Source organism: Lissotriton vulgaris, chromosome 2_1, assembly GCF_964263255.1.
Source record: "Lissotriton vulgaris chromosome 2_1, aLisVul1.2, whole genome shotgun sequence".
In the NCBI taxonomy this organism is placed as follows: Eukaryota; Metazoa; Chordata; class Amphibia; order Caudata; family Salamandridae; genus Lissotriton; species Lissotriton vulgaris.
In genome coordinates, this window is record NC_141687.1 from 953,127,327 (window position 1) to 953,271,505 (window position 144,179).

The 144,179-nt window shown below is 46.1% G+C and overlaps 1 protein-coding gene across 1 annotated transcript; it reads right to left on the minus strand.

The window, feature by feature from the left end:
- Positions 1 to 3,635: 3,635 nt before the first annotated feature.
- Positions 3,636 to 94,904, minus strand: TFAP2E (transcription factor AP-2 epsilon). The gene is made up of 7 exons (XM_086956506.1): positions 94,318 to 94,904; positions 90,177 to 90,620; positions 86,290 to 86,344; positions 27,322 to 27,550; positions 26,601 to 26,719; positions 10,414 to 10,555; positions 3,636 to 6,131 (listed from the first exon to the last, which is right to left on the minus strand). Exons 1-7 carry the CDS (start codon positions 94,342 to 94,344, stop codon positions 5,849 to 5,851), a joined length of 1,299 nt encoding a protein of 432 aa, XP_086812632.1. The 5' UTR covers positions 94,345 to 94,904; the 3' UTR covers positions 3,636 to 5,848.
- Positions 94,905 to 144,179: the final 49,275 nt, after the last annotated feature.

A 144,179-nucleotide genomic window follows, 5' to 3' on the forward strand; every position in this document is an offset into this window, starting at 1 on the left:
AAGCCAGTTTCCTGATCTGTACAGGGTTCTGCTGGCTGCCGGCGCCCTGCTTGGCTGCTGCTCGAAGCCCAGTTGCCAAAAAGCAGGGTGGTCCAGTTGCTGTGGAGTCCAGGGAGATCAGAAGAAGCAGAGCTCGTCAGAGGATTGTATGTCAGAATATTGCATGCCAAAATTTAGTCCGACACAAATATTTTGCCCTAAATAGCGTTTCCAAAATATTGCCCATTGAGTGTAGGTTTTCTATTATTAACTCCATGGGGAAACAATTTTGCAAGCAATATTTAGGACAGGATATATATGTCATATGATATTCTGACCATGATATTCTTACCGTACTCAGACTCCTAAAGCATAGGACCCGACTGCTCTAAGCTCTGGGCATCACTGTGTCCCGATAGGATTAGAGGCACACCATTGACACCCCGAGGCCAGTGACGTGCTAGTTGTGCTCATAAGATAGATCCCGCCTTACTTGCTGAAGCGAAGTAGGACAAGCGCTCTTTGTTGTATTCTTGGGAGTTATACTCAAAGGTCACCGAACATCTACAGTGCGTAATGATGCTCTGCCCTAGAACTTCAAGATACCCATAAGACGGCCAGACAAAGCTCCAGTTCTTGCCTGAGAAAAATGCAACCATCTCAGCCTTCGCAAGCGCTTCAACGCGAATAGAGCCTTTTCATTTTCATAAACTCTGCACTGCAAGCTACTGAATCACTTATCCTACCTAGGGCGCCATGGGTGGAGAGCAAATCACTCCATCAAAGCGGTTTTATCCTTGACGATACTTTGTTCAGTTGGGTAAACTACCAAGTTCTATTCAATCACATGTCACTTCCTTCTGGTCTCCATCCTTCTTAAAAGGTCAGATAATGACAGCTGGACACCTTTATCATTTTGGAGACATTTCACACTTGGGTAATATCTTTTTCCATACACTTCCTTGTTAATTATCATTCCTTGCTACACTTGAAATGGACATATTTTGTTTCCTCCAAGTTTACATCTTTACTTTCTATAGAATTTTTTGGGGTTCTTGATCAATATTTCCCCTTTTTATGAACATAGCTTGGTTCTTATAACATGTATTCATTTCACAATACTGTTTTTTAAACCTGGCTTGACAGTGCAGCTGTATCTTCACCAATTGTCAACAATTACAAAAAAAAATAGACATAGAGTAGGCTTTGGCTCCACCCACCTGAAGTTTTTTTCTCTACCCTTGCTATTGGCTGTTTGGTTTATATTTCAGTGCCCTATGAAGTACTTGCATGGCATTGCATGAAAGACTGTTTTAATCTTAAAATCACACTACCTCATAAGACATTAAATACTGTATCTCATAGACGAATTGCATAAAGAAAGCAATCATGTTTTGTTTTGCTTTTACGCTGTAGCAGGCCTTTTAAATGAAAGCCAGACCTCTTGGGTTTTTCCAATGCTTGTTTGGTTTGTTGAATCCTTGTACAGTAAGCACCTCCCTTTAGTTAAGCCTTGAGCTCACCACACACCACCCAAACTTTGAGATAAAAATATTTTAATGCGTCTATAACTTGCCTTGATGGGGGTTTCTTAGCAAATGTGAAGATGGGAGCTTGCCCATATTATATGTAAATGTACTTGGTCATTCTCACCCCTCAGGCTGCAAAGAGGATATCTGACCATGCATTTTAATAAGAAAAAATTTGAAGAAAACCTGTAAGGTGATGTGCCCTGTCAACATTAAGCTTTTATTTTAACTGGCTAAAAATGCTATCAAGTAGACCGAAGACTTTTGAATATGGGTTGTTGGGAAGTTTTATTTGCAAAGCAAGCTTGCTAAAGGTTATGAAATGCGAATAGAATTTAAAAAAATGCAAGCTGGAGAATTATGTTTAAAAAATGTTTCGGTGGAAAAACCTGTCAGCAAACCTTTTTGCAAGAATTTTCATATGCAGTTGAAGTTTTGCAAAATTTCCAAAACTTCAAAACCTTTGTGAATTGTATTGTTTGCTCAGGCTGCAAAACTTCATGTGTGAAATTTAAATTTCGCCCTTCGCTAACTTGAAATAGCTGTTGTGCACTAATGTTTTATTCATAATTTGGAAAACAAAGCATATGCTGTTGAAAGGTTTGTTGTCACCGAGGCGGTGTTTGAAATAGCTGCACTAATATATAATTACAAATATTTGTCTCTGTTGCAAAGGCTTTTTAATGCCTATTGGAAAATGTTACAGGTTTTCAAAGCTACATGGCCACGGTAAACGCATGAATTTTTTAAAATCCATGTTTCCCTGAGTAGGTGAGAAGTACTATTCTCATAGCAGTACATGCATGTATGAGTCAGGGAGAAAAGCAAAAGATTTGCCAACTTATAGAACATTAAATTACTTGTTCTCACGCCCCCCTGCAGTCTCATCACCCTCTTCTCCTAGTGCCAGTTCTATGTCCCAGCATCTAATCTGTTATTCGGCCTGCCACATGCCCGGGTTGCCCAATACCAACCTCTTTCTTCGCCCTACACTTCCTGCCTCTTTATTTCACTCTTGCAGCTTCTTTTAATACTCGAGTTTTTGCTTTTTCATTGCGTTATTTCTCTTCTCCCTTCGTTTTTCTCTCTCTCTCTCTCCCCCCTCTCTCTCTCTCTCTCTCGCTCTCTCTCACCCTCTCTCTCTCTCTCTCCCCCCCTCTCTCTCTCTCTCGCTCTCTCTCACCCTCTCTCTCTCTCTCTCTCCCTCAATGAAGAATAAGTCAAAATGTAAGGGCTGCAACCACCCGCATGAATTAAGCACAGCTTTCTCCACCTCCTACTTAGCACTGAAGATGTCTGTTTTATCGAGAAGATCCACTGTTATAGAACTGGTAATACACGTGATCTCAGTTATAGCTTGGAACACTTTAGGGCAGATGAATATTTTGTAGTCATGAACTATACTTGCACCCAAGTGGCCAACGTCAATGCTACCGGGTTCACCTCCCATTCTTTCCTCCTCTACATCAGAATGTGCATATATCCCTCCTCCAATGAGAAGATGCACGAAGTTTGCATCAGCAGCTCTCAATGCAGGTACTGAAATGCCAGCTTAGACAGAAGCTGTGAGCTAGCTGCAGAAACAGTGGCCATCTTGGAATGATAATATTTTCCATCATTTTCAATAGTCTTCTTGGAGCGGGATTGGTAAACCAGCTGTGTTTGACCCACAACAACAGCTGTGTATGTTGACTCTTCAGAGCCACCGATGTCAGTGAGGTCCTGAAGAAGAGACAACAAGTCAGTCAAAGTAGGTTACTAGTGGTGGGTAACAGTCCAGATGTGGCCAGGTTAAAGTTGTACCTTTGGGTGATAAGTCCCTGAGTTTCATTCCTTACAATGCTATGCAGCCTCCTCACTCCTGAAAAAGTGCAGTTTTAGGCACGGCCAAACCTGTGGTGCATAACCACATGCACTATGCAATGTGCGTAAATTGTAGGTCTATGGAAACCTAAGCATAAAGAGCACATGCAATGGGGTGGTGTGTTGGTATTTGTACACGTACAAAGGCTAGGTACATACAGTCACAGTAAGCACTTATGTATGTCACAATCCTTGACCCTTTCAGTAGATTTGTAGAAAACAAAGGTGAAACCTTGCTGAAAAGAACATCAAAAAGGTGCATTTGAAATAAAAAGATTTATTAGGACAAGTTTGACACGTGTGGTGTTTGTACAACATTAGTGGGTTTAGCAAAAGGTGGCAGGCACCCAAAGCCTGTTCTTTGTCAATCCCATCCTCTTACACCAGGGCCTTTCGGGGACCGCTCCCTGTCCCTAATGTTGCAGTAGTTCAAAAAACATACATATTTCAAACAAAAAAATAATAATATTAATAAAGCCAACTTAATTCAATATAAATAACGTGCACCGAACATGATAAAACGTTTGCAATTTAATTACACATAAATAAATATATACAAATTTTCAACAGTTTCCATCTGGCCTGGTTCAAGTTCGATGTGCTTTTCGCAGCGCAATCTTTTTTCTCATAGTTTGACAGATCGAGGCGTCCAGGGTGATGTTATGTAAGCAAAGTACCTTCAATGTCTTAAAAAAAATTGATTCCCAAACCACCCTCCTTGTTACGTACTCTGACCTTGAACATGGGGAAGAGAAAATGATGTTAAAAACTGAGTGACATGGCCTTGTCTCATAGGTTATCACCATATTGGAGCTGGGAGGAGAATTTATGGAAAGTCTGCCAAGAAAATAAGACATATTTGTTGAGGTTTTTGGAGATAGAAGGGCGATTGCTTAATGCACCCGTAACATAGAATGTATATTACGCATGGGGTAAAAAAAATAAATCTTAATATCAAGGGCCAATGAGTATAGATATCTCACAAGCATGGGCTTTGAGATCACTTTTTCAATTTCCTTGTACCTGTGTAACGGTGCAGTGTGGGATGCCAGCACCCGGGGCAAGGCAAGTATTCTGCTCCCTAACCTGTGAACATTTACACTTCCTGCCGCAAAACTTTAAAAGAAAAAAATTATTAGTATGAATTTTTGTTTTAAAATTTTTTGTGCTCCCTAAGAATTTTGTACCTGGGGCAATCGCTCCTGTGGTCCCTCGCCTCCCCCACAATTCGCCACTCTACCTATGTACACTGGCCCAAAGCATTTCTGCCCTTCAAAATCTGTATGTAGAAAAACCTCTCTCTCCACCCAGTTATGACTTGTTATAAAGCATTTTTTTTTATACCTGAGCCATTACGGCACAGACCCACACTGCACGGTAAAGCAGGGCATCTTGTAGTTTTTCTGTAATAATTTTACAGTACAGACATATTACATATGCTGACTTTGACTTCTCTGTTTTTACATTTATTGTAAAATCTGAATACTTGTTCTTATTATTTTTTTGAGACTTTTTTTGGGCCCTGTTCAGTAGTCGCAAAAAAACATTTCCCCTTGGGGCTCAGCAAGATGAAATACATCACTATCCACGTTTGGAGACATAAGAAGCAAGAAAGGGCATACCTCGAGGCCATGAAGGGGCTCTATCTAGAGAGTGTGCAGGGAACGACGTTGTCCTTTTTCAGCATTAAATGTTAACCTTTTATACTTCTGTTGGTAGTGATTATCAATGCAGGGTGATCTTAATACAACAGATTTTTGGAGCAAGCAGTGTCTGCTATTTTTCAGTTGCACTTTTGCGAAGGAGCTCTGAAATCTAAACATTTTGAACAATTGAGAAATTTAAGTTTATGATAACAAAAAAAGTACAAAATGGATTCCAATTTTTAAGAAGTTAAATTTGAGACAAAAACTAGCAATGCCTGTTATGGCTAGTATCCGTGGCAAGGCGTATTGATTTCCCAGCTACTGTAACTCCCCTTCCAAATTTGTACATATTGACACAGCAAAAGACATGTCTTTCTGCGAACAAGATGCTTCTCAAAACTGAAAGTAACACCATTTTTAAAGTACATTTTGGGGGGGTGGTGGTTGTTAAATGTCCTGCACTACATGTTTCTCTCCGGTGAGAAGGATACAATGAGGCTTCTGTATTTATGTTTCATGGTTGAACTGATGAAGAGTCCTTGTCCTCCATTTTCTCTTGTTTAGAAGGTTGTATATACCCTAAATCTGTGTCTTTCTTGGTGGAATGAGGTGCTTCAAAATCCTTTTCGTCCACATAGTTTTGGTTTCATCCACATGGTCCATGAAACTTGTACCGCTGCGTTGGGAGCCTTCTGCGGTTAGTTTTAGTAGCGTCATCTTATTTCTGTTCCAGTCCTCGGCAGGCTTCAGGCCTCTCCTGCTAGGACTGGGATGGGGCTGCAGCTCTCCCTTGATCCCTGCAAAAGGGGTGTGTGTCTCTCATGTGCCCCTTTATTTCCGGTGTTTTACGTCTTTCTCTGAGGGTTTTGAGTCCCCGCCTGCATGGCCGTTGCCATTCATGAACATTTTGTCCAGCCCCTTAATCGACTCCATCAAGTAGTTCTGAAAGGCGGTCAGGGCAGCGCACAGGGCTGGCCCGCCAAAGCCGTGTGTGATGAGGCTGAAGTGGGTCAAACAGCTCTGGACGCCGGGCTCCAGGATGAGCGACGGGCGGCTGTTGCCCAACGGAGAGCGATCCTGGGCCAACATGTCAGCAAACTCCTTCAGAATCTGCCTGAAAATGGAAGAAAGGGGAGAAGTGTTAACTTTAAACCTAGGTGTGAACCTGTCACTTTTATACATCTTTACCTATGGTGGTAGTAAAGGAATTGGTACAAGTAGTGAGATAGGAGGTTCCACTGAATGGCAGAGAAACCTTCCTAGATTGCCAAAAATACATCAGTGTTCAAGCTGGATGTTCAGGGAGAAGTCACCTTGCTCTCTGTGCGGCAGAGAGACCCATTGACTAGAAGGAAAGCAGAGGCGATAGGTGACGAGTGCCCGTGTGAAGCGGATGTGAGGGACTAGAATCTAAGACAGGGAAACCAAGTGGTGGAACAAAGATTTGACGATGAGCGAGCACTTCATGCCTCTGTTTTATCCTGGACAGGTCTGTGAGATTGGAATGTTTGCTACTTAGCTCATGTGTCCTATACACATCTACACTCAACACTTCACTTCACACTATAAGTAGGCCTGGGTGAAATGTCAACTATGCCGGAGTAAGAAGAGCAATTTCGGTAATTTAATGTTACTCCTGTGACACAAAATTACAGACATGACTCAATTACACTCGTTTGCGTAATTAAGAGTAATTTGGGGCAAAAATCCTCCCACAGGAGCACAGGAACAACACACTTAGTGAGCGGTTGCTGGCTGCGGATATTAGAGTTCTGTAGGATTTTGTGCCAATTTCTTAGTGCAAAATGCATCCTCTTGTTAATTTATGACGCAAGGGTGCATTTTGCACTGAGAAAACAGCGCTAAATGCCGGATTATGCTCCTCGTGTAATTATGCATAATTTTGCAGTAATTCTACATGGTTATGCTTAAGGGAATTACATGAATTATGCACATTCCTACCCAGAAGTTATTGTCAACTTGGGATCTGAAGTGAGCTGTCTTACATCACATGGTACTGAATATTATTTACTTGAGGGCTTATTTACAAGCCCCTTGTGCCACTTTGCGTCATTTTTAACAAGGGGAAAATGACGCAAAAGTGGAGCAAGGGGCATGTAAATAAGCCCCTTGGTGTACACCATCGAATGACAGTGCTGGTAACGTCTGAAAAGGACTTTCTATTCATAGTAGTATAATAAAGAAGACATTATGAAGTAACAATTATTAAGAAAAAAGCATTTGCCACTGTATGAACTCTTATGGAGAAACCAGCAAGAGGAACACTAGAATGAAAACAATCTCCCCTCAACATCCCTATTGCTAACCCTTACACTTATACAAACCCTAACCCCAAACATTTAGCCTAAACTCAGTCGTAAACCTCACACTGGTTTCAACCCAGTGCCTGACCATAAACACTCCATCAGGATTCAAGCAAGCCGGGCCGAAGACGGCTGAAATGCCAGAAACCGGTCCCCGGTAGCTTGTCTCCTTTCTGGTGAAGAATTGGCTTGGTAGTTTAGTCTGCCCTGTTCCCATGATGCACTGGGCCAGGGACAGACTGATTTGCATATAGCCAGGTTCTGAGCTGGGATGGGGCAGTGAGATAAATAACGGTGATGGATCAAGCCCTGATCTTTGGACTGGGTAAGAGTGGTCTGCTTAATTCAGACACTTTGTTCATCACCACCCCCTTTTCTGAATCGTTTTTGGCCACTATAGGTGTGGCAGGGTATACTCAGACATGAGTCCCTTTCTCACTGCTCCATCAGGATTCAAGCAAGCCGGGCCGAAGACGGCTGAAATGCCAGAAACCGGTCCCCGGTAGCTTGTCTCCTTTCTGGTGAAGAATTGGCTTGGTAGTTTAGTCTGCCCTGTTCCCATGATGCACTGGGCCAGGGACAGACTGATTTGCATATAGCCAGGTTCTGAGCTGGGATGGGGCAGTGAGATAAATAACGGTGATGGATCAAGCCCTGATCTTTGGACTGGGTAAGAGTGGTCTGCTTAATTCAGACACTCTGTTCATCACCACCCCCTTTTCTGAATCGTTTTTGGCCACTATAGGTGTGGCAGGGTATACTCAGACATGAGTCCCTTTCTCACTGCTCCATCAGGATTCAAGCAAGCCGGGCCGAAGACGGCTGAAATGCCAGAAACCGGTCCCCGGTAGCTTGTCTCCTTTCTGGTGAAGAATTGGCTTGGTAGTTTAGTCTACCCTGTTCCCATGATGCACTGGGCCAGGGACAGACTGATTTGCATATAGCCAGGTTCTGAGCTGGGATGGGGCAGTGAGATAAATAACGGTGATGGATCAAGCCCTGATCTTCGGACTGGGTAAGAGTGGTCTGCTTAATTCAGACACTCTGTTCATCACCACCCCCTTTTCTGAATCGTTTTTGGCCACTATAGGTGTGGCAGGGTATACTCAGACATGAGTCCCTTTCTCACTGCTCCATCAGGATTCAAGCAAGCCGGGCCGAAGACGGCTGAAATGCCAGAAACCGGTCCCCGGTAGCCTGTCTCCTTTCTGGTGAAGAATTGGCTTGGTAGTTTAGTCTGCCCTGTTCCCATGATGCACTGGGCCAGGGACAGACTGGTTTGCATATAGCCAGGTTCTGAGCTGGGATGGGGCAGTGAGATAAATAACGGTGATGGATCAAGCCCTGATCTTTGGACTGGGTAAGAGTGGTCTTCTTAATTCAGACACTCTGTTCATCACCACCCCCTTTTCTGAATCGTTTTTGGCCACTATAGGTGTGGCAGGGTATACTCAGACATGAGTCCCTTTCTCACTGCTCCATCAGGATTCAAGCAAGCCGGGCCGAAGACGGCTGAAATGCCAGAAACCGGTCCCCGGTAGCTTGTCTCCTTTCTGGTGAAGAATTGGCTTGGTAGTTTAGTCTGCCCTGTTCCCATGATGCACTGGGCCAGGGACAGACTGATTTGCATATAGCCAGGTTCTGAGCTGGGATGGGGCAGTGAGATAAATAACGGTGATGGATCAAGCCCTGATCTTTGGACTGGGTAAGAGTGGTCTGCTTAATTCAGACACTCTGTTCATCACCACCCCCTTTTCTGACCATAAACACAGCTTTTAGAACACCATGTAATCCTACATACTCTAACCCAATCTCAGGCCCTAATGCTAAAAGCACCCAGAGTCCTAAACCTAACGATAACCTGTAAAACAAACCAAACTCTAAACCTAAATGAATGGAGCCCAAATCAATCCCCATGCCCTACTTTAACCCCAACTGTAACCGCAAACATAGCTCTAACCCAATCCTCAAGCTAAGCATTTCTCAAAGCTTGTAATTGCCATATCTGGTCCTGCACTGCTGAAAAGATTAGCAAGACGAATAATTAACAAGACAAATACCCAATGTTTAATGCTTTTCACTTTGTTCATGAGTACTCAAAATACAAATTCTTAATTTTCCTCCTTATTACTTTCTTCACAAATATTTTTTTCTGCTGCCTTTTTTTTATTTTCACACAGTGCCTTATAGCTTGTGATGCAGAAGTGGGTCTGTTAAAGCATAACGTCTTCCTCTGAGCTGCACACAATGTAAGAGTGAAGCTGTGTTGTCACGTATGTGAGTGAACTATATCATTTCTGCACTACTTGTACAAGTTCATTAAAAGATTTCACAATGTACAAAATATTAACCTCTCTGTTGGTATTTTCGATAAGGAAACCAGCCATGGGTATGGCAAAATGGACTTCTATACTAAACAAGCACTGGCAACAAGCCAATAGTTCTGAGTTTCATATACTAATGCATATTAATCAGGCATTAACTAGTGCGCATTTGTGCATGCCTTTGTATGCTTGCATAAAGAACATGTCAATGAGAAGCCAAAAGAGAGGCAAGGAGATGTAAAAGAGCCCCTCGTGGATTGCAATATAGGCAGTCCATTCTAGACAGAAAGATACAGCCAATAGTATTAGGTGAAAGAGAAGTGTCCTTCTGGGCTGAGCCAACATGTGATTGACATAGTATCAAGCCAATGAGTGAAAGAGGCTGGTCAAAGAAAGCCAATGGTTGAAAACGGACGATCCACAACTCACTAGATGTATATTTGAAACAAAAGGTCTGTTTAGACCACCATGCTCTCAAACCCAGACCTGAAAATAGGGGCACAACAACTTCTTTTACAAAGGGGCTCAGACAGACAGGGTCCTCTAACAACTGGTTGGGTTTGAATATTGGTGTGCTTAAGAGCACTCCAACATCAAGCCAAAGTGTTCACACATTGACTAGATGTCTGAACCAAGGCTTGGGGTTCTAGTAGATGGAGCCGCTTGGATGCTGGGCATCTGTCTGTTCGACATTAGTGAATCTGTTTCTCAGTACCCCATGCATTGTAGTTTCCCCGTTAGCACTCACTTGGTGGCCAGAAGCATGTTTTTCCGACTGTGGAGCTCTGTCGGGTCCGAGTGTTGCCGGCACAGGTATTCTGCTGCAGCCTTTGCAGGAAACTCTGTCTCACACACATAACCAAAATCCCGGGCCAGATGTACAGCTTCCCCTGAAAGAGCAAAGACAACAAGCACTGTGAACACTGCATCACCGCTGCATGAAATCCAGTGGTAGCAATTGCTCTATCCAGAGTTATTCAACAACAGGCACCAAGTAAGAACTCCTAGTGCATCACACTTAGAAAAAATCTATGTAATGTTCACCTCTGATTCCCAAACCTACAGGGAATTGTGTCCTTACCAAAGATGGTCACTCTGCCTCCAGTTCCACATATGGGTCACATTAAGAAAAAAAAGAAACAAAATCTCACGGATTAGAAAGGAGCAGTATGCTTATATTTAAATCCTTGGGCATTTTGGAGGAAAGGATAAATAAATAGAAACATACATGGTTAGTAAAAAGCATTATAATGTTATGTGTGTTTTTATAGTGTGCTAATCACCCATGGGGGTATCCAGATGCTCTATAGCAGGTGTGAGGCCATCCCTTGTGGTTTATTCGAAAACTCAGGTCTTCAGTGTCTTGCAAAAGTCAAGAAGAGAGGAGACCCTGATGTGTTGGTGGAGGCCAATCCAGGATTTAGGGGTCAGGTACAAGAAAGCGCAGCCCCCTGCTCTGCTTTTGTGTATGCTTGTGTGTATGCTAGTGAGAGGCCAGCAGAGTGGAGGTGTCTGGAAGTTTGGTGGAAGTGAATGCAGCTTTTCAGGTAGGAAGGGCCAGTGTTGTGGAGATCTTTGTAAGTATGGATGAGGGACTTAAATTGTGAGTGCTTGTGTATCAGGAGCCATTGGAGTTCCCTAAGGTGTGTTGGGATGTGGGCTTGAATTGGGAGATTGAGGACTAATCTGCTGCGTTGTTTTTGATGGTCTGTAGTCTTCTTGTGAACCGGTTGGTTATCCCTGCAAACAGTCTGTTTCAATAGTCTAGTCTGCTGTTGATAAGGGCTTGGGTGATTGTTTTCCGGTTGTTGTCCTCTAGCCACTTGAAGATTTTTTTCAGTATCCTTAGTGTTTTGAAGCAGGACGAGAGCACTGCATTGTCTTGGGCAGTCATGTCCAGTTCGTTGTCTATGATGATTCTGAGGTTTCTCACGCGCAAGAACAGTGTGGTTGTTGGTCCAAGGTCTGTGAGCCACCGGGTGGAGTCCCATGTCGAGGTATTCTTCCCAAAGACTACTACTTCTGACTTGTACAAGTTCAATTTGAGGCAATTGGATTTCATCCAGAGGACTACTTCTGTAATGCATGTTGTGAACTTGTTCCTGGTGTTGGATGTTTTGACTAAGAGGGACAGTATCACTTGTGTATTGTCAGTGAAAATAAGGATTTTTATGATATGAGCTTGTATGACGTAGGCCAGGGGGGTCATATAAATGTTGAAGAGTATTGGGCTGATGAGTTCTCCTGAGGGACTCCACAAATAAGATATAGTGCTTTCGAGAATTAGGGGAGAATGTTCATGGTTTAGGTTCTTCGAGTAAGGAGGAGCAGATCCTTTTGATTGCGTTTCCCTGAATGTCTGCTTTATGGAGTCGTTGGATTCGGATGGGGTCAGAAACTGTATCGAAAGCTGCTGATAGGTCTACAGGTATGAGGGCTGTGGCTTTCCTCTGTCGAGAATCATTCTGATGTCATCAATTGCTGCTATGAGGGCAGTTTCTGTACTGTGAGTGGGTCTGAATCTTGACTGTATGGTGTTGAGAGGCTGGTGTTTTGCAAATGGTACAAAGAAGTAGCAATATTGGTTGGTAATTGATGAGTTTAGTTGGGTTATCCGAGGATTTTTTTAGGAGAGCGTTGACAGCTGCGTGTTGCCGTGGTTCTGTGAAGGTTGCTGTACTGATGGAGGTGTTGAGGATAAAGGTGAGGGCCTCAATAATAGGGTTTGCTTCTTTATCGAATGCATGGTGGGAGCAGGGGTCCGCCGGGGCCCCGTAGGGGTCTTCATGGTTGTTGTGGTTTCCTCCGTCACTTCGAGACTTCTGGGGAGGGCCAGGGGGGTCTGGTTATGGGGGTGGGGAGGAGTTGTGGTATATTGTTGCAATTTTGTTGCAGAAGAAGTTCTAAGTCGTTGCACAGTCCTTCTGGTGGGTGGATGTTTCCGGTGACAGCTTTGTACCCAGGATTAATTTATCTACAAAACAGCTAGCTTTGTCTAGATTAAATGTGTCCTAAGTACAAAAATGTATTACAGTACAGGTATTTCCGTAGCACTTTTCCACTGTTTGTAAGGTCCCGGAGCCCTTTTGGAATCATTTTGCTTTTTATGGTTATGAGATTCTCTGTCACGGGAGCCAAGGGGGTCTGTGGGCTCTGTGTTTGGCTGTGTGTGTCTGTTTTCCATAATGATTAAAGTTGGATAGAGGCCATCTTTGGTATTATTGACTGATGTTTTGTTCAGTAATGTTTCATGTTGAATAATAGCAGGCTAGGGTGCAACTGTCCCTGGATTCGTGCCCTCTGGGTCCTGCCATATAGTTAATTGTTCTTCCCTGATATAGAGCTCCACCAACAAGACTCATGGAATCCACCCTGTTCCAAAGGTGCCATCTTCTAGGATAAAGTTGATCTAATAGAGCACAGTTTTTTATCGGTTCACTCAGTATCATGGTAGTATATACCTCCATATTTGCGGAGGAAAGAATTAGTTTATTAGTCAATTAAAACCATGAACAAAATCACACAGTTCATGATGTTTAAAAATACATACAAAATGAATGAAAAGGAGATTCATCATACAACTAATACTGCGCCTGGGCATCGTGCCACAAGCCCTTCGCTTGCTTCAACTTTCCTTCCTGGGTATTTTAGTTGAGATGCCAAATACGAAACTACATTGGAAAAAGTGGCTAAACAGGGGTTGATCTTTTCCATGATATCTAAAAATGCACAATTGTCATACAGACGGCTCAGGTTCCCTTAAGTCTATTGATATAAATTATTAAGGTGCATAATAGCAGGACCGAGGTAGGTATGTATACAGTGCCGGCTGGGCTATGAGTCCCACTATAAAAGTGCTGATGTGCAAAACTTTACATCATTAAAAATACCAGAATAGACAAAGTAGTTATCTGCGCAAAGCGGGATAGGGAGCAGCTGATTATTGCAATCCCTAGCAGCCCGTCCTTGCCGATTATCTGTGCATGTTAAATTTGCCTAAAAGGTTTCTGATTTATCGCATTTTAAAAATGGATTTGGGAGCCCTTTCCAGATTACTCATTGCATAACCTGTTCATTGATCATCCTTTCAAAAATATTCAATAACTGAGTCCGTCTAATGTTCGACATTGTGTTGCATGGGTCCATGGACTCCACCAGAGCAGGCCTGCACAACCTAATTCCCTGTTCAAGGAACTCCCGTTTTAATAGAGATCTTCGTTGAACCATCAATACAGGTCCACATTCACCTTTAAGAGAGCCATGTCCCACTGGGCCTAACTTAAAGTGTCCACTCATTTCACATAGGTACTCAAAAGACCACCATGTCTCTTCTCATGGCTACTGACCTGGGGACATTTCACAATGGTTATCTTCCTACAAATCATTCCCATCCCTTTTTCTTACAGTTCATCAGTCTAAAGTGTACCAACAAAATTCAAGGTACTACAAAGTCTTGGGAATAGCATTGTCCTTTTGCTTTCCATTTTGTGACAGGTACTCCCTCCGCCTTACTAACGATGTTGTGCAGAATGCTTATGCACAGTAAGTACTGGTTTAACTCAGTGCTTGAAATGGAAAAATAGAAGTGCATGTACTCTGTAACAGAGTACCTGCTTGTTTCTCAGAAGTGCTGGTACTCTACAATTAAAAGTATTGAATTTCTCTCGAGAAGTGCTGGTACTCTCCCTCTTAAAATAAATAAGTGCCAGTACTCTGCACCGGACAGTACCGGCCCGTTTGAAGCACTGGTTTAATGATAAGTGTTTATAACAACAAAGAGTGTACAGGAGTCGCCGCTCAACGTTTATACTCTAGACCCATCAACCAGTGACTATACGAAGTAGACTGTGTATTCAGGTGTAAGAAACATTAGACTACACATATATACGGCATGCAGCATGGGTAGGAATTTTCCATCAGTTGCCGTTCTGTACCACCATTTTTACATCATGTGGGTTCTCCCGGCCTCCCCAGAACAGCCCAGAGGGACGCTTGGAGACACCGACGGAGAGAGCGGTGCTCCTATTCTACCTGAGCTGCTGCCAGGTGAGGTGAGGCGCCATCCCCACAAGTTTTGGACTGTGGTGGAGATTCTCAGGTGAAATTTTCCCTTTTTAACTTCACTTAATAATTTGTAAGCAGTAGCACCATCTAGGTCCTGACGAATGCATAAGGAAACTCTTCCGATGGTATGCAGAAACATGTTGACCTCCTGCTGGTAGATATTCTGTCAAATCTACCTTTCACTTGTTTTTAATCTTGGGGTCTGAGAGATACTAATAAACCACTTTTCTACTCAGTATCACCCAATTTTACTCACTTATCACTATACACTCACTGCACTGCTTTCCCTCAGGTGTATAACTTTTTACTTAGAAAAACACCATATCTCGAAACCACCACACAAACTCTTTTACATTGGTCTCCCCAACACTCACACCTGTTTAAGTGTGACTGAACTTGTATACTAACTCCTGGGTAAGGAGAACCCACATGATGTAAAAATGGTGGTACAGAACGGCAACTGATGGAAAATTCCTACCCATGCTGCATGCCGTATATATGTGTAGTCTAATGTTTCTTACACCTGAATACACAGTCTACTTCGTATAGTCACTGGTTGATGGGTCTAGAGTATAAACGTTGAGCGGCGACTCCTGTACACTCTTTGTTGTTATAAGTTGTATAAGGGCATGTGTTCAGTCTTGAGTCGTTAAACCTGCCCTCAGACCCTCCATTAGATAGTGTGTTTTGTTAATGATAAGTGTGCCACATGATAGGAGGTAGGGGATGCGGGGATCTAGCCGAGATCAAAGGATGTCCTCTAATAGGAAAGCCAGGATTAGACCTGGAGTATTCGGGGTGCACATGCATAAGTGGAGTGGTGTGGCTCACTGGTTAGTGGAGTGGTGTGGCTCACTGGTTAGAGGCGGCAGACGTCGGCCGGGACCAGGGTTCAATTCCCGACGCGGCAGGGTCGTGGACTTGGGTCAGCGGACTCGATAATTCTCGCTTCGGTGCCTACTCTAATCAGGGGTCCCACTCGGCAACTCTGGGCATTAGCTTGCCTAATCTCCACAACGGCCCCCCCAACGCCGGGGATGCCTGGCTCCACCTTGGAGACTCCCAGCAGGGACCATCCCACAGGGAAAGCCTGGACGGGTTCCCCAGCGTTGCACAGCGCCAGGAAACCTCCGGGTAGCAGCGCGCTTTACAAGTGCAAACATAATAATAATAATAATAACCCCCTCACCTGGGAAGTCGATGGCTTTGTGCCTACGTGTCCTCCTGTCACTGCCAAGGGCGTTACTGTTCACACTGTAGAAACCCTGCCCTGTTCTCAGCTAAGGAAAGGTTCCCTAAAGAATTAATCTTTACTCAGTAACAGCAAGCACGAGGCAGCCTGGCGACCGGTAAACGGCTGGTGTGGCACGTGCACAGACAAGGCAGTATTTACAGTGTACACAACGCAGACACAAAACATGGAGGGCCGCCCTGACACCTCCGCTGACTCAGCCCGCCCAAAAGAAGAGACATATTTACTGGCGGGAAACTTACACATTTATAACTGTGTGTGTTTGCATTGATATGCGGCATTAGCTAGTCTATTTTCACACAAATTGTCCTTCGACGTGGAAACCCCAAAAGGAGTGAGTTCTAGCCCCTGGGTATTTTTAACCTTTTGGCCTTTTCCTAAATATTTCTATCTCTCGGAATAAATCTGAATTCTCACCAGAATTCGTTTTTTTTATTTATTCAGCTGAGAGGCCACAATTCAAACGCCAGTTGTCAATTGCTCACGGGGCAGAATGATAGAAGATAGGCCGAATTTACAAAGATAGAACATCTGTATTATTCAATTCTTATTAAAACCTATGGCGAAATTTAAATAGTCATTGTATAGTCCCCTATGCACACTATTTAAAAAAGTGTTGAGCTGCATCGACTCTGACACCACAGGTTCACAATAATGCTTCCCATTCACACCTTTAAGTTTCTTGCTGGGCCGAGTTCACCTTCATGCAGCTTTTTTATGCAGTAAATAGAAATGTATGTTTTGGCGTGTTCTGTATCTCGGACTCTCTGTATTCCCGTAAAACCCCTCCATAGGCATAGCTTTTGAGTAAGTGCCTTAGTCGAACTGATACCTGTCTTACGGAACAGAACCGTCCTGTGTGTGCTGGAACCCGCAGCCGGAGGCCCGGACTCAGTAAAGCGAACAGGCAGGACCTCTGGCGACGAGGCGAGATGGCCGGCCCGAGGAACCGCTGCCGGCCCTGGACAGGTGCTCCTTCTCTCTCGTTCGAGGAGCAGGGAGTCGACAGTACAAGTCCCCGATGCTGTTCTGTGGCAGTATCTTGCATGTTGGCATTTGCTCGCGATCTGCGTTGCTATGTAATTATCCCTATTCCTCTTATTACGTGGAGTAACCGGGAGTTTCCCGGTAATTGCAGGTAACTCGCAGATAAGTAATTGCAGAAGCAAGATTGGGGACGAGTTAGTGACGGAGATTAGTACAAAATAGGGAGGGCCATGTAGGCTGGAATGTGTGCCCTGCCTGCTTCGAGGCGCCTGGAGATAGATCTCGAACACAAGAGGCTCCCGTCTCACCTGCATCCCTTGAAGGCAGTACCATGGGCCTCTCGGCGCTCGGTGGGGGTATTTTCCAATTTAGGCTTTAATGACGGGCGTGTCTGGCTCCACGGAGAATTAGGGACAGTCATCTTACATCAACCCCTCAACGTTATATTGATGAGCCAATCAGATTCGGCCATCTATCCTTATCGACAGCAGCCGGAGTGACGTTTATGAACTGGACCAGGAGCTGCGCCTAAATGTTTGGAAGAGTCTGTAAGAACATGCAAAGAGGAGATACCGTGGTTTGCTAATGGCTTTAGAGAACACGTACCGAGTTTCATAGTGCTTGAAGAGATCAAAGGCAACGCGGACACTCCACGCCGCACCCCCCAGACAGCTCCGTGAATAAGCAGCTGGTGCCCGCTTTCTTCAGTGCCTGCCGTTGATTGGTACTGCTGCAGAGGAGTATCGCTCTTTCACCTCAGGTTATTGGCTGTTGGGTGTATCTTCCATTGCAAAGCACACTCGGCTATTTTACACCAATATTGAATCTTCACAAATTACATCCTTTATCTCATAGATGCAATTTATACAGCGAGGAAGCACGTTTTTCACTTTAGTTTTTTTCACTGCAGACGCCTTTTAAACTATATTTTAGTCTTGACTGAAAATGCAAGTCAGACCTGTTGGCTTTGCCAGTGTTTGGTGATGAACTCACCCTATTTTACCAACCGCATACCAATGACCACTGCCTGCACCCATAACAAAACAGATACAGGATGCTGTACTTTGGTATCTTTCTTTGGTGGAGGTTTGGGGTTTGCCATGTTATGGTGGGCGGGACACGAGGCGTAGCTGAGGGTAGTGGGGCAGTAGCCGGGCGGCCTGGGGCCGAGTCAGTGGAATGTCAGGCTTGGGTGGAGGCGGGTGTTGGGACATGTTATCCTTTCCTTTATAGGCCTGTCAGCCTCCACCCTGAAGACGCATTGTTGGGCGGCCTGAGCTCTCACTGGTGGTCCATCCATCAAGCAGGGGTCTCAGACAGCGCCGGGGTGCCCCCTCCCCAGAGCACGGGCTGTCCTCTATGGCGCCCGCTTTTCATGGACTGCGGACAAAGGCGGTGGGTTCATATTGAGACGGCAGCAGCTGCCGGGGCCGCCTCAGTCACGAGCACAATGAGCCCGGCGAGGCAGGGGGGCTGAGGGGTCACCGCACCCCGAGGGAGGACCCTTCCCTGCAGGAGGGGGGCCACTGAAACACTGCATTGTGAGGACGACACTCTGGGGGCCAGGGGTGCAGCCCAACATCCACAGGCACGCTGTAAACATAAGAGGCGACGTGACGTCATGACGTATCCCGCGATACCCCCTTCCGGGGAAGATATACACTGCACCCCAGTATCCAAGTAACGACGTCACAGTATGCAGACAGTGCCCAATAGTATTGGTGGTATCTCCATAGAACCGCCCAGCAGCTGCATAAATATACTGCACGATAGTATCACTATAGAACTGTACTGTAACTGTATATACGTGCACTGCATCAAAAGGGTAGTGTTACTTCATAAATATGCCGTAAACGCCTGTCACAGAAACATCATCATCAGATGCACAAACTGCACTATGCTATGAAATAGAAATCATCACCTATAAATATTACCCACCAGCATTAAATAATAACGGGGTCTCTTGGCGCTGAATAACAGATGTTTATTGTTACCCAACTCAATGGTACTCATTTTATCGACCTTGGATGAAAGGCTGAGTGGACCCTCCGGGATTTGAACCTGTAACCACACAGTGGAAGCATTAGTCCACTGAACCACCAGACCCGGCATAAATCAACAACAAAACTGTATAAATGCACATAGTGTTACCTTATAAATACTGTACACGCATATCAAAGCAACAGCCTCAGCATATAAATAGAGTGCACCATAATATCAAATCAACAGCATTAATATATAAATATACCTTAACAATGCATTCAATCAACAATCAACCTGTATAAACATACTGCAGCATAGTTTCCAATTAACAGCATCACTGCATAAGCATACTGTGCACGACTGTCAAATGGACAGCTTCAGCTATAAATATTCTGCACCCTGGGGTCAAATCAACAGCACCACCAGATAAATATACTGCACTATACTATCATATCCACAGCATCACATATGAGTGTACAGCTCCATAATGTTGAATAAATGGAATCATCATGGTAATGTACCACAATATAGTGTCAACCCCACATCACCATCCAAGGAATATACTGCACTATAATGTGAACAATTCACGGCTGCATCACTGTGTGAAAATACTGCACTGCAGCGTGCGAGATCAACAGCACCAGTGTAGCACTATGTAAACACACTGCATTGTAGAGTGACAAATGAACAGCGACTACCTAACGCCATGTGAATACACTGCACTGTAGCTTGCCAAATCACAACATCGTGTAAATACACTGCACTGTATCAGTGCAAATCACAACATCGTGTAAATACACTGCACTCTATCACTGCAAATCACAGCATCGTGTAAATATACTGCACTGTATCACAGCAAATCGACAGCAAGACCACAACTCGTGCGAATACACTGCACAGTAGCATGCCAAATCACAACGTCGTGTAAATATACTGCACTATTTCACTGCAAACCGACAGCAAGACTACAACACGCGTAAACACACTGTACTGTAACATGCCAAATCACAACATCGTGTTAATATACTGCACTGTAGCATTGCAAATCGACAGCAAGACCACAACACATGTAAATACACTGGACTGTATGTAGCATTGCAAATCAACAGAAAGACCACAACACATGTAAATACACTGCACCGTAGCATGCCAAATTGACAAGACCACAACACGTGTAAATACACTGCACTGTAGCATGCCAAACCGACAAGACCACAACACGTGTAACTACACTGCACTTTAGCATGCCAAACTGACAAAACCACAACACGTATAAATACACTGCACTGTAGCATGCCAAACTGACAAGACCACAACACGTGTAAATACACTGCACTGTAGCATGGTAAATCGACAGTAAGACCACAACACGTGTAAATACACTGCATTGTAGCATTGCAAATCGACACCAAGACCACAACACATGTAAATACGCTGCATTGTAGCATGGTAAATCGACAAGACCACAATACCGTAAATACACTGCATTGTAGCATTGCAAATCGACAGCAAGACCACAACACATGTAAATACGCTGCATTGTAGCATGGTAAATCGACAAGACCACAATACCGTAAATACACTGCATTGTAGCATTGCAAATCGACAGCAAGACCACAACACATGTACATACACTGCACTGGAGAATGCCAAATCGCCAAGACCACAATACTGTAAATACACTGCACTCTACCATACCGTGCACACAAAGTGTGAATAGTACCATGCACCGCGAGCATGCCAAATCGACAACAATGCAACACCACGTAAATATACAGTACTGCAGCAACATTTACAGCCACTCAACAACATCATGCACATTATTTCAACTGTTGTGTGCCAAGTTGACAGCAACACTGCAACACCTCGTAGATGGTCATGCTACAGTGTAGCATGACAAATCAACAGCAACATCATGTGAATGTTCTGCACGATCGCGAGGCAAATCTGGAGCATCGCCATGTGAATATACTGCACAACACCATCTCAAATTAAGAGCAGCACCAGAACACCATGTACTAGACTATAATAAGAAAAATTCACTGCAGCATTCCCAGGTACATATACTGCACGATCATGTGTCTAATACACAGCATTGTCACGTATGTATAATGATGTATTATGTGTCATAAACCCAACTTTACAGTGTAAGAATTATGCACTAAAGTTTGAACCCATAGTAATACCACAGGGTTGCTGTACTGTACCAAGTCCACCAGGTTATAAGATGAAAATGTGCTGTACTCTAATTTATAGGCAATGTGGCTTGTTTTATATGCCATATTCCCAGTAATTGTACACAAATAAAGTGTGTCAAAGTCGCAGCATCTCTCCCCTGCCCTGTGTGATAGTGTGCCCATTATAGGTACATGAATTCATAGACTGGCATCAGGGGGCAGTGCTTGATGTGTGTAACTTGCATAGCTGTGTTAATATAATGCACTGTAGTGTGCCAAAAACCACAGCACTGGGGCAGGGATCCCATACCAGGCTGTGTCACTGTCACAGTGCTAATATAAGAATGAGGAATGAGATTGGGCCAACCCCATAGTGCTCTTTAAGCAGTGGTATTCAAATGTGCTCTGGAAGAGTGGGCCAAGCTTTTGGTCCCCCTGTATAACAACGTGTTCACGACCCATCGGCTACCAGACTCATGGCTGGGCTCGATCCTATGCCCAATTTTTAAGAAAGGAGATCCCTTGGTACCAGCCAATTACCGACTCATTGCCCTATTAGATCTTGAGGCCAAGGTATACGCCCGGTGTCTTCTTAGGTCACTAGAAAAATGGGTATCAGAAAACAACATTCTACCATACTTCCAAACAGGGTTCCGATCCTCGGCCTCCACAATAGATAACATCATGACTCTAGCTATTCTGAGCCAACATGCAGCACAAAAAAACATCTTCCTCTCTATTGCTGCTTTATAGACTACAGCGCCGCCTTTGATAAAGTGTCTCGCCACACCTTATGGAGGAAACTAGATAATTGGGGGATTCCTCAGAGCCTGCTAGGAGCCCTTATCTCTTTGCACAAGAACACATGGGTGCGAATTAAAACTGGCCCAAAGACAGTTTCTGCAAAAATTGTTACCGGAGACGGACTAAAGCAAGGTTACGTTCTTGCTCCCCTCTTGTTCAATCTCTATACTGCTGACCTGGGAACATTTTTGGAGAAAAGTAATCTCCTCCCGCCAAAATTGGGCTCTGCAAAAAGGAACTTGCACATTTTACAATATGCCGACGATATTGTAATAATGGACCAGGCAAATTCGGGTCTCCAAAGAGTGTTAAGCAGGCTCCATAAATATAATATTGCCAATACCTTAATAATCAATCAGGAAAAGACTAAGGTTTTGATATTCAGCGGTTGTAAGAACAAGAAGAGTTTAAGGTGGTACATTGGGCCTGCAAAGATCAAGACAACGACAAAATAAATTTACCTGGGTGTCTGGTTCAGCGAGTCCTCTAGACCAGCAGCCCACCTAGCCGCCTTGAAAAAGAAAGCAGGAGCTATAACATACTCCTTGATCCGACTCAATCAGTCCCTGAGTAGTCCTTCTGCAGAACCCATCCTGAAGGTGATTAAAGCAACTCTTCTCCCCGCCTTAAACTATGGACATCAGGCCTTCCCTGGCGCATGCTCTGCTAGTCTCGACCTCGCCCAAGTTTCCATTTATAAAAAAATCTTCCATCTTCCAAATTTTATTCATAGGGCAAGACTACGACTGGAGCTGGGCCGTCAAAGACAATCTGTTTGTTGTGAGGCTGATACCCTGAAATACTTTATAAGGACATTAAAAGCCGCAGATAACACTTTAAAAGCCCGGCTAAAAGAACTTTTGCTAGTCCTGGAAATCCATGGAATCATCAAGTAAAAAAGGCTATAAAATCGCTAGAGATTGATAACCTTTTTCCAGACTGTGTTAGTAATGATTTATCAATAAGCAGGTCAAACAAATCTCCTATCGGATTGACTTCCAGGCTTTAAAAACATCAACAATCTTGCTCCCCCTGAACAATTCTTACCTCCTTGGAGCACCTCAATTATATCTCCTAGATAACTTAAATGCAGTGGCTTGGAAGAATATAATGTTTATGCGTCTTCTAGGTCTGCGTTCAACTGCCTTTAACCGATGGGCTCCAACAAGTGAGGAGGGGGCATGCAGACTGTGCAACTACCAGTCCGAATCATGGCTGCATCTTCTGTGCTGCTGTCCTGCCCTGGACGCCCCCTGAAGACTACTTTTAAAACCCTTATATCTAAAATGGGGCATTAGATCATGTTGGGAAGTATCAGCCCTGTGCTTTACTTCCTCAGACACTCAAGTACTTATAAGGATTGGTAAATTCGTGAGACTTTTGGACAACCTTTTTTTACCCCCTCCGGCCCCCGTGCTTCCAGTCCTTCCCCCCCAAAAACTCATTACAGACTTTTTCCGTCCCCTTATTTAGTATTCCCGCACTAATTTATTTTACTTCAGACCCTGCACCGCATTGAGATTATAATGGCACCGATAAGATTGTTTTTTTATATATGTACAGGATTTCAAATCTTGATTGTTTTTTCCAGTTTTTGCTTTTTAATATGATAATTGCGCTAATGTTGATATTTTATAGCTATGGTTTTAATTAACTGCGCTAATTCAATAAAAAAACCTTCAAACATAATTATGGATTTACCACCCTTGCCTCATAATCACAATTATTACAGTGCACACTGCGGGTCTAGTGTGACAATTCTGCAAGGTTCATATGTGCACGGTTTACTGCAATGAGCCACATTCACAGATTTGTGCACAAAATGTTGCATTGCGTTTGCAAACGCTATAGGATCATCGATTTAATAGTGCACCATGATCTGGCAAGCTCAGAAAAGATGTAAACGAATACTGCACAGTAGTGTGCTAGATATATAGCAAAGAAATGTAGCAATGATGTGCCAAAGTGTCAGCATCAGGACAGAGATAAAGGACATACAGTTTACTCATTCCACAGCGCTCTTGAAGGGATGCTCGAATATACTGCTGGCAAAGTCTCAAAATCTGCATCCAAGTATTGTACTTTACTATGTCAGGCACAGAAAAGTGACAAAAGAACTGAACAATAGTCTCAGAAATTCACACCAGCAGATGGAAAATACTGGAGTGCAGGGTATCAATTCCGCAGCATAAATAAAGAAATATGGCATCTTAGTGTGACAAAAGAATAGCACTAGTGCCAGAGAAATGTACGCTCGCTCATGGTGCAACGCAGCGCAAAGCTCACCGTTGTTTACTTACCAATGTAAAAGCCCGCAAGTGCAGAGAAAACTAACTCATGCCCACATAACCGAAGCCTACAGCAACATCATGGCATTCAGCCCAATGTACAGAATCGGCAAGTCAATAGTGAACTATTATGTGGCAATTGTATAGCTTTAAGAAAGGAATATTAGGTTAGATTGTAACATTGCCAGAGAATTCCCATAGAATCCTGTAGTAACGTGTACATCTGCGGTGCCAAGTCTGCGTCGTTGTCAAAGCAACACTGCACTAAGGTGTGCCAGGATCTAAACTGTACTCATGGCCACTGGAAAAGTACGACTTTGCAACAACAGAGTTTGCCGCTAAAATATTGACCCATGGCACACACCACACCACCCTCTTGTAGAGTTTAATGGAAAAAAATGTATCACATTTGTTTGGGTTTAAAAGTTACTAAGAAAAATGCACCACACATGTGCAGCACTGCGGCACAGGCCGCACATGTTAACTGATCGCCTTCTGGTTCTGATTTCTGTACTCGGGTAGTATAGTGGTACTTGTGAGAAGAAAGCTTTCCCTTGGCTCCATTGATGCCTCCACGTGAATGAGAGGGGAGGGCTTCTGCACTAAAAGTAATGCTGAAGTATCAATCAATCAATTGGGATTCATAAAGCGCGGCTTATCACCCAATAGGGTATCCAGCGTATTAATGTAATTCAACCAGGGTGGAGAGAATGATTCCTTCTTTGTCTTGAAAATAATATAAGAGGGCATTTCGGGTCAGAAAAATGTCAGCATTTCTCTTTTTTTCAGGTTCGATATCTTGAATCTTACAGTGCCTTCTATCGAGACACTTGCTTTAAGCAGATTTAATGTGAAATATTGGTGTGCAAGAGTGTTTCCTGAAGAAGATAGGTGCCTCTAGAAGTACATAATGTGGGCACATATTAAAACCAAATCGAAACACCTCTTCTGAAATATAACTGGGATAGGCAGCTTAAAAGAGTCACCTTTTAGGTTATGAAGAGTGCCCACGTAGGCTGTTTTCCGTCTGATTGCAAGCAACACTGCATGTTATGTCACAAACTTATTCAGGGAGTAAGAAGGGGCAGATTTAATAAGTGGTGTTCTTGTGCTTTCACACAAGACAAAATCCCCAATGTTAGTGAATATCATTTTAGTGGGATCTGTGAGGGTTTAGACTTTTCTTCCATAAGAAATCTCAGAATGTTGCTACGCGTGAGGATCCCTCTTGCATCTGGGGGTGTTAAAATGATAAATAGGGGGGAAATATTTCCACAGTGATGCATATTATAGCATTTCCTGCCACTTAATTGAGTCAAAGCTGCTGCATAATTTGGGTCCCCACTTGTGTCATTCCAGGGCCTGGTCTGCAGTGAGGCAAACTTACAAAGTCATTTTCAATGTAGTACACTGCGGTCGAGTATTCCTGTGCAGCGAGAACATCTATCACACTCTAGTACGGTTCCTCTTGGCAGCTTCTTTAAGCTAATACTCCCAGTAGTGTGATAAATGCACGTTATAATCAAAGAATGCAGCAATATAGAAAAGTCAAAGAAGTAGTAAAACCAGAGTCCCTTGTGAGCAGTGTTTAAATAGTCTAAGATTTTCAGTAATGCTGATGGCCGAGTGTGCATAAAATACCCCAACTACGGCTAATTTCCTGATAAATTCCCTGGAGGAGAGTCCATATATACCCTTCAAAAAAGACACTCAGACCCTATAAGGTTTTGACATATGTTACCGCCCTATTGTGCCTATATTAACGGCAGCACTTTCCACTATAATTCTTGAAGACAAGCCACAAACGCCACTGAATGTTTTGGTGGCACAGTATACAATAATAATGGGTCCCTATTTCTTGGCACTGAAGGGTTGCAATTTCGAAGCCCTGTAAATATTTGAAATGATCAATTGATTCACTGGTGACCACTGCAGGGTGCCAACATGTGTTGGCTTGTTGTTTCTAATTTGACTTTCTACCTGCTCGACGCTGTGAACAATTGCTTTAGGATTTCCTTCCTTTCGGAAACGACTGTAGTGACATCCATATAAAATGAATGTGAAGATTTGGATTATACTCCACGGGCCTGATCATGGATTAAAGTGGACTACTAACTACACACCATTGTATAAATGATTATTGGAGTGCTCGTATTTGTAATTTGACTTATTTTTGCTTTTCTCTGGGAGGGCAGTGTTGGATTGTGGATGGTAACCAATCCTTTCCTAGGAGCACCACATATAATTTGCAAACACTATATATTCCCCCTTAAATATTAGTGTAGTGCACAATTTTGCTTGCTTTATACCTGGTTAGCATATCTTTTTTTATTGAGCTTTTGGGATTATGTTCGAGACTGACACACGGGAAGAGCCTTACCTTCAACCAGTGAGGTCAGTAGCGTCACATTGGCGGCTTTGCGTCGTCCTGCCGGTAGATTTAGCCCTATTTTTTCTAACCGCTCTCTTAAACACCTGCCACCATTTTTCGATTTTGCCCTGAAAAAGAAAAAGAAAGGAAGAGTGTAAAAAACACATTGAAGGTCAACATAGCATTACTTTAAGCTATGGATAGATGCCAACATTCCCTGCTGGATTATGACTTATGATCCCTTGTATCACTACGGTGAGACCTCTCCCACACACAACTGTGCTAAAGTTCCACCAAGTAACTACCTCTGCTTTTCTACTGGAACCTTCCTTCAAGTCCACCAAGGTACTCCCAGCCTGTAATATTCCCTGATATTCAAACATTACACTCCAGCATAACTCTGTCCATGTATCGCCTAGTCCTGACCTGCTCACCCAAAAATGGTAGCTCATTACTTCCCCCGACCCATAACGCCCTCTGGTCTTCTATTACCAGAACACCCACCGACCTCTCACACATTTGTCTTAACAGCACTGGGCGCAGAATATATTTGTATGTAGCTAATTATTTTGATATTACATATCGCTTTGAATGTTAACAGCCCTTAGTGTCAGGAAACTGTACATCTTGCCCTGCCTTCTAGCAGGGAAGAGGCAAGGGTTTGATGCACATCACCAAGCTCTACCTTTCCTCACCGATTTTCAGGTATATTTATCAGAAGGTCCCTCACCGTCGAAGCACTCCTCCGAGCAGGGATGCGTTGAGGCACTCGGGCGGGGACAGGCGCCTCTGCACCTCCCCTACGGTCACCTTGTACTTGGAGGTGGAGCTGAGCAGTGAAAGGCGTCCGGGCACAGAGCAGAAGACCTCGTTGGGGTTGGTCACTCCTCCGATCAGGCTGTCCTTGCTCAGGTGCATGGTTGAGATGGAGCTGCCGTTGTGCTTTGATGGGATGGGCACTAGTTGAGAGAGAAAGGGGGATAGTTGAGAGGTGCAATGATCACTGTCAACAATCGCTAGGTCCTAGGCAGAGCCTTAGTACACAGTGGACTCTTCTTGTCATCAAACATGAACCAACCATGGACTTTCTACCTGATTCCTACCATGCACCGCCATGCTTTAGTAACCTCAATTAAGAAGGCCTCAACGTACTCGCATACAACAAGTAGAAAATCTTAGTAGGAGCCAGGTATCACGAGGTCCATATGATCACACCTGGCTTCAGGAGAGGCATGTAGGTAATCGGCTACGCTCTTTTCTGGCAAACTAATATGTCCCTACCAGAGGCCAACTCCCCCTCCACCCCGTGAAGCCCTGAGACCTTAATTCAGGAGTCTCTTTCATTTTGTCTCTCTCGCCCATCTGGGTTTGAGTGACTTTTCTACTCCAGATTTTTGTCAGTAGTTTTTTAAGGAATCTAGGCCTGGCAGAGCGGTAGTGTGTTCTGACCACCCATTTCCCGTTGGTCCTGAAGAAAACCCGGCAATTTCCACCAGCGGGTTGAAACATGTAGACCTCCAACACATTGATACACATGGTCATAACAAACTGTAATTGTATCCTTCACACATTTTAATATTGTCCAGTAGTCTAGAAATAAACTTTATTAACAATAGTCATACCAGTACAATTTTTAACACTTTTTTTGCACCATTCACAAAAAAACTCGCTCCACTGTATTTCAGGTGTCGAAGCACACCCTAATGGCATTCGGCTATCAGGGTGGACCCCGATGATGAAGCATGTCACCAACCAGGTTGGTGAGTGAGGGGTTTATTATAATCCAAGAAGGACTCTCTTCTTATCTAATCTTCCCACTCAGATCGCTCCTCGAGCTTTTCTAGGTGGTACTCCTCTTATGTTTATTGATAGTTAGTCCAGGGGACTAGGAGTACTCCCCGTTCACAGTTTTCTGTGAACAAATTCCCTTACTCTCTCTTGTGTTTATATATAGAACAACAAACACCAGAAACAGCAATGAACTAGCCTTCTCCATGACACGATAGCCGTGTGATAACCAGATCTCAAGTGCACACACCTCGACAGGGGTCTATTGTATTAGGACTCTCTGCCACCATGGACTCACTAGATGACCACAACCGAGGTTTTTATGTTATAATAACCACACAACATGTGTCTTTATCGTGGTACAATGGAGATCCAATCACCATACCGTAACAGTACTTCAGGTCGGGAGCGGAGGCCCAAACACTCAGGGACCAATCCCATGATCACAACAGGGTCACCATGTGCCAATTTAAAAAAAATAACACTCTTTTAATCCCTGGATTTTTTAATGACATCTCAGATGTACTCAACAGGCACCTGTTACGGGGAGGAGCCCGACAGCACATAGACTGGTCTAATCATAACAGGAGAGCTACCATGTCAAACTACCTCAGTGATTCAAGTTCTTCATGGCACACTGGAGTTGCGGTAACCAGATTTCAACCATGCACGCAAACCACATCCTACAAGGCCTAAAAGGGTCATCCATGGTATGCCAGGATGTTGTATCCAGACCTCAACTTTTACTCAACATCAGTGAATTGTGGGTGAAGCCTCAGCCCAGGAACTTTTCACATGATCACAAACTAGAACTACACAGGCCAGTGCCGCAAAACACACCAGCGTTCTTCAAGACAAGAGGCAGATTTGATAACCTGACATCAAAAATACTCTTCGATAATAAGCTGTTGATCATAGGCGGAACATCAAACCATTAACACCCGTCACATGATCACAACCACAAGTCACCATGCTTAACCATGCCTTTGAACACACAACTTGGCATTTATATTAACTAACACAATACCATTCCAATCATGCTCCATTCCCACAACTACCCTTGAGAAGAGTCTTAGACCTCAGGATTCCCCCCCAACTGGATGCCTATAATGCAGTAATCTAAATGAGCAGGTGCTCGTCCTGGAAAGACAGGTGAAGAAACCAGATCTCAAGCACACTCAACCTCACCAAGCTGCATTTCCTACAACAGGAGTATCCATCCTTGGTTTATGATAACTGGATCCGTGTCAGCTTTTCAGAATGCCACAGACTATGCAAATGATTCTCATTTGGATTATATTTTTGCAAATGTATCCTTTGCAAATTTTCTGAATATCTGGCATGGATCTGTCTTCATAGACTAAAATTAGGCAGCTCTTTCCTAGAAGAAACCTTGGTGCTCATAGATTCGTGCAACGATCAAATGATCAGAAATGGTACCCTTCAGTCTCCCATTAATGAACGAAGCAGAGTGAATTATGGTCAGGCTTGTCTGAAATCAATCAGTCATAAAGGTGAATATGTCACAATGAGAATTGACATAGCCAAAGTTTCTGCTTATGTTTTTATTCTTGGACAAAGCACTTCAACGTATGCAGGGTAGTGTACAGTGGTGTGCAATTACTTTTACTATGATTTTCATTAGATATGTCCCCTTCCGTTTTAGGTATGGCTTTACAGCGCATCTGTCTGCAAGACACATTGTTACTAATGTTTCCTCTGGGTGGGCCTTTGGCTCCACCCAGAGGAATATAACTCTCTCACCTCATGCAGTTGGCTGTTTGGTCCGGGAAATGGCAAATAAAGCGACCGCTAAAAACGTGTTCCCTTGCAACGCGGGAGGAATAACAAATGTGTGTGAACCACGCATTACATTTACAACGCAAGTCGTTACAACAACATGCGTTAGGTCAAGGGCGCTGGACTTTAAAGTCGAATGCTTTCCCTACTGCTACGGTGACTGGAGCTGGAATAGTAATATATACTATTCCAAAGTCCAGCACCCACACTGAGGCAAGTCGTTGTAACGACTTGCATTGTAAATGGAATGCGTGGTTCAGACGCATTAGTTGTTCCGCCCGCGTTGTTAAGGAACACATGGAAAAAGAATGCATGGTTGTGTCATACAACCCTTTGGTCCATCATTCCGCCTTCCCGTAAGGGCTTCCATTGGAATTGATGAGGGACTATTTTATACCTGAAAGCTACTCAATCATCACACTATCTTCTATATCCATTCTCTACAGAAAGCAAATCTTTTTCCAAATGTTATTCTCCAACACTGAAAAGGAAACACGTCAGGCTTTAATGTTATAAAGAGCATTTGTGCATGAAGCACACATAAGCTGCATTTTGAATGCCTTTTTTTTCATGTGGTGGTGCAATAAAGCCAGGCTTGGTAACAGTATTCAGTGCTGTCTTAACGCATGGGCATGTGGGCAGTGGCCCGGGGGCCCCATGAGCATAGGGGCCCCATGCTGACCAGAATGTAACACTATTTTTCCGTTAAACATTTTTATTCCTGCGAGTGGTTGTATAAGTAGGGACCAGTGCACCGCTTTGCCCAGGGGCCTATAATGCTGTTAAGACGGCCCTGCCAGTATACAGGGAAAGGTTGGGTGTCCCCGTACCAGGACAGCGTGTGCTTTTTTTTAAACTAGGCCTATTTTAGAAACTCTTTTGCATTCAGAGTCTCTCCTCTCTGGCTTTTTTTTTTTTTTTTTTTATCCCGCGCGAGCTGGAGTGCGGCTGCGCACATATTCTTCCTGTTGAGTCACAGACCGAAGAGCGATGACACGCCCCAAGGGAAAGCGCCAACTAAAAACGCTACACCTGCCCCCGGCCAAGACTGAATGACAAACAGCCTTTGTGAATTAATACCATTTCAAGCAAAAGCCAAACAAAACGGTGGAGTCCTGCCAAGAATTTCTTTTAGAGGTTAGATAACCCGCCTCCCCCTTCCTTCTTCACTGTCTTCTACTCACCTTTAAAGGGCAAACCTGCAATTTGCAAATTAATTATGCAACTTAGAGGAATCTCATTTTGCTGCAGGTAACAGCCTTCTTCCCACTGCAGCAAAACAAGTTCTCTTTCAGGAAAAGGCTGGTGGTGAAGCTCACGGGCCCTGGAGGGGGTGTGTGGCCTGAGCTGATGCTTTCTGCCTTTCTAGAAGTGCCCGGATCCCGTGTTTTAAATATTGTTTACAAGTCAGTGTGATCGCTCAGAGGACAGAGCTGTGGGAATCTGTCTGTAACCTACAGGTACAAGCCTTTTGTCATCCATATGAGAGAAAAGGAGTACCGCTGAATTGGAGAATCGTAATACTGATTATTCAAGCGCCACATGAATATTTCCTTTATTGTGTGCGCTATATACATTAACATATTTATTGTTGGGAATTTCATGGAAGTATTTATAACCGGCCACACTTCGCTAACATGTGATCTAGTGCACGAAGCCTGGGGATGGGGCAGTCTCTAACATTCAAGTATTGCAGCTTTTCGGAATTTAAAAGGTGTGATAATTATCGCTTATTACAAGTTGTGCCCTTTGAATTGAGGAATAACATGTGGATTTTGGTGCTGCGCCACCATAATTCACATGCACGGGTATTTGCCGAGCATTTTCCCCCAGTAAAATTTGGCAGGTGAAATCTGCGGAACTTCACCTGTGTAAAATTGCGAGGCATGTGGTAACTACCACAAAACTTGTAATTCTGATTTCTGTGCAAACAGCAGTTTCAGGGATCGGAAGGAACAGGTCTCTCGTAATGGATACTTGCCAAACTTTTGGGTATGTGCTTGCGAGGCACAAATAGTCTATCCGTGTATTAACGAAGCAGTGATTTAAAAAAATATATATAGTAGGCAAAAACGAACTGAACACAGTCGAATCAAGTGAATTTTGGGTTGATTCAAGGTTTTTCAACTTCAAACGTTATGGTGCAACCAGTTCATGGCTGTGGGATCCCTTACACCCTCCCTTACCAAGTTTACATCTAATGCAATAGCTTTTCTTTTTATATTACACACTCTGTCTGTGGATCATCTATGTCGAATTTAACTGGCTCTGGAGTGGTTCAACAACTCAGGCACTTGGTTCTCAGGTCCCTCTGAACCTCCTGAATCTCTCCTAGAGATTCCAAAAATACACAACTAACATAAGAAATACATGTCATGTACATTGCAATGCTTTCATCATGCAACCATCGCAAATGACAGAACATGGGTTTGCTCTGTTTTTTGCACCAGTTTAGAGTTAATATAATATGAAGCCCAGCTCAGGCCTGAGAAAAGAGACCTCATTCTCCTCCACACTTTAGCTCTAGAGGGGTGTGCATAGGGCTGGTGCTACGTTAAATCCACTGCAGACAGCTGCCTAACAACAACACCACTTATAGCAATAAGAGGGAGCCGGATTGCAACAAATGGCATGAAAAAGTCCTTGATGGTAAGGAAAAGTGAGTGCCCAAATAGACAAAATATCTTTTTGCTTCAAAAATCTATGCATCAGATCTAGTTGAGTAAGAAAGGTTCGAATTGGATTGAATATGGACACAATCTGATGTTTGAGGATGTGCCCCATCAGGAAGCATAGTATAATCTGGGCCACTTGAATTATGCAATTCTGCAGCTGCGGTGCTTTCTGCATAGCTATGGATTTTCCGTATTTGCCTCATGATCCATCATCTGCTGCATAATCTGCATATTTTAATGGAAAAACATTTGTTTCTAGCTCAAACGGATCAAAGGTTATACAAAATCGCAGCAGCCTATGTTGTCATGCAGTGGAAGGCCCTATACAAAGGCTGTCTGGTCATCTTTCAGTTGCTTATTACTGTATTTGAAAGTCAAACTGGTATTAATGAGCTGAAACTCTTGCCCAGACAGTGTTAATATGTAAAAAAAAATACAAAATTATGAAGCAATACTATCACAAAATGTGCTGCATAGGGTCTCATAATTTACCTTTTTTGCCATATGATTTAGTAAACTGATGCATAATTTGGTCCTCTCCTGCCGCATAATTCCATTGGCCCTGGGCATAATGTGTGACTGGAATGTATTGTAAGTGCTGTCGCAGCATCGGCAAACCAGGCTCTGGAAAAAGCTGGACTTTTTTTCCATTCATCTAGTGCATCAGTAAAGCCGGTAGGCCTGGGTTAGAGTTAGTCTCACGTCAGGACAGAAGAAATAAAATAAAGGGTTGTAGAACTCAGAAGATACTTAACTGTACCTTTCCCTTGTCTCTCGCTTCCTCTCACTAACACATGCACTACAAGGGATCCATTCTCACTCAGAGAGAGCCATGACAAAAAGAAAGCGAGAAGGAGGGCGGTGAAAGGAGGAGAGTAAGAAGGGAGGGAAGGCTGACTGTGGAGTAGAGAGAGAAGGAGGTAAGTAGAACGGGAAGACGGAAGGAAAGGAAGATATTAGTGAGGATAAAAGGGGAAAAGAAGAACGTGAGGAATGAAAAAGTTAAAAGTGGAAATATGAAGAAGGTAGGAAGGAGGAAAGGGAGCAGATAAAGGGATGGCAAAGTAGAAGGAAGGAGAGAAAGAAAGGAAGGAAGAAAGTGATCATAGGGAAGCTCGAAGGAGAGAATGGAGGAAGGATGAGCGGAAAGAAGGAAAACAAACTCGAGAGACAAAGGGTATGAGCACAGGAAGGGAAAAGCAGAATAAAGAGCAGACGGGAGGAAATACCATCAGTAGGCGGTGGGAAGGGAGGGAAGGATGGGATAGCCAAGAAGGAAAACATTCTTGAAAAAAGTATATTGAGAAAGGTGGCTAATCCGTTCCCGCTCTCCCTTCCCCGATTCCGGCATTCTGATAAAAATCTCCTCTCGCTGTAATTAGGGCTCCGAGCCGCCAGTACACGTTCCGCGCTTTCATTTTCAAGAACAAACATTTACCCAGGTCTGGGGCTGGCCTGCACTTTGCTGCCTGTCCAGGTCCGTGGTCCGTCCTGGATAGGGTTACCCCGGCCCGCAGCGGAGCTCACACTGCCCCGACTGTTCCAAGCGGGGCCGTCCGGGCTCTGGGCCGCGAACACTCACGGACAAGTTTCCAAACAGATGGAGGGAGCCGATAGCGCCAGCTGAACACAGGCACTTCGAAAAACACGCTTCGAAGGAAGGACTGGGGACGCCTTCTTTAAAACGTTTGAGAAAGTTAGGAAAGAGTTTTGCAATAGTCTGGAAAACATTCTCCATAACGATTCTTGGGATCTACTGAATGAAAATCAACAAAGAATCAGAAATAGAAAGTAAAAGCAGGCGACACTCCTGCCTTCAGCCTCAAAGCCCGAACGTCAGGAACGTATGGATCTTTGCGCTTCGACTCACAAGTTTCTGATCCTACCCCGCCCCTACAGACCTGCAGGCTCTGGCACATATGTGAATTCTGCAGATCTGCTCAGAGGTTAGCCTGCCGCAGATATATGTGGGCGCCCATATTATTTTGCTTGTGTGACTGTGTCTATATGTTAACATCAACTTGGGCTACGCATAAAACAATGGGCAAGAAGGCAGAGACCAACAGATGTAGCTAGTAAGCCCGCCTGAGCAAGTAGCTTTTGAGCTGATTTCTGAACTCCTGAAAACAACAATAAAAACATAAGGAGCTTGGTGGAAATAATTTGGGAGGCTGACTCCCGTGAGCCCTTTCCAATTCAATTAAAATCCTAGTGCCACCACGGCAAAGAGATTGCCATCAATGTTAGCGACATTGAAAAGCTAGCTGGGCCGAGAATACAGATTTGTGGTCTTGTACGTACTACTATGCCAATAAAAATAGCCAGAAGCTAGGGAAATGATTCACCTATTACCACCATCTCTTCTCCACACCTCTTCCACCCTTTATCTTTCACCTTCTCTGCTTCCTCTCCCCAGCTTTTCCGGCTGCCATTTGACCCCATAATTACCTATGATTTCTCTAATCTCTTTCCTGCTGTCCAAAGCTCACCTCATCCTCTTACAGCAGTCACCACCTCAGAGAAGACTAGAGCTATCAGCTACATTTATATTAACACTGCAGCATGCAATTACCGCACCCTACTGAGCCCTGAAGGAAGCCACCGGCATATTGTGAACCTTGCCTTGCCAATCTACAGAAAAGTTATTTTCACACACCATGCCCCACCTCTCCTCTCGTGAAAAATAGTGATTACCTGCTGGGGCTTTAAGTGTGCTTTAAACCCCTCTGATTCTATTCTTTCAGAAGTAGCTCATTGGGGGACTCTTAGGTTGTACATAGTAAAGGATTAAAGGTTGAGAATGGGGTGAATTTAGGGAAAACAAGCAGTGAACTGTAATTCAATGTAGTGATGGGCGCTCACACCTTCCTTGTTTCAACGCAGAATCCTCTACAATCTGACTTCAAAACTAGGGCTCTGTGGAGTTTTTATTATGTGAAACAATTCTTGCATAGATTACTATCATAAAGCTACCTGTATACTGCGTTGAGCTTCCTGCTTTTGCAGTATGTAGCCCCTGATGTAGTTTTTTACCCACAAACTTCCAATATTTCTTCACAACTGCTCGTAGGTGCAGAAAATGGTTGTGCTGTTCTCACACAAGTTCACTTTAACACAATTTTCAGCGTGATTTTAACTATTGAGTGGATGTTTGCAAAGTTTTTTTCAAGCAACTTCGAAGGGGCTTGAAAGTCACAATGTTCATGTAAAAATCCACATAATGAAGAACTTTGCGAGTTACATTTAATAATTGTAGTATTTGTGAGACTTACACAGAAAAGGAAAAGCTTTGCACACCTCTAGTAAAAACATAATGATACATACGTAGTAATGACACATGATTCTTGTCTATTTAGGGTTTAGTTTTTAAAGGAAATTGTAAATCTAAGTGAGTTAAAATTCGTATACTCCTGCTAGAAATGTAAAATATCCTTGAACTTCCTGAACAAATTCCCCAAGGCATAAACTTCTCAAAATGTATGTAAGGCCTAGATTTCAAGGAGTACTCTTGGAAACTCTGATCTTAATCTTAAGCAATGTGCATTGTTAACCATATAAAATCTGTTGAACAATAGGCAGTTCAGAGTATCTGAACTGTATGTTTTGTGTTTTTTTCTACAGGGAAAATCGTGTTCTCTGCAAAGCAACCATATAATGTGAAACAGATTTCTTCCGTTTTCCCACCCTTAACACACCAACATTTAGTGGCTGTACATGTGCTAGTGTTTATACAGTGGGAGACTTAGAGAGTACCTGCACCATATTTTGTAAATCCCACAGAGTTCTGAATTTGTGGGAGATTCCAAGACGTTTGCATGCCTCCTGGTCCCCATACCACGCACCCATCTCCTAACCCACCTACATTTTTCTAACCCCTTCCCTAAAAGTTCTGAAGTGCTAAAGTTCTAGAGGCATGCCTACTTTTCCACTAAAAGAAATTGATCGCTGCAAAATCATGATCCTTTAAATTAGGATTTCCTATTTCGCGGTGGGAATTGGTCTACTCTACAGGTATAAAGTATGTTATGTTATGTTAATTTCGATTTTATATAGCGCCAAATCACCAACAGGTCTCTTAGCGCTTGCTTTGGGAACCCGTCCTGGCTTTCCCTGCGAGATAACCCCTACTGGGCATCCCCAAGGGGAAGACCAGGCATCCCGTCGCAGTAGGGCCGTAGTGGAGATTAAGCAAGCTATTGCCCAGAGTTGCAGAGTGTGAACCCATGATTCGAGTAGGCACCGAGGCGAGAATTATCGAGTCCATGGACATTTTGAGCTCAAGACCCTGCCGCGTCAGGAATTGAACCCTGGTCCCGGGACTGACCTCTGCATCAGAGTCTGCCTCCTCTAACCAGTGAGCCACACTTCTCCACTATGCCATTTGGACCACTCTTTTCCAAGTCTAACTTTGAGGGAAGTTTGTTTGTAATGATTTTGCTCTCGCTGCTCCTGCTGAACCATCATTCAATGTATTAAAGTACTATACCCTCCGGGGAAGAAGACCTGGTGCGTCTAGAGACCCTGATCCCAATGAGTCTTATCTCATAATCCTTTATACTAGGCCTCAATTTGTTCACCTCCTCTAGTTATGCACCTATATTTATATTGCGTTTGTCATATTGCTTCTCTGCTCCAGTAACCCCAACTAAAGATAGCTTCCGGACAGCCTACAGTCTACCTTTATTCCCCTGTACAATTTAAATGAATGTTATGCTTCAATTTGCTCTTAAAACATCAACCTGTGTTTAAAATAACCTCGGAAATTCGCAGAAAAAACAAAGCTAAAGTGATGTTATGGTTACGATACAAAACCTAAAAACACTGAAATTAGCCAATTATGGCTAGCTAAGCAAAAAAGATCTCACTCAATCCACTGCTCATGATCTCACATGAGAGGGCGCAGATAAAATTGCATACAATAACACTGATGACATCACCAGTTACCTGTTAAATGATTGATGACATCACTATGAGCATCATGCTGTTGGACTACAGGGCGAAGAGTCCATTTTGGACAGTGGGGATGCTATTTTATGTTGGCTATCAAAAAGGTGAGGAAGCCATGAACAAATACAAAATTTCGATCAGGACTTGCTAATGAGGCGGGGGAAACGGGCTACCAGGCTGTATTCGCGAGATGGCCGGGAGGCCGTTGAGTGCTGGAAAGTGAAATGGGGAAGTAACAAATGATCCCCGTACCTATGGTACAGAATGAAGGTAAAACAGTAGAGGGTACGGCGAAAAAGCGAAGGTAAAGCTAGAACTCGTCTCTGCTTTCTGAATAAGGAGCGGGTAGGGGTTTGGCTGGAGTGTTTTCTGCTGTTGGTTTATGTTTCTAGGCCATGCCAAAAAGACTGGTTCAGCCACTCCCTCAAGAGCCTAGCTTGTAAACCTGGGGGCAAAGATGAGAGGGGCGGTGAAGATGACGGTAGTAGGGGCGTATCACATAAAATCCTAGGCATCACAATACAGCTTCCTAAACACAAGCTGCTGTCTCCATCAGAGAGGCGGTCTCTGCTTTATTTCAGCCCCTGTAATTAATTATGCAGCACAAAAAAACATTTGCGTTCCCCATAAAACGAGGCCCCCAGGGAAGAGGAGGAGGAAAAGCAAACCAGGTTTTCTTCCCTCACCCTAAGAACAGATGTTACATTAACAAAAAAATAACATTTCCTTTTATTTGATGATTTTTTAGTCCATTTCCTGGCAACAGGGTGAAAAAAAAGAATTCCTCCTAGAGTAGTGTCCGTAGGCATGAAAATTAAATATGGAAACCATCAATTGACTGATTCTGCCCCAGCTCAGCTGGCGTGTCAGAGCACAGCCTGACAGAATATCTGAAAAATATACATGATTTGCTTAATTTGGTGTGAATTGATCAAAGGGGCCAACGTCTGAGATATCCCAAATAAATCTTAGAGTTAGACCCTCCCATATTACTGTAGCTGGGGAATGTTATGTTGGAGCTCCCTAACACATACACAGTAATTTATTTATTTAGAAGGCACTAACAAACTCTCTAAAATACAGCGCTCTCACGGACGAGTGTACCACCCGTCCGCTTGCATCGCCAAAGGTATGAAGCACTACATAAATGCATCTAAAATACAGATAAAAAACATCACAGGGCAGATTTACAAGCACCTTGCGCCACTTTTGCGTCACTTTTCCCATGTTAAAAGTGACGCAAAAGTGGCGCAAGGGGCTCGTAATAAGACCCAACGTTTGTTGACCATTCAGTGTAACCTAAAATGTATGTAGCCCCCTGTGATTTGTGTTACCAGTTTTCATAATGGTCATACAGCCGCGGAAAAATTGTATCAAGTCCCAAAACATTGTTTTCCATTAAACACTTAAGATTGTGAGGCAGTACTTCAAAAGGGTTGTGTTGAATTTTTGGGTATTTTTAAAGTTTTCTCTAGGTAGACAGTTGATGATGCCATTCTTTCATACTACCAGGAACTTGCCAGCAAGACGCCAAAATATGCAAAACAGTGTTTAATAATGAAAACCTGAACCAGAAGACACACCTAGCTCTAAGAATGGGACATCGTTTTTTAAGTCAACGTGCCCAGTCTGTTGCCTTCACTTTTAAGAAAGGATCTTTTCAGGTTTGGCCTAAAAAACGCTTTAGCTCTTTTCCTAGCATCGACTGTTTCCAAACTGTCCTATTAAAAATACATAGATACATAAAGGGACTGTGGTCAGTCCTCTTTACCCACTAGTCAGTTCAAGTGGCATTCACATTTTACGTCCGCCCACTACAGCTTACAACAAGGGGCAATAGTTCAGCCCACTTCAGCGATTGGCTCTCTTTAATGTGACTGCTTTTGCTTCCGCGCATGTGCACATCCATCTAAAAAGTAGCCCAATTCATTGCCACAGCTGGTAGACCCTGCTTTCATTTCGTTATTAAACTTATTTTTGTGATGGATTTTTTTTAAACATATGCATACCACCTTTAGACAGCTGCATTTTTACTTTTTTTGTTACCTTAAAAATTTGAATGCCTATTGCACATCTTTTCGAGAAAAAAACCCACATAATAAAACATTACAAGCTTGCAAGGCCAGGTGTTAGGACTTTGGACTTCGGGGGAGGTTTCCCAGTTTCATATGAAAACGGATTGCAATAATACCTTTTGCAAAAACCAAGACTTCAAACTATAGGCTGCCAAAACCTAACTAACATTTCCCTGCAGAAATGAACACCTGTAATTAATTCCTAAAACCACCTGAACATACTTCCAATATATTGTACGACTGGGATAATTTACTAATTCATTTAATTTAGTATTCCAATTCCAGCCCACGCATGCTAGTCATAGTTACGTGCAAGGCGAAACTTCTGTATGGAGGTGCTTAGGTACTGTCGAGACTTTTGCAAAAAGAGAATATTGCACTTTATGCTTTAACATGATCTCTTTCTTCCTTTATTTATCTGGGTGAAATTCGCCACGTTACATGAATGACAGAAGATGGTTTTTCTGCACAGTTCCTAATGCTGCGGTTAGGAAATAAACCCTTTGACAAAAGATGTTGCTTCAGCTGGATTCGAAGTTGGAAGGCCCTGTGTTTATACATGTCAGAGTTATAATAACACAGCGATTAGGGAGGCTGAGTTTGAGGCCTTATCTGCATCTGAGGCTTTCATATCTGATACATCAAATGTGAGACTTGACACTGCAAAATGCATCAGACCACGTGCAGTTCTTCAAACTCTTGCATTAGGATACCGGTGCGCATTGCGGTCCCTAGAGCTGCACAACTAATAAGGCCTTCCACCCAGAAAACATTTTCCCATATCTGACTGGGATGAAGAACTTTCTCATTGAGACTGAAGCTCTTTTCCAACACAGCTTCAAGAGGTCTAAATCAGCGCTAAAATGTTCAAGGTGTTCACTGAAAATTACAAATTAGGTCATTCAGATCTCACTATACTTTTTTTTGGATGGCCTTTTTTTGGATGGCCTTTTTTGTGGATGGCCTGAAAACCTGGAATGGATCTAGCCCTTCTGGAAATACCTCGGGCAGCCCTGTTCTAAACTTCCACATCTTCAATGGTAGTCCAGCTTTTTGAGATCTTGAAGCAGCGACTTGTTACTTAGCAGTCCAACGTTACTTTCCATCAAGTCTAATTAAATCTACCAATTTTCCAGCAGCAACTTTACAATTCACACACAATAAGGCACCAGCACCTACCCTCTCAGATCAGAACCTTGAACAAAATCTCAAAAGAGTCTGGAGCAGCATGGCCTAAATCCACCCCAAGGGTGAATTTTAGGATCTATTCATGCAGGAGTTTTTTTTGTAGGATCCCACTTTCTGCTCAACACCCCAGGAAATGATGGTGATAAATTCAGCATTGGTTAATTTTATTTTATTTCATCAGGAAATATGGGTCTGTGTATTGTCATATTTCTATTTGGGGTAAGTGTATGTTTCTAGTTATTCATACCGAAATTCGTGTTGAGAATACTGCGAGGCCGAGTCTGATAAAGTGATTTGAGCAGGATTCCCTAATTTGAAGTGATTTTAAAAATCTGTTTCCCTGGTCCCACAATCAAGAACTTAAATACTATGTAGCATCACCTCTCTGGAGTCATTCATAATTTCACTTCACTTACATTTCACGTTCTATTTGCAGATGCTTTTTGCTCTAGTTCAGAAGGTCAGAATATAAGAACAAGCATCGGCAAAACCAATTGTCCTTTAGGACCCACTGACTTAGCCAATGCTCTGGCAGCCATGTCATTTCGTAGGTGCAAGCATGTGTCAGCATGAACCTACGAAATTATGCAGGTGCTATTTTTTTATTTACAGATCCAAGACTGATCAGTTCAAAAATAATAATAATAATTTGACTAGTGCAAAAACACCTTTTGTTAGGCTGAGGGACCTGGCAGCAGTTGTCTGACAGACACTCCAAAAAAAAAAGATTGCAGGTGGAGGGGTAATGCAGGGAGGGAGCAGGTGGGAAGGAAGCAAGGGGAGTAGGCTGGGCAAGTGTGCAATGGAGTCACATAGCGAATCCTTAAAATCTGCTATTTGGTAATCGCAAACCTTGATGCATGAGCCCCTTAGTTTTGTCAGCTTCTTGAATTCGGGGCGGCAAAGTTTGTTTATTTTTAGCCATCTCGAAATAGCGCGTTTTTCATTTCAGAAATCATATATTTCTGAGTTTACCAGGTGACACTGATTTTTATAAAGTATTTTCAATGATTTGGTTTGTAATCATCATGTTAATGTAAAGTCTGAGTCCCTGAGAGAGAACATTTTGTGCACCTCCTCCTTCCACCCGGAAAATATTTTTGCAGACTTATGGCCTTATTTAGATTGTGGTGAACAGGGAACACTGCCACAAACATGGAGGAGCACACCGCCTTCTGCGCAGTCAGTGAACATGCTCTATTTAGAGTTGGGTGAACCATCATGTTGCTGCAGCGGGTCCTTTGCTGCCTCTGACGACCGCAAAGGACATGCAAGGGTGGTAAGAGGATTATGTTTTTCGATTTTCAAAAATAAACTCCTGAATTGGGTTTGCCGAACAGAGGCATGAAAGATGATAGATGCTTAGTAAAGCTATAGTCAGGTCCAATTATGTATTGTTTTGTGATAGTATTACTTCAGTATGTAGTCATTTTTACACTTGTTAACACTGTCAGGACATTGGTTGCACCTTGTTAGTACTCATTAGTAACAGTTTAACACTCAAATGCAGTAATAAGCAACAGAAAGGTGACAAGTACAGTTTTGCAAAGGGCCTTACAGGGTGCTGTGACACTTGTGACTGCATTTTTAGTAACTTTTGAAATGTTTGAGCTAGAAATATTTTTTATTGTTAAAATCTGCACATTATGCAGCCGATGATAGATTATGTGCCAAATCTAATTATGTGGAAATCGCTGCCGCCGCACAATCGTATAATTTCAATGGCCCTGTCTACAGTGCTTCAGATAAGACATTGTGGCCATGGGTCCTCTGATGGTGTCGCCAGGCAGTCAGAGATCTGTAAATATGGCAGGTGTTCATCTGCCAGGGTAGCGGAGGACATCCTCTCCACCCCACTGGTGGGTGGTAGGGCCCCACCAAACCCTAAATAACGCCCTTTGTCATCTATGATTCTGTTACCTAGGGGTCACAGTCTTAATATTGTAGATTATGACACTTCAATTCATTCCCCGACAAACAGAATTGTCAATTGTCTCTGGTTGCTGCTGTGAAAAATATTAATATATTACTCATCAGCATTGATTTTATCAATTTCAGAAGGACAAAAGTTTGAGATGGCCCTGATGGATTAAAACCTGCAACCTGCAGGTTATGGAATAGTTTCAGCTGTGCTTGCTCAACCCACCGAGCTACATGATATGCATGCACCCATAGCTTTTAATCCTCCCATGCAGGAACAATACAGCCATGTATTTTTTGAAATGCTTGCCTTAAAAATTGTAAATATTTTTGTAAAGCAGAGTTCTGCAGAGTAATCCACAATTTAGCAATTTTTTTGTGGGAGTACCAGATTCTACTTTTGCGTCAGCATTAGCGTGGCGGCTATTACAGGATGGTTTTAATTGCACATTTGTTTCTGTTAGAATACTATCACATGATCTTGTACTTTCAGGCGATTTGCCTTAATATCTATCAACGCTGAGGGCTGGAGGCGTAACTCCTCCACGGCAGTGGGACCACATTAAATGTCTGACACGGTTTCTTCACGTGTCCCAGCTACTCTCACTCTGTACATGTGTTTCAGCTAATCAAACACTCCGTCCCTGTACCCCAAGATCGCACTCTGTCTATCCATGTTGGTCTGTCCATGCACTTCATCCTCTTCGCATTCGATTTCATTGGCCCAAACTCCTCAAAGCAACTATGCAGGTGCCCCAATCTACTCAAATATTGAGCTGTTAAACCTTACCACTGGCGGTCTGTGCGCTTTAAGCCCCTCACATTGTCTATACTTGTGCTCTTTGCCCATATAACCCTTGTTCCTCACAAAGTCTTCACCAGGGGCGTAGCTTGGTCAATAAGTCTGGGGTTGGGGGTGAGATTTCCCAACAATCATAATGTTAAAACACATTAGATGACAAGCAGGGTGCACAAGAGAGGCTTAAGCAGCAGCAGAAAAGGAAAGGAATGGGGATTGGTAGGGGCAGTAAGTGAGAGAAAGCACATTATTTTGTGAAATAACCAAGATTTTTTTTAAGTCTTTCCAAACAGATAGTGTGTGTGTGTGCGTTTTTTACTGTGTGTCTAACAATTCCTTGTGAAGCATACACAACTGAGAGCACCTGTACTCAACTATTTATCCCAAAACACATTTATTGGGGGGGGGAGGTGTAACACCCTACACACACCCCTGAAGCTATGCCCCTGGTCCGCTCCTTAAACTCTTCACACTGTCCATGACCATGAGCGTATCCATTCTCTGTTTGCCCCAAGGTCCTCACTAGGTATACTCATGTATCCTAAGCTCCAAGAACTGTCCGACTGAGTTCCCAAGCTGTTTGCAGCGCCAGTTTAGCCCCGAGTTATCCACACGTTGACAATGTGGCCAAGATCCTGGCAGTATGTGTGCCACGAGCTCCTCACGGTGTCTGTGTGTGCTCCAAACTTATCACAAGAACCTCACTCTGAGTAGTCCAAGCTCATCACAGTGTATATCTGTCCTCGAACATCCTTGCGCTGTATATATCCCACACTCCTCAAACTGTGCCCTTAGCTCATCACATTCACGATGTGCCCCAAGCTTTTCACAATGTCTGCCCATACGCCCAGTGATCCATTGTACTGTCTTTATGCATTAAGTTCCTCACACTTTGTGGTTACATAGCGCCACATGCAGCGTTACTCTGTGTCACATAGCTGATTACTCATTAGGAGTTGACAGGGTCACTCCTTGTGGCAAATTAGCATTTTAGCGAGCTCTCACGGGTACTCAGCCAAATAAGTTATCCTAGTTACGGTTATCATTTCAAACAAGGAGATTTATCTTGGTGGTGAGGAAACTGGTTTTCGTCTCGTGCGTCCTTACGTGCTCTGCAGGCAGCCATGTTGACGTCGCTGCACGCACGGCGGTAAAAGACTGATGCAAGGACGAGCACGAGATGAACAGGACGCGGGTTAATTATCCCTGGCCCAGTGCGCCAATTAGGGTCCCTTCGGGGCCGTTATTGACTCACATCTTCTGGCTGTTGGCAGAGCTGCGACAACAATCTGCAAAACAAGGCCGTGTCGGCACTTGTTGCGAATGAAAGGTCGATTTGTTATTTAATTCACAAAGCGCTGTCAAAGATCTATTGGTCGACTGGGAGACCTAGAACTTTACGTCACGGCGTTGGCAGCGCATGCGCAGGGTGTGATCTGTGCCACTGTCCCTGCGCAACTGAAAGTCAGTGAGGGCTTAAACAGAAGTGGATGTAGCGGTGCAGACACCTAGCAAGGTTATATCACCTGCAATTTCCCGAGTAACAGATTAGGAGTACGATGCTCAACGTGTTCATACGTACTGCTGATATGTACACTGGCATGAAAATCAGAAATTCAAATCTCGGCAAGATATACTCCACATTTAATAATCCATAATTGCATAAACGCCCGACGCTGGTGCTGGAAACCAGGGATCGAGCCTCAAGGTCGTGTCCACATCCTGTGATACTGGGCAAATCACTTAATCTCCCCATGCCTGAATGTGTAATGTAAATACGGTGCTCATGTAAAGCGCTCCAATACCTTCGGGTCGAGTTTGCGCTATATAAAATATGCACAAAAAAAACTAGGTGCAATTAAACAGAGGGGCAGAAACATCTCTTATTTACAGTGCTCAGCACTGGGCGGGATGCAGGATGCACACAATTACAAGTTAAAGTATAATCAATATTGAAAACGCATTTTTTTGTTTGTTTTTTTGTTAAACCTTTTTATTGGATTTCCTCATTATACATGTCATACAGTAATCACACTACATACTTGACTGCTGTAATATCATAATCAACATTAACATTGTCTTGACTATGAGCAGCGGGACAATTGAGGGAGTAATTATCAGTCAAACTATGGAGGGAGACCTCCCGAACCCCGCCGCCGGAGCTGCTGGGAGGGACCGCGTTTCTCCGACCCGTATGACAGTCTCTAGTTATTGAAAATGCACCCTTAAGGACATTTTCAACTTGTCGGCCAAAATTAAGGCACATGGCATCAGATGAATACTGTTTTTTTATAGGCAACAGAAGATGCAAATTCAGAGGTGTTCATCAAATGTTACTCCAGGATTCCTATAAACCTAGGCCAGAAATTTGGGAAGTCAGGCAGCACCACAGGTCAGAAACCAACCTTCACTGAAATGGGCATTTTCTGGAGTGATTTGTGAATGTGGCTAATCTGGACGCTGTGCTCAAAATTCTAAAAAAATGATCTTCTATGTGAGGCCCAGGATATAAATCACAATTTAGGGGACTGTGCTCTGAATGTTATTCTTAAAAAATATGCCAATGGAAATGTTTAAAATTCTTCATGAGTTCTCTAAGCCATCCAGCTCTCACAACAAGAACTTGCCAACATCTGAACTTTGTGAGTCACTGGCCAAGTATTTCATAAAAAATTCTAGGGTATTTACGAATTTTCTCCTTCCTTTTTGGACACACCCCTCACTTTAATGTTGAAGAAACAATCACTTGATGCAAATCTTTTGGAGTTCTCATGTATGAATCCTGATTCCGTTTCGAAATCGGTAAATTCAGTTAAGTCCAGCTCCCCAGGCAGTCTGTGCCCAGCACTCTTATATCAGCTGGTGATGTCTCTGATTAGTTCAATGGTATGTCCACTCTGGGCTTCTCTCGGCCTTTAAAAGCCCGGAGCACTCCATTGTTTTCAATTGAGCGCTCAACATTCCAATGTACTAATATATCTTCTAATTCTCATTCAGAACCGACACAGGCTGGTTTCAACTCTGAACAAGGCACAGATGTATCACTAATCGCAGTCCAGAATGAACTGCAAATGATATTAGATCAAGGTGGGACTGCAGTTCTAATTTTATTGAACCGATCTATGGCTTTAGACTTAGCATTTCATTGCATTGAATTAACTAGGTTTGCTGAGGTTGGAGTAAAGAACCAAGTACTGATCTGGTTTCTATAATTCGTAACTGGGCATAGTCAATCAGCTTTACGTCTGCTGATCCCTTTTCATCTCACTTACTTCAATGTGGAGTTCCACAGGGATCATCCTGCAGCCTCACTTTATTCAGTCTATATGCTGCACCTTTATAAACATTAAGTGTCCTGTATGTGTTGTGCAGACACACAGGACATCCTTAGATTGGATCAGGCTGCTTCTGCCGCTGATGTCTAATAACTGTTTGAGGATGAATTCAGATAAGACTAAGGTTTTGTTTCTGGGCGGTTCTACCTCCTCTTGGCTCTCTGACTGAGGGCCATATTCCCTTGGTCAATCCCCAGAACGCCCTGATATTGACACATCTTGTGGTGTTTGACTTCACCCTCTCTTGTCAAACTCAAACCGACGCACTTATATCTCCTTGTTATTTTCAACTGAAGGAAAATTCTTCCTTACCAACCAAACTCATCCCACTTTGCGATTATTCAAGCCATAGTAGTAGCTTGTCTGAACTACTTTGATGCCCTTTATCAGGGCCATCAGGCCTACTGTGTCCAATGTCTTTAGATCCAGCAGCGACAGGCACAAGTAAGAGCAGGGGGGGGCGGGGCAGGGTGGGACCCGCCTCACCACGTGTACGTGTCTTGGCCGCTGCTGTTTAGATCACCAAAAGCAGTGCAGCTTGGCTAGTTGCTAGTGAAAAACGATTTGAAGCTGTTTAAGAGCGATGTATTTCTTTCAAGGCTTTCAACAATCTAATCCCTTTGTTCATCCATCAGCTCTTTCATCAACACTGTCCATCTAGTTTGCTACGCTCTGGATCAGCATTTTACTTTCCAGTTCCTAGAGTATCCAAGATATGGCAGGCAGTCGCTCCTGTGCATACCTGTCGTTCATATGCATACCTGACTAGATGGAATGAGCTTTTGCTTTTGCTTCAATCTAAGACCAATCTGTTTGGATTAGGGAACAGATAAAAAACACACTCTTTTTACATTAACAGTTATTTGTCTTGGCAAGAGCTGCTTGATGATTTACTGTTCTATTCAGCATCATGGCACCTGGGGGTAATTGCGCACTCTATAAAATACATATATAAATTGCAATCAGGTCAATGCTTGAAGACATCTTGGCATTTTACACGTTTCATTTTGAAATTACCAAAGACTCAAACACTGGAACACACATTTAAGAATTTTAAAATATTTTTAGATAGTGTGTTTTAGTCATATGTGTGTATGTATATATGTGTGTGTATATATATATATATATTTACATATATATATATATATCATACACATTAATTTACTGATAAAACATCTGTTGACAGACCTCATAGTTAGATTTAAAATCTTCTGAGAAAAGTCCAGTTATGGTCACCACCTCTTCTCATGACAACTTCTAAATGCAAGCTTACTTGCCTCAGATTTTGACTAGGAGATTATTGTGCTGACGTGGTGATCATAAAAGTCCCTTGGCCTAGGTTTTGTCAATGGATTGGGGGGATTTGGAGTTTTACACTCATACAGGCCCAAAGCAGTGCTGTAAGTGACAGATTGGCCCTCTGTATTATGATGACCCAGGAAATCCATGAGCTCTGATTTCAAGGAACAAACTTCTTATGACCTTGGACTTTGTTTTGCAGTCCATTGACCTTGGACCCTGAAGGAACCACATTTTCTGGCAAATATGGCATTTCTGTGTTTTTCCCAACCACCTCTGATGAGCCCTGATGCACTCAGTGGTGGCAATCAGGCTGGGACTATTGAAGACAGAATATTGACAGGTCGCAATATAGTGACCAGAATATTGAGGGACAAAACATTGAAAGGTAAGTTTGTATGGATTTTCCATACCTACCTCCAAACATACATACTTTGGTGATTTATATCTTCAAGGTATGTAAATGTGAAGTTAAGAATAGTAAATTCATACCTCCTCTATGCACTTACCTCTTTGATATTTTGTTCCTTGATATTCTGGTCATGATAATGTGACCTGTTGGTATTTTGGGTTCCATAGATATTCCCTACCACAATCTATTAGGCATAAGATCACAGAGGTCAGTTTTTGTTTTATGCAGCATGAAATTCTAGCATGTTAGCAAAAGTCATCAAACTTTATACATAGCGCACTAAGAAAGACCAGTTTCTGTTTCAGAATTACATACTGATTGTGAACCTTTATCCAGGGGAACACCCAAAACCTCCTAGATGCGAGAGAGAGATACTGATTTAACATTTTATTTACCCAAAACCTATTCAAAGGACAACCAACTCTAACCATGAGGTACTAGGTGCCTCTATTACCCCATCAGACTAAATTTTACACGGTTTAATTAAAAAAAAACACTATGATTTACTTCACAAGGAACTTCTAAAGGTAGCACAAAGACAGCAGGACGGACCTTCTCCACCGCCTTGAACCTTGCGACCTCTGAGATTATAAACCCACTCCGCACCCAGTATGCTCTGTAGCTTGCCTTGGTGCACCCTCTGATGGGATATCAGGGGCCCATTTTAGTCTGGAAGAACCATTTAAACAAATTGTACTGTGGTCCACGTCGCAAATAGATGCCTACCCTTAAAGATATTTCTAGGACACTCTCTAGATCAGTGAGGCCTAGAGGCCTCCATCTGCCATTACACTTCATCACTCTTACTGCACTTATATTCTAGAATTAGGCCTGTTAAAAATAATAACCCTTTTTGGTCCCTGAAATTGATTTTATGTGTGATAATGAATTGGTTATACTATCTCTTGCTCAACTTAGACACCATAGGGTTGGTACATGTTATGTTATTACTATACTTGTAAAGCGCAACTGTTACCAAAAAGGTGTCCTGGCGCTGGGAGAAGGCCTATAGAAGAATCAAGCCAGACAGAGAGAGTTGCACATCAATTTGGATCAATTTGTGAAAAGCCAAGTTTTTAGTGTCTTCCTAAATGCAAGGAGGTTGGTCATGCTTCTTAAAGAAAGAGGAAGCGCATTCCAGGCCCTTGCTGCGTTAACTGTGAAACTTCTGCCCCCCCCCCCAGTTGGCCTTCTTCACCCTAGGTACTGTAACCAATTTAGCGTCAGAAGATCGTAATGTTCTAGTCGGGATGTACCAATGGGTGAGTCGCTTAAGGAATTCAGGCCCTGTTCCATGAAGGGCTTTGAAAACCAAGCACAAGGCCTTGAATTGGGTGCGTTTCCTCACTGGCAGCCAGTGCAAGGCTTGGATTTGGGCAGAGATGGATTCGTACCTAGGTGTGCGAGTAAGTAATCTAGCAGCTGCGTTGTGTAAAACATGAAGAAAAGCGGAGTGAACAACAGTGTGGATCTGATTTGCCATGCAAAAGATTTTGTTTTTTACCAAGTTAACAAGTGCTGTGATGAAGCAGCATTGAATCGCATAATACAAAATCTACCATAATCTATGCAAAGTGGGCGGAACTGAGCGGAAACCGCAAAAAAACTCAGATAGCTTGCTAAGCCAGATCACACTAAATAACGTGAGCTGGCTTTGCATGCAATCCTAGCATCAAATAAAACTAGGCGCAAACAACGGGAAAGCTGGATATTGAGTAATATTTCCATGCGTAATTTCTAACTTTAGCAAAAATGCACATTTTACTCGCTTTCCCTTAAAAGGCTTGTTTGCATGTAGAAATTTGTACTGGAGAGTGTACCTGAAAAAGAAATCTCATTCAAGCTATATATATATATATATATATATATATATATATATATATATATATATATATATATATATATATATATATATATATATATATATATATATATATATATATATATATATATATATATATATATATATATATATGCAGTTGCTCTATACCACGGCGCAACTGTTTAGCAGAGCTTTTTTGGCACGAGTCCGGCCAATGACATCAAAGACACTGAGTTTCCATAAATGCAGTGCTGCACAGCTTCCTGCCTTTAGCACAACGCAGCTCAGTGTGTTTTCACACAGTGCTGCTCAGCACAGGATTTAGTGAATCTGGACCCCACTTTCCTTAAGCCAAGCTCAAGTGCCCCAACAAGCTCTCCTGGAGAGTCAAGAGCTGTGTCCTCAGACCCAGCATCCTGGTCATGAGGAAACCGCTCTCGTACAGCTTGTGGACCACCTACAACTTCAGCATCTGGGAAAAGGCCTGAGGATTCAACCGATAATTCACAGGAATGACGCTGTTCCTAATGTACCTCATGCATGTGTCCTCTAGGTACAATTTATTATAATGAATTGGTAAACAAACACCAGCAGGACTCCAATTTGCATGTCAGGACGCCAAAGAGTGTTTTCCATTAGAGGAGTATTTTTTCTTGCACAGGGAACATTAATGGGAACAGAGGGTGTCAGACAGAGAGACAACTCCTCGGCCTTGGCTCCTCAGAAAGCAATACATTTTGCTAAAACCATGTTACATTCACATAATGGTCGAAGCACTCTAATGTGGCGGTAACACCAAAAGAATGTGACAAAGCGCAATGGCTGCATTCGTAGCGTTAAAAAAAGGCTTAATTTCTAAAAAAATAATGAAATGCAGGTGCCCAATTTTTTTGTAGGAACCCCACCGAAGCTGCTGCTAAATGCGGAGGTGGACACATAACAAATGCTGCCTGGGTTCGCCTCCAAATATCGAAATCCTGAATATCCACAGGACATAATATTGTTACAATAATATAGATCAAAACATCAAAAAGTAAGTTTTGATATATTTTCCATAATTAACTACAAAAATACACCCCTTGGTGTGTATATATATAGAGAGAGAGAAAGAGAGAGGGATATTTTGATTGATTCAAGGTACAGAGATGTGGAGTTAAGAATAATATTGTTATCTTGGATTTGATATTCCCAGGCATGATCAAAATTCGATTGGGGAAAAAATTGGCCAGGGCACCGCTAAAAAGGTCCCATACTCACAGATTGTGCCTTTTTTTGCAAAATGCTGCTTTAATGTTTTAAGTGGTATGAAAAGATGGAGTTGAGGGGGTGGGGATTGTCTTACAAAAGTGGCATGGCCAAAAAAAGTGTTAACAGAATCATTTTCAAGAAGCATTGTCTATGTCATTGAGGATGTGGCTTAAAGCACATGAACTCAATTCCTCTGCCTGACCAGTATTTGGATAGTTTGCTGTGAGTCTTTCATTACTGCAGCCAGTGCTTCCAAATTCACCGTTAGAAGATGAGCAGAAAAACATGAAAAATATTTCAATTAGGGGAGCCATAATCAGGGAGGGAGAAGTAATAGACGCTCCTTTTAACCCTTCTGATACAGTATCAAAGTCCCAGCAGAAATGTTTTTTTCCCAAAAAGCCTGAGAATTGCCATCGTCTGCACGTAGGACTTGATACGTGTGGATGGAGTTAACATTAGTATAACCATGGCAGTATGGGGTACTGAACTGAACTTGTGACCTTTTATCATACTAGTTGTAAAGATCTTCCAAGGACATATTGATGCGTAACTTTTGTTTTTCTTAACTTCCCTGAGATAAAAAAAAAAAACGCAAACGTTGCCAACACTCACCCTTTTACATTGGTTAGTTCACACTGGTGAACCACACATAACTATTATCCAGACCCCTCTCTCTCTCCTCCTTCTTTTCCTGTTCTTCCTTCTTTCTTTCTTTCTTCTTTTTCTTCCCCTTCTGATATCTTTTGGATTATGTGCAATACAGCTAATTTCTTGTTATTAATTTAATATGAACTATTTTTTAAATTGTATACTTTGATTTATTTTTTAAAAACATTTTATTAAATAAAAAAAACAACACGTTCAACATACAGTGTAGCAAGCATGTCATTTAGGGCACAATAGTGGTCTGGCCAATCCGGTACCGCGTATTGCATGCAATGGAGCCGAAGTTCAAGTAGTACCTAATTTAGCTGAAAACATACAGTTTAGCAATCATGACAATCAGAGTATAGCACTGGCTTAGTCAGACAGGTTTCGCATAACATAGTTAGTCGAGTAGAAATCTAACTTTCTCTAGTTTTAGTTCAGAACTCTAAACATACCTACCCCATCCCACCCGGCCTCACTCCTCGTCATCTCACTCCTATGAGTCTGACAGTTCGTCTTCTTGCAGTGGTTCACATATCTTCCCCTAAACACATTCCATATGGTCCAGATATTGTTCCACCTGCGTGGGCTCGCCCTCGCTGCATAAACCGCCCTTTCTGTAATCATCACCCCATCCATATTCTTGCATCACTGTGCTAACGTGGGAGGTTCTGCCGCACCCCATTTCTGAGCTATGTCTCCCTTCGCTATCAGTATGCCTACTGTAGCCCAGATCTGACCGTGTCTAGTAAGGTCGTTCGGTTCCCATATGTTCAGTAGGCATTTGCGGGGCTCAGGTACAAGGGACACCTCCAACGCCTGGGAGATGGTATGCATTACTTGTCTCCAGTATTCGGTTATAAGGGGGCAGTCCCACATAGTATGTAGAAATGTTCCCTTCTCCCTACACCGGGAAGACAGTAGGGGTGTTGGGCCCGTTGTATTTTGTGTAGAGTGGTTCTCGTGTAATACACCCGGTGCAAGATTTTGAGCTGCACTAGACGGAACTTAGCCGAGATGACCACCTCTTTTGGAGATGCCAGCACCTCGTTCCATTCCGAATCATCCATCTCTCCTATCTCAGCTCCCCATTTCTCTCTCAATTTCAATGTAGGGTCCGGTAGGTTGTTAATCAATTTTCAGTATGTAAGGGATGTGTCGCGCTGTTGCATGTAATCCGTGAGAAGGCAGTCCTCAAGAGGGGATGCCTCCGGAACATCTGTGTCTGCTGGTATTGCTGTCAGCAGGGAATGCCTAATCTGTACGTATCTATAAGATTCAGTCGCCCCTAATTCATATTGTTGTTGCAGCTAGGTAAAGGGAACGACCGTTCCTTTGTCCCATAGGTCTCCTACCGATAATATGCCGATGTTGTCCCATTGTGTGAAGCCCTTACTTTGTCTCAGTCGACCTAAGGCTTTGGTATCCCATAGTGGGGTGAGTTTGTTGATTCTACACATTCACCCTAGTTTAGCCTGCGCTGTATGCCATAGCGTGGTCGAGTGTTTTGTGGGTACCACCATCTTCATTGCCAGTCTTTTTTCATATAGGGCTGCGAGCATACTGTTAGTGCCTAGTTGTGCCCTATCAGCCCTATACGCAGGGTCATCCTGGGGTGCTGGTATCCATTGATTAATTGTCTTTATCTGTGCCGCCCAGTAGTACAATTGTAGGTTCGGCAGTGCAATCCCCCCTTCATACCCACTCCTATTCATTTTAGCGTGTGCAATACGTGCAGGGCGATTGCTCCATAGTAGGTTGGACACCAAAGCTGACACCTGCCTGAAATATCTTGGTGGTACCGGATACGGTGCATTATCAAGCGCGTATAGGAATCTTGGCAGCGCCATCATTTTGTATAGGTCCGCTCTGCCCAGCAGCGTCAAGGGCAATGTCGCCCAATGTTGTACGTCATGTTTTAAACGTTCTAGAGGTGGTTTCAAATTCTTCTCATAGAAGACCGTCGGGTCCCCGGTGACGGGTAGTGTTCCTGTGGGGCATAAAGCCTGACTGGTCTGGATGGATTAGTTGCAGGAGGTGGGAAATCATCCTATTGGCTAAGAGTTTTGCCAAAATATTTGCTTCCGCATTAAGAAGAGAGATTGGGCGATAAGATCCACAGTCCGCCGGTGGTTTCCCGGGTTTGGGGATCGCCACAATTGTCGCGGTCCGTTGGTCTAGTGGGAGTTCGGCCTTCGATAGGCTTTCGGTGTACATTGCCAATAGGGGCCCACTAAGCGTTTCAGACATAATTTTATACCATTCTAATTTTATAACATTCTATTGGGATGCCGTTGGGTCTCAGTGCCTTCCCTGACTGCACCGCATGCATAGCTAGTTGGACCTCCTCTGCCGTGATATCTACTTCTAGCTTCCTGGCCGCCTCCAGTGTCAGCGTTCGTGTCACTAAGTGGCTACGTGAAGCTGGTGCTGCTTCCGCCGTCACTTCCCTATCTGGGGTGTGGACTGCCTCAAAATGTTCTGCAAAGGCTTGCACTATTTCCTCCGGGCGTGTTTAAGTATCCCTTCCTCATTGTACAACTGCTGTATTCCCTTGGTGCTACCCCCTCTCTTGTCCAACCAAGCCAACATTTTCCCCGCCTTATCCCCTATATCGTATACCCTATGTGTGGTCGCTGCAATGTTGTCAACTGTCTGTTGTTTCAGATGCTAGCTGTGCTGCTGTTGATGTGTGGTTAGGGTGTGGGATGTGTCTGGTGCAGGGTCCGCCATATGGGCCGTGTTTGCTGCGTGTAATGCTAGCTCTAAATCATGCAACTCCCGTTGTCGCTCGCGTTTGTATACCGTAATGGACGTTACGGCCTGTCCCCTTAGTACCATCTTGTACGCCTCCCAGAGAATAGTGGGAGAGGTTACCGATGTCGCGTTTTCGTCGAAGTAGTGTTTAGTCACTGCTTTGAGTTCTTTTTTAATTTTAGGGACCCTGAGGTACGTTGCATAGACGGGATATATCCTTCTACGTGATTTCTCCTGGGTGGAGAGAGTAAAGAGTAATGGGGAGTGGTCAGATTTCTATATTATCGACTTGCTGTAGGCCGTTCCCCAACGCCAGGAAATAGTCTATACGCGATAAACTGTTGTGTACTGTTGAATGGTAAGTGTACTGCTTTGCGGTGGGGTGTGTGTGCCTCCATATATCTGTTAGCCCCAGAGCCTCCACGAATCTCCGGAAGCAGGAGGGTCCGGGCGCTTCGGCCGGAAACCTGTCTGCTAAAGCGTCTACTGTTGCGTTGAAGTCACCCCCAATAATTACATCTCCCGCCGGCAGAGTCAGAAGAAAGTCACCCAATGCTGGCAACGTAACCGAGTGGAGTGCCGGCGGAATGTAGACAGACACCACGTTCAGGAGCCTCCCCTCCCATTGTCCCTGAATCGCTGCGAAACAACCCTGCTCATCGACTTTAGTATGCAGGACAATTGTACTTGTAATTGTAATTGTAGGCACACTTATAGAGCGCATCTGTCACCCAGAGGGTATCCTGGCGCTTTGACCATAAACATTACCTACAAGATGTTGACACTACGCTGCTCTCGGAAAGAGATGACTTTTGAGATCCTTTTTAAAAGACAAAAGGTCCTGTTTGCACCTTAGGGACATCGGTAAGGAATTCCATAGTTTGGCGGCCGCAAAGCTGAAAGAGCGGCCGCCCATCCTCACCTTTTTTATCCTGGGGACTATAACCAGGAATGCCGAAGAAGATCTCAAAGGTCGTGCGGTAGAGTACCAGGAGAATAGGTCTTGCAACATCACTGGACCCAACCTGTGCAGAGCTCTGAAAACCAGACAAGAAGATTTAAAGCAGATCCGTTTTTGGACGGGGAGCCAGTGAAGATCCGAGAGCGCAAGAGAGGAAGAGGCAGACCGCGGACGTGAAAGGGCCAGTTTAGCTGCCATATTCTGCACCTGTTGCAGCTTCGCGACCAGGGTGTTGGGAGACCCCAGAAGCAGTGCGTTGCAGTAGTCTAATCTACTGAAGATGATACTACGCACTGCTTCCGTCCTTGCCGCGGGGGGGAGTAACGGAAGAATTTTCCGTAACATGCGGAGTAGTATCATGCAGGTCGCCGTGGTTTTATTGACGAAGGCATCCAGCTGGAGGCTAGGCCCGAACAGGACGCCTAGGTTGCGGGCGGATTCTGCCGCCACTACGGTGCCTAGAGTAGAAAAAGGCCAGAACCCCTCGGGTAAAGGACGGGGCATTCGGTCCAGTGAGCAATGGAGAACTTCGGTCTTTGCTCCGTTGAACTGGAGCGAATTCTGACGCAACCAGTCCGCCGTTACAGTCATGCAACGGTGAAAGGATTCCATGGAAACCGCTTCTCTGCCCTCAATAAAAAAATACGTTGAGTGTCATCAGCATAATTGATGACAGAGATGCCAAATGACTTAATCAAACTTATTAGAGGGCGAAGATATAAATTAAAAAGAATCGGGCTGATTGCGGAGCCCTGCGGTACACCCTGATTTACATCTTTTACAGCTGATCGAGAAGGCGGCAGGGCCACAGATTGCTGCCTGTTACAGAGGTATGAGGCCAGCCAGTCCAGGGCCAAGCCGGTCACCCCGGACTCCCGGAGCCTGCCCAGTAACACCGCATGGTCAACCGTATCGAACGCAGCCGACATGTCGAGCAGCACCAGAAATGCTGCTCCTCCCATGTCGACACGCGAGCGCAGGTCGTCCAGAACGGCCACCAAAGCAGACTCCATTCCATGGGCCGGCCTGAATCCAAACTGGGCCACGTCCAAAAGATCGTTGGTTTCAAGGAAGCTGGACAGGACCCTAGTGACCAATTTCTCTAAGATTTTTATTGAGAAAGGCAAAAGCGAAATGGGCCTATAATTGGCCGGGCACAACGGGTCCAAGGTGGCCTTCTTTAGCAGAGGAGTAACCACTGCCAGTTTCCAGCTATCAGGGACCGTGGCCGTGGCAAGGGACTGGCAGCAGATGGAATGGAGCTGTGGAAAGAGCTCCCCCTGAAACAGCTTCCAGAACTTATGTGGCAGTGGGTCTAAAGGGGAGCCAGATGAAACGCTGTTAGCCAGTAGGCAGAAATCCTCCAGAGAAGAAGTGGGAAAGCAGGTCAGCCGAGGCTGTACTGCTTCCTTCTCAAGAGCCTCCCGAGATGCTATACTGACTGGTTCCACAGAACAGGGGGCGAGGAGGTTGGTCAGATTGGAGGCCGAGAGTCCGTTCAGGATAATTTTTATTTTATCCTCAAACGCCAAGGCTAGAGAGTCACATAGCTCCTGAGAAGCCGGGATGGTAGATGAAGCGCAGGCAGGATTGGAGAGGTTCTTGACTAATTTGAATAGGGTTTGGGACTCATTACCTGCTTTAGCCAAGGTGTCCTCTAGGAACTTGGCTTTAGCCGCCCTAATCTGTACCTTGTAGTCCTGGAGGGATTTTTTATAAAGCAGTTTATCTGCTTCCAGATAGTGCCTTTTCCAGACCCGTTCCGCCTGTTTACAGCAAAGTCTTTGCTGGAGCAGATCACTAGAAAACCAGGGAGTGGCTTTTAACGGCTTGTCTTTCACCCTGCGCAGTGGGATCACCTTGTCAAGCGACTCAAGGATATGCTGGCAGAGAGTGGAGTAGCTTTCCTCCACATTCTAACCCAAGGAGAAGACCCCAGGCAGTAACGTGGGTAAGTTAGAGCCCTTCAATAGCCGAGACCATTGACTGCTAAGTTTAGGCCTGCCCGGAACGCTATTACTCAGCGAACCTGCTGGTAGAAAGATGGAAAAATGGATCAATGCATGATCTGTCCAGCATTGAGCCGCTACCTCCTGAATCGAGACTAGCGATTCAACCGCAAAAATCATATCCAGAGTGTGACCTTTTGCATGAGTAGAGGCGGACACAAGCTGCAGGAAATGAAGATTATTGCATGCTTGACAGAGTTCCCGATATGCAAGATCATAAGGACCACCGGGCCACAAGTTAAAGTCGCCCAAGATTAAAAACCTGGCATGAGAGTTAGATAGGTCATAGACCAGATCTATCAGATCTTGAAGAGATGATGTCTCACTGGCAGGAGGACGATAACAAAATAACCCCGCAGCCAATGTTCCACTCTGATCTTTCAGAGAAAAGCCCATGAGCTCAAAGCCCATGACCGGTTTAACTTCAAGATATGAGAGTGTTAGTGAGTCATTAAAAATAAATCCCACTCCACCGCCTCTCCCAGTGGCTCGCGGGATGTGCCTGATAGAATAACCCGACGGACAAGCCCAGCCGAGCTCCACACTACTCTCCGCTCTAGTCCAAGGAACGGGGAAGACTTTTTAACCAGGATACCCGTCCCCCGTGAGCCCGATGTGAATTCAGAGTGCACTACCATTTTATAACCCCTCCTGTCTAATGCCTGGCACGCCCCTCCCGTGAAGTGTGCTTCCTGCAAGAGAACCAATGCAGGTCCCTGTCTTTTCACAGCCTGTAGTACCCAATCCCTTCTTGATTTTGTCCCCTAGCCCTCTCACATTCCAGGTCATCAGTCGGAGGGGTGTCACTGGCGCCTTCTGCGCCTCACCCTCAGGTGCAGTAGATTGGGAGTCGTACATCCCTATAGTTGTGACCACGCCTGCGCCAGAATTCTCCCCCCACCAGTGTATTCTGTTCGCCCCAAAAATCTGGGTAGTGTGTGTGCTCAGTGTCACGTCTTGCTACTATGTGTGTAACCTGAAAAACAAGAACTATTCCCCCGTGCCCCCCCCTCCCTGCCTCCCTGCTGAACGGACATTGAACCCCCCCCCCCCGCCCCCTAACTTAGCAGAGTGCTTTACCCGTCCCAAAACGAGAGTACTTGCTTGCTGGGGTGAAAGGCCCCCCGGAGTAGGCGGCCCCTCTAGCACTCTTCGGAGTCCCTCAGTCCAGTGTCCAGTGGCAATCCGACCCTCAGTGTCCGCAGTAATCAACCCTCTTACGGGCACCGGATGTTCATGATCCCGCTCCGCGATCAGCATCAAACTCCTCCTGCGCTGGTGACCGGTCTGCATCATTATCTCGTCCTGATGCCTGTGATCCCGCGTGGTCGTCATCTCGCTGGCCCTGGTTAATCCTGTTCGTGCGACGAGGCAGACTGACCTGTCTCCATCCCTCCAGCCAGTCTTGGGCTGCATCCGTCGTATCAAAGAACCATGTTTTATTGTCCGCAACTACCCGCAGCCTGGCCGGAAACAACATTGAATAAGATAATTCCTTCGCCCTTAACGCCTTTTTAACATCCAGGAAAGTTCTTCGTCGGCGGGAGACTTCGGCTGTGTAATCCGGAAAGAAGGCGACCGTGGAGTTCTGAATCTGGATTGGTGGCGACACCCTCGCCGCCTGTAGGATGGCGTCCCGGAAGTTGAAGAGCCTTGCCAGTATTGGTCTCGGAACTGCACCTGGCTTTGGCCTCCCACCAGGGACTCTGTGCGCCCTTTCCACCGAGAAGAAGTTTAAAAGGCCCTTGGGTTGGAGCCTCTTCTTAATCAACTCTTCCACATAGAGGTCCGTCGCTCGGGTGCCTTCAGATCCCGGAACCCCAAGAATTCTGACGTTGTTCCTCCTCGAGCGTCCCTCCTGATCGTCCAGCTTCTCCTTAAGTGATTTGTTTTCGGCCTCCACACGTTCCACCACTATTTGCAGCTCCGAGACGTCCTCCACCAAGGATTTTGTGACCACCTCAACCACCTTCACACGTTCGGTCATTTTGTGGAAGTCTGCGCGCAAGAGGGTGACATCTGTGGAGATCGATCCCACTGTAGCTTTTACCTGCGTTAATGCCTTCATGACATCTTCTAGCGTTACTTTTTTGGATCCTTCCCCTTCCGGTGTTTTCCCAGTAGACGTTTGTGGCTCTGCGTGGGGAGGATTATGCTTGTCGTACGCGGACTTGTCCAGTCTTGCCTGTGTCGAGTTGCTCTGACCGCCTTGGCCCGCCATTTTCCCACCGTCAAGGCCCTGCTGCAGCCGGACCACCACACAGACTCCTACTGCTGAGTAATATGGGGGAAGTTAATGATCCCCCCGGAATCTGCAGTGCGCTGCCAGTTAGTGTCCTCTCGGCCAGCACGTCCGCAGCGCCCACAGCCTCAGGCAGCCGCAAGTTGAGCGTTCCAAAGCTCGGATAACCTCCTCTCCTTGTCTTGGCAGACCCCGGCTGTAGAGCGTGCGAGTGCAAGACTATGGGTAACCGCCCCAGTTGCTCCCCTTGGGCAAGGTGCAAGCCTCACTATCGCCGCCTTTGCTCCTTCGTGAGTTCCCAAGCCACCTCACTTGCGGATCATGTCCCCAGTTCAGACGACGCGCAGGAGTCTCCCGCCACTTTCTCGCTCCGGCTGCGGCGAATGGTGTCTGCCGATATTTCACTACTGCCGAACCGCAACCCCTACTCACATTCCACAGGCCGCTGCTGTGCACTTATCTTTCCCCCAACGGGCGCCGTTATGTCCCCCCTCTGGAACGGACGATTTTCCCCGTGGGCGGGTGATACGGTTGTTCAAATGTGCCGCTTAGCGTGATACACCGCCCCGCAGTCCAGTAGTGGCACTTGGATCGTGCACTCCCTCTGCTCCGACGTTTGCCCCTGCGATGCTAGAGGCCTCGACTAGGCCATCCAATTGTAAGGTGTCCAACTGCTTCACTATAACTGCTGCCGTAGGACTCCCGGTGTCTCCCTCCCGGGCCGCTACCACTTCCGCCCGGCCCACAGGAACCACCACAGCTCGGTGCTTCCAGTCGTCTCTGAGGCCGCAGCCGGATGCAACTCGGCTTGAATGTTACCCGGTCCCGATCGTGTACCGGAGTACTTTCCGTCGGCTCCACCCGGTCCCGGGCCTCGGGACCTTCCCTCCGAGGTTGCTGTGTGCCGGATAATAATGCGGATTTATGGAGGAGGCCGCCTCACTCACGGAGCTCCCCTTCTATGCTGCAGCCATGATCGGCTGCTAGCCACGCCCCCCGTATAGTTTGATTTTGTATTATTTGTGATCTCGTTATTCTTCTGACATGGATGCTATATTGATGTATATATTCTCCTAAATTTGTTCTTTTAATTATTTAATAATCACTTTACCCTGATGTATTGCATTTTATTATAAAGATATTGAACACAAAAAAAGACCACAGGTCCTTACACTTAATTTGTTTTTAAATTACTATTATCCAGGAGTTACTGCAGCACCATACGCTTCTATTAGTCTACTCTAGACCAAGGTAGAGAGCATCCTACTTCTGCGTGGCACTTCCCGTCTAGTTTTCCTGGCCAGTGCGTGAATAGCTCATCCAGTTTTGGTTTATTCTTTTCATTCTGGGAATTCCAGTCCTGATTGTAAATTGGATCCGCAGAGCCGCAAATCCAAATCTGACATGAATGTACCCTAAGCCAACCCAAGTCCGCTTCTTATACCTATGGGCCGGGTCGGCACAGCACTAGAAATGACACCGCTGGACCCCGTGAGGGAAATGGTTCTAACAAAGGCCAATCTACCCCAGCAACAGGCCTCCAGAAAAGCATCTCAGGCCCCCATGGGCTGCTGGCGGCTGCAGAACCAAACAGATAGATCACAAATTAGCCAACACACCGCCCAAAAACAGTCCACAGCTGCAACTCAGGAACTACCCATTGCCTGACTGCCCACCTTACCAATCCGAACATGGGCACAATCGGGTTGCCTAGTCTTGATTCCTCCTCTTGCCTCTTTCTTCCGCCACCTACACCTCCTGTGTCACTCTAGCGGGTTCTTTTTCATCACTTCTTACTCCCTTTGGAAACTGTTTCCCTGTATTTCTACTCCTCCTTTCTCATTTTTCTATTATTTCTGTCTATTGCTGTGGGTCTGTTAAGGAAAAATATGTCTCGAAAAGTAAGTGCCGGTGCACAAATAAAGTAAAGGCACTAGCCTGTTGTCCCTGACTCTATTTTGAGTTCTTTGCCTCGTCCTGCATAGTGTTAAAAAAAGAAGCAAATAAAAGGTGCGCACCTTTAATTCTGGGCCCTAGCACCGTGTTTGTAGATTCCAAAGAAAGATGTATGGGAGCATTTTACACTTTATAATGGTTTTGCAGACAAGTCTGACGGTAAGTATGCTTCTTTTCCAGTGCTATAAATTTAGGCCAGCTGTAAGCTGGATCTATATTTTCCACAAAACTATAACTTTGGAGAAAAAAATTACATCTCCGCCATGAGTGGACCCCGTGCTTCACAGCTTCCCCCCACTTTGAAAAGAGCATGTGCGCAGGGGAGCGGCTGCAGTTACCCTCATAAATAGTTGCCCCATTTACTTCCAAAATGACTTAAAATCACAAAAAATAGCAAATTTACCGTGTAATGGGACGACAGACGGGCTTTTACAGGCATGTCCAACTCTGCGGCCTTTCAGAAATGCCTGCTGTCTGCTAATTAAAGCAGCAAAAATAATTGTGGCCAGGCCTGGTTCTGTGATTCATTTTAATACTAAAAAAAACATTTTTTCCACAGAGACAGTGTGGCATGCTCCATTCTTTTTCGTGAAATGACTACTGTTGTGTATGGGGAGAAAAGTGTCTGAGAGCTTCATTATGACCCCCAAAAAAATCCCTCCCACTTTACCCACTCCTCGCCACCGACAATAAATATTTTATGAGGCACATGAACATTGCTGTGCCTTGATCAAAAGGAAACACTCCACATTCCCTTGGTACTCTGGAGAAGGCCTCAGACTTGTGTTGCGAAAACCTGTGGATATGTTAATGCTCTGCTGCCTTTTGGCTGTGTTTTGAGCTGTAGAAATACCATGCACATACTTACACACATTACTAAATTTAGGATTCAAAACAAGCATTTGGATGTGGCCAGTGTTGTCTTTAGGCCTTTTAGGGCCCCTGCAACAACTTTAAATGTATTTTACCCATTTCCCGCTCATTGAAGAACCTTGATACCATACAGTCAGGGCCCCTGGAATAATGCGGCAGGGGAGGGCCAAATTATGCGGCGGGGTTTAGTAAACTATGTGGAAAGAATAGGTAGTTCATGAGGCACATTTTGTGATAGTATTTTTTTCATTTTTTGTCATATTTTAACTTGTAAATGCTGCCTGGGCATTAGTTGCACTTCATTAGTACCAATCTAACACCTACATATAGCAATAAGCTACAGAAAGGTGGCCAGTCAACCTTTGCAACGGGCGTTCACCTGCTCGTCAACATGTATCACTACATTTTTTGTTTTAACCATTTGAGCTAGAATTTTGTTGTTGTTGTTATAGTTGCAGATTATGCAGCAGACGATGCATTATTTGGCAAATCTACTATTATGTGAAGATCGTCACTGGCTGCACAATTGCATAAATCCAGCTTCCCTGCATACAATATTGAATTATATGTTAAAAGGTTGAGCTATAGAAATAGATAGAAAAGAGAAAAAAGCTCACTTTCCCTGGGGCTTTTAGAAGTTGGGGGACCTGCACAATTGCTCATTTCGTCCATGCCTTAGAACGTCATTTGCTCAGCGCCAGATCTTGTCTGATGACGTCACAGGTAAGCAAGTATTAGCTCAGTGGAAGCCCACCAAAGATTTCTTACTTTATGAGTTAATTATTAAATAATTCTAATGCTATCTTTGTGAGTGCAACTTGACACAACCTGGAACCAAGTTCTGTTGCGTGTGAAACGTCTAGAACACGGAACATAGTCATTGTACTGCTAGGCTTGGTTCTGTTTTTTTGGCGTTAATTCAATAATAACATAACTATATTGAAATGGAATAATAGGTCATCTTTACGAATGTTATTGAATATTTTTTCAAGATAGATTGCTATACGCCACCTCAGTGATACAAATTGCTGTCGTCAAACACATAATGCCTGATGCAGCAGTGAGTGCTCGGGTGAATCTGGACAACTTTCTCCTGGTCCCTCGCAAGAGCATCCCAGTTGACCCATGTAGAGTGCTTCCAAACTTTCTTTTTCAGTTTGATACATTTTTTAACGTTTACAGAAACCGATCACGTCAGGAATCAAATAAATACATGTACGACGCCATAAAAAAATGATAAAGGACTTCATATGGTAAAGCAGGAATGGATTTCCAGATCAATCTGGAGTGTAAGTGTAGGTCCAGGAGTAGGAATCCATGCTGCATTTTTAGGACACCAGTGCCCATGCAAATGAGTTCCTTTGAGCTTTATTCAATGTAAATGTATCTTATATGACTATCATTTAATCTGGCATGGCTCTGACCCACCGTACCTGAAGTATGTTGGATGCTCTTGATTTGGAGTTATCCTTTAGGTTAGATTAAGGGCCATTAACCAGGATCTACGCGGTGCCATTGACACATTTTCTACATTGCCCCAGTATGGAAAACACTCTTGCTCTACAACAAACCGCCTTGTCATGCCAACTGCCAATTTGCCATTGTATGTGCACCACCATTAATATGCAAGAAGTTGCACTGCCCAAATGTTTACAGGTCAGGGTGATGCCAGTAAAACATTGCCCGTGGGTTTGAAGCATCATTGCAAAGCAAGTATCCACAATGCCATGGGTTGTACATCATCAGTGGCAAACATTCCCAACCCGTTTTCTTGCTCCTGCTGCACTCTATTTCTTAACCCGGTCATGTCTCAATGTTTGTTTCTCAGCATAAGCGTTATAATGGTCTGTTCATTCAAGCACTTTCTGTTAGATTGGTTTCTATCACAAGGGCGGCTCCTTTGAGCAGCGGAGCGTTGCTCCACTGGTTAAAATGTCTCTCCATGCTCCAGAATTCAAAAATAAAATGGTAATAAAGTTGGTTTATCACCATTTTATTTTTCACTATAACCCCGTCCTGCGTGTCGCTGCTGGATGACAGCAGCTGGGATGAGGGTGGGCTGCTTCAACACATTTCAAAGTGCACATGTCTTTTTGGCCAAACATCATGCGACGGCCAGCCACACATGTGCATTGAAACCTCTAACCCAGCTGTCTTAAAACAAGTGCAGGGCTCCAGTGTCCTTTGGGAGCAGCGAGTGAGGCCACTCCCCCGAATAAGGGTGCTGCTCTCACAGAATGAAAGCAGCACCATGATTGGTTAAGCAACTTCTCAAGGGCTCGCACTGCAAGAGGAAGACGTGCAGTGACGAAGGGATCGGAGTCGGACGGGTCGCAGTTAAGTGTTTTTTATTTTTTACCCACCACACTTTTGCCCACTCCCCATAGATGCCAGCTGCCACTGTTCTAACAAGACCTAGGCCTCCAGCCACTAAGTCATACATCACAACTTCCGTGTTTCATGTACGCCCCAGCAAGAATGCTGCCTCGCGACCTGGGTGGGTACAGCCTTCAGGCTCACTCACATCCTCTCTCCTTTCTTTCATGTTTGATTATTGATTCACTGCTGCCTATCTTCTCCTCCCCCCTCTCCAAAAGCAGGGCACAGCAGTCCAGATGTGCTCCAAGTCTGGACAAATCATTCCAGTGGAGTCCTCCAGATCTGGTGGCCGCTCAGGGCCATGAGATGGGGACCAGTGAACCCTGGTCCCCTTACCCAGCAGCAGGGCGGGATCCTCGCTAGAGGTCCACTCAGCCTTTCACGGACATGAAATGAGCACTAGTTTCATGGTGTAATACTGACTGTGCCTATCTAAAGTGCCTGAACCCAACGCCAGTCTAAGAGGCACTATACAAAATAATAGCAAAACAAAAACACAATGACACTGAACTTGGCAAAACATCTACAGGCGTGTTTCTGACAACAGAATACAATACTTCATGTATAGTAGTAGACGTGGAGTTAATTGTGTGATACAATATTTACCATTTACAGTAAATAGATGCTGAGCTCTTAACTACAATATAAACGTCACCATCAGCAGTACTCAACATGTATCTCAGAGAAGAGGCCACACATTTTCATCTGCCCCCTCACAGTAGTGGCACCCCCCGCGGATGTCCACATGAGCAGCACTGTGCCAAAGTGCACTGTTTGTACACAACAAGTGTAAAAGAGAGATAGAGAGTGTGAGAGGGGGAGAATGTGTGTGTGTGTGTGTGTGAGAGAGAGAGAATGTGTGTGTGTGTGTGTGTGGGAGAGAGAATGTGTGTGTGTGTGTGTGTGAGCGAGAAAGTGTGTGTGAGAGAGCGAGAGACTGTGTGTGTGTGTGTGTGTGTGAGAGTGTGTGTGAGAGAGAGCCTGTGTGTGCAAGCATGTGTGAGAGTGAGTGAACGTGTGCAATCTGTGTTAATAGCTTCACAGCACAACAATCTCTTCCTCGAGTAATCCCTCGATTTAAGGCATATGCCTATAACATTCCTGTAGTAAACGTGTCTTTTTGATTCTCACATTAGAGTGTTTTAAACTAGCTCTATGTGACAGTCTTTCCTTGTACTAAGCATGACAATGTCATATCCTTCCATGTAGTAAGCATTGCAATATTACATTCATTCCATGTAGTATACATGGTTACTTTATGTAAATTACTTAAGGTACGCATACAAATGTTATTTTCATTTTTCACTCCCAGGAGTAAACATACCAATCTAACATTCATTCCATATGTAAGCTTTCCCATGTTGTACTCACTCCCTGTAGTAAACATATCCATTTTATATCGACTTCCCTGAGTAACCATAAGAACGCAATATTCACTCCCTGACTCAACTGCACCATTGCTATATTCGCTACTTGAAGTAAATACTACATTGTATTGTATTGCAGAGCACGTTGTCTCCCTGCCTATGCACTGAAGCTCATTTGCATACAAGTAGTACGTCACTCCATGGGAGGGCAATGGAAGGAAGACTATGGGTCTGTCTTCTGTGCCCAGTGTGCTGTGTATAACATTGTTTGTGAGGAGCAGAGTTCTGCTCTTTTTGTGTGTTATCCTGCGTCTATCGGTGGCTCTGTATGAAAAGGAGTGAGGGCCAGGATGCTTCATAATGACTCCATGCAATAAGCATCCCTGCGATATGTACTATTATAACAAACAGAAGGTACACATGCCAATATCAAATCCCAGCGCTTGCAGTAAATATCAAAGCGTTATTGACTCCCTGTAGTAAAGGGAAGCCGATAATAGCACAAAACGCACAGTGGGCGTGGAAAAAGTGATTTAGCAGCCAACATAAGTATAGGTTTCTAGACAACCAAGTAAAATCTATGGGTTTTAACCTTAGATGATTCTGTTCTAATTCACTATGAAAGCTCAGTGAGTTAATGTACATGCTGCAGACAAAATTTCCCATGCTGCAGATTACTGGTTCGAAACCATATGGAACAGAGTCACATTTCATTCAACAAAGGTCAATGAAAACAATACCACAATACCAGTATTTGTCGTTCTTCGGCGCAGCGATTGATTCCTATGAAAGTGACGCACCGACTGCCAAAGTCAGAAGATGGAATGGGCGAGTAACCAAACTATAGCCAGCATAAAATGATCACTAATCTCTGCTTTGATTATCCCATATGCACCTGACCCACTACGAATCACCAGTGCCATAACTAAGTAAGATTGAATTAGGCATGGAAGAAGGGTCTGCCACCCAGTGACAAACCTTCTCACAGGCTGCTGAATGTTGTACCATATTTTGAATAGTAGCATCTGCCCCTGACTATTCTGCACAGGAAGTACGGAGGGCGGTCCTGTAAGACCCGGCCCCGGAAATGGCCCACCAAAGTCAACGAAAGCAGGGTGAAACATGGTCACATGCCACATCATTGGCCCCAGGCAGGCTGAGGACATTACATTCATCATACTGACACTCTACCCCACCCTAGGCAGACCGTCTATGTTACATTATGTTATGTCATGTTATAATGTTTTCATATAACATATTTCCAATGGCTCTTTGGTGGCCTGGTGATGGGTTGAGCCAAAATGAAGGCTTCTCCTCTGGGGATTAGGTCTCATGACCCTCAATGTCACCCTCTCTGTGTGCTTGTACCCCTAGTTTAACTATACTGCCTAATCCGGAGTCTTTTAGTTTAGTGGACACTTCTTGCTGTTATTATATGAGGCTTTCATGGTTGTGTTTTATAGTTCCTTCATCCTGACTGCTGACTTATAGCTGTGGTTTACCATCATGGAAGCCTCCATGGAGGAATGATCTTGTAACTTACCTCCACGCATGAGTAAGCGGAGATGCATGTTGTGCTGCTGTTTTTGTCATTGGGGTGTGGTATGCTGGTCAGTGTCTCTTCACGTTCGATGGGGTCTGACTAACTTTACGTGATGTTGAGGTTCTTGTGGCACAGTTTGCTCTCACGATCTGGTGCTTTAAGGTCTCAGCCTTCACTCTTATAGCCTTAGAGCTCTCCGTAGCGGGCTCTACCGGCCAGTAAAGGCCTGTTCCAGCATTTAATAAGAGAGCAGGCCTTTAATGGCCATTAGAACCCGCTACGGAGGGTTCTAAGGCTATTAGAACATTCTGCCCGTCTAGAGCAGAATGTTCTATTTTGCAAAACTAACGCTTCACGGAGCCTGAGGGAATTGAAATCCCCTCGAGCTCATGAAGCCTTTGTTTGCAGCTTTGTTTTTTGGAATGTTGGAGCTCCGGGCTTCTACCAGACATTAGAAGCCCAGAGAACTCTATTGGTTTCAATGGAGCTCCCAACATTCCAATGTCCTAATAAACATTACCCATGTGAATTTCTTCTCCATAAGCCAAGCTGTGGGCATCAAGAGTGCAGATACGCCATGTATGATTCTACCTCGGTGCTCCTCCCCGTTGCCAGGCAGCCAGCCAGTCTGACACAGTAGCACACATTGGCACCAAGGCAGTACCACACATACGGATATATATGCTATGCGATATAGTATTTTTGGATAGCACAGGGTACCCTGTAGCCACATCTTCTTGCTGGATCTTCTGATGCTCCATTTGTGCTCTCACTGACACTGCAAATACGTAATGTGTGACTGACCCTCTGTACCTGTGTCCTGCTGTCAGTCTTTCCCCTGCCCCAGCATTATGTGTTCACAGTAATATGGACAGGCAGACTACAAGGTCAGCTCGACCTTCCCTGCTCTGTCACTAATCGATACACTTATCTGCAAAGCCAGGAGCTGGGGGGATAACCACAAGGAGGTGAAGTTAGGGGACACTCGGAAGCAAGGGAGAATAGAGGCGTTGAGGCTTGCGGAGCGCCCCCTTACAAGGGTATAAGTGAATAGCTCAAATCCCAGGAGGCCACTGTCTAGCCTATTAGTGCCCCACATGTAACCCTAGGCTGCCACGGCTCTAGGTTGCCAGGGCTCTACACCTGGTCCTAGGCTGCCAGGGCTCTACATCTGTTCCTAGGCTGCCAGGGCTCTACACCGGTCCTAGGCTGCCAGGGCCCTACACCTGGTCCTAGGCTGCCAGGGCTCTGCACCTGGTCCTAGGCTGCCAGGGCCCTACACCTGGTCCTAGGCTGCCAGGGCTCTGCACCTGGTCCTAGCCTGCCAGGGATCTATACCTGGTCTTAGACTGTCAGGGCTCTGCACCTGGTCCTAGGCTGCCTGGGCTCTAGGCCTGGTCCTATGCTGCCATGGCTCTAGGCCTGGTCCTAGGCTGGCAGGGCTCTAGGCCTGGTCCTAGGCTGGCAGGGCTCTAGACCTGGTTCTAGGCTGCCTGGGCTCTACACCTGGTCCTAGGCTGCCAGGGCTCTACACCTGGTCCTAGGCTGCCAGGGCTCTACACCTGGTCCTAGCCTGCCAGGGATCTATACCTGGTCTTAGACTGTCAGGGCTCTGCACCTGGTCCTAGGCTGCCAGGGCTCTAGGCCTGGTCCTATGCTGCCAGGGCTCTAGGCCTGGCCCTAGGCTGGCAGGGCTCTAGACCTGGTTCTAGGCTGCCTGGGCTCTACACCTGGTCATAGGCTGCCAGGGCTCTACGCCTGGTCCTAGGCTGCCAGGGCTCTACACCTGGTCCTAGGCTGCCAGGGCTCTGCACCTGGTCCTAGCCTGCCAGGGATCTATACCTGGTCTTAGACTGTTAGGGCTCTACACCTGGTCCTAGGCTGCCAGGGCTCTAGGCCTGGTCCTATGCTGCCAGGGCTCTAGGCCTGGTCCTATCCTGGCAGGGCTCTAGGCCTGGTTCTAGGCTGCCTGGGCTCTACACCTGGTCCTAGGCTGCCAGTGCTCTACACCTGGTCCTAGGCTGCCAGGGCTCTACACCGGGCCCTAGGCTGCAAGGGCTCTTCACCTGGTCCCAGGATGCCAGGGCTCTGCACCAGATCTAGGCTGCCAGGGCTCTAGACCTGGTCCTAGGCTGCCACGGCTCTTTGTTTGCCAGGGCTCTACACCTGGTCCTAGGCTGCCCGGACTCTACACCTGGTCATAGGCTGCCAGGACTCTACACCTGGTCCTAGGCTGCCAGAGGTCTAGACCTGGTCCTAGGCTGCCAGAGCTCTAAACCTTGTCCTAAGATACACCATGTCCTAGGCTGCCAGGGCTCTAGAACTGGTCCTAGGCTGCCAGGGCTCTAGAGCTGGTCCTAGGCTAGCGGTGCTCTACACCAGGTCCTAAGCTACACTTGGTCCTATGTTGCCATGTCTCTACACCTGGTCTTAGGCTGCCAGGGATCTATACCTGGTCCTCGGCTGTCAGGGCTATGCACCTGGTCCTAGGCTGGCAGGGCTCTATATCTGGTCCTAAGCTACACTTGGTCCTAAGTTGCCAGCGCTCTACTCCTGGTCCTAGGCTGCCAGGTCTCTATACCTGGTCCTAGGCTGCCAGGGCTCTAGAGCTGGTCCCAAGCTACACCTGGTCCTAGGTTGCCAAGCTCTACACCTGGTCTTCGACTGCCAGGGCTCTGCACCGTGTCCTAGGCTGCCAGTCATCTAGAGCCAATGCTAGGGTGCCAGTGTGACGTCTTCAGTCAGGCCCTTGCTGTCTCCGCCCTACGAGGCCTGGGGACAGACTGGAAGCATGCCAGGGGCATGTCAGAAGACGACGGACAGAGCTCTGCCCGGTCTCTCTGGGATGTCTGAGGGAGGAGCCGCAGGATGACAGTTTCGGGGGCTGGGGCTGGCCCCGTTGTCCCGGGCTTCCCATAAGGGAGGGATGTCCACCAGATGTCAGTCAACAATGCGCCGGGAACACCATGTCCACCGCAGGCCCATTACTTGTACTCAGTTGTTCCCTAAATGTGCCCTGTTTATCTGGGTCTCCGTGCACCTACCGCGGTGAAAGCTCTGCCGAAAGCTACAAACAGGCCGTTGTCAACAACATATAGCGCCCGACCCCCGCCACCGCACTGGGAACTAACAGAACAGAAACCCGTGAGCGGACACTTGCAAAGGACGGGAGTGTTCACGGACAGGGCCCCCCAGAGTCCGTTCTCTCGCCGGCCCCCTGCGATCGGAGCCTCATTATAGCCAACAATGCTCTACTGCGTACCAGAAAACCCAACGACGAGCAGAAGATGCCACCAGAGGTGCCGGAATAACTAGGCATGTTTCTTCAGTCATGCACACAAGATACACTAAATACAAAGTGAATAATACCTCGTAACAGCAATTCCCACTCTACACAGTAGAATCACCGCTAAAATTAAAAAAAAAACATCTAATTTCGGTATTCAGTAAAATAGCTCAGTGAGGTGTGTGCTCCCTGGAGCGATCTGAGCGTTACCCAAGGGGCAGAGGGTCACATCCTGGCATGCCCAGCCCAGCCCATTCTTCCAAGGTGTATCAAACGAGTACCACTGATGTAGGTCCATTGTGACCTCGCGGGCACTCAAGTGTGCCAAGAGGCATGCAAGTGGGCATCAGGCGAGTGTATCAATGACTCCATCAGAGGGAGACAGATATGTCCTTGCCTGAGACAAGGCAATTTTACTTATCTGCTTTTGAAAATAGGACTGGTTACATACATGTGTGATGCACACACATGCATGGGTCTGGGTGGCTTGCCACATAATCTCATACAAATATATTCAGAAATATGTGCCGCCTCCTTTGTAGTAAACACCGAAGAGCTGAGGGCGAAGTTTAAATATTCATGGAAGTTCTCCTGCAGCCGAATAAATCTGCCTAGTTACAAATGATCTAATAATGTCGCTCTGAACGGTTTATTGGGAAAATATTTTACATCCTTGAGCTGTGCGAAGGATCGGGGCTTGCCTTCCAGGGCAGACGTTTGTTACAGGCATAGAAAACAGGAGAACATTTTGGGATGCCTCCAGATAAATTGTTTCCACTATTTATGGGTCAAGCGCCTTTGAGTGTCTCTCTAAAAGATGAGCAATAGAGTTTCACAGCTATAAAAAGAGATTATAGGCCGGAAAATGAGATGCATATTCAAGGGTATGAAGCAGCTTACAGAGAGGAGAGTTGTCTTTGCCTGCTTGCTGCTGGGCGCCCTCCGCTTGTGTCTGACCACTTCTTACTTTTGATGCTGCTGCTCTCAGCCAGGACCAAAGAAAAGAAAGAAAGGGTGAAGGAAATGCAGAGGGACGTTATGTTAATTATATGTGTTATGTTGTATGTTATATGTCATGTTACCTTACATAATTTGTACATCACACTATCACATGGGGAGGGTATCTTGGCACTGAGTAGGTGTGTGTGCCTAGCCTTGCCCAGGGCAGGCTGGTTGGTTGAATAGTCAGGCCTTCAGCTTCTTGCAGAATTCAAGAAGAGAGGAGGGGACTGCTGTGTGAAGTAGGTGGTCCTCCCCGCCTTAGAAGCGATGTAGGAGAAAGCCCGCCCTACTGATCTAGTTCTGGTTGATATAAGAGAGTGAGGGATAGAAAAAGGGGGAGAAACAGATATGGGCGAGATTAATGGAAATAGACACAGAAAGGAAGCCAGGTAACATAGAGGTAGACTGGCAAACAGAGACACAGAGAAAGAATGAGCGAGGTAGAAACAGAGTGGGAGAAAGTAAAGAGGCGGAGTGATAGAGACAGAGTGTGAAAGGTAGCAAGAGACTGAGAGAAATATAGAGATAGGAAACTGATCAGGAGCGTGCACACCCACTGGGTGAGAGAATTAGAACAACTGAGATGCTCTTCTTTCCTCCTAGCACCCCTAGCTTGCTCTACTAGTCAAATGATAATTAAACACTGTCACCCGCAATTCTGACAGTAACCAACTCATTATGTGTCCAACCCGAAGGGCCATGGCCCATATTGGTATGGGGGCAGATAACAGCCATTACTGACCTGCAATAAAGCGCTCAAAGGTTATTAGTACCCCAACTTTTACCATGCACTCTAACCCAAAGATTGCACGCCACACCACTCAAAAAAGCAAATCTCACACTGAAAACATGTTCTCTAGCCTTGCAGCCTCAATGCACCAGACCTGCTCCTCAAGCAGCATCAGAGTGGAATGAAGCTAGCAGAATAGAAGCTTTAAGAAAAGAAAATGAGAAGGTGCAATACAAAGGGCCACTCACCAGTATAGGGTAAGCAAGAAAGCCCTCATGAAGCTGCCACTTGGAAAGGGAACTAGCATCCAGAGAGTCACCACTGACCAGGATATAACCAAGTTGATAACACAGACTGGCCTCTTTTCGTCAGGCCCCTTTTAAAAAAACAGGGGCTTTGCAAATAATCATAGCGTTTACGGTATTGCGGCCCCACGTCTAGTACGCATACGCTAGTGAACAGCGGTTACCGCTGAGCGCATGCGCAGTTACACACGTCAGGACCCACATCGGTCTCTTGACTCAGCGCAGTGGCGTTTTCTCAAATACTCTCCTCAGGACACAAATTCTGGAGAGGTACAGCTTGCCATTTTGAAGGTTTAGCGCGAAATCAGTCCCCATGTGACCAATTAACCAATCACTGTCCTTCTACAAAGAGAAGGCGGGCGGAATGAGAAACACCTCCACTTCCGCTCAGTTAATACAAGGGGTACCGACGGACAGGTAAGAAGCAGGATGCTTTTGCTGCGTTAACTGTGTCCACACTTGGCAGTTACTATAATTGTTACCAGCTTAGACTGCCCTCACACTCCAATGTGGGGTACCTGACATGTACTCTAAATGATGGGCTAATCCAGACCAGTAGGGCTCTGTATCAATATTGTCTATAATATGTCTAAAGACTGTGGGTCTTAAACTAAGATCACATCTACATCTAAAACCTGGTGTCATTCATTGAATGCCTCCACTGTGTTTGATAGGTGACAATCTAGTGGTATTTAGTAGTGCCTATATGGCGTTTTTGAAACATCTCTAAACCTTTTGGTATTTGGAGCCTCCAATTGTCTCAGTGCTAACCTCTGTGTAGATAACTTTGTGGTCTGATACTTGGGTTTCCATCACACGTTTGTTGGGTTTTTGTGTAGAGCAATTTGGCTGGGCATGGAAGATGACGATCAATCACTATGTCCTTTGTCTACACTATAGAGCGGGGCCTCATTCTCCCGAGCGGTTGCCGGGTGAGGTGAGGTCGTCACCCACACAAAGCTGGGTGAGTATCACTATGAGGAAATGCCTCTGTGTGATGAAGCTATTATGCTTCTTGTTTCAGTAATGCGGAATATAAACTGTTCACGCATGTGTGTTGATCTGAGCGGTGTATGTGTATTCATGCGGATATATGTAGGTGACTTTGTCCTGTTTTATTGTATTATCTTTTGTCTCTCGATAGGAAGAAGTCTTGTCTCCCTTCCTCCAGCGAACATTGGAGTGCAAAGTTCCTGGTAGATATGTGACTTCTCATAAGCACAATTTTTTTACTGTTCCTCATATCACAGATCACTGTCAGTTGCAGTAGCAATTTTATATGAAAGGTCCTGAAGAAAGCCGGGGTAGTTCCCCTACAGGCTGAAACATGTCGACCATCTTGCTTAGCGCCACAGAGTAGTATCCATTTTCAACTACTCGGCGTGTTTTTAAACCTTTGACACCTAGACCTCTATTTGTAAATTTCTTAAGTCTTAGTAGTCAATTTTATTCACCATGATTATTTGAGCACTGCACTTTATTAACACTATTATCCTGGCACTAAATGGTCGGGAGAGGGTTTGAATACTTATCAATTCCCATATGATGAATTTCCACCAACTGGGTGGGCTGATGGGATTTATTCAAACCTCTGTGACCGAACAGCCTCTGGTTTCATCTACATTTATATCCAATTGCTTCATAGTCGCTTGTTCAGACACACACCACCTCCAGACTTGGTCTACTCTTCTGTGTGTTATGTATCCCTGACTGACACTGCCTTCCTTCCACTGAGTGTCGCTGGCTTGCCCTGCTTCGAGTTCGATCACTCAATGCTAGGGGGCTTCATGATGGTGGGTGGTAGAAGTTCTTCCCACAGGTCCGTGCCCGCTCTTTCTGCCTTACTACATCTGAACTTCGTTGTGCGGGCACTGCCATACTGCCTAGATTTTACCTGATGCTGGCCGAGCCATCTTGATTCCGGTGACATAAGTTTGCAATGTAGGCTCCCTCTGCAGAGTAGGGTGGTTGAAGTCATGGAGGGTTGGGGAGGTTTTCAGATGCGCCTTTACTGCGCAACGAATGATGCACTATCCACAACATTCCATTGGTCCTGTTAGTTTACGTAACACTGAGTGAAATGGCCACTGTTTATCCTGTTTGTTAGTTAATCTGAAGCTCAGTTAAATGGCAGCAAAAAAAGTAAAAAAAATCAATTGACCATGAGGAGTCATGTCCCTTTCAAGCAAGGCATTACATATTTCCCTGTATAGTGCACTAAAGTAAGGATTGTAGCCTAAAGAGGGTGGGCCTGATTTCTGAAGGATTGTTCCTGGCTTATGAAATGTTAAGCTTGTCTTGAGCCACGAAAGGTGGGTTTGATTTACAATGGGATCCCGTGTCCCAAGACAGTTTAAAAGAATATTTTATGCCTGGGTCAACGGTTCCTCACATCGCACAGAGTGTCTGCAACCAAAGATTGACTTTCAAACCCTAAAAGTCTTGAAAAGGCATGCTTTTATCAAATTCCATTCATTATGAAGGGGGGTAGAACCTATGCAATCGCGGGGACCTGGGCGTTAAGTAGTAAGTGTATAGAGGGGTCCCCGTGAGAAGGAATTATTTATACACAACCAATAAAAATTTCAAGGAGACTAAGATAGTATTCAAAAGGAAAAAGATGTTGTCATTTATTCAACAACACAAGATAACAATTTTAAGGCAATGTTTGCAATCATTTAGAAGTGAAACGAGAAATCGAAAAAATGAAAAGGCCCCGAGAAGGGGAAGAGGGAAGGGAGTGTGCTCAAAGGCTGTGTGAAAGATTATAAAGATAGTACACAGACTTAAACATAATGTACATATATCCCAAAATCAACAAGGAAATAAAAATTATTCCAAAAAACCAAAACGGCCTACATCAATTAAGGCAAGCATTGGGCAAATATTTCAAAAGAGGGGGGGCATTCCACGGTCACATGTATAAATCAATCAAATACAGGGAATGTGCCGGATGTCCCAAAGTGAAGAGGTGTCGACGTTTCGACCCCTGTTTGTAGGATAAATTCAGTCCTTTGCCGGGGTCTTCATCAGGACCGTTGTAGTGGGGGAAGGGACGAAGAGGGGCCGTCCTATCTATATTGGCTCCGTTCAATACTTTACGAACTGGAGGGCTGAGTGCAGAAGGACCGATCGACTTTGTGTCGTCACAATCAGGTCTCAGAAATCAGGGCGCGAGGCAGCAGAGCGTCTTGCTGCAGTCGTGACTCCAACCTCTGTTAACCGCTACGCGAAGCAGCAGGGCTTCTCGCTGTGGGTTGATGATTTACCCACAGCGAGAAGCCCTGCTGCTTCGCGTAGCGGTTAACAGAGGTTGGAGTCACGACTGCAGCAAGACGCTCTGCTGCCTCGCGCCCTGATTTCTGAGACCTGATTGTGACGACACGAAGTCGATCGGTCCTTCTGCACTCAGCCCTCCAGTTCGTAAAGTATTGAACGGACCCAATATAGATAGGACGGCCCCTCTTCGTCCCTTCCCCCACTACAACGGTCCTGATGAAGACCCCGGCAAAGGACTGAATTTATCCTACAAACAGGGGTCGAAACGTCGACACCTCTTCACTTTGGGACATCCGGCACATTCCCTGTATTTGATTGATTTATACATGTGACCGTGGAATGCCCCCCCTCTTTTGAAATATTTGCCCAATGCTTGCCTTAATTGATGTAGGCCGTTTTGGTTTTTTGGAATAATTTTTATTTCCTTGTTGATTTTGGGATATATGTACATTATGTTTAAGTCTGTGTACTATCTTTATAATCTTTCACACAGCCTTTGAGCACACTCCCTTCCCTCTTCCCCTTCTCGGGGCCTTTTCATTTTTTCGATTTCTCGTTTCACTTCTAAATGATTGCAAACATTGCCTTAAAATTGTTATCTTGTGTTGTTGAATAAATGACAACATCTTTTTCCTTTTGAATACTATCTTAGTCTCCTTGAAATTTTTATTGGTTGTGTATAAATAATTCCTTCTCACGGGGACCCCTCTATACACTTACTATTTATCAAATTCCAGGCTGGCCACTTATTAAATACTTGCAGACATAGGGAGGTTTAACTGTGTTAATAGGTTTTACAACAAACTTATTATTTTGTAAGCGGGGTAAATATATGATTTATCTATTATGTTAAAGTGGTCTTACATGGTGTATTTGTTTATATATTTAGGCCTCTTCAGGACAGTACAAAATAACATATTTTTATGCCTTCTTTACAATCATCGAAGAGAAGATATAAGTGACTTAAAATAAAGTATACTGAAGAAAAACAACTCGTGTCACAGATTTAATCTACTTTCTTACAAGTGACTAAAAGCATTTTCTAGAGATTTTGTTTGAGCATTTACACTTGAAGTTGACGCTGTATAAAGAGCTTTCAAGAGAGATTTGAATTTCTATTTATAAACATAAACCAGTCTTACAAAGCTGAGTTTACTGAAATATGTCTCACTGGATGTGCAAGTCTCTAGGGGAAAGATTTCTCCTAGGACACAGGTGATTTAACTATATATATTTTCATTTTAACTGGTAATCTGTAATAAAGCAAATGTCATGAATTCATATTTTAAAAATGCAGGAGCCTGCCATCCTTATTACAGCCCAAATGGGCCAGCAAGAGTTCTCCGGTTGGCAGATTCACAACTAAAAATAACACGTTTAGTTCCCTTGTACAGGTAACTTTAAGATTCCTGTGAGCTGTCTTGCTTAAGACTCTCAATGCCCCAAATATTCCTAACAATTATAGTAAATTGTTACACTTTCACGATACAAAGATGCAATTTTTTTCACAATTTCTCTGTCCGTCTTGGTGAAACATTACGATGTTGTTATTAAAAACCCTTTTAACCTCCACAAATCACTGCAAACCCATTTTCTGTTCAATCTTCAACACTGCACTTTTTTATGATGTGTTACATATATGTGGGCATTGTCAGTGCCAGAGGGCTTTTTACAGTGATAGATAACACTTTACAAGAAGCACATATAACATAAGAAATTCTTTAACCCTTTCAAGATGGCAGAGTGAGTTAAGTGTTCACCACTAGCACCTAATATGATTTTTAGGTAACAAATGAAATACCTCAGCAAAGTGAACTCCTTTAATCCTTTCAAGGTCGATATGTTGAATACAGCAATTAGTAGGAACTCCACCTATTTATAGTGTTTACAAATGTAAAAAATAAATGGTCCTACAAGCTCTATAACAAAGTATTTCTTATTTTTTTCATACTTTGTTCTAACACTTCTTTTGTCAACTACACTTTAAATACATAACACAGGCTCTGCCTATCACCAAAATATTCATCTTGGGTTTATTTTAACATGGAAAATGACATCAGACTTCTTTTCTTTCTTCTAGCATGGAAAGCATTATCATTTTATATTCACTATAAGAGGTTTTAATTTGCATGTTTTCCATCTGCACAGAACAAAGTATGTGTGCTGCCCCTGATAAGTAACTGCTTTGCCTAGATGTTACCCTGAATTCTAAGCTTTAAAAAAACGAACATTTTGTCATTACCTACTAGGCATACATGGGTGATATGAGAGATATGCCTGCTGACTATTGTTTAATCTTTTGTATTTTTGTTATTTCAAACATTAAAAAAATGTTTTAAAAAAAAAAACAAAGTAACATTTTGGAGTACATAGAAATTATACCTGTCCATCATTTAATGCCCTTCCTCGCTTCCTGAAGCATTGCCACTTTAAAGCACAGGAGGCTTTAAATGAATGTTCATCCTTAGGTAGCACTTCTTAAGGGCCCAACCACTTTTAGGCACTACCATCACACTAAATGTATATCTAAACTATGAGGTTAAGAGCTAATTTTGAGACCTCCGGGCTGACAAAGGGTTTGACTCAAATCAAATATGTCAGTAGTTTTTTGAGAATTTTGTTTTGGGGTGGGATAGCTTTAGCGTGTCAAACAAGAGTATTGCTCAAGTTTGCAATGCGCTTTAGTAACATGCAAGTAAACATTTGTAACAAAGTGAACTTGTAAAACGAGAAGTTATGATAGTGATAAACTGATGTTTGTTGCTACACAACATTTGACGTGAAAAGATGAGTGGATCTACATTTTTTCTGCATATTACTTACGTCTGTTTATAACAGAAAAAAAATGTTTTTAAGAGAAGGTATGGGCCTTATGCCTGCTGAATGTAAAAGCTTTTATTCTCCCAGCTGCGGTTTTGATGCCTGAGAAAGCCATGACTTGAATGTAAAAGAAAAAAAAATGAAGAAAGGATATTGCTGTTCAGTTGCTACTCCGGCAGATACAGCCAGAGATGTATTTGCATAAATACATCATGTGTTTTAAAGCTGTCCATAAATCAATACAATTGCCCCCTCGGGCTTCTCAACAGGGCCTGGTGAACAAATGCATGGATCCTATTAGGCGTTAGGTCAACAGTGAAGAAGAAAAGCAACAGCTGAAGTATGGCAGCCATTGTTTACAATGCATCATGCATAACTTAAATGGCAAAACGTCAGCTCCCTCCTGAAATATTTAGTGCCCAGGACTCCCTAAAATATGATTCCCACATGCAGGATGTCCCCGGGCCTGAGGCAGGCACGTCATTGGAGCAAGATGATTGGGAGGAGGGGGTCCTTTCAAAGGCTCAGGGGGCAAAGGGGTCTCCAGTGAGCTCAGGAAACCAATGTTTGAGAAATATGTACAATGTACTGTTGTGGAAAGTTGTATCCGTGCATGGATGAATTTATAGCCTGCTGGTGGTTAGCCCATGGGCTGCATACGGTGTAAAGCAAAGCGGGATGCGCAAAACACAATAAAATATATTTGGATGTTTGAAATGAAGTTGTGTTGTCATAAAATACACAGGAAAGCTTAAAAACTTGGGGGAAACTGTTGAAGAGCACACTGAGGGTGCTAAAATGTAAGCGACAGAAAAAACGCCCATTATTTCTGTAATTATTTTTTAATGAAACAGAGCAGTGGTTTTGAAGAAAAAAAAAACGTTATGTAATTTCACTGTCAAAGAGGAATCTTTTGGAAAAAATCTCCAAAAAAGCACCTGCTTTTTAAAAATGAAATGTAAAAATAAATCTGTATAAACTCGGAGCTAAAGTGACAAAAATAGTTAAACTATTTAAATAAATAAATAACTGGAATGTTTATGTAATGAGTTTAGTTTTCTGACCTGACTAAGAGCACTGTTATTTTATTTAGCTTAAGATATGATAATTACAATAATAATAACAATAATCATAGTATTAACAGGGATCAAGTAACATGAACTGATCTGTTTGTACTCTAAATAGCATCACCCAACTAAGACCTCCACCAGATGAGAGGGAGAGTTCGGCTTTTAAAATATGTTTTGAATTTTTTAACACAATCATGTGTTGCTCGGTTGTTAATAATCACATACATAGGTCTGTTTTCCTAGGTACATCTTAGATTCATTTTTGAGGTCCAATATAAAAAAATCCCAACAGTCCTCTATTCTAGCTCATTAGAAGGTGGCATGAATTTTCCTGAAAGTTCTTTTAAATAAAGAAAAATCACCTCTTTTTCCCAAGGAGAACAGTGTAAATTTGGAGAACAACAAGACGCACCCACATTTTGACTTTGTTTCAGAACTGACTACTTTTTCAAAGAAATACATTTTAGTGAAATATGTTTGCGTAAGCTGAAAGTAAAAAAAAATAAGTGTAATTTGGGGTCGCTGTCCCATGTGACAAAGAGCAAATATAGAGAAAGCTAAAGAACAAGTTGGTAGAAGAAAGTCTTGAGTAGGAAGAAAACAAAATCGAAGAAGCAAGAGATGAAGATAAATATGTTACACAAAAACTACAGCTAATAATATGTAACTGATATTATTATCCTTTCCAGAATAATAAGAAAGGCTATTGCATTTACAATTTACAACCCTATTGACAATACCATAAGTGCTATTAATATTTTGTCTGCTGATAAAGTCTTGATTATCAGTATTTTTCTTAATAAATATGCCATTGACAACAAATCAATTCATCTACATTAAACTTTCCAGGATCAAACGTTGTGCGGGGATGGTGCCTCAAATGTCCTTTTCAATTATTTAAATGAAATCACATATAAGACTTGATTGCTCAATCATGACTCCGAAACGACTCAACTGAATTTAGCCGGATTCTGAAAACAGAAATAGGCTCTTATTTATGACCATTAAGTGATAAAATTGAATCCTGCTCTTCAGTTTTCAACTTGTCCACATCAAATAACACCTGTATCAGATGGTGGGTAGTGATAGGAACTAAAAACAAAAGTAGGCACCAGTTCTCTATAAAACAAAATGAGGGTATAGCAGGTTAAAGTGCTTCAAATGTACTCATATAAAGTGACATCAAGGGTGCAAACTTTCAAAAGTCTTGAAAATTCACCTGTTAAATTAATGAAGTAACTTTAACTTCCCAGCACTTCATCACAATTTTCCACCCCAACCAGCCACCACGTATGCAATTGGGTATAGGGATATGGGTGACAAAATTAATGTTGCCTAGTTGTCTTATATGGTTAATTGAATTACTTTTAAGGTGTTAGAATCTTAATGATTCTCGAGGTATGATTTTCAGTGTAAATGTATACGTTTGTGTGCATATATAGTTTCACCTCTACCCAGGCAGGAATAACAGCCACAAACCTCTGCCCACTGCCTGATCTGACCACCATGCCCTTGCATTGAAACATTCGTAAAGATGTACACTTAAAAACAACTTATCATTCTGTCCACAAATGCATGCCACCCAAAAAGTCCACACTACACACTGCAGTACTCACCATTGAACATAGTGAGGGCTTTCATATGAAGGTGAGAGAACCTTGACCAATGGTAGGGATGCCATAGATGAATGTTGTCTTATATCAGTCACACTAGCAGGGGTCCCCCTTAAATTGATTTAGAGTCTAAATATAGGCCTCCTCCAGGATGCACACATTACTACGCCAAAGTAAAGTATATCAGTAATGGGTACAAGAAGAACATATTTCCACCTTCAAATATACAACCTAGTGATTTACATGGAGAAACAATGTGTTGTAGAAGATTCTGTGGCTCTGATTACGAGCTTAGGTTCCATTTATCGTACGTGATACATAATGATACCATGGAGCACATTGTTTATTGGGTGTGATAAATAACACCTATTACGAGTTGATGGGGAATAACATGCAAATGTTGTCATGTTTAACACACCAAAATCTGCATAATTCAGTAAATACTGTATGCTTATCTCCCATTACATTTCGTCACGTTTGACCTACCAAATCTTAACGGATTGAGGTATTTAACGCATCTGGTAATTATCGGATGCATTGAATACCTACCAATTTGTAATTCTGACCTGTGCATAAACAGAGGTTTATGCACAGGTCAGAATATACCGACCAACTCGTTATCAGAGCCTGTGTGTTTGTATGTCTCTACACAGCAAACACTCCAAAGCTGTAGTTCTGTCCTTGGAATGCAGTTGTCTGTCCATGAGGCATCATTCTTTTTTCTCCATCTACACTCTCATTCATACAGGCCGGGAACTGCACTGAGAGCTGATGTTACGCTGTTTCTATGTCTCAATCACTTATTACACATTGTTGTTTTCTTCTTCCTTCACCCACTGTTTCTGCCACAATGGTTATACAGTAGTCAATGTGATGCAACTCTCAGGACACTTACTTCTGCAAAAGCCCTTTTTTATGTCTCTGTATCCAACATGCACTGTGGTTTCCTCTCTCTGGTGTCTGCGGCTGAAATCGGTGTGCATCATCCCTACCAGGGGCCTTCAAATTTGGGAAGTTGTTGTCTCAAAAACGTAATGAACACTATAATTACACTTAAGGTAAAACAGCCTGCAATATGTGCAAAGGGATTTCCTGCTTAAGATAAAGCAAGTCCTTTTAAAATATAGAATTTTAGTAATACATAACTAGAATGCATCTAGTGCAAGCGTTTTTTATACGTTTTTATTGGAAAGACACACTCCAGGACTCGGCTGGTAACACCCATGCATTACCTCTCAAAAAGAAGAAATCTTGGTCACCGTGAAGCCTCAAAAGACTCCATTAAAGCTATATACTGGATTTAATTGAAGCAATGTTTAGATTTGTTGATTAACCAATTGCACACATTTACACTTCTGTCAGGTAACAGGCACCCTGGTCACTTCTTTCTCTGTCTGCCTCTCCCTTGTCTTCCCAACACAGGAAAGCCACTGAATTCCCTTTCAATCAGAAGTACCTCATTTCGGCATTAATCGTTCAGGAACCGGTTTTTGTTTTAACAAAAAGTATGGCTAATGTTTTTGTAAAATCAAAAATGAATAGGAAGATTGTTCCCAACTCGTCCTCCCCCGCACTTCAAACCCAGCCCATAGTTCAGCAAAACTTTCTGCTTGTGGCTTTTCACATTAAAAGCAGAGCCCATGCCCCATTTTACATTAGAGAGAAAAAATGCCCACGAACATTCAACCAGTTTTAAAGTCACAAACAAAACTGATTTAAAGTAAACAGACGAGAAAAAAATCAAAACCGTTTTCAGGATAAATTCACTCTCAGGAGGAAATATTGGCATGTGCATAGACATAGAGGCACTCGCACAGAAATATTGGCACATGTAATGACTATGTTGGATTTCTCGCGGAAATGTCATTTGCGAGAAACTGTTGGCATGAGAGTCACTCACAGCGCATAAGTTTCGGGTTAATTGTAGAAGGAAATATTGGCATTCCCAAAGCATTACTTCCACTTGCGATGAAATATTAGCACTCACGAGGAAATCTGCGAATTTGAGAGAGTAATTATACTTGTGCATAGATTTAGGAAAATTGGGACCTCCTCCCATTAGCAGAGTGCCAAAGATCGGGGCCAAGACGAGACTTTGTTCGAGTTACAAAAACGTCCAGACCTGTACATGTTCTTGAGGAGGCTCCCAGCCAAAGAATGCTTTGTTTTTTCCCCACCTAGGTTTGTGCTATAGAAGTCCCTCACACAGACAGACAGACATTTTCTATCCACCTCTGCACTCTTGTATTTCTGTAGATAAATCACACGTGCGTGTATGTACGTATGCGTGTTCTTCTACGCAGATACAGAGATATACGCGACGTTCAGAGAAGCCACTTAGGCCCTGGCATCACATATCGCAGGATTGCGCCTCGCAGGAAGTTAAGATGCGCGCGCTTAGAGGCCACAATGGCCGCTCCACAGGGGCACGCGGGCTCCTAGGTGTCGGTAAGTGGCTCTGTGCCGTAGAGGTGGTGGCCTCCTCACACAGCCGGTCCCCAGCTCCGGGTCGGAGTCTCTATCGGGAACCCTCGGCTCCTGTCTCTGACACAAGCTTGAGTTGAAAGACTGCAGGTTTGGCTGTGAGTGACGGGCTAACGGCCCGTGGAGTCAGTCAGGCCTGTGGAGTAGGCAGTGGGAGATTTCTAACAAGGCCTAGCTCGCTGAGGGGCAGTCAGGCAGCGTCAGGCACTACACCGAGCTGTTCTGAAAATGATCGCTAATAATCCGGACAGACCGGTCCTCCAGGGCTCTGGAACAACCACAGATACACCGGTGATCACTCCAAGTGTAAACACGCACCCATCTTTACTGACTGAACTGAGGAGATAATGAAGGCAGGACGGGACTAGCAGGGCAGGCCTGTGCGTGATAGCGCCAGTGGAGAGGTGATCTATGCTAATAGAGGGGCGGGGTCCTGTACGAGTCTGACACCGCACTGGTGAGTTCAAGTACAGCACAACACTGCTCACACGAGGTCACTGTCTGTAGCACAACACTAGTGTGGTCACATTTAGCAAATAACACAGTCTTGGAGATGTTCATACACAGCACGTGCAGGTGTGGGTCACGACTAGGACCGCACTGGAGGCCCCATTTACGAAGTGACATAGACTCGGTGTGGCCATACAGCTCGTAAATGTTTTGGGGTCACATACAGCGCAGCAGATGCTGCGGACACACAGCACTTGACAAGTCACATGCACCACGGCACTAAGCAGTTCGCATACAGCGCAGCACTGGCACAACTACACATAGCACAACACTGAAGGGTCACGTACAACACAGCGCCCGCGGGGTCACGCACGCCCCAACAAACGCTTGCGAAGTTATGCACAGCGCCTGCGGGGTCACGCACAGCGCCCGCGGGGTCACGCACACCCCAACAAACGCTTGCGAAGTTACGCACAGCGCCTGCGGGGTCACGCACAGCGCCTGCGGGGTCACGCACGGCACGGCGCTGACGGGGAGGGAGACAAGTAGCACAGCACTGTGGGGGTGGGGTGCACACAACAACACAGACCAGAGAAGAACACCAGATTCTTACCTTTCTTGATGACAGACTGGTCCAGAAGGCTCATCCCCGAGCTGTCCTCCACCACCTGCAGGGGCACCAGGAACAAACAAGGGCGCTTTAGAACAAGCGCTGGGAACACGCGGGGGGGGGGCTGCAGCCGCTAATGCACGCGCACACAACCAGGAACACACACGCTGGCCTGTACGAGAGCACAACGTATCAAAACACACGATTTCAATACAAGACATAAATCAGGCAAGTTCATACACACACTTCCATATAAAAGAAACGTTTACAGATGCAACCAGCGCAAAACACAAATGCAAAAAAAGGTACCACGCACACAGAAAACATGGCACGCACAAAAAGTTCGGCTTCTAGGTCCCGAGACTGCTCTGGAGGTCTGGCGTCTCTTGTTCTAGGTGTTGTCCGAGGAGCTATGCCTCTAAATGCCCTGCTTCTTGGCTCTACGTCCTTAATTCAGAATGCTCCGCTCTCGCGCCCTGATCTTTTGATATGTTATTGGCTCTAGGCGCCATGTGTGCTCTGCGTCTAAGCGCTTCGATCTTAAGCTATGTGTGCTTCTAGGTTTCTTGTGTGTTGTGATTCCCTGATCTTGCGCTATTATTGGCTCTAATGTTCCTATATGTTATGGTGCCAGGTGCCATGATCCGTTCCAGTGGATACTCTGCAAGCCGTGTTTCTGGGTACTCTGAGTCTTGAGTCAGTGCTGGCTCTGCTGTTCTGATCTTACCATCCAGGTGGCTTTCGTGTGTTCTTTTTTTTAAGTGCTGTGCTCTCGGGTCTAGATACTCTGCTCCTAGGTACCGTGTTACAGTTCTAAACGTCTTGTTGTTAAGCTTTTTGATTTGTGTGCTCTGCTATTCGGGTGCTGTATGCGTGTGCTCTGCTGTCTGGCACAAATGCTCAGTCCTGGCCTTGTTTCGCCTCAAGGTGCTCTTAATCAAGGCGCTATGTTCTGGATTCACCGGCTGCAACTTCCCTCCCACTCCAGATTCTCTGTTTACGCATGCGCAGTTGGGTGCCTCAGATGCTCTGCCCTGGTTCTAGCTTCTCCACGTGAGGACTCCGGGTGCAGGGTGATGGGTGCTCTGCTCGGGTTCCAAGTGACCTGTTGTCGCTGGGAATTGTGTGATGCGGTAATACGTGGTTTGTCTGTAAAGCGGTAATTGTACGCCATGTTTGTGTGGTAACATGGGTGTTGCTAGTGACAGTATGTGGAATGCTTGTCTGTTCACTATTTGTATACGGCAGCGGGTTAACAATAGCTTGGAGCGCGCTGTGAGGCTAAACAGGGGCTTGCGTAACAGATGTGCGGGGGAGGGGGGGGGGATGTTTAGGGAAACAGGCCCACTGCTCCCAAAGCCATGCAAAAGACAGACAAACCACCCTAGGGCGGTGGCATGGCTCCAAACACACCTTAGACGACAATAGCAAACGTATGCGCACACACAAATCAAGCAGACAAACGCACATAAATAGAAGTTCACGTCTAGAAATGCGCAGAACACACCCATTCGACTCACACTTGTGCGAAAACGCACACACCATCAGTACCGCGCAAACATACGCTAAACACACACGTATGCAAATTATACAAGCACACAGCTCCCCATAAAACATATATACAGCACGCACACACTAAAGCTATAGAAGTGTTTACTGCATACATATATACTAACTCTTACGTGCAAGCACGAGTACACACGTGCTACCATTTAAGGAACGCGCACAAACACGCCAAGAACATATATTCTGAAAATATCCTTTGTATAACTGTTGCTACGTTTTAAGTTTTTACACAGAAACGAACAAGAAATAGTAAATGAAAAGGTACAGTAAGAAATGTTCACAAATTCTACTTGGAACCCACGGTGTGGATTACAGGCCGACATCTTGAAAAGGAACGCGCCAACATCTCAACAGCGGAGAATAAAATGGAAAATCATATTTTCAGATACGAAAGGGGCGGGGTGGGTGTGGAGGGGGGAGTGGAGGGGGGGGGGGGGGGGGGTTATGGTATTGGTACAGTGTACGTCCACGACAAAATTGGTTCAAATATATTTACAATAAAAAATTGCATTTCCTAAGAACTGGAGGCGTGTTCCCTGTCGCCGGTTCGGTAAAATAAGGAATTTACTATCGGGCGCGCCTGTCTGGTCTGGATAGGACGAGGCATAACATCGGGTTTATTGGGAATGCTCCTTGTTGGGACCTGCCCAGTCCTGCGTGAATCCTAATTTAAAAACAATTGTTTTAATTATAATTCGTTGTGCATGGATTGTGAAATAATTGCTATAAGAAAATATAAATAATGAACTGGTATTTAAGCGAAAACGACACCAACTCCCAACATAAATATCAGAGTCATAAATATATATATAGCTATATCTATCTCTCTCTCTATATATATATATACATATATATACACAATGTGTGCGCGTGTGTAAAAATTGTCTTCATTTCGCAAATTGTAATTGTAGGTAATGATGACGCGTTTCATGTAATTTAATTAGCAAAGAACACGCAAATGTTTTTGAACAGCGGGTAGTAGAATTGGTCCTTCAGATTATTTTAAAACTCTTTCCCGTGTCCATTTCTTGGACGTGCAAAATAATGTAACACGCGTCTACTAAAAAGGAAGGGATAGGACGCACGAGCTCAAAGCTATGGCTCAAGGGGGAGAGTTTTTATCTTTTAGTTTATAAAGCCTTTAAAAAGCAATTCAATGTGAACATTAAGGAGACGAAAATAAGAATATGTATTTAACAAAGCGCGCCACCCGCCTTGCAGATCTAAACACAAAAAGTGACAAATATTTTAGAAACAATTAGCAGTTAAATTTGCCGTTGGATTTTTCGTCCGTGGACAAACATGAAACCACAAACAAGGGCAGATTTTAGCATTTGAATTCTTTTATTTTAAAGCGCTCAGTTGTCGCGGGTAAAGGTTAAGAGCACAACGAGGTGTAGTGTTGCCTTTTTGGTTTCTGATCGAAACAGATCTCAAGATTACCTGTAATTACGGTCGCGATAAATGCGACTGCCGTGGGCCGGCGGTGTCCTGCCAGCTGTGGCGATGCGTCAGGAAAGGCGAGCAGAATCAAACGCCAGCGGCGGCCGTGCTGGGATTGCTGTTACTTATTGATATCACTTTGGCTGCAAGTTATGACTTGTTGCTATTTATTAGGGCGGATGGCCATTGTTGTCGCTTTAAAGGGTTACTATTATGTCGGAGCATTTTAAAGTGCATTGTCCCACATTACAATACGCTATGTTGCCTTACATTCATTTATTTTCGTTTCTGCGGGGCACGTCCTATGCTGTCATTATGATCTACTTGTTCAAGTAGGGAGGACCTGAGCAGTGTTTGCTTCTAAGTGCCGCGTGCTTCTACCGGGCTTGGGCCCTGTCCGATCAAGCTGAAAACATAGGGCCTATGTACCACAAATGGGGTGGAAGAAAGGGTAGGTTAATTACCTCCACTTCTGGAATAAGAGGGCTGTACGGGTACGAGCTTGACGGTTACTGGAGATTTAGCTTAAATGCAAGTGACAGTGACGCATAGTGTGATCCGAAGACAGAGGGGACTACTTCAAGCACTTTTAGCGCGCAGAAGCGGCCGGTAGCGCTATGCACATGCAGCACGCAGAAGCGGCCGGTAGCGTTATGCACATGCAGCGCGCAGAAGCGGCCGGTAGCGCTATGCACATGCTGCGCGCAGAAGGGCCGGTAGCGCTATGCACATGCAGCGCGCAGAAGAGGCCGGTAGCGCTATGCACATGCAGGCTCTGTGAGCATGGGTTTGGAGACACAAAAGACCATTGCCCCTCGGCGGGGTGAGCGCGTTCTGAACAGCTGTAGCGCCGAGAGAAGGCTCGCAGCGCTGAGACCCACCTGGATGTCCTCGATGCTGTGGTGGCCCAGGCCATGCAGGCTCAGGTGCCCCTCCGTCAGCCCGTGGCCCCCGTCCCCCAGGCCGTGCAGCAGGCGGGGCACCGCGCCGTAGTCCCGGCGGGGGTCCAGTCCCAGGGCGCGGTGCGTCTGGGACAGCAGCACCCCCTCTTCCTGGCGGGCGCGCTGGGAGTGCCAGGCCTGCTGCTGCTGGTGCAGGGGCCCCAGGCCCGAGTAGGGGTCGGTCAGGTGGGGGTAGCCGGACTCCTGGCTCTGGGAGTAGGACAAGGAGGGCTGCGGGTAGGGGGGCGGGAAGTACGGCGGCTGGAAGTCCGAGGCCGGGGTGTGGCAGAGCGGCGGCGCAGACGAGTAGCCGGCCTGGTTCAGGGAGGAGAGCTGGGAGAGCCGGCTCCCGGAGGAAGAGCTGTTCAGTCCATCAGGGCGGTCCTGGAGGGGAGAGAGCACAGTCAGAGGCAGGTAACAACACTCTGGAGCAGCAAGAAACACAGACAGGTGGAGACCCAGGCAGGTGTAGGTCATCAGGAAGGTACACGTCATCAATAACCACTGCTATGGGGCCTATCGATACACTAAGGTAGGTACTCGTCATCAATAACCAATAGAATGGGGCCTATTGATAAACAAAAGTAGCTACACTCATCGATAACTACTAGTATGGGGCCTGTTGATAATCACGCCATCAATAACCACTAGTTTGGGGTCCTAGAGACAAACCAACGCATGTGTGGATCATCAATAATCACTAGTGTGGAGAGGGTGCTATTGATAAACTATGGTAGGTACACGTCATCAATAACCTATAGTATGAGGGGCCAATTGATAAACTAAGGTGGGTACACATCATCAATACCCAATAGTAAGGCGCCTATTAATAAGCAAAAGTAGCTACACTCATCAATAACCAATAGTATGGGGCCTATTGATAAACAAAAGTAGCAACACTCACCAATAACCAGTATATTTGTATTGTAATTGCATATATATTTAGCGCGTACAACCCTTGACGAGGCGTTGAAGCGCTTTTTATGGGCCTATCGATAAACAAAAACAGCTACACTCGTCAATAACCAATAGAATGGGGCCTATTGATAAACAAAAGTAGCTACTCTCATCAATAACTACTAGTATTTTGGGCCTGTTGATAACCCAAGGTAGGTATACTTCATCAATAACCACCACTAGTATTGGGGGGCTATCGATAATCTTAGGTACACGTCATCAATGACCACTAGTATGGGGGGGGGCTATCGATGCACTAACGCAGGTGTAGATGATCAATAGCCACTCGTACCAGTGGTTTAGCCCTGAACTAACTCAGGCCCGGGTCACCAACAATGAACTCGTTTAAGGGGCTTATCGATAAACAACCATAGGTATAGGTCGCCAATAATCATCTTATATACACGGCATCTAGATGATCAATACCCATTCAGACAGGTACAGACCATCAATAACCACTCGTATTAGGTGCTTATCGATAAACTTGGTACAAAAGGGGGTATTAAACTTGCGCAGGTGTATATCATACATAATCTCTGCTATCGGGGGTTATCGATAAACTAGGGCAAGTGCATATCACTATTAATCTCTGGTATCAGGGCCTATCGAAATACTACTTATAGAATCGCTTATCAATACTTTCTCAAACAGGTACAGGGCATCAGTAGCCAATCATACTGTCACATATCATCAATAATCCCACAGACTCGGTGCAGGGGTTATCAATAAACGAAGATCGCCAATAATATCTCAGGAAGACGTGGAGAATCAATATTTCCCTTTCCCCTCTATTAACAGGTTCGTAGCAATACATTCAGACACGTTGGGTCATCCACACGCACTCAGGCAGGCGTCGATAATCAATACTCGCACACAAGTGATCGATCGAAGTGGTCCCACAAACTGTTGGCTCTCAACGTGAGCTGCTACATGGGTGTGATTCGGACGGCTGCCTTTCAAGTCAGTGTGTAATTAATGCCACCCTGTGTTTTCCAAAACATGTAATGTCTCCATTGGTTATGTGGAAGGGAGTCACTCCCAAGCGCCTCGAAGGCCTAAATCCAATCAAATCAAAGCGGTATCCGCGCGTATAGATGACTAATATTCAAAACACCCTCCATGAACGCCGTGTGTCGCGTGGATGTGTTGTGCATGTTTGTGATTTGTATGTTTTATGTGAGCTTTGTGTGGTATGTGTGACGTTTACTCATACGATGTGTGGGTTTTGCGTCATGTGTATTCGTGCGTGTGTGTTTGGTGCGTGTGTTTTTTGTGAAACCTTGTATTCTCTGCGCACCCCCTCTGGGTCGTCAAAAGTTCTCACGCCATCCATATAGGCACGTATGTATGGGTCATGGCATATCGTTACAGGGTCAATAGATCTACTAGTATCCATCCACACACAGCTGCTGATTATCTATTCACAATTACGGGTCAGCCCTACAGATTCATACTGTCTATACTCGAACATGGCACCAGGGTGCTTTTCATGGCCCGCAAACACCCTTAATCCGTTTCCATACCCACGGGCCACAATTAAACGGTCATAGCGCCTGTAAACACGGGTAAGGCGCTGCACTGTAATTCAATTGTAAACACACCGCCTGGAGGTTGTGTGTCACCGGCCAGCGATAATCACTTCTACTTTCAAAATCACGTGTGTCCTCTGCACACCGCACACATCCTACAAACACCCACCCCGATCATCAATAAACAGCGTTCTCGTCGGTAAACACACACCTGGGGGCAAGCGCCTGCAATCGCCTCATTCACAAGGCGTCTGCCATTTAACATAACATAAGGTAACGTGAATGTGAGCACTTTCACCCATAGGTATCTTGTCCTGGCGCTGAATAACAGATGCTTATTGTTACCCAACTCAATGGTACTCATTTTATCGACCCCAGATAGATGAAAGGCTGAGTGGACCAGCCGGAATTTGAACCTGTGACCATGGGAACACAGGCCCCTGCTGTGGACGCATTAGACCACTGACTAAACACGGATTTAAGCGCCTTGAAGTGGGCGTGGACGCTCAGACGCTATAGAAATAACCCGCCCAAGAGATGTCTGTCAGCGTATACGTGGATAGCTGATACAGAACACACGTCACATAAAGCCCCCTATGGGGAGGGAGTAAAGTGGCAGATACGCGCCTCGTGTAAAACACATCTCTCTTGCAAGCACATACGTAATTTGAAGACGTAAAGGTGGAGGGCTGCTCCCAGCGCCTAAATGACCCGCGCTTGTAAATAGCTGAGCTCACGACCCCCTACATGTGTGTAAGAAGTGTTGAGCAGACATCTGCTTGCCACGGTGACCCCCTCCCCCCCCTCCGCGCCCCAGTCACCAACATTCACCTGCAATTCGTAGTGAAAAGTCACCCGTTGTCTGTGCCACTTAGAACCCCGCCAGTCGTGCCTGCAGCCTCAGGTAATCACCGTGTGGGAGCCCGTGCACCAGGGCACAGTGGCAGAGATGGCACGGGCGCCGAGCAGACAACATGCAGGGCATGTAGCAGTGCACATAGCGGCTTGAGGCGGGCTGTTACCCGAAGAGGCAGTTATAGGAAGAGAGGGAAGACGGACAAAGCAAGCTGGAGGTAAAAGATCGCTGCCTGGAGCTCGGGAGACTGGCAGGCAGGCACCCTCACCCGGGAGACGTGCTATTTTTGTCTGTGTGTGTGTGTGGGTGGGTGGGGGGGGGGGGGGTTGCAGTGACCTCCACCCCCTGTCTCGCTGCAGGCAGTGCCCGGAGGTTCTGGAGTTCGGGTATCAAATTGTGACTTCAGGACTCTCTGCACCCCTCCCCCGGCTATAGCGACGAGAAACATCAGTCGACACCCCCAAATCAGGGAAGCGACCCCCGAACACCCCCACACCTCTGCAGCCCTCACCTCCCCCACACACACAGACATCCATCTGCAGAATGGGACTGTCAGTCCCCAAAAGTACGTGCAAACATTATAAACCAGCGAAGCCCCCCCACCACAGGCACACGCACCGCCGTGCCCCCACCACAGGCACACGCACCGCCGTGCCCTCACCACAGACACACGCACCGCGCCGTGCCCTCACCACAGAACCGCCGTGCCCTCACGGCATCCCAACCCGCTCTCACTCACCATGGCCGAGTACGTGTGCACCAGCATCTGTGCGGAGGACGAGGAGCCGTGCAAAAAAACAAGAATACACCAAAGCGGCGAGCGAAAAATCTCAGTTCTGCCCCCAGAAGCCCCGGTCCATGCAGTGCCAAGACGCAGATCCGTGGGTGCCCAGTGCCGGGGGGAGGAGGGGGTGTTCCGGGGCAGAGGGTCAGTGCGAGCCCAGGGTCAGTGCCGGGGCTGAAAGTGCAGGAGGGGGGCAGTGCTAGGGTATTTAGTGCAGAGACAAGAGTACCGGGGAAGTGAGTCAGTGCCCCGAGGTTACTCTGCGCCTGGGGGCAGGGGGCTATGCCAGGGCTCCAGTGCCCCGGGGAGGAGGTGTGCCAGGGAGTCAAGGGGGTCTTTTCTACAGGGGTGTGCCAGGGGAGGTGAATGTAAACCCCAGGTGATTCTGCCACCGTTGTTTGCTGTGCCACGGGCCAGTGCCGGGGGGTGCCAGGGGTCTCAGTGCCAGGGAGTAGTGCCCGGGGGTCGTCGCTCCAGGGCTCTCGGTGCCAGCCTCTCAGACCCTGCCTGTGCTTCGAGGGCTGCAGACGGTGCCTGTGCCACAGCCGTCTGCCTCTGAGGACACTCCGCCTCCATGCGCTCCACTTATAGCGCCGGGGACGCGCAGGAGGCGCGGGAGCGCGCCTTAAAGAGACAGCGCACGCCTGGCTGCCTTCCAGCCCTTTGTGAACCATATAGTTGGAGGGGTAATTGGGGGTGGGTAGGGTGGCGGGCGGGGGCAGTAGTGTAGGAGGGGGGAGGCACAAGGAAAGATTTTATTTACTGGCACCAGGCACCCCTTTAAGCACACAATAAAGAGAAAGAATGCCCTTTGAATATTTACACATATGCAAAACCATGCATATATATAAACACGCGAATATATTCACTTATGGTATGTATGTTTACATGTATGATTGCATGTTGGTTTTCATACATACCCACATTCAAATATGCAAATAACTGGATAGACACATGCGCGTTTATACACAGTAGATTTATTTATACGCCTGTGTGAGTATATATAGATACCCACATCTACATACAGAATACATACGGCCATAAACATATATTCAGGCTCACATACTTACATATACCGGTACCGATACACATATATTAATTTTATTATGTAGCAGTACGTAGCGCTTTTCGGTTACTCCAAAGCGCTTTACAAATCGAAAAAAATACTGCTAGATAAAATGAAGGGATGGGTGAGTCCGACGGGACGGGGTGAGTGACCTGTGAGTCACTCTTTCTTCGAATGCGACACCTTTCTTGCTTGAGATGAGTGGTATGCTAATCACAAACATGCACGCGTTTAAACACACACACACGTTTAGATATATGTGTGTAAATACACATCATTGCACATACACACTACGTGTGCATATAGGCACATACTTACCTCTATGTATACATGCACACACATTTTACATATGATGTATCTACTAAAGACACACTTTTGGTCATATATGTGCGTAAACGCCCATAAACTAAGCATTTTCGACTGTCTATCTCTATAACTGAAGAAAACACTTTTATTTTATAAAAGCACGCTGTTGTCACACGGCGCGTTTCCCTTCATTTTTGGAGCCAGGTAATTGTATCGGTAAGAAATATACTTTATTGTGTGTCTTTGCGGCAGCCTGAACAAGCAAGTGCCGGCTGCACCTGAAACCGACTGTTGCGGAATCGCGGAGAACCGCGAACCTCGGAGCAGCCCGTCTGCTGAAGGGTGACAAAAAACCCAAGGCAAAGCCTGTCTTGGGATTTCCTTTCTGGAGATGTTGAGAATTTCCCAGCCCCCAATTGTTCCACTCCTCCACAAAAAAAGTTAAAAAAAAAAAATCAGGTCGGTGAAGAGAGGACACGCTCCCCCCGGGGCGCACTTCGTCACACCCCACCCATGCGATACAGAGGTGTCCACGCGGCGCGGACATGTTAGCGAGGCTTCCGCCTCAACCTTCCTCAACCAGCTCTTTTCATTTCACACTTACAACCCTTTTCCATTCCCAGCCTCCCTTGCACCAAATTTTTCAAACAATTCTTATTTTAAAATGTTTGTCGAGGCACACTTTTGAAAACGCGACTTTGAAACAATGGAGTAATTGCATTCAGACAAAGTTTACGTGTCTCCTGGATACGGGAAAAAATGGAATTTCGCCTCCAGCTCCCTGGATCGTAAATTTACTTAGAAGCTCTCTGTGAAGCCGCGGGGAAAACACTTAAAATAAGAAAGCCAATGTTTATAAAAATAACAGAAGAGAGGAAACGGCACAATAAAAAAGACACGTGCTCGTGCACTGCATAGTGAGGGACACTTCGAGGCGCACCCCCGAGCATGGCGAGTAATTACTGTGCTGGGACACCGGACGGAAACGGCTTTTGAAAAGCCCCCCCCCCCCCCCCCCCCCAAGAAAAAACCACAATAACAGTATAACTGGTATAACACCGAAACAAACTCTAAACTCAAAAAGTTAAATTCCTAATTGTAATGTTAAAACAGATCAGGGACTACCCTCTAAATAAAAAAAAATAAACATTTTGATTCAAAATATAAAGCTTCCAATGCGTATTTGTAAATTAAAAAATGTGCTTCTTTGAAGGGAAAATGCGCATTTTCAAAGCCGAGAATTGTATATTTTTGAAACAATGCGTGTGCATTCCCCAATGGAAAAGGCGCATTTTCAAGAGAAACTGGCATTTTTACAGTAGAAAGATGTGTTTTTGTGCAATGCTTGCAGTGCAAGTCTGAAAGGTGTGTTTTGGGACGCTGTTGCAGTGCACGGATAAAAGGTGTTTTTTGGTGCGATGCTTGCAGTGCAAGGATGAAAGGTGTGTTTTGGGGCGATGTTGCAGTGCAAAGATGAAAGGTGTGTTTTGTGCAATACTTGCAGTGCAAGGATGAAAGGTGTGTTTTTGTGCAATACTTGCAGTGCAAGGAGGAAAGGTGGGGTTTGGGGCGATGTTGTGTGCAAGGATGAAAGGTGTGTTTAGGGACGCTGTTACAGTGTACGGATAAAAGGTGTTTTTGGTGCGATGTTGCAGGGCAAGAATGAAAGTGCGTTTTAGGGTGATGTTGCAGTGCAAGGGTGAAAGGTGTGTTTTGGGGCGATGTTGTGTGCAAGGATGAAAGGTGTGTTTTCGGGCGATGTTGCAGTGCAAGGATAAAAGGTGTGTTTCTGTGCGATGCTTGCAGTCCAAGGATGAAAGGTGTATGTGTTCAAAGTTGGAACTTACTTGTCATTTCAAGGCAGAAGTGCCTTCTTTGTAAGGAGAAGTGCGCGTCTTTTCTGCGCAATAAACATCAATACATAGTTAAAATGCGGATTTAATGTCCACTTCCCGGGTTTGTTTTCCTACGCAGCGTCCGCCTTTAGAGACACAGGGTGCTCCGTGCATCTGGGCGCTTTGGAGTCCACACTGCCCGCTTCCCCCAGAAGAGGGCAGCTTACGGGTAAAGTTGTGGGGACACACTCTACCCCACCTCATAAGATTCCCACGGAGATCCCCAATGGCCAGGCACTCAGACAGACAGACAGGCATACGACAGACGGACAGACAGGCAAACGACAGACATACAGATAGACATAAGACAGACAGATAGATAGACACAGTCGGGAACGAATTTACCAGAATTAGACCCGAATTATTGCATTATCAGCAGCCTGATCTAAGATATGCAAAGATATGTTAACACTGAATATATAAAAACACACATTAAGAAAATAACAACCTTCTATTTCTACTCACTCAATGTGGTGTTTGAACCCGGTCGTCCTGGAAAGTGTCGCTGAAACGCTGACGGTAAATCACAGCCTCGTGTCCCGGGGAGGGAGGGAGGCAACCACCGAGGGGGTGGGGGTGCAGAGCCCCGCGGTGAGTAACTGGAGGGCGCCTTGAGCGCTGCGTCCAGCTCGGCAGTGCCAATCCCGCCCTGCCAGGGGCTCCCCGCACTTTATCCGGGGTTAATCACAGCATTTCCATAAGGCACCCCGTGTGCCGCAGGGCAGGTCCGGGGGCACCCTGACAGCCCCCCTCCCCCACACACATACACACAACCCTGCCCACTGTCTCGCCACTTTGTGCCCTCACTCCAGCAATCTCATGGACAGAGCACACAATAATATTATTCACAAAAATGCACCCACCCGGGGCTCTCTGCCGCGGGTGGACAGTAGCAGCCAGGGATGCCTCTCCCTGGAATGTGTGTGTGTGTGTGGGAGGGGGCAGCCCCCTCCCACCAGGGCTGGTGCCTCAGACTCTCAGTACAGTAAGACCAGGGGAAGAGCTCAATATCAATACCTGTGTGCACACCCGGGGCTCTCTGTCTGCCTGGGGTGAAAGGTCGCGGCAGTGTAGTAAATCTTCTCTGAAAGAGAAAGTCTTGCAGACACCCCCCAACCCTCCCCCTCACACACACAGCCGGGCACCTCAGCACTCTGTGCCCTGCAGTCTCCAGAACTCTGCGTACGGTAACGCCAGTGACAGGACAAACACAGTTAATGCACGTGCACACATCCGGGCCTTTATCCTGCCCCGGGTGCACTGCCCCAGCCAGGGCCGACTCTCTCTGAAAGGGAGGGGCGGCTTGAGAGGCACAGCGCCCCCGCTCGACCCGCTCCCGCAAACTCTGCGAACTGGGAGGGCAAAGTGCAGCTTTCACCTGCAGGCCTGGCACGTGGGAACAGGAAAACCAAATGCTGAAAAATGTAACCCCACCACCTTACTTCGTTTTTTATAGACTAAGTGACGAAAGAGGCTTATCAAGATGGCGTTTTCTGCGCAAAGGCCCCTTGCGCTTCTTTTGGCGCTTTGAACGCAAACACTGACTAGAAACATCTCCGAGTTAATGCATGTTTTGCAGACAGGAAGCTCCCAACACCAGACAGTTACGGCCTCTTTGTGTTTCCGAGCTCTGCTGTTACTGGAACATGTCTGTTCTGGGTCATAACAAGGAAAACCTGCGGGGCTTATTTACAAGCCACTTTTGCGTCACTTTTCACATGTTAAAAGTGACGCAGAAGTGGCACAAGCGGCTTGTAAATCTGCCCCTACATTTTTTTTAATTGAGCTCTACTGTCAGTTTAAAAACATGCATTAACACAGAGATATGTCGAGTTAGTGCACGCTAGTTTCTATCCATATTTTACGTTGTGCTGCTCTGTCCCCTTTGAGTCGGTGCATTTCTTGGCCTGGCAGAGCGCATCCCCCGGACGCAGCCGGCCATAATAAAACGTCCTCCATCACGCAATGTGTTCCTGGGCTTGGCGGTAGAAGAGGCTGTGTATTACTCTTTGTATTGGTGCTCTGTGCACGTCATGCTAGTTCACAAACATTTGCATAGCGCTGCGCAGGAAGCCCTCGCGGCGCTGTTGGGTTCGGTGCCTGGCGCCATGATCTTGAGGATTCCGACACAGGCTGGAGACCGATCTCTCTTCCCGTTGGCTCGTCCTTCATTCGATGCCTGGACGGGTCGTGATAAAACACAGTGAAGCACAATAAACCTGGAATAAGTCACCAGCAGCCATGTGCTGGTGACCAGGGCTAATCCCCGGGCTGAAACCTCTGTCCCTGAAAGCGTGCGCAGTCCGACCGTCCGGCCAGCCGCTCTGTGGCCGCCGCTCCCTGCCTTAAACCCCTTTTAATGGCAAATACCTGAGTGAATTCCTCACGAGTAGCGCCGCGAGCGGGGAAGAGGAGCTGTGTGTCTCGTCCCCTCGCCGCACCAGACCGCCCCCTTTCTCTAATCCTGCGGGGCGTTTGAAACAGAAACTGACGAAAGTGAAATGTAAACAAAAAAAGTGAAATGTCATGTCGCCTGGCGTGCGTGTGCATCTGTACTTACCGTGAACCGACGTGTACAATGGTGTAAAAACGCGCTGTCTTTCAAAAATATAGTAAAACGTTTTAAAACTATTTCCCTATAAACAGACAAAAATGTGAAAGGGAAGTTTAAAATGCAGACATGACGACCGAGAGACAACACCAGGCATCCGAGCGTCTGTATAAAATAAATCCCAGTGATAGAATTACTTGGAACCACGCGCTCCATCAACTCCCATCCCGGGAGACGAAGGTGGTCTGTGGTGGGATGATACACCTTTGAGAGTTTGTGCCTCTATGGTTTTTTGCATCATTTAGGGTCTGTGCTTCTATCTTCGCCTGAGGCGGGGTTTTACCCTGAGGGTCTGCCCCTTAAAGGAGCCGCACCCTAGGAGTCTGTAAATCTGAGGGCCTGTGTACCTCCGATGGTCTAAATCTTCCAGTGTCATACATTTAGGGGTTTGCACCTTCGAAACTGCACATGTTGAGCTTTGGATCTCGAGGTTCTGCACTTTTGTGAGTTAGTACGTGTGCATTTCTGAAGCTCTGGTCTGCACCCCTCGAGGGAATATGTACATTTGAGGGTCCTTGCATTCTGAGGCTGTGATGCATGTGGTTCTCTGAGGGCAGGCACTCTTTAGAGGTTGTATCTCTGACCCCAGTGTACTTTTCAGAATCTTCCCATTTGTACCTCTGAGGGTCGCCGCCTTTGAGGGAGTGTACCCCCCTGGAATATATGCATCTGTAGGCATATATGTACCTTTGGAGGTCTATTTACTGCAGAGGCTACGACCCATGTGTACCTCTGAAGGTCTGCACCCTTTACGGCGAGGGCACCTCTCAGGCCCCGCCCAACGTGCACCCCTGAAGGTATCTCTGAGTGGGTTTGTACCTTTGGGGGCCTACACATCAGGGGGCCTGCTCACCTTTTATAACCCCATAAGGATCTCTCAAAGTCTGCGACTTTGAGGATAACGATTTCATTGAGGATGGTCTCTTTACTTCCGGGGTACTGCCCCATGTATACATCCGACGGTCGGTGTACTTCCGGTGCTCTCTGAGGGTCTGCAGGCTTTGAAGCCACGTGCATCACGCTACGCCACGCGCACCGTGGTGGTCTTCACGACACGTATGTAACTTCCGGTGTAGTGCACCGTGTGTATATCTGATGGTCGCTGAACTTCCGGTGCTCCACCTCATGTGCGAGGATCCGCGAGTTTGAGGACCTGAGGCCCGCACGGCAGGCTGCCTGACCCGGGCCGCGTGCTCAGCCCCTTGCTTCACACTGCACGGGGATATTCAGAATAAATAGCTGGGCAGACAGGTGGAAGCACAATATTAAAGGGGGGAGGACTGGAAGTGCATTTAATGAGCGGTGCTAATTAAATCTGGATATCAAAGAGCTCGGAGCTGGGGGAATTGGTAGAATATGAAAAGGAGCCGGCAGTAGCTGCAGGCGGACCTGAAATTAAACGGGAAGTGGGCCCTGTGTGCTGATATCTGCAGCCCGCAGTAGGCCGCGTTACAACAGGGGGCAGGATAAACACATGTATTACTATATCAGATGCAGTACATGTCCGGCCGTTCTAATTGCGAGGTGGCCGCAAAACCTACATATCATGATTGCAGTGTCATAGAAGGAGTTCTGTTTAGGGGTGGGCAGAATATTCAGTTCCGCCCGTGGAATTTGGTGGAATTTTGGCGATTCCCGAGTTCTAGCTAAATTCCACCAATTACTGGGTGGTGACATTTTCTCTTGTGCATGGCTCTAGAATGGTAAGTTGGCGAGCGTGATCGAGATTTGGCATTCCTTTGGCAGGGCTTTAAGTGGGATGAAAAACTGGGGGGTCTCTCAAAGGGGCGTGGGCAATACAATGAAGAGCATGGCTTAAAAACACACAAGCTCAAAATCTGTGCTTAGCATAGCCTGCCACCCAACTTGTATTTAGCTGTTTCTGTCATTGCATCCGGATATATGATACAACAAGTAACATTATACCAACACAAGTCAGGATAGGGTGACCAACTGGCACTGGTGCAAATTCAGGACGGTGAGTGTATAAATTCAGGACATAGGGTCAAAATTCAGGACACAAATTCAGGACAGGAGGTCAAAATTTAGGACAAAACTTCGGGACAATTGGATCAGTTTTACAGACACATCAGAGGTCGCGCAATAGTATAGAAGTAAGCCCAGCCATATCCAAACATATTCAACCATTTGCAAACCTATCCATCATGTATCCTTCCATCTATCATTTCACTCATCCATCCCTTCATCCATCCTTTCACTCATCAATCGAATATCCATCCATCCACCCTTTCACCCTATCCATCTGTACACTCATCCATCCACTCTTCTACCCATCCATCCATTCACTCACCCATCCAGCCATTTACCCTTTCACCCATCCAGCCATCCTTTCACTTACTCATCCATCCACCCAGTCACTCATCCTTCCACCCATCCACTCTTTCAGTCATCCATCCATCCTCCCTTTCTCTCTCCATCGACCCTTTCACTTAGCAATCCTTCCTTCCGTCCTTCCTTCCATCCATCCACCCACCCACCCATCCATCTACTCATCCACTCATGAATCCATCCATTGACCCTATCACTCATCCATCCTTTCTCTCATCCATTTATCCTTTCACTCCTTCACTCATCTATTCATCCTTTTGTCCATCTACCCTCCATTTCACTCACGCATCCATCCTTACATCCACCCTTTCACTCATCCGTCCATCCATTCACCCTTGCACTTATCAATTCATCAATCCATCCATCATTTCACTTATCCGTCCACCTACTCACTCACTCATCATCCACCTTTTCACTCATCCATCCTTTCACTCATCGAGCCACCCTTTTACCCATCCAGCTACCCTTCCACCCATACATCCAGCTATTTACCTTTTCTCTCTTCCATCCTTCCACTCACTCATCAATTCATCCATCCTCTCATTATCCATATATTTAGTCTTTCATTCATCCATTCACCCTTTCACTAAATCATCCAGCCATCCGCCATCCCTTCACTGACTCACTCGCCCGCCAGTTCATATTCATTTTTGAGCTGAGCCTTTTTGAGATGAGGCCCATCAAGAACTTCACCCTCGCTGCAGGAGCCATTCCAGGACTGGGACAGAGCCACCCAGGGCAGAGACAGGATTCACCACACGAGGGGGACAGGAGCCATCACAGGCGGGGTGGGGGGGTTAGGAGCCACCACATGGGGGGACATGAGCCACCACGGGGGGCAGGAGCCATCACAGGAGGGAGAACAGGATCCACCAGGGTGGGCACAGGGGTGGGCATGCAGTATTCTAGTATCATCTTGGTCTCTTCCAGCGTGGGGTAGGACTCCTCACCCCCTCCTGGACAAGACAAGGAGAAGACAGACTCTCTTTCCAAAATGTTAGTTTTGCCATCCCCCACTGTGATGTACAGTGCTTAAAGGAGATACTCCAAGAGAACTGATTTAACTGATTGTCCTCCATACTTTGTTAATCAGTGTGGGTGCGATTGTGCCATTTCTTTCTTTCATTACATTATAGACTGCATGTTTGAAAAACCGAGGTTTGGTTACAATTTAGTGACAGTAATTACACTCTGCGAAAAGAACTACCTGCTGCCTCGGTGTAATCAGGGCCGGTTCTAGGATCTGTGGGGCCCTGGGCAGAAAGGGAATGTGTGAGGCCCCTCTAAATTGCAGAGACATGGCGCATTCAGGACTGTTTGCATCTGAGTAGATGCCTCTGCTCATGAAGCTGCAGCCCCTCCCTCTCAGTCACCTTCAAGCACCTCTTAACAGCTCATCGAGGGCTGAAGGTGTGAGGGTTGCCATCCCGCTGTTCCTCTCCAATGCTGCTAGGTATCTGAGCTTTGGTACTGCCTCGGAGTCTGTTACACCGACCTCAACAGCATTGGAGTCACGAAGGGAGGTGGGTGGAAGCTGTGCCGGCTTCAGGGGGGTGCGACCGGGTGCCCGGTTAAAATTACGGACAAATGGCGTCCGTTAAAGAATCCTTGACAGACAGACGGCAGAAATTACGGACTGTCCGTGAAATTTACGGACGGTTGGTCACCCTAAGTCAGGACTATTGGCTTTGCCAATGGTTGTTAGTTGCATAAGATAAATAAACAGCAACTATGGCTTGTATATAATATCGAAAAAGGCTTCCACTTCAGGCCCCGAAGACACCAAAACAACGTTGCTGCTCCTGAGTTTCAAAAAGAGGAGGGAAATCCCAAGAGAAAATGACTCTCTTTAAAAGATTCCCTTCCCCTACACGGCTCACCTGGCATGACATCATGCCGTAACTTCTCCACTAGTGAGAAGTGAGCAATATGAGCATGCGCACATCGATGTGCCTGCTGTCGCAGTCAGAAAAAAACGGAACGCCGATGCCTGGTCAAAAAACAGAGCCCGATAGAGACAGTTTCGAGGCCCCCTTTAAAAAACTGCTCATGCTCAGCACTGGGGAGACCCGGCCCACTTAACCCCTTCGCCGCGGTGCGAATTTCGCCGCAGCATGGGGGGGCTACGGGGTGAGCGCGGCGCTGCGGTGCTCATGATGGAACCCCGCCGTCATGAGTCACGGGCAGCGTGTGCTCATGACGGGGTGGTTCCGTCACTCATGACGGGGTGGTTCCGTCACGGCCCCGCTCGCTCATTAATTCGCCCGCACGGGCGAGGAATTAATGCTGCGTGGGCGGAGCGGCAGCTGCATGACGGAACCACGCCATCATGAGCACACACCGCCTGTGACTCATGACGGCGTGGTTCCGTCATAAGCATGCAACGGGTTAAAGCGCTGCCTTATCGCGACTTTCCGTAGCTTTGAGGACATCCAGTGAGATTATTCTAACACTGGCGGTCGCAACCGTTTATGGGCAGAAGGTTGCCACGCAAGTAGAAAACCTACACAAGCTGCAGCAAAAGCAACTGAGTAGCTGCGCCCTCTGGCGCACTGCAAAACACACTATTGAAGCTAAATCACCGCGAGAAGTGCAAAGTGCCTATTCCCGCCAATTGGCAGAACTTTGCGGACTCTCACAGAGTTTTTATGTAACTCAGCGAAATTAGGCAGAGTCAAATTCTGAGTTTTGCCCACCCCTAGTCATTTTTTGTAATTTGCTGGAATAATATAATCTAAGTGAATTATATGGACTTCAACCCATGGGATGAATAATCATTAGTACAGTTACTGAGTTACAGTATATTACACTGTTCGTGGGACTGCGCTCAATGCACATGTAAATAATACTCTCTCGGGGTTTTGAAGTTATATGCAATATATTCGGTTTCGCCTGGAATTATTATTATGCCATAAAAACAGTTCTTGAGTTGATGTGCTTTTTGGCTGAAGAGACCGGATGCTTTCAGCAATACATGCTTATTTTCTGAACTCTTTCTCCCCGCCCCTTCCCCCCTCCTCCATCGTAGCTCTGTCTGCTCCCCCCAACCCAACCCCACCCCTTCCAGCAGAAGCTTGTTGTTTACATCCACTTCCTGGTGTTTTCTACACAAGGTGATTTGTGGAATTGACTCGACATTGATCTCGACACACACACACCAGCCGTCCCAGATTGGCGGCACGCTTGCTTTCCTTGCAATAACTGCTTACGTGACAACGCGCCCGCATCAATGTCAGATTATCCCAACTACTTCGGTTAATTACAGCCTCACACCCATTCACTCTGACACAACCGCACTGAGCAACATCGCTTTTTTGTTGGCAAAACTGACTTCGAAAAGTTGGAAGAAAAGAAGGGTCTTTAAATCTTTGATCAGCCTAAGGGCGACACCTGGTGGTTTGATGTGCCAATTGCACTGTCTTACATATTTTCCGTATATTGTAACGCCACAAATAAAAAGTGTTCAAATTGTATTCTGTTTATAAACATTTGAAAATCATAGTTGTCATATAGACTAAACGTGCTAAAAGCAAAACAAACTAAATTAAATACACAAAATATGAATATAATATAGCATAACGTAACTGCAGGCACCCTGGGCTTTGACAACTCATCCTCACACCGCTCTGATTTCCCATTTGCTCTCTTTGGAGACTGTACCCTCTCCTACCTCCACTGCCACAGCGCCTAGAAGTATAGACTTCGCCCAAGCAGTATCTGAATACCTTTGTATTGCATTATGCCAATACGCATTTCAACCTATGGTGCTTGTGCCTAAAGTCTTTGGGTACATATTTATTTACATAGTTTCTTGCGAAGCATGGACCAGGCCTCTTGGGTGGTGTGCCAATATATATATATATATATATATATATATATATATATATATATATATATATATATATATATATATATATATATATATATATATATATATATATATATATATATATATATATATATATATATATATATATATATATATATATATATATATATATATATATATATATCACATACACAAAGTTGCCTGCGAAGGATAGAGCCTACGAACAGGTAAGTATTTGCTATCAAGATCTTTAATGAAGGTACCGCATGAAATGACAACTGGCAGCCACACAGAAATTTCCAAAGAGTCCTGCCCGAGTCCTGCCCGACGCGTTTCGTGCTGGTGGAGCACTTCCTCATGGGCTGTGGCTTCAATGCAGCGGGGAGGCAGATAGCAGCATTTCACGCACTGTCTTTTGAATCATTGTCCCCCGCCCATGTGGGCGTGGCCACTCCTTGGCCTTCTGGAACTCGTAGTGCCGTGGTGTTCCCTCAGTGGGTTGCTGTGCCTCTTCGCCAACTCAATATGCAGATGAATACCAAGTGGGTTGCGGCGCATCAGTGGAACATTGCACCGGCATCTTAATCCTTCATTAAGCCGGTTTCCTTCACTCAAAAATCAAAGCGGTGGCATTTTGCAGCCTTTTCCATGCCTCTACCCACTTGGTGAACATTAACTTTATTTTCAAGAAAACGTACAGGCTACCCACTCGGGATTTATGGTCGGAACTACTGTAACCAGAAGGCCTCAGTGAAGGCCACGCCTATGGGGCGGGTTCGTGAAGTTTAATAGATGCCGCCTAAACTTGCCTGACGTCTTCTTTCAGTCCAACTCCCCTGAGGAAGTCAATGATGAAACGCGTTGGGAAGGACTTTGTCAATTCAGCGGATGGAGAGGCTGTGTTGCTGCTTCTCATGTGAATAAACGATGTTTGGCTAATATCTACCTGTGGTGTCGTCCTCTTCCACCAGCAGGCAAACTTGTGTGTTAGTTTGTAGCGGCCAGCCTGAGCCGCGGAAGAGGACCCGATGCTGTTCCAGCATTCCAGTGAAAGCGCTGACGGCGGATTCACCTTTGGCACGGGTGCCGGTTTCCTTCACTCAAAAAGCAAAGCGGTGGCATTTTGCAGCCTTTTCCATGCCTCTACCCACTTGGTGAACATTAACTTTATTTTCAAGAAAACGTACAGGCTACCCACTCGGGATTTATGGTCGGAACTACTGTAACCAGAAGGCCTCAGTGAAGGCCACGCCTATGGGGCGGGTTCGTGAAGTTTAATAGATGCCGCCTAAACTTGCCTGACGTCTTCTTTCAGTCCAACTCCCCTGAGGAAGTCAATGATGAAACGCGTTGGGAAGGACTTTGTCAATTCAGCGGATGGAGAGGCTGTGTTGCTGCTTCTCATGTGAATAAACGATGTTTGGCTAATACCTACCTGTGGTGTCGTCCTCTTCCACCAGCAGGCAAACTTGTGTGTTAGTTTGTAGCGGCCAGCCTGAGCCGCGGAAGAGGACCCAATGCTGTTCCAGCATTCCAGTGAAAGCGCTGACGGCGGATTCACCTTTAGCACGGGTGCCGGTTTCCTTCACTCAAAAAGCAAAGCGGGGGCATTTTGCAGCCTTTTCCATGCCTCTACCCACTTGGTGACCATTAACTTTATTTTCAAGAAAACGTACAGGCTACCCACTCGGGATTTATGGTCGGAACTACTGTAACCAGAAGGCCTCAGTGAAGGCCACGCCTATGGGGCGGGTTCGTGAAGTTTAATAGATGCCGCCTAAACTTGCCTGACGTCTTCTTTCAGTCCAACTCCCCTGAGGAAGTCAATGATGAAACGCGTTGGGAAGGACTTTGTCAATTCAGCGGATGGAGAGGCTGTGTTGCTGCTTCTCATGTGAATAAACGATGTTTGGCTAATACCTACCTGTGGTGTCGTCCTCTTCCACCAGCAGGCAAACTTGTGTGTTAATATATATATATATATACATATATATATTACCTACTGGCGGTCAGTAGGTAGTTATGGTTAGGACCGTGTTTCTATTCAAAAAGCGTTTATTCTTTTCCCAATAACTTTGGCGCCGGTTGACGAATCTTAGCAAAATTTTAAAAACTAGTGGGGCGCTTCGGTCAGCTCCTATCTTGAAAGTTTCAGGGTGATTTGGCAAGCGAGGTCGAGAAAAAAGAGGGGTCTCAAAACGTGTTTCTCCATGTTAATTCCCATAGGAAACTTTAGACATGGCTACAGCCCGAACTGCTGCACGGAATTACACCAAATTTTGCAAAAAGGTTGCCCTTGGTTCAGAAAGAGACCTTATTTTTTTTAAATGGAGTAAATCCGTTCTGTAGTTGCTGAGAAAAGCAAGAAATAAAAGTTTCGATATATAGAGGCACAGAGGATCCGCACACTCTGCCGATCATGAGCTGCATTCTAATTGGCTGTCAACACTTCAAACCAGGAAGTGTTGGCAGCCATCTTGTGCCTCGGTAGAACCGAGGCACAAGAAAGCAGTAAAAGAAGCTCGCAAAACAAGAAAAGGGGGCAGGGTAGAAACACCCTGACCCCCTAGGCCTGCTCAGGGGGTCCCACAAGGACCCCCAGGGCCCAAAAAGGCATTTTTTAAAAAAAGCAACGAAATACGAGCCAGATCCGCGGACCCTGCCGTGAAGAAAAAAAAATGAAGCATGGACTCCCGCGCTTCATTATTATTTAGCACCCATATGGGCCAAGTCCCGAGGGCAAAGTTTATATTGTAATGGGGGGCCCAAAGGGGCCTCCCAGTCCCAGGGGCCGCCACCCCTCGGCTTTTCATAAATGTTTGCGGGGGGCTCACAGCCCCCCCGCAGCCTCGGGGACCGCCACACCCCGGGGCTTGTCTTTTAAATGGGTGGGGGGGGCTCCAAGCCTCCCCCAAGCCCCGAAGACCGCCACCCCCGGAGCTTTTCTAAAATATTTGTCGGAGGCACATGGACCCCCGCAGCCCCGGGCTTGTTTTAAAAAAAATAAACTACCTGTGTGGGGGGGACCACCACCTCCCTGGGGCACCAACTATGCAAATTTGAGGGTCCGTTACAGACTCCCGAGCCCTGGGGACCACCACCTCCCTGGGGCTTTGCCAATATTGGGAGGGGGGCCACACGGCTCCCCTCCTGGAGCCTGTGATGGCCCTGTGGACCGCCAACCCCCAGGGCCAGCTCCTGCAGTGTCCCGAGGTGCCCACCCCCCTCGCGGCTGCCGCCCTGCCATAGCAAACGGTGGTTTGGATTTTGGAAGAGAGAGCAGGAAACCTGCTCTCTCTTCCAAAATCCAAACAACATTGCTTTTCCACACGGGGAGTTGCATGTCAGCAGCTCCCCATGTAGAAAAGCAATGCCGGCTCCCGCAGTAGGCGGAGAGCCGACAGGGACCGTGGGGGCATGCGGTCCCCGGGGCTAGAAGTGGCCCGGGAGGGGGGCCAAGCAGCCTCCCTCCCCTGTATATTAAAAAAAAAAAAGGAGAGGCGAGGGCCCGGGGGATGGTGTCCCTGGGGCCATATTTGGCCTGTGGAGGGGGGCCACTCGGCCCCCTAACAAAAAATAAATAAAAAAGATGGCCAGGCCCTAGGGGATGGGGTTCCCGGGGCCAGAAGTGGCCCAGGAGGTGAGGCCACGTGGCCCCCCTCCAAACCAAATAATTAATTAAATAAAGAGGCAGGCACCGGGGGATGGGGTCCCTGGGGCCAATGGAGGCCTTAGGAGATGGGGGGGGGGGGGGGGGGCATGCAGCCCCCCTTCCTATAAAAACACAATATGTGTGGCCATGCCTCAGGGGATGGGGTCCCCAGGCCGGGATTGGCCACGGGAGGGGGGCCCACGCGGCCCCCTCCCATTTACATTTTTTTTTTTAAAAAGGGGGCCAGGCCCTTGGATATGGGGTCCCCAGGGCACAAAAAAAGCAAGAGAAGGGGGGCCACACAGCCCCCCTTCTTAAAAACAAAAAAAAGAAGTCGGTATCGCGGCTAGGCCCCACCCTCTCCCTGCAACACTCAGCAAACGCGCCCCCTGGCTCATTTAAAGTTGGGGAATTAATTCCCCTTGAATACTGAGGGTCCCTGGGGGCCAACTAGCCCACCAGGTACCTCCAGTATGCGCCAGGTAGCTGCGTTGCAGAGAGGTGTTCAGAGGCCACGCCCCCTTTGACACCTCTCTACAACGCAGCTCTGTGGCGCCTACTGGAGGAACCTGGTGGGCTAGTTGGAGCCCAGAGACCCTTAGGATTCAAGGGGACTTAATCCCCCAACTTAAAACGCGCCAGGGGGATCATTTGCACAGTGGTGAAGGGAGGGGGCAGGGCCTGAGGTGGCATGTGTGCAAACACACCCTGTAGCGTGTTTTAAGTTGGGGGATTAATTCCGCTTCAATCCTGAGGGTCCCTTGGGTCTAACTAGTCCACCAGGTCCCTCCAGTAAGCGCCACAGAGCTGCGTTGCAGAGAGGTGTAAAAAGGGGCGTGGCCTCTAAACGAATCACTGCAACACAGCTCCCTGGCGCATACTGGAGGTACCTCGTGGGCTAGCTGGCCCCCAGGGATGCTCAGGATTGAAGAGGAATTCATTTTCCAACTTAAAATGCGCCACAAGCTCGTTTGCTGAGTGTTGCAGGGAGGGGGCAGGCCTGAGGTGACATGTGCAAACACGCCCTAAGGCACGTTTTAAGTTGGGGAATTAATTCCTCTTCAATCCTGAGTATCCCTGGGGGCCAACTAGCCCACCACTTACCTCCAGTAAGCTTCACTGCGCTGTGTTGCAGAGAGGTGGCACAGGCCATGCCCCTTTTTACACCACTCTGCAACGCAGCCCAGTGGCGCTTACTGGAGGTAAGTGGTGGGCTTGTTGGCCCCCAGAGACCCTCAGGACTGAAGGGGACTTAATCCCCCAATTTTCAACACACCAGGGGGTGCATTTGCACGGTGGTGGGCATGGCCTACTAACCCACCAGGTACGTTCAATAAGTGCCACAGAGTTGCATTGCAAAGAGATGTAAAATGGGGTATAGATATTGACCACCTCTCTGCAACGCAGCTCTGTAGTGCTTACTGGAGGTACATGGTGGGCTGTTGGACCCCAGGAACTCCCAGGATTCAAGGGGACTTAATCCTCCAACTTAAAATGTGCCACAGGGCGCTTTTGCACAGTGGTAAAGGGTGGGGCGGGGCCTGAGGTGATGTGTGCAAACACGTCTTGTGGCGCGTTTCTAAGTTGAGGAATTAAGTCCCCTTCAATCCTGATAGTCCCTGGGGGCCAACTAGGCCACCAGGTACCTCCAGTAAGCGCCACAGGCCTGCGTTGCAGAGAGGTGGTCCAGGCCATGCCCCTTTCTACACCTCTCTGCAACACAGCTCTGTGGCGCTTACTGGAGGTACCTAGTGGACTCGTTGGACCCCAGGGACCCTCAGGATTCAAGAAGACTTAATCTCCCAGCTTAAAACAGCCACAGGGCGTGTTTGCACACAAGTTACCTCAAGCCCCCCTCCCTTCACCACTGTTCAAACGCGCCCGTGGCGCGTTTTAAGAGGAAGTTTTAAATAATTCCCCTGCCCTATTATGTACTAGGGCCTTACAGAGGAGGTCATGCTAATCCCAGGGGTACCCCAACGCAAGTGTTCCCTAGTGTTTGTAGGTGTTTTCACTGTATTCTAAGTGTCTTTTAGCATAGCACTGGCTCCAGGCCTGGTTAGTCAGAGTCAGTTAACACCAGTACCCGTCTGAAAAACTTGTAGGTACAGGACGATTTTTGCTCCTTTGTTGGTTCTTTCTACACATGTCTTGCTTCTTCCTGCACTTGTCTTCGTCTTTGTGGACTTCTGTTGCTTCTTTCTGCATTTCTTTTGCTTCTTTCTGTGCATTGTTCTTCTTTCTTCATATGTCCTACCTCTGTAGGTATAGTTAGAAGCTAGCATTTGAAAAACCTTTGAAATTCACTGAAAAAAAAACAAAGGTTTCAGGCACATTATAGTTAGAAATTAGCATTTAAAAAACCTTTGAATTTCACTGAAAAAACATAGGTTTCAAGCACGTTATAGTTAGAAATTAGCATTTAAAAAACCTTAGAAATTCACTGAAAAAAACATAGGTTTCAGGGGTGTTATAGTTAGCTGGACATTTCACTCTTACAAAACCATAGAAATTCCTCCGTTATAGTTAGTTCTGCAAACAATAACTCGCGCCCCCGCAATGCACTGCTGATGACATATTACATCACTCATGACATGGTCAGTGACATCACTGATGACATCTCAAATGACATCACTGATGACATCACGTTCTGTGACAATAATGTCATAGAACGTCATGAGTGTTTGACATATGTGTTGTAATATGTGAGCCCATAAGTAGTGCTTGACGAGGGCATGATTTATAGTTGCTTGAAATAATTATACCCATTGAATTAAATAGTTGTAAGTTTACAATGTTACATTTAAACTGACATTTTCACCTAACTATAACATCACTTTGTTTTTCCCTCTGAATTTCAAGGGGTTTTTGAAATATTTTATTATCTTACATATGGCCGACTAGGTCCTCTCTCTAACCCCAGCAGCCAGCCAACCCATTGTTGTACACAGCCTTAGGCCGTGTACAGTGTGGGATTGGTAGCAGGGCTATCAGGACCGTTGGTTTCCAAATATGCTGTGACTGGTCAATTTAAAAGGGATTGGTCAACCCTGATTGGCCGGCCACAACATACACATCATGTTCTGGCAGCCATTACAGGACTCAGGGACATAAGCCCCACTGAAATGCATTATAGTGAAAACTGAATTTGAGGTTCACAAAAAGAGCAATTGATGGGCAGAATGCAGAGATCTGGGCCTAAATCCATCGTTTTTTTGTTCACCATGCCATTCCAATTTGGACCCAGCCATATGCAAATCAGTCTTGACCCTGTGCCCAATGGGAACAGCCCAGCCCAAACTGCTTAGCCAGGTCCTCCCTGGACTGGAAACAAGCATCCTAGGACCGGTTGCGGATTTTCAGCCCTCATCAGCCAGGATAGCTTGACTCAAGTGGCATGGACAGCACGGGATCCACATCTGGGCATACCCGTCCCACTCAGGGTGACAAATGCTAAAGGCCATGTCTGGTACTGCTTTCTGTTATTACTCCCTGACTGCCTCTGTACCTTTGTTTTGCTCTGCTCCCCCTGCACACTTTTCCCGCCATTTTCCACTGCTATCCTCTGACCCCTCCCGCCTCCCAGCTGCTCGTCCCTCCCCTCCCCTTCTAATATCGACTGCTGTGGCGGAGCACGCGTGAGTCCTCAGACCTTGGTCCAAGGATCTCACTCTCCCTCAGCTCCCCAGCAGCTCAGCGGTGCCCTCCTGTGCAGGGTTCGAGCCTGCCCTGGTCTTCTCTCCCTGAGCGCCGATCACCGCGCTGATCACTGTTTTTTTCTGGTGCTGCCCTGGTTACTTGCTGGGTTATTGTCTGGTACTGCCTTCTGTTACTACTCCCTGACTGCCTCTGTACCATTGTTTCGCTCTGTTCTCCCTGCACTCTTTCCCGCCGTTTTCCGCCGCTATCCTGCCTGCCCTGCTCCCGCCTCCCAGCTGCTCGTACGGTTGCGCCGCCGGCGCGCCGCTGGTACGCCAGAAGCACGCCAAGGGCAAGCCCGTCTACAGCTGTCCGTACCTGGACCGCGGCCAGCGCCAGATCCCCTGGCCCCCGTGACCTCCACAGGACCCGACGCCGCTATGACCCCAACACCCTCTACACACTCAACGCTGGACGACCTCCACCTGCTTCCAGGCCACCCCGAAGCTCACCCACGGATCCTTCACCTGCCGAAACTGCAGCTACACCAGCCAGCCCACACCAGCTTTTCATGCCCACCCCAGCACCGCAAGCCACACCGTCTCAGCTGCATGCTGCTCAACACCCGCTCAGTACACAAGCACGCCGTTAAACTCTGGGACCTGCTAGACTCCTACACCCCGGACGTAGCCTTTCTGACGGAGACCTGGATGAACACCTCTTCGGCACCGGACATAGCTATAGCCATCCCGGATGGCTACAAGATCACACGCAGAGACCGGAACAACAACAAACCTGGAGGAGGAATCGGCACCATTCACAGGAACACCATCAGTATCTCAACAAGCAACGGAGATGCCTCAGCATGGTCGAACACCTACACTTCCAGATCCACGTCAATAACGACACCACCCTCAGAGGAACCCTCATCTACAGAACCCTGGGACCTCGACCACAGTTCAGCAAATCCATCGCCGACCTCATCAGCACGCACGCCATCGCCTCCACAGACTACATCCTCCTCAGAGACTTGAACTTCCACATCAAGAATGAGAACGACAAGAACTCCACAACACTGATTGACAACCTCGGACTCAAACAACTCGTCATGACACCCACCCACTCGGCTGGACACACTCTAGATCCCATCTTCTCTGCCAGCCACCACGTCACCTTCAGCCACCACACCGAACTCCACTGAACAGACCACCACTGCATCCACTTCACCTTCGAAAAACCCACTGCACACAACCAACCACAACACAACCCACACCCCAACTGGAAGAAAGTCACAGAAGCCCAGCTCATCACCCCTGTCGCCCGAGCCCCTCCGCCCGAACCCGCCGAGACCGACGCAGAAGCCCACAACTTCAGACAATGGATCAACGACTGCGCCTACACCCTTGCCCCAATCAAGAAACCCTCTAACAGGCGCACCGACTCAAGAGCCACCTGGTTCAACGCCAACCTCGAAAATTCCAAGCACACCTGCAGAACACTCGAGAAGCAATGGCACAAGGACAGGACAACCACGCAGCCCTCACAAAAGCAAGACGCAAACACCACCAACTCATTCGATCTGCCAAAAGAAACTCCTTCAAAGAACGCATCGACAACAACGCACACAACAGCAAAGAGCTCTTCAACATCGTGAAAGAACTCGCCACCCCCAGCTCCAGCGACGACCCATCGTCACAAGAACTCTGCGACTCTCTGGCTACCTTCTTCCACCGCGAGATTCCAGACATCCACAACAGCTTCAACACTCAGGAGCCGATGACAGACAACGACAACACCCCAGACTCTACTACCTCGAAACTCTCCAACCTTTTGCTCTCCTGGAACAACGACGAAGACACCGTCAAAATCATGAACACCATCCACTCCGGCTTACCTTCCGACCCCTGTCCCCACCAGATCTTCAACAAGGCAAGCTCCATCATCGCACCCCAACTCCTAAAGATAATCAACAGTTCCTTGGAGACCGCCACCTTCCCAGAGGGCTGGAAACACGCTGAGATCAACGCCCTCCTCAAGAAATCCAAGGCGGACCCAAAGCACCTCAAGAACTTCCTATGCATCTCCCTGCTCCAGTTCCTGGCCAAAGTCACAGAGAAGACCACCAACAGACAACAGACCCTCTTCCTGGTGGAGAACATCACACTGGGCTCCTCCCAATCCGGCTTCCGCAGCAACCACAGCACCGAGACCACCCTAATACCCGCCATTGACGACATCAGTACCATACTGGACAAGGGCGAAACCGCAGCACTCATCCACCTGGACCTCTCGGCCGCCTTCGATACTGTCTGACACCACACCCTACGCACACGTCTCCACAACCCAGGGATCCATGGAAAAACCCTGGGCTGGATTACCTCCTTCCTCACGGCAGAACCCAGACAGTTCACCTCCCCCATTCCGATCCGAAGCCACCACGATCACCTGCGGCGTACCCCAAGGTTCATCCCTCAGCCCGACCCTTTTCAACATCTACATGGCACCACTCACAAACATCATCAGAGCGCACCACCTAAACATCGTCTCATAAGCCAACGACACGCAGCTGATGCTCTCCCTCACCAAAGACCCGGCCATCGCCAAATCCAACCTCCACGAGGGAATGAAGGCCGTCGCAGATTGGATGACGTCCAGCCGAGTAAAACTGAACTCAGACAAGACGGAGGTCCTCATCCTCGGATCCACCACCTCCGCATGGGACTACTCCTGATGGCCTACCTCTCTGGGAGTTGCCCGACACCCACTAACCACGCACGCAATCTGGGGTTCATTCTAGACTCAACGCGCTCTATGACCCAGCAAGTCAACGCGTCTCCTTCTCCTGCTTCAACACCCTCTGAATGCTCTGCAAAGTCTACATATGGATAAAACCAGGAGAATGGTCACCCAAGCACTCATCAGCAGCAGGCTGGACTACGGCAACGCCCTCTACGCAGGAACCACGACCACACTCCAGAAATGTCTGCAACGCATACAGCACGCCTCCGCACGCCTCACCCTTGGACTCCCCCACTACAGCCACATCACCAACCACCTAAGAGATCTGCATTGGCTCTCGATCAACAGGAGGATCACCTTCAAACTCCTCACCCACGCTCACAAAGCACTCCACAACGCCGGACCAGCATACCTCAACGAACGACTATCCTTCTACACCCAGAACCGCCAGCTCCGCTCTGCCGACCTCGCCCTCGCCACTGTCCCACGCATTCACCGAACGACCACCGGTGGCAGATCCTTCTCCTACCTCGCCACAAAGGGGAAACATCGTTAACAACGCGGGGATTACATCACGATGCTATTACATCACAGTTTTCACAACGCAAGTCGTTACAAAGACTTGCGCTGGATGGGACAAGGAATAGTATAATTTACTATCCAACACCTTCCCTACTGTATGTAAACTGGAGTTGAAATAGTCAATTATACTACTCCTAAGTCCAGCGCCTCCAACGCAAAAACCGTGATGTAATGTACCACGATGTAAAGGGGTGCCTTATTCAGGAAATCACCTTCTGCCACGAGGATAGATCCAGACTTCTGCCTGCACTTTGAGGCTGCCAGCTCTTCCGCCACCTTTCGCGACACCCGCTTCGCGGGTGCCGCTCATCTGCTCCCTGAGGCTGTTTTCACCTGGTGTGAGCGGCTCCGCAGTCGGCGGAGAGCACACTCGCTCCCAGTAGAGAACGGCCCAGGTCGAGCCCTTGGTTGAGAACTCAGTGCGTGGAGCCTACCGGGGGACTGCGAGGACCAGCATCCTCTATTCCACACAGCTGGTGCCTCTTCCCCCGGCGGCCACGCCCCCAGCCTCCAGCAATAACTGCCTTTGGGAACACCGGCTGCTCGGGTGCCTTATTCAGGAAATCACCTTCTGCCACGAGGATAGATCCAGACTTCTGCCTGCACTTTGAGGCTGCCAGCTCTTCCGCCACCTTTCGCGACACCCGCTTCGCGGGTGCCGCTCATCTGCTCCCTGAGGCCGTTTTCACCTGGTGTGAGCGACTCCGCAGTCGGCGGAGAGCACACTCGCTCCCAGTAGAGAACGGCCCAGGTCGAGCCCTTGGTTGAGAACTCAGTGCGTGGAGCCTACCGGGGGACTGCGAGGACCAGCATCCTCTATTCCACACAGCTGGTGCCTCTTCCCCCGGCGGCCACGCCCCCAGCCTCCAGCAATAACTGCCTTTGGGAACACCGGCTGCTCGGGTGCCTTATTCAGGAAATCACCTTCTGCCACGAGGATAGATCCAGACTTCTGCCTGCACTTTGAGGCTGCCAGCTCTTCCGCCACCTTTCGCGACACCCGCTTCGCGGGTGCCGCTCATCTACTCCCTGAGGCTGTTTTCACCTGGTGTGAGCGGCTCCGCAGTCGGCGGAGAGCACACTCGCTCCCAGTAGAGAACGGCCCAGGTCGAGCCCTTGGTTGAGAACTCAGTGCGTGGAGCCTACCGGGGGACTGCGAGGACCAGCATCCTCTATTCCACACAGCTGGTGCCTCTTCCCCCGGCGGCCACGCCCCCAGCCTCCTCGTACTTTACAGGCGCAATCGCCACCGCGACGCGGGACGAAGCTCGGGGCGAAGACCGGGCAAAGAGCGGGCCGTTTGAGGCCGTTCGAGTACGGGAGAGTCCGGTCCGGCCCCCCCCTTTTTATTGCTACATCTGGTTTCCCAATTCACGGAGCAATGAGCACTAGAGAAACCAGAAGCAAATCGACACTAGCTGCGGCCGCAGCCGCAAAGGGCCCCATTGACAATTACTTCGTCAAAGCCGGATCTCTTCTGATTGTGGAAATTGAGGTTATGGAAAGAAGAATTTCCCAGGAAATTGACTGGGTTAGAAGATCTTCAATGGGGCCAATGGCTCAAGCCAGAACTCCGGAGGGGAGGCCTGAACTCATAATCAACGAATTGACCGACCAGGTAATACAACAATCACCTAACGCAACTACTAATAATCCCGATTTTACAATCGAGGCTCCCAGTGAAATTGAGGACATGAGTCTAATGGCTCTCCCAAACACCCAATTGCCCCATACCTCACCAGGAATTTTTCTCCCAACTCTCGAGCCGAAAACAGTGGTAGTTAATGACAAAGAGTCTAGCCCCGATAGAGATAGGGGGGGTCAGGGAAGGTGCCATACAAAAAAAGAGGGGGTGTCAAAATAAAGAAACTAAAGAAGCTAACAGGCTAAAGTCCCCAAAATCTAAACCACCAAGGGGAAAAGGGGCGAAGGGAGGCACTACAGTCATCAATTTAGAGAAGCAGGGTACAACAACTACCCCCATAATCCATAGTACAACGGTACCACCACCGGCCACAAACATGACTCTAGTGGATAACTCCAGCGATGACATCACACTGGAGGATATTGGTACACTTCTCAGGTCGCTACTGAGCCCCCTTGAAGCCCGATTAATCAAGATCGAAGCAAGGCTAGTTAATATCGAAAAATCCACTGTGCAACTAGCCAATTCGAAGAAACTTGATCTTAATGGAGCTAAAGTAGTGAAAGGGGGCCCCGATCCAAAGGCTAAAAAGGGTAACGAATCCATAACAGTTGTAAAGAATAAGTTAACCTCCACTGACTCCCACAACCCAATAGCCATCCCTAATAAGACACTCCAACCCCCGCCTAACCTCAATACCAACAACGCTCCTCCATTAACTCCACAAACACTAACTGTCACTCCCATTACCATCCCCCCGCCTAAAGATACTGCTCCTACCCAGACTAACACCAAGGGAGATTCAACACTTATGGGAGAGAAATCCAACAATACCCGCAAACCAAAACCTGTCAATCTTCCCCCAGAGGCTGCCCCTTATACCTTAGTCTTGGCAGGGGTTCCGGAACTAAAACCCCTGACATCTGAATCAACATCCTCACTCAGGAATAAGGTTATCAGCTGGTTATCCACATACAGACCGCTTCCGAGAGGAATAACCAGTGACATTTCTATGGTCAGGCAGGCCACGTGGGTGGGATATTCTAGAAAATCATTAAGGGGAGACTGTGTTTTGGTCACCTTCAGAGAGCCAGGCACCGCTGCTTACATCTGTGCCTGGGCCCCTGATGACCTGGGCAGCAACATCCAACCCCTCCCCCTCTCATTCTTCTACCCATCAAGCCTATACAACTTGGAGGATCAGAGATGGGGGCACCACCAAGAGTTGTTGGATGGCTGGGAAAATTGCCGCAGGGAGAGAAGTGCTCCACTCAATTACAGGGGAAGACCCACAGACCACTTTCTACCATATGGGGAGGAGGGAGGTTGGGAAACAATCTCAAGGAGGAGGGGCGGCGGGGGAGGATTTGCGAAAGGAATTCCAGGGCCCCATAGAATGCATTATCCAGCCCATTTCCCCACTTACAATAGATATAGCAGCTTAGAAATGGTGGATTGACACTTGGATAATGAGGGTGGTGATTTGCCCGCATCAGAACAGATGGGGAATAGTTCGCTCCCGGTACCCACATCACACACAAGGGTGCAAAATGCATTGGAACCAAATCTAGCTCCAGAGCCTATCTTAGAGGACCCAATTGTGATCCATACTAATCAAAGATTGGCTCTGGCCCATTCACCCCCAATTCAGATAGACACCTAGGAGATTAGTGTTGTTAATACCACCAACATAGGCCCATCTACTACCAAACCATTCCCACTAACTATGATTTCATGGAATGTCGCAGGATTAGCCAGTAAAATTGACTCCACAGACTGGGTGTCTTTTATTGGATCAAAAAATATTTTACTTTTTCAGGAGACCTGGGCGCGTGAGGAACTCTTATTCCAGGGATATGCAGCCTTTTCTAAACCCGCTAAGTGGGGGGGGGGGCAGGCCATCGGGAGGACTCGCGACATGGGTAGCAAAGGATCTAGGCTGCCAGGCTACCTGTTTGGAAACTGATTCCGACGATATTCTGGCAATCCTACTAGAGTGGCCAAATTCCTCGAAACTGGTAGTCGTAAATATATACTCAAGGCCGGTACCCACGTCAAAAGAATCTAGCACCATAGAGCAACTCTCCGTGTTCCTTGATGGTATTCCCTGGGAACTTCCATGCCTGGTGGGAGGTGATTTAAACTCACAGTATGAACCACTATCAGGCCTACGTGATGGCCCCTCCTTCGAGGAAGACTCACGTTGGCTGGTTCCTGTGACGGTGGCGCCTCCCCCCAGAGCCTGGACCCCCCTGGCCTTGCAGATAGCTGCCCTCACTCTAAACTAAGGTTTAAGGGCCTGCAATGGTCGTTGTAAATCGGACACACCAAGTATCTGTACCTACAACAAAACCACTAGAGAATCGAGACTAGATTATATCCTTGTCAAATTAGCAATGTGGTCACAAGTAGTTGACTTTAAAGTCATTGAGAAAAGGGACAGTGACCACAATGCCCTGGAACTTTCTTATATCTCACCAGGGAATGAGGATATCTCGCCTGGCATGGATAAAGTCAAGTCAGGACTCCTATTAGAAAACAACAGGAGAAAAGTCAGGTGGGAGAAATTGGCCACTAGCGAAGACAGAATACCAAAACTATACGCAAGGATCATCCCGTTCTTGGAGAAGGCGTTTCAGATAGGGAAGGAGGTGGAAGGTGTAGCCAATAGAGAAAAGCTTGCTCAGACACATGCAGATCTAATCAGTACCCTGGAGCTAGATCTGTTTTCAAAGCCTGGGAAAAGAATAGGACCCCCAGCCAAGAAGACCTGGTATAATGCTACCTGTAGGGAATCTAAGGCCAAACTGCTACTTGCTATTAAGGGAGGTAAAAGCAGGGAGGAAATTCAAGACAGGAGAAGATCCTATAGAAAGCTCTTGGTGGATGCGAGGGCCGAATGGGATCAAGAATACTGGGAAAACCTCTCAAAATCCCTAACCATCAATTTTTGCGCAAATTCTGGCGTTTAGTCTCCAACGGCACAGAAGACTTATCCCTAGCAATTGAGCCTAATATAGCTCCTAGCTTATGGCAGAGTCATTTTGAGTCACTGTACTCAACAGAAGAAGGGTCTCCCAACACTCCAAACAGTATGACAGTTCGAGGTCCAATTGGTGACCGTTTCACAGAAAAGGAGGTGAGGGTGGCTATAGCTGGGCTGTCCGCAGGGAAAGCACCTGGTCTGGATGGGGTACCTGGGGACCTATTTAGGCAGGAACCAGGGATATGGGCCCCATGCCTCACATTGATATTTAATGCTATTCTGGAGGGTATGGAGGTCCCGCATACTTGGCTGGGTGCAGAGGTGGTTCCAATTTATAAAAAGGGGTCCCCTCTGCTCCCAGCCAACTATCGTCCAATCAGTCTTATTGACATATCCCAAAAGCTCTTTGGGAGACTGATTTTGGACCGGTTACAGGATTGGGTAGAGGAGGCGGGTGTCCTGACCCCCTATCAGGCGGGACTCAGACAGGGGGTGTCCACAATAGATCAAATTTTTAGGCTGAACCTCCTATATTGGAGAACAGCTGTAATCGAGGGCGGTACCTTGTATACAGTCTTTGTAGACTTGCGTGCCGCCTTTGATTTGGTACCGAGAGCAAAACTATGGAAAGTCATGGAGGAGTTGAATGTCCCTGGAGATATTTTGGCTATCCTGATGAGATTGCATCATAACAACTATGCCTGTGTTAGGTGTGGCAGAGGTGGCAAGTTAACCGAAAGGTTCCCCGTTCGCAGAGGGGTAAGACAGGGTTGCGTGCTCACACCGACCCTGTTCTGCCTCTTTGTGAACGGGGTAGTTGCCCACCTGACCAGGATCCCCAATACTGATGCCCCAAAACTGACTGGCAGCAGGGTGCCTGCAATAATATTTGCAGATGACACTCTGCTGCTGTCCAAATCTCCTATGGGCATTCAACGTGTTTTGGAGGGGTTCTTACAGTTCTGTCTAGACCAGGGACTTGAAATCAACCCACAAAAGACTAAATATATGATTCTCAATCCCAAGCCCCATAACCGTGCACCACCTAGGTTGGGAACAGTCCAATTGGAACGGGTACACATAATTGAATATTTGGGGATCACCCTTAATGAAAACTTAACGTGGTCGTCCCACCAGTCGAAAGTGAACATCAAACTGGCACAGTTGGCGGGTGGCACTATGAGACTGGTGAACAAATCCCCCTACCGGCCACTTAGCCCCATTATCCATATTTACAAAGCCCAAGCCCGGGGGGGTGTCACATATGGGGGTGAATTGTGGGGTCACATTCCATCATCCAAATTATTAACAACTGAGAACAAATTCCTGAGACAGATAGTTGCTCTTCCGCAGAGTACTCCATTACTCCCGCTCAGACTGGATTTGGGCATTCGACCAATAACGGAGGAGCTGAGTCTCAAGCCTTTGACATTCTGGCGGCGTCTATGGAGTAGTCCAGACCTTTCAAATTACAGAGCTGAGTTGCAGGAATTTTTAGAGTTACCCAACGCCAAAAGAATTCCATGGCTCATATACATCAAGGGAACGCTGGAGGCAATCGGACTCCCTGAACTATGGCTGGACCCATTAAACACCTGTCCAAAGATCCCGAAAAAGGTACTGGCGAGAGCTTATTATGAACACATGCTCTTTAGAGCTACAGAAGGTACCCGGGACGGATCATTGGCCAACCAGTTCACAAAAACAAAAGGCTCCTATCAACTCGAAAGTGTCTTAGATGCCATTACCCCACAACTGACTAGGAAATTATTTCTCCAATGGAGATATGGAACTCTTCCCCTAGCGTCATTTACAGCATCCTGGTCTTCTCGCTCCTCCTCAGAAACTTGCCCGGTATGTGCACACCCGAAGGAGAACGACGTCCATGTTGTCTTCTTTTGCAGGGGCTACGAGAGGAGCAGGAAATACTGGCTAGTCCCCTTGCTCAGGAATCTTGGATTCAGAACTTTTTTACCCGCTTACAGAGTCCTAAAGACCGACTTGTCCCCTACTGTAGTTTTTGCACTATCCAAATTTTTAACCTCTATATGGTACACTCAAAGTCGTTGTGTAAAAATGCTTGTGTAAATGCTTTGAAAATTTAAGATGATTTTAAATCCCTGGTAAATTTCCCACTTTTAGTTTTATTTTGATCACTAATGTTGTTTAATACATTTTTAAATTTCATACAGAATGTAATGTATATCTTTTATGATCTTGTGATCGAAATAAAGATTATTCGAATCGAAAAAAAATGTATGCCTTGTAACATCATACATTCTCCACAAAGACATAGAACACCCTCCCTGCCCATCTGCAGCAGACCCAGGACCTGTTGACCTTCAGGAGATGTCTCAAGACCTGGCTGCTTGACCAATAGCTGCCCCCGCCCTTTAGCGCCTTGAGACCCTCACAGGTAAATAGTGTGCTCTGAAAATGCCTTGATTGATTTATTGATTGAACTGGGGTGGCGGAGTGAGCTAAAGAATGATGATGGATTAAACCCAGATCAGTTGACTGGGGTTGAGTGCTTGCAATGTTCAACACTCTGTCCATCATCCCCTTTGGTTTTGCTTTGTTCGCCCTAAGCTGGCAGGGTATGTCCAGACGTGGGTCCCTTGCTCACTTTGCCACTGGATTCAAGCTGGCCTGGCAGATGACGGCTGATTAGCCAGAAACCGGTCACAGGATGCTTGTTTCCGGTCCGGGGAAGACATGGCTTGGCAGTTCGGGCTGGACTGTTCCCATGAGGTACAGGATCAGACTGATTTGCATAAGGCCTTGTCTGAACTGGGGTGGTGGAGTGAGCTAAAGAATGATGATGGAATGAACCCAGATCAGTTGACTGGGGGTGAGTGCTTGCAATGTTCAACACTCTGTCCATCATCCCCTTTGGTTTTGCTTTGTTCGCCCTAAGCTGGCAGGGTATGTCCAGACGTGGGTCCCTTGCTCACTTTGCCACTGGATTCAAGCTAGCCTGGCTGATGACGGCTGATTAGCCTGAAACCAGTCCCAGGATGCTTGTTTCCGGTCCAGGGAAGACATGGCTTGACACATCAGGCTGGACTGTTCCCATGAGGCACAGGGTCAGACTGATTTGCATAAGGCCATGTCTGAACTGGGGTGGTGGAGTGAGCTAAAGAATGATGATGGTTTAAACCCAGATCAGTTGACTGTTGGGTGAGTGCTTGCAATGTTCAACACTCCGTCCATCATTCCCTTTGGTTTTGCTTTGTTCACAAAAATAATCACTTAGGAAGGGTAATCACACAATGTAAATTGTTTGTTGGTTTCACTTTATTAATTTTAGGAATTAGGGTGTGTTCTAAGGTGGTCTTACACTGCAAAAATGCTAATCCTCTGCTGAATTTTTATGAACAATGTAGAAAACAGTTTTCTCATGATTTTCTCATAGGTGTTATGGAGCGTGTTCCAGAAGCAAAAATGAGAACACATTTTGTACAAGCCCACATAGTCTTCCTCAGCAATGTGAGAAGTCTGCTATTCTGTGTGAATTGTACTTCCAACAGCAGCAGCAGCCCACTAGTTGATTCCACCGTGTTCTACTTCAGCTTTACCACTGTGTTCCAATGAAGAACTAGAGCACTAACATTCTGTATTTATGACAAAAGTGTGGTACTCCAGAACACCATCTGGATGGAAATAAAGCTTTAAAACTGAAAGCATTTCCTACAAAGGGGGGAAAACCTTTTGGCAGGCCAGCACTCACCTCACCTTGCCGCAGTTCCAGCCGTGAGGGCAACGGCTTTCAAGGTCCGCGTCCTCCGAGCGCCGTGAGGGCAACGGCCGAGGACTACAACACCCAGGTGCACCGGGGGTCAGGGCGCACCCGTGACGCCACCGCAAGCGCCCGGAGGCGCTTGTAAAAGACCGGAACGCCTCCCACACCGCTGGCGCGCGCGGGCGGCGCCGGGCTAAGCCCGGGCAAAGGGCGGGCCGCCTGTGGCCATCAGGGGCCGAGGAAGGCCGGGCTGGGCCTCATCCCTTGGTTGGTCGAGGCTCCACCTGACTTGGACATCTCTGAACTGTGGTATTTAATGTTTCTTTATTTTATTCTATTTTTAACCATAGTCAGCCAGTAATAGTCACCTGGGCCAATTTTTAAATGCTAGCTTTATAGTAGGCTTTTTAAACCTTTACTTTAATAAGTCTATTTTATAAATTTTCGTTTTGCCCCTGCATCACCTGGAGAGCACCCATTGACGAGAGTAATGGGCAAGAGCAATCCCCCTACTACTCGCCCTAATACTCGGCAAAAGGTCGCCTCAACTACCCAACTCATGACCCTTACTGCAATAGATAAAATGTTGCAAAAGACAATAGGGGTTGTAGCTACAGCTTTAGAAAATACCGAAAGACGCCTATCTTTGACTCCAGCCATGCCTCATCCCCTGGTACCCATCTTATCTCATCCCACTACACTTGCAAATGATTCCTTAGCAACAGCCAACTCTCCTGACTCGCTGCTCGCGTCCTCCTTTGTGGAGCTTCCCTGTGTGCCGATTGAGTTGGACGCTGGCCCATGTACTAATCAACCCCCTTCTTTGGGTTCCCGGGGGGCTACTAAGGCACCTAAGTACTGTCCTAAAAAAAGGAAGCCTAACCCTAAAAAAAAAGCTGTCAGGCGGAACATACCCGCTCCCAATATTCCTCAGGCAGACGCGGGGCCTTCCTTCTCCATCTTAGCTCCCCCGCTCTGGGCCACCCACTTAATAATTGACTTGCAAGCTCACATGGAAAGACTCATTAACTCGCAGTGCTAAAGCGTGATGAGCAGAATTGACAAAGTTGTATCCATGTTAAACAACAGGAGTGGCGTAAGCCCACAGCCAACAACGCTGAAAACTAGTACTTCCTCGATGTTGGCTGCAGGCAGTATTAAACAGCCAACTCAAGGCCTTAGTCAAGCTGCAGTATCACGCCAAGATAATCGGGCACAAGGGTGGGGACAATCGTCAACGATCAACTGTTCCACTGCCCCTACCTTTCCCTGCCCCGCTATCCGTATCCTTCCAAGCAGTCTCCCGACCAGTGAGAGTTCCAGCCCTCGTATTCCATCACCAATTCTAGCAGGGCCTAGTAATCAGCTGCTAAACCGGGGGGCGACGCCCCATAACTCTACCTCTTCCCTTCCGTTTAAAGCTACCCAACAACCTTTACCCTGTATCCAGCTTCCCCCTGAAGCTTCCCCGTACGTGGTGGTCCTATCTGGAGTCCCATCGCTTTCTGGAGAGCTCGGAGAAACGTTTCCCGAGCTAAAGAATAAAACTATTTTTTGGCTGAACAAATGCAGACCACTAATGAACTCGGGCCAGGGGGAAATCCTTTTTGCTAGAAGAGTAAGTTGGATCGGGAACAAACCTAAAGATTGGGTAGGAGACTGTGTGATCATTAATTTTAGGGACCCGGGTGTGGTTAATCACATTTTAGCATGGGGTGGCCCCTGTCAATAGGGCTCAATTACTCCCCTTCCCCTGGGGCATTTTTATCCACAGGCAAGGTTCCCCAGTGTAAACAGATTTTTCTCCCGGACGGAATATAGTAGTCCGGTGGAGAATAGATTTAATGCCCTGAACAATGTAGATTGACTAACCCTCCCACTTGGGCACTTGGATATAGATCTTACTCCAGTGGGGAGCCGGGTGGAAATTGAGGGTGTGAGGCGTGCAGGGGTGGTAATCACGAGCATCGGTTGGACCCCACAAGAGGATTCACCGTTGACGCTATCACTGATACAGCCAATGTCTTGCAAACAAGGGGTAGACATCGGGATGGCATTTAGTGAAGGTACTCCCTGTGTCAGTAGTCTATCTCCAACCTTAGCTGACCGTACAGGGCAACACCCCGTACGTCACTCATAGGATCTTGGAATGTGGCAGGGATGAGTGCTAAGTTAGCAGACCCAGAATGGGGGGAGTTGGTGGACTTATACGACGTGTGTTTGTTTCAAGAAACTTGGATGACAACCGCTCCCTCTAGGGTGGGTTTCGCATCTTATCACACCCTAGCCTTACAGGGACCCAGGGGTAGACCCTCGGGAGGCTTGTGCATATGGGTGGCCACCCATTTGGGGTGCTCTGTGAAGGTGATAGGTACTTTCTCCCCGGACATTCTGGGTATTGTCCTAAAATTTTTAGATGGTACGACAGCAGTGGTTTTTAATATTTATCAGCGCTCTAGTTCCCTTTCGTGGGGGTCTACATTGATTGAGGCGCTTGACGAACTCCTCTCAGCATACTCTGCTCCCACCCACAGGGTACTGGGTGGTGATTTCAATTGCCACTTCGAACCCGTGGCGGGTATACCGTCTGTAACAGTGGAGGAGGACGCTATATGGCACATACAGGAGTGTTCGTCATATGCAGCTAAGCGTCTGACTCCACTAGCATTGCAGATCAACAAGCTTTTAGTTTCCCACTCCCTTAGAGCCTGTAACGGCAGATTCCCTCCCGATGTGCCGGGGAAATTTACCTATAACAGAGCCGGGAAATCCACAACCATTGACTACATCATGGTTAAGGTTGAATTTTGGTCCAAAATCAAGTCCTTTACTGTTATACAGAGAGTGGACAGCGACCACAATTTCCTGTCTCTCGAACTACTGCTCTCGGTAGTCAATCAGGAGTGAGGGAGCCCAACTTATATACTAATTGTAATCTCATTGCGGGGGAATGCGGTAGACGCATTAGGTGGGCCAAGTTCGTGCTGGCACCAGAGAAAGTAGCATAGCTTTACCAACAAGTCGCCTCCTCTTTTGCTGAGGCCTTTAAGCTCCCGGCCACCAACGATTCTTTGAATTTCCGGGCACTGGAGATCATCCACGCCAATTTAATTACCACTCTAGCTGATTACGTCTAAACTCCAGTCGATGGGAGGGCTCGACCTAAAATCCAGGAGCAGTGGTTTAACAAACAATGCAGAGAGGCAAAACGTGCACTGGCTAGTGATGTAAAAACCGGCTCAGTAGAGAGCATAAGAGGGGCTAGACTCTTTTAAAAAAGCATTATCACGGAGTCTAAGTTGGAATGGGAGTCCAGAAGATGGGAAAATATAAAAGAGGCACTCGACACACACGATTACAGGGCTTTCTGGAACTTGGTGAGATCAGGCTCGCCAGAGGGGGCGTGTGCTATAATACCTAACTTGAGCGAAGAGGTATGGATAGCGCATTTCAAGCCCCTCTTTGCGCACTCAAATAACCCGCTCCCAACAGAACTAGCTATAACTGCACCATACCCACAGGTTACCCTAGACCCGGATTACTATCCAGTAAATCTGTGGGAAACCCAGGTGGCCCTTAAAAGTCTGGCGACAGGCAAGGCCACGGGTTTGGATCGTATACCGGGAGACCTGTTTCTGAGCGAGCAAAAGGTTTGGGTACCCTATCTCTGCCTCTACTTCAATGCCATCATCTGTGGCATGGAAATCCCTCGAACTTGGTTGGGGGCTGTGATCATCCCCATCCATAAAAAGGCTTCCCCTCTGGACCCGGCTAATTACCACCCCATCAGCCTTATTGACGTCTTGCAGAAATTAATGGCCCGCTTCTTACTATCGAGGTTGCAGTGCTGAATGGACGAACACCTCATCCTGACTCCCCTCCAAGCGGGCTTTCGTACTAAAGTTTCCACCATTCATCAATTATTTAGAGTACAGATGGTCTACTGGAAGACGGTCACTATGGGGGCTGTTACTTTGCATTTGATTTTTGTAGAGCTTCGATCTGCATTTGACCTGGTCCAGAGGGAGAAGCTATGGGCGGTTTTACTGGAAAAAATCCCTGCTTATCTATGCCAACTTTTCAAACGGTTACATCAGGGTACGTTTGCAAGAGTAAGGTTTGGGAGGGTAGGAGAGCTTTCGGCCGCATTCCCGGTGGAAAGGGGCGTGAGGCAGGGGTGCGTGTTGGCCCCCACGCTCGTCTCCCTCTTCCTAAATGGCCTGATTAAACATCTTTGGGGCGCAAGGGACTTATTCTCCCCTTGTTTGGCATCCCGTAAAATTCCAGCCCTAATGTACGCTGATGACACCCTTTTATTATCTAAATCCTCATCGGGCATTCAGAGGACACTGGAGGCTTTTTGCTCCTTCTGTAGACTCAGAAATTTGGAGATTAATCTCTCGAAAACAAAATTTATGGTCTTTAACTCCAAATTGCCCAATTTCCCCCTCCCCCACTTGGATGGCACAGCGCTCGAAAGAGTCTCCTCTTTTGAGTACTTAGAGGTACCTCTGAATGATAAGACGGAATGGGGGACCCATATAGCCAACGTCAACATGAAACTGGCCCAAGCTGCCGGAGGTATCCTCAAGGTCCATAACGAGTGCTCGTGCAAAATCCTGGGACCACCACTAGAAATTTATAAAGCACAGGCGATAGGAGGGGCGCTTTATGGAGTAGAGCTATGGGGCCATGCTAATGCCTCTATGCTCTCTACCACGGAGAATAGCTTCATCAGGCGCCTAATGAGACTCCCACAGAGCACACCCCTGATCCCTCTATGCCTTGACCTGGGGCTGGCCCCCCTTCACGAAGTCATCCCTAATCGCCCTCTTCAGTACTGGAGGAGCTCTCTAGCTACCGGGAGGAACTTAGCTACCTACTAACGCTGAGGGGTGTGGGGAAAATCCCCTGGCTTAAGCATGTGAAACAGCTATGTCAGGCCCTGGGGAGGGGGGATTTGTGGCTCTCCCCGGAACCTTCCTCCTCCTCGACCCCCAGGAGAACACTGGCCAAAGTGCTTAACCAATTCCGACTGGATCAGTTGGTAGGGAAACCATCTCTGGGTAGGCTGACATGTAGCTTTCTTGAAGTCAAGGATAAGTACTACTTTGAGAAATTCTTGGACAACATCCAGCCCCCACTGGCGAAGAAACTATATGTCCAATTTAGGTATGGTTCTCTCCCCGTGAGGGCTGTAACAAATAAGTGGTCTATGGCTCAACTTGTACCAAGCTTATGCCCGGGGTGCGAACAGGCTGAAGAGACTGATCTGCACGTTCTGCTCTTCTGCCCCTTGTACTCCAAGGCTAGAGCCAAATGGATCCTACAGTTATGTAAGTCCAGGGGCTTCAGGGATTTCAGAGAGGTGTTTAGATTGTTGAAATACGACTCTTCTGCTTTGACTGTGTTTGCGACCTCCAGATACCTGTTGTCGATGTGGTGTACTAGAGGAGCTAAAATTAAAACCCAACTCGCCTTAATTGATTTTATACCTCCATGAAATTACTTGAGAACTGTAACTTAACCCATCTATGGCCTGTTTTATATCCAACCACCAGTTTTAACCTTTTTATGCTTTTATATATTGTTTTAGCTTTTCTGTTTAATCATGCACTTTTCTATGTTGCCTACTGTTGGCCAAACTATAATTTTTTTAATTTATGTATTCTCTGCTTTTATGGTTTTTAACCGGCAATAAAGCTTTTGACTGACTGACAAAGGTTACTGAAGTAAAAGATCACAAATGATGGGTTTCTTTTGTTGTAATAATAATAATAATCTTTATTCTGAGGTAGTCACATCCATAAAAGATACACATCATCAGTACAGCTGAGAAACAGTCCAGGTAATGTGCAAAAATGCAAAATCCATTCAACCATTGATACATCTGTTATTTCTAGATCTAAGTGCTGCTCTTAAAAAATTCATAACTACAAAGAGCGTATAATCATTAGGCAGCAGCTGAAGATACATTAAAGAAACAAGGCATGACTAAAACTCATCGCTTTTAAGAGGGATTTAAGATATATTCTCCTAGGGTGAGTAAAATATTTTCATAAAAGTACAAAATGTAAGGTATCCTGTGGAGACTATTGTTGCAGCCAAGGGGGCCTCTGGTCTCATCGTGTAAAATAAAACCAGCTGGCGAGGCTAAAAGGTGGTGGAGCTGATTAAATCTAAACCGAGATATTAAAAATCTATCAGAGGCATTTCTTAAACTACATCGAAAATTCTCTATGCCCTGTACTGATTTTAAAGGAACATGTCCTCTCACCGCTGGCTTAGTTAGCTCAGTATTTTCACAGGAGGCCGTGGTATGTTTAAAAACTAGCTCCTTCTCTATGCTCAGGTCCAGACGCTTTACTGAGTCAGGCTTTAAGAAAATATTTAATTCAAGCCAGAACAGGAGATTAAGGCTACTTTGCCCGCACCGGTGACAAAATCCCTATAATATGCATGTGTGTGGGTGCTGGAGGTCTGGGACACAATCCCCTAGATCCCAAAATTAGAAAACAAGAAACCTGTTTTACAAGTTAAATTACACAAGGTGACCCCGCACACTTCAACAGTAAATAGTACAATGTAATGACTTTATATATGTGGTCACATAGACAATTGGAGAGTCTATGTGACCACATATATAAAACATTACATTGTACTATTTACTGTTGAAGTGTGCGGGGTCACCTTGTGTAATTTAAGAAAATATTTGCCCTGCCCGAAGCAAAAAGCGTCTCTTTGATATAACTTAGCCAGGGGATTTGTAGTGCATGGTCTAGTGATAAACAATCTGAAACAATCAGACGGTTGAGAGCCAGCTCATTATTCGACCAGATTTTCACCCAACAGGTCAGGGGTTTTACTGCCACCATGTCCAGTATATAATTTAACCTTAGTTCCTCATGCACGGAAAACAATGTGGTACCCTGTGGGACTTTCAAAATACGTTTCAGGATCTTATTTTCTGCGATTTGAAGTTTATTGGTCACAATATAGCCCCCAACCTCACTTCCTTACAGAGCCTTGGATATGCAAAATGACGGGTAAAGCTTTATAATCACAGTCTATGGACATAGCTAGCAATGGCTCCCATTGATTTGTTCACATCGCCTACCTTCCCCTCTAGCACCTGTTTCCACTTAAATGTTTCATCGAATAAGATTCCCAAATAATGGAAAGCCGGGACCTTAGCTAGAGTATGGGCACCTGCTTTGAATGTCTTAAAATGGGTCCCTGAGGGCCAACTTCCAAAACTTAGTTTGTGAAGTTGGCCAACTGGACCAACCCGCTCATAAAGGCAACAATTTATCAATAAGGGCCTGTAGGCCCCTCACAGTGTGTGCCATCAGCACCCCGTCATTGGCAGGTAAAGGAACTGGAAGTGCTTACCTACTCACTCAGGGACAGTCTGCAAAAATGTCAAGGCCGCCTCTAGGCCGTTAATATATAAGGTAAATAAAAAAGGGGTTAAAATGCATCCGTGGCGTAACCCCCAGTACAATTAAAATGACAAATAGGTCCCGCCCCTGTGAATGTCTAACTGCGGCTGTAGTGTGGGAATGGGAGTCCTTAGTAGATTTACAATAGCAGGCTCGAACCCCCATTGAATCGAGTAGGGCCCATCATTTTTTGTGGTTCACCCGGTCGAAGGCCTCGGTGAGATCCATGTAACCCAAAAAGAGGTCACCAGATTGAGCAACCGTATATTTAGCAATTAATGAATAAAGATCCAAGCATTGCCTCGTGGTTGATTTTCCCATTTGGAAGCCGTTCTGCGCATCAGAGATGATATTATTCAACTCGGCCCAATCAGGAAGCCTGTTAAGTAAGACCCGCCCCAGGACTTTGACTGTAGAGTCAATGAGAGAGATATGGTGGTAACAATGGTGATTATTCTTATCCCCCTTCTCAAATATCGGCACAATCGTTGCAGTAGACCAGGATGGTGGCAACCTGTTCCTTACCGCAGCATTTAACACCCTCGTCAAACTGGAGCCTATACATCCGTATTATCCCGGAAAAGATCTGGGGGAACCCCATCAGGACCTGGGGCCTTACTCCGAGCCAGTCCCTCAATACCCACCCGTACTTCATCCAGGGTGAAAATTATAGGAATGTCCGACTGGGATGACCCTATCTCAAGGGCAAATCCCTTGCATTGTCCATAATTATATACTCCTTCATAATGGGGTATCTATTCTTCCGGGGTGATGGGTTGGATTTCAGTGGGTCAGAAAAACAGGGTCTGTTTATTACTTGCCAAAATAAAATTCTATCCCACTGCTCACTAGCTTGGGTTAATTCTTCACATGCCTGCCCCTGTAGTGTTCGCCTCTGGTCCTTAAAGGCCGCCTTGTAGTTGGTTCGACAATCAATAACCTATCTCCATCCCTGAGGGTCTCTATCGAAGCCTGCTTTAGGAGACAAAGCGGTACAAAAGGGGGTGGTGATGGACGGAGCATCTGAATCAATCAAACACTCACACCCAGTCAAAAGATCTGGGTTTAATCCATCACTGTTCTTTAGCCCACTCTGCCACCCCAGTTCAGACATGGCTATATGCAAATCAGTCTGACCCTGTGCCTCATGGGAACAGTCCAGCCCGAACTGCCAAGCCATGTCTTCTCTGGACCGGAAACAAGCTTCCGAGGACCGGTTTCTGGCATTCCAGCCGTCTTCAGCCCGGCTTGCTTGAATCCAGTGGCAAAGTGAGCAGAGGACCGGTTTATGGCATTCCAGCCGTCTTCAGCCCGGCTTGCTTGAATCCAGTGGCAAAGTGAGCAAGGGACTCACGTCTGAGCATACCCTGCCACACTTATGGCGGCCAAAAGCGGTACAAAAGGGGGTGGTGATGGACGGAGCATCTGAATCAATCAAACACTCACACCCAGTCAAAAGATCTGGGTTTAATCCATCACTGTTCTTTAGCCCACTCTGCCACCCCAGTTCAGACATGGCTATATGCAAATCAGTCTGACCCTGTGCCTCATGGGAACAGTCCAGCCCGAACTGCAAAGCCATGTCTTCCCTGGACCGGAAACAAGCTTCCGAGGACCGGTTTCTGGCATTCCAGCCGTCTTCAGCCCGGCTTGCTTGAATCCAGTGGCAAAGTGAGCAAGGGACTCACGTCTGAGCATACCCTGCCACCCTTATGGCGGCCAAAAGCGGTACAAAAGGGGGTGGTGATGGACGGAGCATCTGAATCAATCAAACACTCACACCCAGCCAAAAGATCTGGGTTTAATCCATCACTGTTCTTTAGCCCACTCTGCCACCCCAGTTCAGACATGGCTATATGCAAATCAGTCTGACCCTCTGCCTCATGGGAACAGTCCAGCCCGAACTGCCAAGCCATGTCTTCCCTGGACCGGAAACAAGCTTCCGAGGACCGGTTTCAGGAGACAAAGGGCCTGTTGTAGGGTTGCCCGGATACATAGTCCCACTTAATTCTTAGGAACCTAATGACACTTTTGTCAAATAAATTGTAGTTAGTGTTGTAGAAAGCTAAAATCAAGATACATTTTCTATGTGTTATCAGTTAATTTCCTCATCAATGCCTGTAAAACATTCTGCTATGCATAGTGAACCATGTACTTCCAAAACCAGCAGCAGTCTGTCAGTTAACTCCCTAGTGATCAACTGCAGCATCCACATAGAGTTCTAAAGAACAACTAGAGTGCCAACATTTTGTATTTAAGACAAAAGTGAAGTACTCCTCCATTCCATTTGTTGGACTAGGAGCTGTTGAATTTAAAGTCTTTCCTCTGGAGCAGGCTAAAGTAAATGAGCACTGAAATGTTAATGCAGGCGTGAAACCAAGGCTGAAAAACGTGAGGGGAGTTAATTTGAGGGACATGTATTTTTAAACGGGCTACAAACAGTTAAAGAGGGAGATGTCTGCACACGCGCAGCATCTCTTTCCCACATCGGTGTGTGAGTGTTCGCATAGGGCTGGGTGCAGGACCAGATACGAACCGTTGCTGCACATGGTCAGGGGCGGTGCGCTGCGGGGGTTGGCTGCCTGCTGAGAATTGGGTGCATGGCCTGGCCATGGTGCCTGCCAGCCCTGCGGCAGCCTCCCCCTTGTATGCCGAAATGCCATGCCCAGGACTGTTTCGTTGCCAGCAGAGGGTTGGGCTCAGACCCTGCATACGGCCAACCCCACCGCTGCACATGGCTAAAGGCATGTGCAGTGTAAGTTGGCACACAGGCCAATTTAGAATAGGATCCACAAAACCCCAGAAATTCACTGAAAAAAACAAAAGTTAAACTGACATTATTATAATTAGGTGTAGAAATGAGACAAGAACTAATGTTTAAAAACTTCAAAAAACACTGAAAAACACCAGTTATAATTTAGTCAACTACTACAACGTGTGCACCCTCATTTAATGCATATGTCCTCTCATAGTACATCACTCATGACATGATGAATGGCATCCTTAATGATATCATTCATTAGATTTAAATAACAATATTGCTCTAACTACTGAGTACCACAGTCCCCAAGGTAATATACTCAATGGTACTGAGTACTGACACTTCTTACTTTGTTTCCATAGCGTCCCTGCACTTTCCCTTGACCAGGAAAGTACTGATACCCAGGGGCTTTCAGCACAAGAGCTGAAAGCATGGGAATGAGGCTGCCACCATTCTGAGATCCCAGCACCACTGTAGTGCTATGTTGTGCTGAGATCCCGGCTTGGAGACCCGGCACCCGACTGTGATTGACAGTGGTGTGCCGCAGCGGCTGACCGGCCTTGTTCTGCACATACTGAAAATCCCGCCTGATGTGAGGCAGCCAGAAATTAGGATGATATGCCAAATATTCAATACAAAAAATTGTCTCAAACGCTGCATGCGCGTGGCTGTTTGTGTGTGCCTGTCTGGGTGTTGGTGAACAGGTCAATGTGCCACTCCTGGGAAAATGCTTATATTTGAATAGTGAGGGCTGAAAGGACGTGGAAAGGAAAATTCAGGTATTCTGAAGCTGTTTTTTTAAAAAATTTCATTAAAAAAAGATTTTAAATGTTAACAATGCGTTCTTGTCTGTACATTATCTCGGGGGTAAAATTGCAAGGCCACTTAAATGAAGCAGCGATATGGAGGAACAGATTATGTGATGGGGTTGACTCGATTGCATGGCTAGAAAGGCAAATTATGCGGCATGGTACAGCACATTTTGTGACAGTATTATTTCATTCTCTTGAATTGTTTACACGTCAACACTGTCTGGGCAAAGGTTTCCACTAATTAGTATCGGCTGAATACCTAAATACAGTACTTAGCAAATTAAACGTGACCAGTTAACCTTTGCAATGTAACCCTTCTGCTGCACAGCAACGCACATGGCTGTGTTTTTAATAACTTTCGATCTGTTTCAGTTAGAAATTATTTTCATTTGATAGAATATGAAGGGCGTTATTTACAAAAAATTAAGGCAGCGCGGTGCCACAAGTCATTTGGCTGCGCCGCGCAGCATTACTTTGGAAGCAAAGGGATGCGCCATATCTACAACAAAATGACGATCCCTGTTCTCCTCCCTGTGCTGGCGCACAATTGGCTGTCATAAGCTGAAGCAGCCTCCCTTGCACCATGGTGCAAGGTGCCTGCATTGCAGGGATGAATCTTTAACAATCACTAGGTGTTTTCCTCTTTCTATGTGTGATGCAGAATGCAGCACGCATAGAGGAGAAAACGAGGAGAAATGAAAAATGTCCCCTCGTTGCGCCTCCCTATGCCTTCCGTGGGGAGGCGTAACATTCTGACACATTTCCAGGTTTACGATTTCTCATATATCTGGAAATGCGGCAGAAGCATTTTGGATGTTGAAAATAAACATGTCTCTGCGTCTGTTTTAAGAACTACTTATGTATCTTTAGTATTCACTGATGGAAGTACATGTTTTAACTCTTTCCATGCTCATGACGAGCTGAGCTCATCATGAGCCACGGCGCTCCGGTGCTCATGACGAGCTGACCTCGTCATGAGCCATGGAACGCTCGCATGCGGGGATAATTTCCCTGCTGTGCTGAGCGTTCCACGGGAACTGGTGTGGTCATGACGAGCTGAGCTCGTCATGAGCACAGGAGCGCTGTGCCTCATGACGAGCTGAGCTCGTCATGAGCATGCGGGCGCCGTGCGCGCCCCCCTCACCCCCAGCACAGAGGGAAAATAACCCCCGCAGCGAAGGAGTTAATGATAATATTTAATGTCAAAGGAATGTGTTAGAAATGGGATCCCTGGCTGGCCAGGGCTTGCGCCAAGGTCAGTCAGAGACCACCACTCCTAAGTCAGGGCAAGGGAGTTACACGCCAAGATAACCCCTGCTCACCCTCTAGGTAACGTGGCACGAGCAGCAAGGCTACACTTGGAGGCGATATGAGTTAAGTATTTGCGCACGCACCCCAGCAACAACACCCAAGGCCCACCACAAAGGAAACTCCACAGAAGGTTATATTTAAAAATAGCCTTTGTATTACACCAAAACACATTAGATAAACACACACTTTACAATGTGCCAACAGGCACGGGCAGAATTTACAGGGGATATGTATGAAGGGCGTTATTTACAAAAAATTAAGGCAGCGCGGTGCCACAAGTCATTTGGCTGCGCCGCGCAGCATTACTTTGGAAGCAAAGGGATGCGCCATATCTACAACAAAATGACGATCCCTGTGCTCCTCCCTGTGCTGGCGCACAATTGGCTGTCATAAGCTGAAGCAGCCTCCCTTGCACCATGATGCAAGGTGCCTGCATTGCAGGGATGAATCTTTAACAATCACTAGGTGTTTTCCTCTTTCTATGTGTGATGCAGAATGCAGCACGCATAGAGGAGAAAACGAGGAGAAATGAAAAATGTCCCCTCGTTGCGCCTCCCTATGCCTTCCGTGGGGAGGCGTAACATTCTGACACATTTCCAGGTTTACGATTTCTCATATATCTGGAAATGCGGCAGAAGCATTTTGGATGTTGAAAATAAACATGTCTCTGCGTCTGTTTTAAGAACTACTTATGTATCTTTAGTATTCACTGATGGAAGTACATGTTTTAACTCTTTCCATGCTCATGACGAGCTGAGCTCGTCATGAGCCACGGCGCTCCGGTGCTCATGACGAGCTGACCTCGTCATGAGCCATGGAACGCTCGCATGCGGGGATAATTTCCCTGCTGTGCTGAGCGTTCCACGGGAACTGGTGTGGTCATGACGAGCTGAGCTCGTCATGAGCACAGGAGCGCTGTGCCTCATGACGAGCTGAGCTCGTCATGAGCATGCGGGCGCCGTGCGCGCCCCCCTCACCCCCAGCACAGAGGGAAAATAACCCCCGCAGCGAAGGAGTTAATGATAATATTTAATGTCAAAGGAATGTGTTAGAAATGGGATCCCTGGCTGGCCAGGGCTTGCGCCAAGGTCAGTCAGAGACCACCACTCCTAAGTCAGGGCAAGGGAGTTACACGCCAAGATAACCCCTGCTCACCCTCTAGGTAACGTGGCACGAGCAGCAAGGCTACACTTGGAGGCGATATGAGTTAAGTATTTGCGCACGCACCCCAGCAACAACACCCAAGGCCCACCACAAAGGAAACTCCACAGAAGGTTATATATAAAAATAGCCTTTGTATTACACCAAAACACATTAGATAAACACACACTTTACAATGTGCCAACAGGCACGGGTAGAATTTACAGGGGATATGTACAAGACAGGGCCACATGGACCACTGTCAGGAATCAGCTCTTTTAGAACTTAGCACTGGGTAGAATTAGCACTTAGGAGGTAAAATCAATGTAACACAAAATAACATACATAGCACACAACCAGTAATCACTGGTAACCAGGACCTCACTAGCACCACCTGTACTAGGAGAAAACAACCAACTAAATATCATCATACATTTAGGGGTTTAGACCTGGGAGCAAAACACATGACGCCTAAACACATTCAGAGGTGCAGATAACACATGATGCACAAAATACATTCAGCGGTGTAAGAGCAAGGCACATGATGCATAAAAACATTCAGAGGTGTAGCAATAACGATTGCGCAGTAATCACACTGGCACATAAATCATAAATGCGCCAGAACTCACATTAGTCACCACCTGTGACTGTCCCTAGGCCAACTGGCCTCTCTAGGGCTAGGACGCCCTGTGTCCCAGTGTCAGGGGGCGGGCCGTTTCTAGGTGTTTTGCCACCCTAGGCGAGAATTGAAAAATGCCGCCCCCTGCCTTTTTCTACCATCACTCTCTTCCCCCGTCATAGAATAGAATAGAAACCATTTGTAAAGCGCCTGGTTACTCAAAAACAGAGTGTCCCCGCGCTGAAAACTGCAATAAGAGCTCAGAGGAAAGAGCACAGGAAGATCCAAACAGGGCAAGGGAGGAAATGATGATTAATTGCGAGGAAATAGGACGGTTTTGAGTCTTCCCCGAAACCTGAATTCGGAGGGTTCATACGGATCTCGAGAGGAAGCTCGTTCCAGCCCTTGGCAGCCAAGTATCTGAACGAGCAGCCGCCCATCCTGGCTCTGGTGATTTTAGGAATTTTGAACGTCATCATTCCAGAAGATCTCAAATTCCTGGTAGGTCGATGTATTGTGAGTAAGCGATGGAGATAACCTGGGCCAGTGCCATGGGCAATACGATGGGCGAAGCATAGGGATTTAAATTTAATTCGCTCCTTGATGGGGAGCCAGTGGAGTTTGGACAAGGCAGATCTGCCTGAGGCTCTTCGAGGAAGTTTAAGTACAAGACGCGCAGCAGCATTCTGGGCACACTGGAGTTGGTGGAGTCCCTTTTTGCTCAAACCCAGTAGCAGGGCGTTACCATAGTCCAGGTGGGGGGTTACAAGGGCATGTACAATGGTCTTCCTGGAATCCATGGGAAGGAGGCCCAGTACATTCCGAAGAAACGCTGAAACATCTGGCTGTGGTTTTATTGATTTGGGGCTTGTATGAAAGGTTAGAGTCCAGTATGATGCCCAAGTTACGCACCGAGGCCAGAGGACTAGGAGGACTGCCTAATTCCACAGGCCACCACATGTGAGACCATGCGGAAGACGATTTACCTACCACCAGCAGTTCGGTTTTGTCGCCATTGAGGCGGAGGCAGTTGTTATTCATCCAAGCTGCCACGGAAGAGAGACAGTTGGAGAAATTGGTGGCCTCTTCACTGTGGTCGGGCGTAAGTTTAAACATCAATTGGGTGTCATCAGCGTAGCTGACAATGCCCACCCCATAAGTTTCAACTATGCGAGCCAGGGGTTCCATGTAGATATTAAACAAGGTGGGGCTCAGACTCGAGCCCTGAGGAACCCCATGGCTTGCCTTTCTGAGAGAGGACTTAAATGGGGGGCAGTGCAGCTGAAAGTTCCTGTTCACCAGGAAGGACTCCATCCACGCAAGGGCTGGCCCCTTTACTCCCATACCAGATAGCCGAGACAGCAGCGTTGAGTGCAGCACGGTGTCAAAGGCTGCACTTAGGTCTAAAAGTACCAACGCTGGTGTCTCTCCCTCATCAACTATGTGTCTAAGACTCTCGGTGGAGAAAAGTAGGGCTGACTCAGTAGAGTATCCAGCTCTAAAACCTGATTGAGTGGAATGCAGGAGAGAGTGTTCTTCCAGATAACTCATGAGCTGCCTATTCACTACTTTTTCCACAATCTTAGCACAAAAAGGGAGGAGTGAGATGGGGCGGAGATTCTGGAATTGGGAGATGTGGATGTTGGCCTTCTTTTTGAGGGGGATTACTTGGGCGGTTTTCCAAGCGTCTAATACCTTGCATTCTTTAAAGGAGAGCGATACAATAAGACTAATGTGGTCAATTATTGTAGTCTCCATGACTCCTCTACAGCGGGTAGGTGGGCAGACATCGCTGGGAGAGCCAGATTTTATGCTGTTTGCGATGCTAAGTAGCTCTTGTATGTCAGGAGTAGTAAAGCTCGCAAGGTAAGAGGTCCCCGTGTTTCTGTGGTTGTTGTCTTCTGTGAGTTTGCTAGAACTGGCCTCATCCTTAATGAAGGTGGCATGAATTTTATCGATTTTATTTACAAAGAAGTCTGCAATGGAGTCACATAGTTCTTTCGACGGAGTATCTTGAGCCTCCAATCTGGTTGGAATCGTGAGTTCTTTATAAATAGAAAACAATTCTTTAGTGGGGTTGTCCGCTAAATCAATTCTATTTTTGAGATGGCAGCTTTTTTCCGCTCTCATTAGTTTATGGTATTTGTTTAATTCGCTCTTATATAGTTGTTTATCCTCTAGATTGTAGTGTTTTCTCCAGTTACGCTCTAGGGTTTTACACCTGGCTTTGGCAGATTTTAATTTTTCCGAAAACCAGGGGGCGGTTTTGAATTGCCTGGCCGGGGGCTTGGCGAATTTTGCGGATCTCGCGTTCGCGAATTTTGCGGATTTGCGGATTCGCAATCCGCAAAATCCGCGAATTCTCGCGAATTTGCGGATTTTTTTTTTTTGTGTTTGCGCGGGTTTCTGCCAGTTCGCGAGGGTTTTGTACAATGTCGCAAATTGCGAACTTACCTGTCGCGTCGCAAGTTTCGCGAACTTGTTGTTTCTACGTGTCCAGCCTGTTTGGGACACTCTTCTTCATCACTGCCACTCTCTGTCACCACTGCCACTCTCTGACTACTCATGCCACCCTCTGGCCCACCCATGCCACCCTCTGTTTCATCACCACACCCTCTGGTTGTCCAGTGTACATTATTTTCGGCAAAGCAAAGCACACCTTCCCTGCCTCAAGTGACCTGAATTAATTTGGGGCTGATTAATGTGTCACAGAATATTTTTTTAGCTGGCACCTGCTTCCTTAGTGCACCCTGATTAGTGATCTTTTGCACTTGCTAAGTGCTTTCATTGTTGCAAAATTAGTTACAACACCTGCCCTGCCCCAACTGACAATAATGAATTAGGGGCTGATTAATGGATTTTAACTTCCAGCCTGGCTCCTGCTTGTCTCCCTTAGCTGTAATTCAGGACCTTTGTGGCATATGTGTAACTATTCTGAGGTTCAGAGCAGGGTCACATAATAGTTGCAACTGGCAACTGAACTCTGGAGGGGCCCCTCAGGAAGCACTACAGGAAATGGCTACTAATGATGAGCCTGAACTTTTGAACCTGGTAAGTAGTTACTTTCAGTTTTGCTAAGATCGTATTTCTGCAATTTTGCACTTATTCGCGGGGCGCGAACTCACGCGAACTCACGCGAACAGTGCGAGCAGTGCGAGCAAAATCCGCTGCTCGCGGATTTGCGGATTTTGCGGGAGATTCGCGAATCTCGCGGATTGCGGATTTCCCGAAAATCCGCAAAATCCGCGAGCGGAACGGATTTTCCGCCCATGCCTAGGTCCAAGGAGCTATCTCATCCAGAGCATTGGACAGCCAATTTTCATAGTTTATCCAAGCCTCCTGAAGAGAGTTGCTTTGCGGAGGGGGATTTTTTTGAAGGGCATGTCTAAAAGCTTCTTGGTTAAACTTCTTCCAATTTCTACGTTTAAGGGAAGTAGGTTTCAGAGCTCTGTATTCAGTAGATGAGTTATCAACCAAGAACGGGATAATAAAGTGGTCTGACCAGATTATTCTAACTGGGGGGGGAAGGCAGCAATGCCCTCCCAGTTGGCAAACATGGGATCTAGGAGATGGCCTCGTTGGTGTGATAATGGCAGTAGAAAGAAGATTTAACCCCAATGACGCCAGAGCTGTTGCCACCTCCTGTGCCTCCTTACAATCCCTATCATCAAAATGAAGGTTTAAGTCACCTAAAATGATGAACTTTTTGCAACGGAGAGCTAGTTCTGTTATAAAGTCTAAGAGCTGATTCTGAAATTGTCCAGCTGCTCCAGGTGGACGATATACCAACATACCATTGATGATGTCTCTTGGTCCTAATCTAGGCCTAGAAGAATAAATGCATTATTTAACGGCCCTGCACCTGGTCATACCTGATGTACAAGTACACACATACTAATTTAAGAAGAACACAGGCCCACTACTCTGCTGAACGGAACCGTACCTCTGTTCCTAGATTACTGTATCCGTGTCTGATTTGTTGACAGGTATTTGCTATTAATCCAAAACTACTGAGCTTGATTTTTTATTTATTTATTCATTAAGTTTTATATAGTGCGAACATGATCCCGAGTGATATCAGAGCTCTTTACAATTGGAGGGAGAGGAGAGGTAACAGTTGATGTACATGTGTCAAATAGGAATAACAGACAGCACACAAATCAAATTGGACTCAGAACAAGAGCGATTACAATATAAGGGGTCACATAGTTGAAGACGCAGTTGAAATTGAGTAGCATTTCACCTCAACAGCAATTAGGTTAAAATAATTTTGCAGCCAGCCAAATCAGTGAAAATACATCACAAATAGTGTGTCATAATGGTTAATCCATCCCAGAAAAATCTGTTTTTGAAGTGATATTAACATAGTTATCTAAAACTCTAGGGCAATATGGTTTACCTAGTGAATTCTATAAGACTTTTCAAAATGAGCTGGGGATGAAACCGCCTATAACACCATCTTTCAAGGATAGAAAATGTCTAAAACATTGTGTAAGGGAAACTTAATTTTTCTAAAAAAAAACAGACAAAAAGACTGCATTCTGCAGCTCATATCAGCCAATAATATTTTTTAAACCCATATTGCAAGATTCCTAATATGATACTGTTGGTATATTTGTATCAATGAAATATGAAATCAATTCAGTTACCCCAAGACAATATAATATGTACATGCCAACATTACAGATATT

What these genes read in the sequence shown, in the direction of transcription:
- TFAP2E (XM_086956506.1), bottom strand. Translation starts at nt 94,344, where the DNA reads ATGCTGGTGCACACGTACTCGGCCATG. An exon ending in TGCACACGTACTCGGCCATG is followed by an intron (nt 90,621 to 94,317) that starts GTGAGTGAGAGC and finishes TCTCCCCTCCAG; the next exon opens with GACCGCCCTGATGGACTGAA. An exon ending in CCAGTCTGTCATCAAGAAAG is followed by an intron (nt 27,551 to 86,289) that starts GTAAGAATCTGG and finishes TCTCTCAACTAG; the next exon opens with TGCCCATCCCATCAAAGCAC.